The sequence below is a fragment of the Cricetulus griseus genome, chromosome 2, assembly GCF_003668045.3.
Source record: "Cricetulus griseus strain 17A/GY chromosome 2, alternate assembly CriGri-PICRH-1.0, whole genome shotgun sequence".
NCBI classification, from domain to species: Eukaryota; Metazoa; Chordata; class Mammalia; order Rodentia; family Cricetidae; genus Cricetulus; species Cricetulus griseus.
In genome coordinates, this window is record NC_048595.1 from 251,598,135 (window position 1) to 251,742,313 (window position 144,179).

General features: G+C 38.4%; 1 protein-coding gene across 1 annotated transcript; it reads right to left on the reverse strand.

Moving 5' to 3' along the window:
• Positions 1 to 14,401: 14,401 nt before the first annotated feature.
• Clvs2 (clavesin 2) lies at positions 14,402 to 106,555 on the reverse strand. The gene is made up of 5 exons (XM_027398441.2): positions 106,167 to 106,555; positions 78,319 to 78,493; positions 29,561 to 29,671; positions 19,425 to 19,645; positions 14,402 to 14,489 (listed from the first exon to the last, which is right to left on the reverse strand). Exons 1-5 carry the CDS (start codon positions 106,553 to 106,555, stop codon positions 14,402 to 14,404), a joined length of 984 nt encoding a protein of 327 aa, XP_027254242.1.
• Between the last annotated feature and the right edge of the window lie 37,624 nt (positions 106,556 to 144,179).

The window sequence follows — 144,179 nt, forward strand, 5'->3', positions numbered from 1 at the left end:
CCATTTTCCGGAGGAATCTACAGACTGAATTCCAATGTGGCTGTATGAGTAGGTACTCCCACCAGCAATGGAGAAGTGTTCCCTTTCTCCACATCCTCTCCAGCATAAACTGTCCTTGTGTTTTTTATTTTAGATATCTGACAGGAGTAAGATGGTATCTCAGAGTTGTTTTGATTTGCATTTCCCTGTTGGCTAAAGATGTTGAGCATGTTCTTAAGTGTCTATCAGCCATTTTTAGACTCCTCTATTGACAGTTGTCTATTTAGTTCTGTACCCCAATTTTAAATTTGATTATTGGTGTTTTGGAGACTAGCTTCTTGAGTTCTTTGTAAATTTTGGAGATCAGCCCTCTGTCATATGTGGGGTTGGTGAATATCTTTTCCCAGTCTGTGGGCTGCCCTTTTGTCTTGCTGACTGTGTCCTTTGCCTAACAGAAGCTTCTCAGTTTAAGGAGGTCCCATTTATTAATTGTCGATCTCTGGGCTACTAGCATTATGTCCAGAAAGGAGTCTCCTGTACCAATTCTTTCAAGGGTATGTCCCACTTTCTCTTCTAAGAGGCTCAGTATGGCTAGATTTATGTTGAGGTCTTTGATCCATTTGGACTTAAGTTTTGTGCATGGTGATAGATATGGATCTATCTGCAGTCTTCTATATGCCAGCATCCAGTTATTCTAGCACCATTGGTTGAGGATGCTTTCTTTTTTCCATTGTATAAGTTTAGCTTCTTTGTCAAAAATGAGGTGTTCATAGGTATTTGGGTTAATATCAGGGTTTTTCAATTCAATTCTATTGGTCTACCTGTTTATTTTTGTGCCAATACCAAGCAGTTTTCAGGTCTATAGCTCTATAATACATCTTGAATTCAGGGATGGTGATGTCTCTGGAAGTTCCTTTATTGTACAGACTATCCTAGGTCTTTTGTTTTTCCATATAAAGTTGATTATTGTTCTTTCAAGATTTGTAAAGAATTGTGCTGGGATTTGATGGGAATTGTATTGAATCTGTAGACTGATTGCTTTTGGAAAGACTGACATTTTTTAGTATGTTGCTCCTACCTATCCAAGAGCATAGGAGATCTTTCCATTTTCTGGAATCTTCTTTAATTACTTTCTCTAGAGACACCCCTCAGTTGAAGAATGGATAGAGAAAATGTGGTACATTTACACAATGGAGTATTACTTGGCAGAAAAAAAACAAAGGAATCTTGAAATTTGAAGGCAAATGGATGGAACTAGAAGAGTGAGGTAACCCAGTCACAAAAAGACAAAAATGGTAAGTACTCACTCATATATGGATTTTAGACATAGAGCAAAGGATTACCAGCCTACAATCCACACCGCCAGAGAAGCTAGGAAACAAGGATTGATATACATGGTTTCCTGGAGAAGGGGAAAAGGGCAAGATCTCCTGAGCTAATTGTGAACATGAGGGGAGGGAGAGGGAGTAGAAGAAAGTGCAGGGGAGAAGAGGAGGGAAGAGGAAAACATGAGGGAGCAGGAAGATTGAGCCTGGGAAGGAATAGAGGAGAGCAAGAAAAGAGATACCATAATAGAGGAAGCCACTACAAGTTTAAAGAGAAATCAGGCACTAGGGAAATGTTGAGAAATTTACAAGGATGACACAAACTAACAATCTAAGCAATAGTGGAGAGGCTACTTTAAATGACCTTCTCTGATAATGAGCATGACTCTGTAACATTTGCATACTTACTGCAATATTTACACAACTTCCTTTTAAAAGCACAAAAATTAGACAAGGTGTGAGTAGTCAAACAACTTTATTGTCAGCCTTGTTAAACTCAAGAACAGATGACAATGAGCTTGTTTCTTGTGTGTTTTTTTTTTTAAGATTTAACAAAACCTACTTTTTGAAATTCTGATCTCTCTCTGTCTGTCTCTGTCTCTGTCTCTCTGTCTCTGTCTCTGTCTCTGTCTCTGTCTCTGTCTCTGTCTCTCTCTCTCTCTCTCTCTCTCTGTGTGTGTGTGTGTGTGTGTGTGTGTGTGTGTGTGTGTGTGTGTGTGTGTGTGTGAAAGTGTATATTTGCTTGCATGGTTCACATGGAGGTTAGAGGTCAATGTCTTCTAAAATCACCCTCCACCTTACTTTTTGAGTTAGTCATTCATAGAACTACAGAGTTGTTTAGGCTGGATGGCCAGCAAGATCTGGGGTCTTTCATCTCTGCTGTCTTTTCCATTGACCAAAGGAAGTTATTTGATAGAGGAAAAAAAGAACATAGACCAGATTTTTCAGCAGAAGCATCTATTACTGCAAAGCAAATGACAAGAGAGACATTTGTTGATTGCTGTGAATACAAATACGGTGCATTTTTCTCAGTATTTTCAGATATGTTGATAATTACCTCCTTGCAGTCTCAATTCATCAAAGATATTGGATGACTATCAACTCTAAAATTTAAGAAGTGCATGGTTAATATTTGTACTTTCTTAAACACATTCAATTATGTCTAGTGTTTTACTACTATAAGGGAATTCTGTTTAAACATGTTTAAATTATTAAATGACTATAACCAACTATGATATCTTTTGAAATACTTTCACACAGAAACCCATTTGTGTATTTATTAATAATTAAGTCATGTGAAGTCACAATATGCATTTTACAAACTAGTTTAAATTTTCAATATTCATCAACAAGGGTAATAAGTATAAATATTAAGATAGCAATTCATTAAAAAGCCAACATATCTCCCTGCTTCCTGATATGGAAAGTTTCATTTTGACTATAGGAGGCATCTGTCCTATTAGTAAATATTATGAAAAAATTGTTGTTGTCCTTTACCTTTTCTTTATGAAAACCATTATGTGAAAAGAATAACTTTTGATTGGTTTTTATTGATTGATTGATTTTTAACATGATGTTATAGGTTGGTATGATTCCTAATTTGCATGCTCTAAATTTTTTGTTGTGGTTTTTAATCAAGAGGAATTTTGGGACTTGGCAGATGGCTTAGGAAATAAAGTGCTTGTCATACAAATGTGAGGATTGCCTTTCAGACCCCAGTGCCCACATAAAAGCCAGGCAGGTATAACTGCCACCTAATACTGCAGCTGTCTGGAGATAGAGATTGCATCTTTAGGCAAGCTGGATAACTGGACGAATGTAATGTGCTGCAAGCTTGGTGTTTAGTGATAGGTCCTGCTTCGCTAAAACAAAGTGGAGAGCAATTGAAGAAGACACTGGAGGTCAACCTCTAGAACCCAAGCACCTAGGTGTGTGTATGCACCCCCACACATGCGAACACACATCCACAGACACACATACATACACCGTTCAGATAAAAATAAATAAATAAAAAGAGAAGTAGCCATGTCATTGGTCTATTAATTAGCATGGTATTCACTTTCTAGTGCAACGTATTTTCTCAGTGGTCTTCTCTCGAAACCTAGACAGAGACAATTTTTTCCTCCAGGCTATGATTGTTTATTAGTTTTCTTTTCTCTTATTTCCTCACAGTTCCTCTGAGGTGTTATAGTCTGCATTTCTGGTATTCTATTCTGCCCACGCTTCCAGGCTTTTCTAAAATGAGTTTCTTGAGGGTATTTCATAGTATAATTACTTAACGGAAAGCAAAAATTCTCCTTGAATCTCAGAAGCAGAAAATGCTGTGATTAAGGGAAACAACAGATTAAATGGAAAGACTGAATAGGGGTTTTAAATGTTTCCATTTTCTGGTAGAAATTTATTTCTGGGTTATGAAATAAAGTAGAAAAGCAATATCTCTTAAGAGAATGACGTCAAAGGACTGCATATCAGATTGTTCTGTCCCCGAGAATCTGCACAAACCACCAAAAGCTGTAAACATGCACATAGGAAACATCGAAAGATAGGAGGCCCCTCCAAACAGCATGCATAAGGGCAGAATACACTGGATCGTTTTATGCAAAAGAATTGGCCAGGTTGTCAAATGGACAAATAATAAAATCAGTTTCCCAATGTGAGTACTGTTACTGTCCCATTTTTGAGATGAGAACATAGTGTGCAAAAGTTTACAGAATTGAATTAGCATGTCTCTAGGACAGGCCCAATATATTTTATCCTTTCAGATGCCATGTTCATTAGAACAAGACTTCCAGAATTTGTTATTACTCTTATGTCTTCAGTGCCTTGAGACTTTTGGATGCAGTTAAGTGCTCTGTGACTTTACTGTTATAAAAAGAAAATGATCAGAATGTATCTTCCCACCACTACTCTGAAGGGAGATCTACATGGCACTGTCTTTCTCTTCATTTTATCATCCTAGAAATCAGGATTTTTTTCTATTATATGTTTCCTAAGACTTGAAGCTTATATAAAATATATTATCAAATGAATAATATATTTAAAACAACATTGTGATGCTAAATCACATTTGCATAAAATTAGTTGTAAAAGTATTTCTCCTCCCGAATCTTAATACTAATTACAAATGTTTCCATATTTAGTAACAAATTTAATTATATAAGTTTTACTTGGTTTTGAATTTATAGGAACTTAGTTTATGCTAACAGTAACTGAGAGGGTAGAAACATCCATTTCTGAATCTGGGATTTCATTTTGTGACATTTTGTTTAACAGAGCTCCATTCATCCTCAACAATAAATACAATGTCATAGTTAGTTTTCCTAAAGAATATGACACATCAGTCCTGCAGTTTTAAGAATATAAAACGGTGATCTGTTTGCAAAACTTTCTAAATCCTTTGCAATGTATATATAACTAATTTTCTTTAGGAGATTTTTAGGAGCCTTTTCTCATTGGCCAATAGCAACAACAAAAACCCCCACCCTATATCAGCAACAAGAATATAATCATTCAAAATTCGGATGCTTGAATACCCATGTAAAAACACAATAACATCCAAGACAATATGTCGACACTAGATCCTAGTACCCCTACTGTAGTAGGCCCTGAGAAACACAATATAGCTGAAAATAAATCTTGATGCTAAGAACCTTGACACTCAGAAGAAATTTTCTGTATTGTACTAAAAAGAAATGTGTTCTCTTTAATCTTCTTGGAGGAGAAGCATGCTTTGTATGACATAAAGTATAGAATGAGCCTACATTTCCAACTTGTCCCATAGAGGAGACTGTTACAGTGTCTGCTGGGAACTTGACTCCTCCTGAGGTGACTTGGAAGGAAGTGGCAATGATGATTCGCAATAACCTCAAAAGCCATACCTAAGAAAAATTCTTAAGTTTGATCCAAATAAAGTCATTAGATATCTTACAGAGAGACTTAGTTAAGTGTAACTGGGTTTATTTCAAGAATATACAAATTATCTCAGTTGCCAATTAATGCAAGCACTCCTTGGGAACCCATTAGACACTCCAGCCACAGAATCCTTTAGGCAATTTTCACTCTCCCTTCCTCTACCTCTGCAATTCAAAGACCACAGGCTCATTCTCAGCTTTGCAGCAGACCACCTACTACAGCCTCCCCTATCTCTCTGCCCCTAGTTCCAACAGGTAACACAGATCTTCTCCCAAAGCCATCCTCCACCACCTCCCTGTTTTAACTTAGCCACGAACTCCATTAGGCACTACCTAGAAACCTGCCAGGAAAGCCAGCCGAGAATGGGTGAGGTAGGTGACCTTTCCTAACCCTCCTCTATTTCAGTTTTTACCCATCAGCCTTACTCCCAGTTTGCAGCAGACCATGGACTGTGGCCTCTTCTTTCTCTCTGCCCCCATTCCAAGAGGTCTGAGTAGATCCTGGTGGGACACCAAACATTTGTCCCTCCTCTGGACTATTTCTAGCCCTCCCACCTATAGCCCATCTCCATTCATTAGTGGCTCTTCCCTACACCTCCAGACACATTCTACCCAGGATCTCCAGTGGTGACAACTGGCAGAATTGTAGAAGCACTACCTCCTGGTACCTCCAGAGCTACCAGATCCTCCTAAGAACCACAAGCGCGTGCACACACACACACACACACACACACACACACACACACACACACACACACACACACACACCAAAAACAACAACTAAAAACCCCACCAGATATCAGCACCAAGAATTATAAATCATTTAAAACTCAGATGCATGGGAGGTCTCACCTTCCCTGAGGAGTGGATGGGAGGGTGGGATAGGGGTTGGTGAGAGGGATGGGAGGTTGGGATAGAGAGAAAACTGGGATTGGTATGTAAAATAAGATTATTTTTAATTTAAATAAAAATTAATTTGAAAATGTATCAGAAGAAAAAGCTCAGATGCTTGAATACCCATGTAAAAACACAATCAATAACAGACAAGATAACAACATGTCACCACTAGATCCTAGAAAAACTACAGTAGGCCTTAAGAAACACAATGTAACTTCAAAAACTGTTATGAATATGCTCATGGACCTTACAAAGGATAGAAATATATCCAATAAAGAAAATACAAATGGTGGAATGAAATGATAAAAGCTCTTCAAGATTTGAAAGTAGGAATGGAATAACTAAATAAAACCCACACTTAGGGAAACTGGAAAGGAAAAAGGAACTGGAAGAGCAAATTCAGAAGCAAGCCAACCAACATAACACAAGGGACAGGAGATAGAATTGGAGGCACTGTGGACAACATAGAAGGACTGTATAACTCACTCAATGAAAATGTTAGATTCAAAAAATTTCAGGACCAGAAAATCTAGGACACTATGATCTGTGAATAAATAGGAGTAGATGGAGGAGACTAAACCCATGTCAAAGGCAAACAGAACACCAATAGACAGGAAGAAAGGAAATTCCCCAATATAAATAATAATCAAAACAAAAATATTCAGAACAAAGAGAGAATATTGAAAGCCATAAGGGGAAAAGATCAAATAATATTAAAAGCTGAACAATTAGAATAACATATGACTTTTCAATGATACTTTAAAAGCCAGAAGGGCCAGAACAGATGTTCTGCAAACTCTAAGAAAACACAGATGCCAGCACTGAAATAAATGTTCCACATCCTTACTCATCATGGGAATACATATCTAAACTACTCTGAGATTTCATCTTCCACCAGTCAGAATGACTAAGATCAATAACACAAGTAACAACTCATGCCATTGAGGATAAGGGTATAGGGAACATTCATCAATTTATGGTAGGAGTAAAAACTTGTACAGCCATTATGGAAATCAGTGTGGAGATTATTCAGGAAACTGAGAATTGATCTACCTCAAAATTCAGCTATACCACTTTTTGGGCATATACGCAAAGGGTGTTTTATCCTACTACAAAGACACTTGTCTGACCACATTCATGTCAACTCTATTCATAATAACCTAAATGCTCATCAGTAGTTGAATGGATGAAGAAAACATGGTACATTTACATAACTGACTGTTACTCAGCTGTTAGAACAATAGAATTCTCAGGTAAATGAATGAAGCTAATACATACATATAATTCTGAGACAGGTAACCCAGAACCAGAAAGACAACAACTGTGTGTATTTGTTTACATGGAATGTTAGCTGTTAAGTCTTCAATAAGTAATCTACAGCATGTATAACCAACGAAGTTAGGCACAGAGTACAGGAATGAGAGGGACAGATGGACCTCCATAGGAAGTGGAAATAGAGTCGATAGTTATGGATAGATGAGGAGGGCACAGGACTGGAAGGATCAAACAAGGGTTGGGAGAAAAGGGGGGTTGAAGGAGGGAATATAGGGAGTAATAACTAAACTAAAGGCCATTTGAGGGGGCCATATGAAAATATAATACAGTACATGCTTCTTAAAATATGTACATGTAGGAGGGTGATCTAAATGAAATTGCCAAACAGCAAGGAAGATAGAGGCCCAATACCTCTAATCCCTGAATGAAGCTCCCTGTGTGCAATCATATATGTCTCTACATCTGTGTGTTTCTTGTGCTTTTTCTTCTGTTTTTGTTTTCTCCCATTGCAGTTTGGTTTTGTTTTATCTTATCTTATTATTACTCTTTAGACACCTGCTTATATAATAAGTAGAGACACAAAGGGTGTGGATTCAGTTGAGAGGTAAGGTGGGGAGGATCTGGAAGGAAAGGAAATCATAATTAGAATATATTATATGAAAAATATTTTCAATTTAAAAGAAATAAAAAATACACACACATGTGCATGTGCGTAGTTAATTCTCTTTTAACCAATACTTTGTCCTCTGTTTAGTATTTAATGGCCTCATCTTCTTATTTAATGTAGTTTCCATTTTGAAGGAACCATCCACTAAATCAGAAATGGAGTACTGATTAACTATTTTAGTGATTGTGTGTCTTAAGCTATTTGAGAGAAGAAAATGAAGCTTTAAAGTGATGACTGACTACATACAGAAAAATTAGGGGGTTCAGGGAAATTAAGAGTTGAATTAACTCTTCTGTTAGGATGAGTATTTTCATTTTACTTCAGGTTTCTCCTGAAATTATTTTCAATGAGATTTACTTAAATCAGTAATGTCTGAACTTAAACTCTTGCTTAATCCAGTTGCTTTCTGTGAAGATGTGAAAACCACATCATGCTTAAGGCTATTTTTCAGAATACACAACTTAAAAGTTTGCTTCTTCACACTCTGTTGAAGAGCTGTGAAGTGATCAAATGCTAAGATTCATTTTAGTGAAGTGAATTATGCAATTATATATTTCCCTTTGTTTCAAACATTCAAATATTAGAAAAATTGAGACATTCCTGCCCAAGAGGCATCAGTGTTCTCTCCAAATAAAATTATAATTTATTTTCATATGTTCCATTAGAAATCACCATATTTTTAGATGCAGTCCATTCACCACCTACAAATTCAAAATCTGTCATATGAAAAACAAATACCATTAACAGAACTGTATACTTACCAAAAAAAGAAACCAAAGTAAACCAAACCAACAAAACATTGCTTTGCAATTTTTAATTCTGTTGGAATAAGTAACTGAGTGATTAGATGCATTAATGACTAATATGAGGGTACTAATAGTGCATCCATATCACATTAAGGGAAGAATAAAAGCATTTCTCTCCTTGGAGTAATTTCACCAAGAGTGAGTCCAGACTGAATTCTCTACTTTCTCCTCTCTGTATCTTCTGCCTTCTGTCTGTCTCCTGTATGAATCTGAATTTGTCTCTGATAGAAGACTGTCTTGTGACTCTGTCCTGTGTATCTGTTTGTGTGACTGTCTCTGCCCTTAACATAGGCATCTCACTAGCTTTTCTGAACACCATAGACAGCATCTGATGGGTAAGGAATGAGGGATGTTTTACTGAAATCTTCAACAGAATTTTACAAGGGATTAAGGCACTAGCTCCAACGTACCTCAACTGACCAGACAACAATGACCAGACAACAAACAGCACTACAAAAATCATTGGTTCCCAACCAATATCCAAATTTATGTTCGATTTATAGGTGAATATTCATTTTAGAAGATTGTTTTCAACCTCTGTATTGTTGTTTCCATCAAATGATACACATGTGTTATTCTAGGGAGGGACCTGGAAGGTTACATAAATTAAGATCATAGCTATGCATTATCTTAGGTTGGAAAAGTTGATTTCATGGGAAATCCAAGGCAAGTAAGGTTGATTGTTACATTGTTCTCTTAAAAGAAAATTAAACAAACAGCCTGAGCACACAGTAGAATAGCAGTCGTAAACCTTCAGTGACCCCAAGTATATTATTAACTTTGTGAAGTCCAGCAAAAGTTCCAGTCTCTTAGAATGAAAGAAATATGTTTAATCATAATGCTTTGCTACAGAGAACCCTCTCAAGAAATCAAGTAGCAAATAATGTGTAATAGAACACAAACAATGTATAAAGCAATAGTTATTACATTTAAGCCAAATAATATAGTGTTTGGTATTTTTGAAACACTTGTATAATTTTGTCTTAGATATTATTGGAACTTTGAAGACAAAATTGTATATTTTTAGTTTTATTTGTTTTTAGTTTTTAAAATTTATTTTAAGTTCACTATAAAAACTTGCAACTTAAAAGCTTCATGCAATGACACAAAAATCTAAAACATAATTGGAAATAAGACAATGGCTTAAACCTGTGATATGTGAATCAGTTATGTATTTAGATCATTGGGATTTTTCAAAATAGTTGGGGACTGGTCCATGCTTAAGATGTTGTTAAGTTTTTGTTAGGTTTTCTCAAGGTGTATTTTGCTCACAAAATAATGCTTACATAATCAAGAATTCTGAAAACATAAAGGACAGAAATATTTGCAAAGAGACCTGAAACTATGTCAAACCCTGACAAATACCTACACTGTCGACATTTCCTAACCTTCGCTGTAAAGTGCAGTTATCATAGCCACAACTATTTGGTTTCTAAGTGATATTTATTTCTACAGTAATATGGTACTCTTTTGAACAAAAGGGTCCAATTTCAGCATTTCACTACAAAGAAATGCAAATTTATGACTTTCCTACAGTCTAGGTGGATTCCTTCCCATATTTCACAAATAGCAAACTTCATTTATGTATGGCACGAACTATCCTCCAGATCATGAAGGCAGTGAGCTAATAATGCCACAAAGCCAAGGGCTGCTTGATTTCTACCTATTCACCAAATCTAAAGTGCTGAGCAATGATGAATCATTACAATAGAATATGAGAAGCTATTTTCCTCACCTGAATACAATAAGTCTGTTTTTCCCATGTGTGCCTCTTCTTGTGGCAGCCTAAATGGTTTGAAGAGCACACAGTTATTTCAGGCCTTCTGTGCACATAGCAGGTCTAAACTGGAATGTCTGCCTGTGGCCCACTGATGTTATGTATCAATACCTTATCACCTAAAAGTTGGAATATCACATTCTGGGATTTGGGTCATTTTACTGTGTGTGTTGAAAATCTATCACCAATGGTCCAGGGCAACTTCCTAAGGGATCATTAATAAATATGCACTAGATGACAGAAGCAAAGGGATACTATGAACCAACCCAACCAGGCAGTTTTAATAAAGCAGCATAAGTATTAAGTCTCTCAGCATATTTCCTTAATAAAATATCCTTAAAGGACCATGGGTCTGGTGATAAACTTGAAGTTGTATGTAGAAATATAAACAGCCTGCCATGGCTCTAAAGGTTTCCTTGTAATGTGAAGCCTAAAATGATTCATTCCCCCTTTTTGTGGTGCTATACAATCCATTCTGTTCCCTTAGGAATGTTACAGAAACCTTAAATGCTTGGTTTAACTGTGTGACCTGCATACTCAAACAGAACATCTTGCTTTTTTTTTTCTTTAGGGATATGAGGATTTTAACAGTGTAAACAAGCATTTTCTATGAAATGGCTTATGGAATGCTTCTGCCCACACAAATGCAAACTATTGCTGAAATAAAATCATGCATACCCATTTCAACAATTTGCCTGAAGAACTCTACCTTTATACTATTTTGACATAGTGTTCTGTTTTAAATAACTAGAATTGATGTTACTGCATTGATCTTGCACAACAAACAATACTGTATGAAAACTGTCAAACCACACCACTAGATATCTTTCTTCAAAAGACATCTATGTGTTATCCTTACAATACTGAAGAATATGTTGGGTGGTTTTTTTTGAAAGAGAGTGCAAATAAACTGGGTATGTAATTACTGATGCTTTATCCTATTTTTAAAGAGGCACTTCTTCATATTCCTTAAAGTCTATGTTGTGATATTATCTTATATAGTAGCCAACCGAATGTGTTGCTGAAAACATGACAAGAGTTCTTTATTTTTGAGCCAGTTTTGGAAGCAGCCCTTCTTGAAACAACTGAAAGAATGAAAAGATGGGACAGACAAAGTGAAAAACATAAATAGGAATTTGGTATACGGCTCAGAGATAGAGCACCTGCCTGCACACTCAGGACTGGGTTTCATGCCCAGCACCATTTTTTAAATGTAGAGAACAGTAGTCGACTGGACAATTCCAAATTGATGTGGTATCTTGTAAAAGCTCATAAATCTCAAGCAATGAGACCATTCAAATGGCAAAATATAGGATTCAAAGTGAAGAGGAGATTCCATACGAACCATCTAGTGTGAAATATCACTGGCAATGCTTACTGAAGCATGTACCACAAACAATGCTGCATGATGTAACACTACAACAGGGAAAATTTGTCTAAACATTGCTTTAGCTGGTGTTGAAGGGAAAATTTATAAATTTGAATAAATAACTGACTAGGCAGCTTCAAAACCATTGCTAGAAAATCAAAAGGCATCATTGTTTTAACTTGTTCGTTAATTTTTTTTTAGATACTATACACTATCTAGCCAACATTCAGTTGCTCATTTAAAGAGGAGCAGACGGTTGGCAGTGCCAAAGAGAATTTTCCAAATATGGCATTAGGAGAAAATGTGGATGATACTAGTTATTTTTATGTGACAGTGACTTTATGGTAGGAAAGGGATCTGGACATGCTGGATGACATCTAAAGCTGGTAGAACTCTGAAAACTGTCAACAAAGGATGGATGTCAAGAGAATGACATTGGTTGTCTATGCTTACATTATTTTTATTTTATTTCAATGACTTCTGCCTGATGTACGTTTATAACATGAGGAAAGTCTAGGGCTAGAGAATGTATGTCAGGCAGACAAAAACATATACATCAATTATTGATACAAATGTTATTATCTATTAGAGTTGCCCTAGTGTTTATTTCCCTTTTTATTTCAATCTTTGCCACAAGGATGACAGAGTACCCAGACCATCACTATTATTCTACACTCAACTGAAGGTTGCCATTCTTAAAATATCTTTAGAAGTATAAGGTATATTTCAAAAATTTATAATCTTTGTAATTTTATTAGCATTAGGCAGCCCATGTTACTGCAGACTGGTGTGTTGATTGAACTTTGAGATTTGGGGCTACATAATTATAACTGGGGTTTTAGAAGTTTTTGGCTAATGTGTATGTCAAGGCTGTTACATGCCTTTACTTAAACTGGTTTCCAAAACTTGTAGGAGTTATTTTCTTTTTGAAAGAATAATGGTAAATTCTCAATTTCAAGATTCATCATGCCAGGAAAGTGATAAAAATCTTGCCTTTCTACACAGGATTTTGAAATTAAAATTAAGATGTTTAACATAGGCTATAATTATACAATTTATGAAATAAAACTTTAATCATATACAAATTTGAGTCTTGACTTAAACTGTTATATGCTGTCTTAGACGCTCTCCAACACTTTCATTATATCTGTCAGATGTCATGTACTTTTAATCTTTTCTCAAAAGAAAATGTAAGCATAAAAGAACAACATGATAATTAAATTTAAGAAAAACTCTTGCTTTTCATTGCCTGGCATCTATGCTATATTGAGATCTGTTGTGTCTTAAAGGGATAAAAAAAAAACCACATTCAGTAAGGTGCCACATACTTGATATTTCATTTTATGATATATTGGAATCCCTTGAATAGGTACCCTGAAGTCTGTCTAATGTTCTCACTTTTATTTTACAGTCAATTTTCCATGGTATCTAAAAGCCTGTTATATTAAGAATTTATTAGAACTCAACAAAAATATACTTGTGGTGTACGAATATTTATATTTTTCAACAAGTTCACAATTATTTGAAATTAGGCCCCTATCTGTAAGTGATAAACTTTATGTTCAAAATTGTCTGTCAAAATTACTCAGGAACTAATTCTCATCTTCATGGTCAAGAAATTTTGGATGAAAGTGTTCTATAGTACATCAGACAAGGATTACAATGAGACATTGAAGTGAAGGGAACATTGCGAAGACAGCAGTATAGACAAATATCCATTCTTTATCAGAATTCCACATCTTGAGTGAGGAAACACATTTTCTTGCAAGACTCTGAATCAAACAACAGAGAAGAGCTCAAGATGTTTTGTTCACCAGTTCATCATCTACTCTTTTTCTTCACAATGCAGTCAGGGATGGTTCTAGAATGCTTCCTCTGAAATGAAAACCACTAAACAGGAAAACATTAATCATAACAGTTTCCTGGAATAATTGCTACTGTGCCCAAAGTATGCTTGAATATTGACAGTGTTTCAGAGAAAGACGATGAAACAATTCACTATGATAGCAGAAATATGGCTTCATAGGAAACATGGATACACATAATTAAATTTCATAGTGTATATGTCTTTATGCTTCTTATTATGGTCCATATCACTGGCTCAAACTTGTGAGTCAATCTTTCCCAAATTAAATTACTACCAAAATTTACAAACTTGATGTGAAGACTATATTGTATTTACAAAGAACTTGGCACTTACAGAATAAATTATTGACTTTTTAAAATCTAGCCCGGGGCACCCATGGTTTAGGCAAATGTGAAAGCCAGATGCCTTATGCATTATGCTACATTAACATGAATAAGGTTTTCCAGCAGGTAAATGCCACAGTGCTGTCCCTGTTGCTGAAGCCAGTACCTCCCATTTCTAATCCGTGGGGCAGAGGTGGAGAAATTCTTAGTCCAGAGAAAGTAAAGGCTGCATGTTTTCTTCTTCACTTTTATCCATACGCTTTAGTGCTGTGGGGTCCACTACTGACTGTGATCTGGAAAAAATAAAGTCAGGGACAACGAGTTAGTATCCAGAATTATCCCTATGACATTTTCTTCTGTCTTTTCTTCACCATTGCTTCTCCTAAGGCCATGAAGTCTCTTCCCCCACATCCAGGGATTTATGAGCTGTGGATATCACACATTTAGAGTTTGGCATCAGAATGAGCAAACAATCCCCTCTAGTGCTTCCCGGGTTGTGAGCAGCAAGAGACTCTAAGTAGAAAATAATGGCATTAATGTTCTCCTGAAGCTGAGCAAGAGTGTTCTCTTTGAGATACTGAGATTTTCTAGTAGAGGACAGATATTTTGTGATAAACTATTTCCAGATAGAAAAAGAAACTAGGGTAGATTCTATTGATGATGATTTCAACATCAACAAGAGGCTTAATCACTGATTTAAAATTATCTATAAAATAATTCCAAAATAATTATAATTCATTTCTTTATCATCTGTCAACTTTATTACATCACCACCAATAGCAAAAAAAAATCAGAATTTGAATGTAATTTTGTTAAATTCCCCAATAGATTATCCAAATAAAATAAAACATATGTTTGAACACTTCAAGAAATGTTTAAAGATGTTTAAAATTAAAAAAAAATCCTTATTTGGGCAGGAGGAGTCTATAATTAAGAAAGCTCACAATTTGAAAACCCCATGTATATATATGCTTTTGATATCAAGGTGGAATTATATACATTTCGTCATTAGGAAATTGCATGAGAATGGGAAGAAGAGTAAACAATGACACATGCTAATGCTGTGGCAGGAAGATGCTGTTTTAATGGCTGTGGCATTAAGCAGCAGCTGCCCTTTTAGAGCCCTCCCTGGTAATGAATTCTTCCATGCTGCTGCATTCTAGCCAATTGCCTTTTGCTGTAGCAATGTGCCTCTTAGCAGACTTCATTAACTCCCAAAAAGGAAGACTCTCAGCTAAATTACAATTGCACATGCTAATAAAAAAAGAATGTAATGGAACTAATTATATTTTTAGGGAGTGCAAGATCCACCAACAAAATGGCTTATTTATTTAAATAAACAATCCTGTTCAAAAAGAAGATTAAAATGGGAGCATTTTTTATATGAGGAGTTGGTTTCTCAGTTAAATTTCACTTTATCTGAATGTTAATGAGGCACCTGATATTTAAAAACATACCTTGTAAACATTTCTGTGTTTCTCTGTGTTTTTTTTTGGGGGGGGGGAGGAGACAAATTGAATAAAGAGAATAGGAGGAAAAGAAGACAGAGAGAAGATGGGAGGGAGAAAAGAGAATCACAAGATAAGAGGCATAGTAAGATTTTAATGTCTCAATTTCTAACAAATGAATTTTCTTATAAAAGTAGTGGTATTAAGCTTTCAGGGTGAAGAACAACAAGAAAAATAGGAAAATAATTCTTCACAGAAAACAGAAAATCATAAAACTACATCTACTGTTCAGACTTTGACTATCTTAATCATCTCCAATAAGTAAATGCCAAGGTTGTTTAAGCTGCAAAAAGCCCACCATTAAGTTATTAGTGTTTGCCATAATATTCTGTTAAACATACACCCAGATACACACATACATTATTTTTAGTTTGAATAGAATCTGACATTTTACCACAAGAGTAACAGAACTGTGCTGTTTTTCTGGGATTTTGTTTTTTACTTTTTTTTTTTTAATGGAGAGTGCTGGATGTCTCTACAATTTTGTTCAATGACTGCAGAACCTGGAAAAGCTGTTGCTGCTATTGATGCATAACATACTGCCATTATTGGTTTTTATATATAATATAAATATATATATATATATATATATATGTAATTTGAATTTTTGGAAACTTTAGCTGTGCTGTCAACTTTGGAATAAAGTATCGAGTTTACCGTGTTGAGTTGGCCATATTGGTTTAGAAATGTTGAACTTAATTGTTTTCCATTTGTACAGGGGAAACATACTGTATTAAATATGTAAGATCTTTAAAAAAAGAAGGGATTTTGAGAGCCCATCCCATGTGAAAGGATGCTCTCTTGACCTGGACTCATGGGGAAGGGCCTAGGCCTGGCCCAGGATGATGTGGTAGACTTTGGGGAGCCCCTTTTAAGGGCCTTACCCTGCCTGGGGAGTGGAGGGGGGATGGCTTGGGGCAGGTGGGATGTTGGAGGGGGAGGGGAGGGAGAGGGAGAAGGGATTGACATCTGAAGCAAGCTTGTTCCTAATTTGAACTAATAAAATAAAATAAAAATAAAAAAGAATATAGAACATATTATCCAAATTGGAATTAAGTTGATGCTTTGTTTTCTCAGGCATTACAGTTTTCAGAAATGTTGGTGGGTAAATGTTGGCTCCATTTGCACAATTTCAACATGAGTCAGCAATGTGCTGTGACTTCTTGCACAGCAACTACTGATAACCTGAATAGAAACTAACAAAGTCCACACAAGAAACATAGAAAACACTAGTCACAGTAGGTTGAGATGTCACCTATTAGTCATGAATACTGATTTTAGGCAACAGTTGAAAGACCGAAAACAACTCACTCTTTCACTCAGCTAGCATGTAGTGGGCCACGTTGCTAAATGAAATGAGGAAAAAATTTAAAAGGACAGTGATTGATACAAAATTACTAGAAAAAGTAGCACATAGAAATGGTAGAAGTGGTTGACTTGTTGTTTGAACAAAGATGCTTTTGAGGAGGATTTTTGATGGGTTCTAGCCATTTGAAGATGCATGGAAAAATAACTTGACTCAGACAAGTAAAAGCTTTTTTTTTTTTTTTTTCGAGACAGGGTTTCTCTGTGCAGCTTTGGAGCCTATCCTGGCATTCACTCTGGAGACCAGGCTGGCCTCCAACTCACAGAGATCCGCCTGCCTCTGCCTCCCGAGTGCTGGGGTTAAGAGCGTGCACCCTCAATGCCCTGAAGTAAAAGCTTTAAAGAGAGACTAGCTGGAGAAACTGAAGAGCAGAGAGAAAACTGCTACATCTGAGGGTAGGAGAGGAAGAAGTTGTTGTGATAACCTAGTGGAGAAATGCAGCCAGGATCAGATGATATAGAGGCTTGTTAAGTCATAATGTGTTGTTATTCAGGATACAATCCTCGGTCATTTGAAACTTAAATGGGAGTTGTATAATGGCTTAAATTGCATTTTTAAAGTATGTTTGGATTTCCATGTAAATTGTAAATGAGAGAAGAGGAATGAGGTAACAATGAAATTTAAGAAGGCATTAGAAAATTCTTGGGAAGGGAAAAGACAAACTGTGAGTGAAGAGGTGATGTTAGACTGAAGAGAGAAATGTATGCACCTGATGGGGCTGTGTGAATGAAACTGTCACAGGAGGGATGGCAGAGGGAAAGCCTTTCTTAGCTGTTAGGAGACAAAACTAAGGGCTAGTAGAGTTACTTGTCCCCTAAGCCTTATTTAGCTCACTTCCAGAGAGGGCACTGGTGTCACAGGGTCATAAAAGGGTAAATGGGACTTTTGTCAACAATCTGAAAGTCTCCAGATGAGCCCTGTTCAACACAGACACACACACACACACACACACACACACACACACACACACACACCCCAGCGCGTATGTGCGTGGACTATGAAAAGCACTGAGAATACAATATCTTAGTAAGTTATCTGTGAGAACTAAAAGGCAACCAATCAAGAGCTATTTATGATAAATATATAGTAAGTGTTAGAGTATAGTAATGGTTGTTAGTAGAATTATTTTTGTTGGGTGACAATTATCCAGAGGCAATTGTTTTCAGGATTTTGTTTTAGGAACCCACATTCCCACTTAGGTACACATATGTAGACTTTGAAGGCAACTCAGCATCCTATCACCAATCACTTGAGGAGGTCAATGAATCCTCAGGTTTACTGATAAATATTGTGTACAGATGCCAAGTGGAAGGGAGCCAAGAAACCTAAGGCCAGTTTAAAGACATATTTGTTAGCAAGTAAGGAAATGATAGGTAGCAGAGAAATTTTCCAGTCCTTTCCCTTTACTTCCAGGAGGTGTGCAGTTGCCTGTAGTGAGCAAACATCAGCATCATTGTCATACAAAATTTATTGCATGCTCATACATACATGAGACAGAGAAAGACAGAGACAGAGATAAACGGAGACAAAGAAAAATGGGGACAGGAAACAGGGAAGGACAAGAGAGAGAGAAAGAGGAAGGAAGGGGGACACTCATTCTTTAGGACCACTACCTAAATCAATGTTTTAAGCAAAGCTTTCATGAGGAAAAGATGCAAGATAGGGGTTAGCATGACAAGTGAAATATCTGAATCTTCCTAGAGGTATCCAGGCCTGGAAACCACACACTCCTGTGGATGGTGATTAGACTTCTTTTATCTGCTAGCATCATTAAGTTGCACTCTGCGGGGGCCTGAAGAAGCCCCAGAATCAAAGTCACATCATTTGCTACAGGATTGAAAGGCAGGGCTAATTAGGCAACCAGGCACCTGTAATTCCCCCCACCCACGAATTGAAAAAAAATTAAAAGAATGCATATGATTCAAAACAGGAAAATGGACTCTAGCACAATAATGAACCTTGTGGTGGGTGATTACTCCTATAAGGATATATTGGTTGGCACAGAAATGGCTACTTTAGACAAAGAATGAGCTTAGACAATGAACAGATTATACCAGCTTGAATATAGGGTTTGGTGTGTGTGTGTGTGTGTGTGTGTGTGTGTGTGTGTGTGTGTGTGTGTGTGTGTGTGTGTGACTTGTATGTGTCAAATGACCTATATGACTTTTTTCCTAAGTAATTAATTGGACTTTTATGTACTTAGAAAAAAGCCATTGTCTCAGCAAGACTTTAAAATGCTATCAGAAAGAAAATAAGGCACAAAAATGAAAATGTGTGTGATGGGGAAATGAAGTCAAACTCAGCATGTCTTCCCCCGGGACCCTTACCCACTTCCCAGGTGATCTGTAGCATACCTCTTCATGGATTTGGGGGAGAGTTCCTTTTCTACTTCCTTCACAGGCATACTATAGGAGTCCACGTTGTACTCACTGTCATCATCATACTCATGGTCTAGCAGGGTTCTTGCCCATGTCCCCATGTCATATGGGGGCAACATTCCTCCAAACTCAGAAGGCAGGATCTCAGGATGAATTAGTTGGTGTAGACTGTTCAGGTTGTTACCGTGCAAAAATATCTATGAATGCAAGGCGAGAGGTGGGAAGGAAACACATTGAGAAAACTAAGGACCATCCAGAGGCTGTTGGGAATGGGTGAGGCTAGAAAAGCCAACATAAGAGGCTTATATGTTTCTTACAATATTTAAGTCTCTCCTCTATTCTATGAAGCAAGCAAGATTGAACCATTATCTAACATTTCATATAAAAGTCCTGAGGGGCAAGAATATTTAGTTTCTGGGAGGTCAGATAGTGACTTGGCTAAAGATCTAGAATCATAAATTTGATTTGCTGCTTCTTTGTCAGGACCATGAGCAGAATATTCTAGGCTCCACATCTCCTTGGTGTTAGCTGTGCAAACCTGGGATATACACAATGAATGATGTTGAATCAACTTTTTCTCATGAGGGACTCATCAACTCCAGAGCTGTCCAAGTTACAAAGTTGCCTCCGTGTCTATTTCTCTTTATTGTCAGCAAAAATAAGAATACTGTAACTACTCTATTATAGCTTTATAATTTCGAGTGGATGCTGTAAAGAAAAGAAGATTAGCATCCTCATAAGCAAAAGCTGAGTGAGGCCCACATCCCAAAGATACATGATATGCAATATTCTCTATCCTAGAAATTTCCATATTTGTTGACCAAATGAAAATAGAACAGTGAATTGTAATGGCAATATCCTACATACACTTAAATTATTGTCTACATAGAATTTTTCTTTATAATCTGAAGATAAATTCAAGCACAATCTCAATTATTTTCTAACTCCATCATTTGCTACCCCTTTCTACGTTTTTTATTAATAATCATTCAGATTCTATTTTTAAATGTTTTCAACATTACAAATATTAAAAAATTACTCATTAACGTGTTGATGTAACAAAACTTTATCTCAAATAAGATTATAGCAGTGAATAAAAACCCATTTTCAGTCATTAATAGCCAATATGCATCACTACTAATAAGGCTTTTTAACAGATACATCACACACCATAGTTTCAAGATACAGACAAAGAAAGCAGGAACTAAGCCAGAATCTTTCTGCCTTTTTGGCTGGCTTTCATAGTTTCTGAAGGTGCTACACATACTGTTGCAGGAGAAAAGATACCAGCAGTCTTACCTAGCTGCTAACTTGTAACTGTACTACTAACCTGCCAATCAAGAGGTGCTTACTGGTACAATAATGACACAACTGTTATGAGGGTAATCATTTGCTCTTAGATAGGTTTTGAGACATGGTTCACAGAAGGAATTCATGTTTCCTGTGTAAACCAAGTAAAAACCCATTGGCAGAGAGATTCATCAATATATGGTTATAAAAGTTAAGGAATTAGGGGGAGGTTTATTAATATTTCATTTAGTAGAATTGCAGAATTAGGTTCTCCTTTAGGGCCCATGATCTGGCCAGCCACAAATTTTTGGCCCAGTAAATAGTAGTAGGTATGAATTCTGTTTTATGAAGCAGGCTTAAATTTCAATCAGAAAGTTGTTACTGCTACATCTGTACCACCATTGTATCAGTGGGCCACATTATGCCAGATCATTTGTTAATTTTTGTAGTTAACATAGTTCACAGCTAACTAAGATTTTTCTTACTATTCTTCCTGATAGAATACATAGAATCGAAGGATGCAGAGGTCATGAGGGAGCAGAAAGGTTGAGTCGGGTGTAGATTAGAAGAAAGGATATGCGATAGGTGGGTTTTAGTTGAGGGGTGGTGGTAGGGGGGAAGGGAGGGAGAAGAGAACTGGGATTGTCATGTAATTCAATCTTGTTTTTAATTCAAATAAAAAAAATCAAGAGAAAAAATAGTTCTAAATAGTATTAATAGAGATATCTAACCAAAATTAGTGGCAAAAAAAGTAGGTTATAAAGCCTAAGTGCAAATGCTGCCATATCTGAGAAAATACTGTGAGTCTCATGAGAAAACCACCGGAAAGGATAATATATACCAAATACTAATAAATTATGTTTTTACTTTCTTCCTAAAAAAAAGAATACATAGAATCTTCTAAAATGATGAAACCTAGCAAGTAGAGATGAGTTTTTCAGGTTATCTTTATATTCACACATTAGTGATCTTTAAACCCTCATATGAGCTTATTTTTTCAGTTGATGGTAATTAACACACACAATTTACCATCATGCAGAGAATTAGAGACTATGGGGTATTTAGTTCTAAGTAGGATATCTATATCACATACCTTCCCTCCCAAGGCTCAGACATCATTACAGAAAGGGATCAGAATGATTGTTAAAGCCAGAGGTAGTGCACATCTGCAGCAAATCATCATTTCTGGATCATATGAATTCAGTGACTGTAGTTACATACACAAGACTTGCACAAGAGCAGTTAAATTTCCAGCACGGATGAGCAGTGGGGAAGAGGGACAACTCGTGAAGTTTCGCCCCTCACTGAGATACTATTAATAACTGATGACTTCTAGTGGAAGGAGAGTGTATTTTCTTCAGGAATGTGGTCCCTGAGATGTTAGTCATGCTCCTGTAGACAGCCCTAAACCCATGTTCATCCAGGCAGCTTTATGTAGAGTCATAAAGCTTTAAAGAATAAATAAGGATGGGAAGGAAAGGTGATTAGAAGGATAGAGGAGGCTTGGTGGGAAGAGAACATAAGGTGGGTTTGATCAAAATACATTTTATATGTGTATTAAAATCTCCAAAAAGGAAACAAAGCAAAACAAATAAGGATGAGGATGTCTTTAGCCTTAAGCTCGACCTTATTAGTATTATTCTTAGCATATATTTACATGATATGGAACCAAACTGCCTTCTAATGTTTTATGTGTATATCCATATACAAATGTTTTATGTTTTATCCATAGATAAATTTCTCTTTGCAGTGAATGCTAGTAAGTATGAAGACACATTGCTGCTCCAGGTGCTGAGAAGAGACGGTTGAGTATAATATCAATATATATATATATATATATATATTATATATATATATATATAATATAGTATAAAATCAAGACATTTTATACTATTTCACATAAAGTTCAGGGAACATTGTAGAAGAGAGGGCAGAAAGAATGCAATAACCAGTAAAATGATTTCTTGTGGACATGGCACAGTCAATGCAGTCATGATTTCATACTAGCTGCAGGCGAATTGCAATAGGTCTGTAGAAGACTGAGTCTTCCAACAGTCAATCATAGGCTGGGGAAATGCTCAAAGGACCCTAACCTTACCCTATGAGCTATTGGACAGTGATGGGCTCCTCTGAGGCAAGGATGAACATCTTCTGCAATTGTGTGCCCACTCAGGAAACCACAAGGCTGCAATGGATAATTCCAAACCCATGGTCACAAAGAAGGCCCTAGTTCAGCTCAGCAAATAGTGAGGTGAGGTTGCAGGTAATAAGGTGAAAAGATCAAAAGAAGATGGGTGACAGTAACCAGAATAAACTATATATACATATATACATTCATATGTATGGTTTTATGCCTATATGGATAGACATGTGTGAAATGGTCAAAAATCAAATTTTTAAAAGTTAGAAAAGTATGTTACTCTCAAGTCTTCCTTCATAATCAAGTTTTCATCATGAGGTATCAACCTTTCATTCCCAATCTGAAAATATGAAATTTTCAAATTATAATTTGCTTATTCACTTACATTTCTATCATCACAAAATTATAGATTGATCAAAAAGCATCATCAACATCCTATTCAAATTTCTGTACTATTTATTTTTAAAGTATAGTTTATAAGTAACTTAATTTCACATTTTGGGTTCAAGATGAACAGGTTAACTAACACGTTCATATTTGTTTTCTTTATCTTTAAACTCCACAGATGTAAATACATAGGAAAATATATCTTTATCATCAGGTAAACTCTGAGAGGTGCAAGTTACCAATCAGCTATTATTTTTAACTAATTATGGTAGATGAAAAACAGATGTCAGCCAAATATTGGCCAGTACACAGAACAATCAGGTTCTTTAAGAGGTAATTTTAGTGTTGGAAGAAGCCATCTGCCCCACAGAAAACCTGGTTAATTGAAAATATAACACATTCCCACTGCAGTTTAAAACTTCACAGCCTGTGTGTGTGTGTGTGTGTGTGTGTGTGTGTGTGTGTGTGTGTGTGTGTGTGTGTGTAACACACACATACCAATATTCTTCAGTCAAAAAATATTTCCTCTAAAAAAACATCGAAGTTTCAAAACCTTTATTGTACCAGCTATCTAATTCTGAAGACATCAGACGCGTTTCATCATAACAGAATCCTCCATCAAGTCATGAAGGTGTTGTGGTTAAAAACAACCTTTAGAGCAATAAATCTGGAACTCTTTGTTACCCCCTCCCTCAGCATCACTTTCAGCATTGGCCTTGATTCCACTCTCACTGAGGAAATAGGGCAGCCAGCTGAGATCCACCCACCAGCATCTGTGCCCGTGTGTTCTGCCTCACCACTAAAACAGAGATAGTATAAAGCCACAAAGACTAACCATTACACCAACAAAACAAGATCCATTCTATTTCCTCAACTCAGTTTTATTTCCCAGCAATCTTCCCTTGTTTTTGTCATATTAAAACGTTAACCTCTCTTTCCCATCTGAGAAAGAAAAAAACAAACTTACTGTCATCAATACCTTGCAAACAGATGCATAAAAGTGCTTTTGGCTCTTTGAGTCTTATCTTTGCTTCAATTTTTCTTTAACAGAAGAACTCACAAGAGAAGTTGTTTCTATCCATTGTCCAAATACTCTCCTCTAACATTTTATAAGTCCAGTCCAAAGCTACCTGATCTCTTAACAATACATGATATCACCTTCTATCAGTCTCCCTGATGAACTAATGTCCAATTCTCATCTCATTTTCCCCCAAACCACAGTCTTCTTTAATCTCCTTTTCTGATAACTCCAACTTTTTTTAAGACAGGATCTCTATATATAGCCTGGTTGGCCTGAAGTTCATTATGCTCTGAGATATAATCCCCCGTGTTTCTGAATTCTCAATTCTGGCCATTTATGCCCCAAATACAGAGGCATCCACATTTGTAAAAGAAACATTACTAAAACACAAATCACACATAAAACTACACACACTTATAGTGGGAGACTTCAAAACTCCACTCTCACCACTGGACAGGAACACAAGACAGAAACTTAACAAAGAAACAAAAGAACTAATAGAAGTCATGGCGCAATTGGAATTAACAGATATCTATAGAACATTCCATCCAAAGTCCAAGGAGATCAAAGACCTCAATATAAATCCAGCCACACTAAAACTCTTAGAAGAGAAAGTAGGTGGTACCCTCGAATGAATTGGTACAGGAGACCACTTCCTGAACATAACACCAGTAGTCCAGACACTGAGATCAACAATTAATAAATGGGACCCTCTAAACTGAGAAACTTCTGTAAGGCAAAGGACACAGTCAAGAAGACAAAAGGGCAGCCCACAGAATGGGAAAAGTTATTCACCAACCCTACATCTGACAAAGGGCTTATCTCCAAAATATACAAAGAACTCAAGAAGCTAGTCATCAAAACACCAAATAATCCAATCAAAAAAGTGGGGTACAGAACTAAATAGAGAATTCTTAATAGAGGGAACTAAAATGGCTGAAAGACACATAAGAAAGTGCACAAGGTCCTTAGCTGTCAGGGAAATACAAATCAAAACAACTCTGAAATACCATCTTACACCTGTTAGAATGGCTAAAATCAAAAACACGAATGACAGTTTATGCTGGAGAGGATGTGGAGAAAGGGGAACACTCCTCCACTGCTGGTGGGAGTGCAAACTCATACAGGCACTTTGTAAATCAGTATGGCAGTTCCTCAGGAAAATGGGAATGAGTCTACCACAAGATACAGCAATTCCACTCTTAGGCATATACCCAAAAGATGCACATTCATACAACAAGTCCACTCTTCAACCATGTTCATAGCAGCATGATTTGTAATAGCCAGAACGTGGAAGCAACCTAGATGCCCCTCTACTGAAGAGTGGATGGAGAAAATGTGGTGCATTTACACAATGGGGTAGTACTCAGTGGGAAAAACAAAAACAATGGAATCTTGAAATTTGCAGGCAAATGGATGGAACTAGAAGAAACCATCCTGAATGAGGTCACAAAAAGACAAACATGGTATGTACTCACTCATATGGATTTTAGACATAGAGCAAAGGATTACCAGCCTACAATCCATACTGCCAGAGAAGCTAGGAAACAAGGAGGGCCCTAAGAGAGATACATGTTCCCCATGAGAAGGGGAAAGGGACAAGATCTCCTGAGCAAATTGGGACCATGGTGGGGGAGGCGAGAGGGAGTTAGGAGAAAAAGAGAAGGAGATAAAAGGATTGGAGAACAGGACATGAGGAAGCAGGAAGAATGAGTCAGGGGAAGAATAGAGGAGAGCAAGAAAAGAGATACCACAATAGAGGGAACCATTATTGGTTTAAAAAGAATTCTGGCACTAGGGAAATGTCCAGAGATCTACAAGGATGACGACAACTAACAATCTAAGCAATAGCAGAGAGGCTACCTTAAATGTCCTTCCCTTATAATGACATTGATCACTACCTTATATTGCCATCCTAGAGCCTTCATCCAGAAGCAGACACCCACAGCTAAATACTGAACTGAACTCCTGGAATCCAGTTGCAGAGAGGGAGGAGTGATAAGCAAAGGGGTCAAGACCAGGCTGGAGAAACACACAGAAACAGCTGACCTGAACAAGGGGAGCTCCTGAACCCTAGACTAATAGCTGGGAAAACAGCATAGGATTGATCCAAACACCCTGAATGTGGGTGTCAGTTAGGAGGCTTGGGCAATCTATGGAGCCTCTGGTAGTGGATCAGTATTTATCCCTAGTTAGGAATGGTCTCTGGGAGCCCATTCCACGTAGAGGGATACTCTCTCAGCCTATACACATGGGGGAGGGCCTAGGCCCTTCTCCAAATGATATGACAGACTTTGAAAATTCCCCATGATAGGCCTCACCCTCCCTGGGAAGCAGAAAGAGGATGGAATAGGGGGTAAGTGTGGGGGGGCCAGGGAGGGGGAAAAGGAGAGGGAACTGGTATTGAGATGTTAAACAAGCTTGTTTCTAATTTAAATTTAAAAAAAAACACCAAAAAAAAATGAACACAGAAATCTTAACCATTCTGTTGTGTTGGCATTTCACTTAATTTGGGTAAATGAAGTCATAGCCATTTCTTGTATACCTAGGTCTGTAGAGAAAGACTCCCAATGCTCCTTGGATTTTTCTTTCAGCAGATTTTCATGAGATGCATTTATAATATCAGCACCAGGAGGTGCTTCAGTAATGACATGGTATCATTTGTAATGCCAGTAAGAATAAAATACCTTTGCCCTATATTTTCATTATTCAAGCAAAAATTAAAGGAATCTGACTTTTAATTATTTTACATGAAGATAACTAAGTCTTGTAACTTTTATTAAAATTGTGGAGTTTAGCTGCCTTCCTTCCATCTGGCTGGCATTGCATTCAAGGAAGCAGAATAATGGTATAGCATGTCACAATGAGACTGTTTGAACATTCAAAGCACTTGCAATGTTAGGCAAAACCACCTAAGATCTAATGAACCATATTTCCTTCAGTCTTGTCCCTCACTACTTCCCCCCTCCATCTTCTCCAGGTTTTCTGCTCTCTTTGCTTTTGTTCAATGGCTTAGACACATGCCTACCTAAGACTTATTTGCTATTCCCTCTCCGTGGAATTTTCCAAATAAGCCTAAATCTTTAGCTCTTCTACCAACAGCATTACATGGCAGGTTGGTTAACCTTCTAAGTTTTATTCTCAACCTATAAAGTTAAAAAAAGATGACTTACTCTAAAGTATTGTTGTAATTATTAAATGAAACACGCATAATGTATTGAGAACAGCATGTAGCAAGAGGGAACACACATAAGTGGAATTTGTGCTAAAATCCCCAGCAGATGTTTTGAATAACTTGATTACTATTTCATGGAACAAAGCTTGAAGGTGCATTTGTGAAGCACTTCATTATATTTTTCAACTCCAAAAAACGCATAATTTCATGCTTACTGGAAGAAACAACTCTTAGTATAAATTACAGTTGTTTGAAGAGTTCTTCCTCCTGAACGACTGGAATATTTTTAACAAATTCATACACAGTCAACCCTCTGCTCACTAATGCTTGATGCGAACATGTAATTACTGTGTTTTCATGCTCGGAATGAGGACTTTGCAACACTGGAAGGCACGAAGTGCTTAATCACTGAGTTTCACAACGCTATTGTCATCCACATAGGTTTAGAAGTAAGTATAATTTACAGTGTCACTAATGGTTTGGTGGTTAGAACACGGAGGTATATAGAACTGGGTGCTGTGAGGGCATACACTGGTTCTATCACTTCCCAGCTGCATCTGTGTATGAGGAAGCAAGTTGCTCATCCATCCACAGACTTCCTTCCTCAACTTGGAAATAGGAGACCATGTTTACTAAATTTACTTTTCAGAGTTCAGCATAAAATCAGTAATCAGAAGCTGGCAAAGAAGAGCTATGAATATTCTTGTCTTTGGGTACAAGTTATCCAAGTTACAGTTGGATAAGAAAAATAAGTATGATTACTCTAGATATTGGTAGTCACTGATTTTTTTTTTTAAAGCAACAGAAAAGATTTGGAATGTCTTCACCACAAAGAAACATTCAGTTTTAAAGGAGATGAATATGTTTACCCTTATTTGAACTGTTCATTTAAATAATAAATAGGTGACCAATATTTAAATATACTTTCCAAAGCTGTCAAATGAATAAATGAAATAATGTACAGTTAAATGTATTTAAAAATTCTATGTTCAATAATCATGCCTATTCAATTTCACATGTACTATGGTGCTAGTGCTAAGTGCTTTAAATAATTATTACATTTTCAGAAAAGTCATGACAGAGTATTGCTTGTAATAACAGTAAGAATTTTTTCTTTTCTCCCTCTATTTTCTTATTTAATTAGAAACAAGATTGTTTTACATGTCAATCCCAGTTTCCTCTCCCTCCTCTGCCCCCAACTAACAGCCTACCTATCCCATACCATTTCTGCTCCCCAGGGATAGTCAGGTCTTCCATGGGGGTCTTCAGAGTCTGTCATATCCTTTGGAATAGAACCTAGGCCTTCCCCCGTGTCTAGGCTCAAGGAGTATCCCTCTCTATGTGGGATGGACTCTCAAAGTCCATTCCTATGCTAGTTATAAGTACTGATCTACTACAAGTGGCCCCATAGATTTCTGAGGCCTCCTCACTGACACCCACATTCATGGATGGGGTCTGGATCAGTTCCATGCAGGTTTCCCAGCTCTCAGTCTGGGGCCAAGAAGAATTTTCTTTCTTGTATATTTATTACCACCCCTGCATGATGAACCTCAATCTTGAGTAAATTCATATAACACATTATTTAGAGAAATATTAAAACTTTGACACACCAGCATTATTATCAAAATATCTGGTAGATCATGACTGTCACTACACAAGTATATCAAATTCTGAAAAATGTACTTATGTCAGTAAATATTGTGAAATAACAAGCGTTCATTTGTCAATAAGTAAAATAATAACTTACGTCTAGATCTTACTTGAAATTAAGAGTGCCAACAATAATGAAATAACATAGCATGGTTTTCTGAGGTTTACAGTGAGACTGTAATATGAGTGAAGATACTAACATGTTTCGTTATTTGGTGAAAAAGCAGGGAAGCTTGCTTTCAAATGTCCTGTTCATAAAACATTGTTGAGAAATTAGAGAGATTATGAGCTCTCTAAAAATCTGTAAATGTCTTCTATGCAGAATATTAAAATGACAAGATTAAAGAAATTCTATTAATGCTGACATTAAACAATCGCAGTGTGCAGCATAACTCACTGAATATGGATGGAGACAGAGAAAGGATTTTAAAACAAAAAAGCAGAAGTACCCTTTTCCGAGTCTTCTCCTTCAGGAAAGGCCGGATCACAGTGTACAGGGCATGGATATACCAAGGTTGATTGACAAAATGAATTCCTCCAAATCTTGCAGGGAAGCTGTCCTGGAGCAACAAGAGAGGTAGAGAAGTTAGAGCAGGCTTCTCTACACTGGAATGGGTCAGGAAATATTGAGTGTTATTTAATTGTGTTAATCCATATACTAAAGAGAAAGGAGAAAGCCTTGCAACAGTGATAATCTCTGAAGAACTAAAACAATATGCGGTAAAGTGAATCCCTCCCTAAAACAGGATGCTGAAAAGAACTTCAGCCTCTTTCAGGCTGTCGTTTAAGCCTGCTAACTTCTAACAGTTATCACCATGACAGAAACACAATGAACAGGCAGACCAGAATGAAGTGTCAAATACTAGATTCATGTAGAATAATTATTTTATTTAAATTACTTGTAATTGTCATAACATACATCTAAATTCAAATACTTCATTAGCTTTAGGTGCAGTCATTTATAATAGGAATGAAACCTTATATGAAAACGCATTTTGTGGCCAGTGTGATGCCTTTACAAGTAACTATGCTTGCTGCCAAGCCTCAAGATCTGAGTTCAATCTCTGGGACCCATATGGTAGAAGGAGAAAACCTGAAGGTTGTCCTCTGACCTCCAAATGTACACTCTGATGAACCCATCTACCCACAACCACACAATAATCAAATAAGTAAATAAAAAAGATGACTCAGTGGGTGTGGGTAAGGGCACTTGACAGCCTGAATTCAAACCTGGGAATTTACATCATAGAAAGAAATAAACAATTCCTATAATGTTTTCTCTTACCTCCACATGTAGCTTGTCCTCCTCTAAATGCCAAAATTTAAAAATTAAATTAACATGTAAACTAAGGTACATTAAGACACACCTTATTCTCTTCCCATCATTTCTAGGCTTTGTTATAAACACCTGCCTTTCCTTATTTCAACTATTAAAAGGGAATCACGCTTAAGCAAAACAGAAACCCAGAGTTGTGGCCCAGGAAACTTCACGATACAGCCAGTGTGTTAAAGAGCATCTAAATGCTCTGAGCTCACTCCAGTGGAGCAAGGTGGGACTTGGTTAAAGCCTACTTCCCTTCACCAAAACTCACCTGGATAAGTTTGAAACCATAGTGATGGAGAATCTGCTCTGCCTACCGTGACTAAAAGGTGCACCTGTCGCCCAGTTCCTAGCATAAAGCAATACCTATGCCAGATGACTCACAACCTTGCCTCCTGGTTGAATATGCTGAGGACTCTCCTCCAAAGGGCCCGATTACTCTCTTCTGCTGTGTCAAACCTCCACAAGAATAAGCTCCATGGGCTCACATAAACAGACAAATAAGCTCTAACTAATTTTGTCTTTCAAGTAGCATGCTAAATAATTGGCATTTCCTTGTGTTCTACAGAGCATGATTAGGGAAAAATAAATGTAAGTGTCATGATGAAAGTAAAAGCTAATATTTTTTTATTTAAGTATTCTCTTAGATAGACTTTCTGATCCAAAACATGTGCCAGTGTAAGAAAATAAGCTGTTTTTAATTGGGAACACTTTTTAAGGATGTCAACTTGTGCATACACACACACACACACACACACACACACACACACACACACACACACACACACACACACACGTACCATAGCATCATTCCTGAGGTTCACTTCATTGAGGGTGGCTCCACATGTTTAGTGTCACTGTAGTCCAGTGACACTAGTGAACACTCTATGTTATAGTATATGGTAATGGATTATCTTCTCTCATTCATTCACATTGTTTTTCATGTCCTTTGTGGGTGTGCCATGGTTCACATTGCAGACCTCAAGACATCCTTCACATGCACATTTAAGGGTATAGTAACACATTTTCCTCAGCATGGACGCTTCCCAGAGCAAATGCTCCTAAGTTTACAAAACCAGCAAGAGTGACTGAATCAATTTACACTCCTCCTTCCCCCAGCATTGCATGCCAATTCCAGTAATTTTGTAAAGCTGGTATATTGCCTTCTAATTTTGTGAATTTAATAGAAACAGAATGGATTCTAACACAAACTTTATTTGCTAGATTCTTAGTCTCTGCACATACTGGCTTTTTCATCATTAATGATAAAATCTGTGAGCACAACTTTATATTTTTGTGTTCTTGAGGGTGTGAATAGTTTGCTCTCTCTACTGATTTTTCTATGGTGTCCTGTTTATGGTGAACTCAAGTTTGGCTAACAATTATCAAGCACCTAGTAGAAATTGGCTTGGATATGCATTTCTCTGGACAGGATCTGCTTCAGTTTTTACCAGAAATGACATGCTAGCTACCTCATATTTCTCATGCTGTGGTTTCTCTGACTCCAAAATATATTCAAATTTCTGACACTCTCGAAATAATTGTGGTCCTGGGCAACTGAGAAGGCTACTAACATCATCATTTCTACTATTGACATGGTTGGTTACTCTTCAACATGATATAGGGATGGCAGAGCAATTTCCTTGATGCTTTCCTGGCCAGATGAAACAATATTTCAGAACACAGAATCCAGAAGAGAGCCTGGTTCCACATCCAGTCACTCACTTGTCTCCAGCATGTGCAAGCACACACACACCTAAGTACCCATGATCCTCTATAACTCTTGCTTCTTGCTTTGGCATTTTAGAGAATTGCTACTCTCATGGTTTTCACTATAGAGTTTTGTTTGTGTTTGTCTTCTGTTCCCAGGAGCACAACAATGCATCCAGAATTGTTTATGTTGCAATAAATTCAAACACCCTTCTCCTTAGGGACAGAAAGATGTTTTAGAGACCGGAAACAGGTTGCACTGTCTGAAATCGAACTACTCACTATGTATTTGAGATATACTCCTGAATAAGCAGTTGTCATCTACAACAAAACTGAATCAACATCAGTCATAAGGAAATTACATCACAAATCTAAAATCAGGATTATTAAATTTTGACAATTACCAGGAGGTCATTTCCTTCTCTGCTGAAAAACATACAACTTGCACATGATGCCAAGGCTTTCATGGACAGATCTTTTTAAATATACAATTGGATCATATCAAATTACAGTTAAGCAAAAGAGAAAGAACAGGAAGAGACTTCACTTTTCAATTAAGTATAGCTAGCTCAGAATTCTGATTTAAACCAGGTAGAGAAGACCAAGGCATAATCACGAATTCCTTCTTCTCCCTCACTCTGATCTTTCTCTAAGCATCCTTCAAGTCCGGCAATATTAACATCCCCGACCTTCAAGGTTCTGTGAAGCTTCATGTGCCCATGAAGTATTAGGTCAAACTGATGTCTGCAAACCCCAAACTCAGTATGTTGCTTTCCTTCATATCTTCTGCCTGTGGTCACAACCTGTGATGTTGTTGTGGACTGTTGTCTCCTTCATGCCTGGCACGGTCTTCCTAACCCCTTATATATTTTCTACACTTACTAAAGCCTTAGGTCTCAACTCAGGCAACATCATTTCCATAATGCTCATTTTAGTTCCTTCTCCCATTTCTCATCAGAGTGATCAAAATTAAACCTTCTCTCTGCTACCAGCAGCACCAAGATCCATCACCGCATTTGTTTCATATCCTTTACCTATTTTTTTATGTGAGCATGTGCATGACTTTGTGCACATGTGTGTAGGTGTTCATGGATATGTATTCCCTAATCAAACTTGGGTGCTGCTCTTCTGTCCTTTTTGATACTTAGTCCTTTTGTAATTTCTCAGTAGGACCCAGGTCTTGCCATTAGTCCAGTCAGGTTAGTCAGTAAGCCCCAGGGATCCTGTCTCTGTCTCTCCAGATCGGGGATTATAAACCTGTGACATGCATCCAACTTTTTACATGGACAGTGAGTCTGAAACTCGGGTCCTTGTAATCATATAACAAACCCTTTACTGACAGCCATCTTCCCAGGTCCTGATAATTTTACCTGTCATTGACAATGAATTGTGAGTCCTGTGAGTGCAGTCATTGAGAGTTCTAAACACTCTACAAGGATCACACTCTACCCTAGAGGCAGGGCATGGAAATGCAAATGTGGTCCTTGTAGTGACAAATGAATGAAAGATTTCTTCCAATGGGATGTACCTGAGCAAATCTGAAAGACCAAAGGCAATAGTGGCAATTTTCCTGCTCCAGTTACAAGTACTAAGCTAGCTATCAGAGAGAACACTGTAGCAGTTAGGACCTAGATCACACTTTGTAGGTGACATTTGGAGGACAAGAGACCTTCAGGACAACAGCAATAAATAATATCACAATAAATAAGGCCTTTAAATCACAACTGCCCAGGTGTGAATTCAAATCCAGAGCTTTGTAGCAACCCTCCAGGAGCCCCATTGCTTCAGCCTTTCCATTAAAATTTAGTCATCCACACCCTGTAAATTTAATCTTCTTGAACTACTTGGGAAGACATCTGCTTTGGGCATGAAACTGAGCCCAACCATGCCACACTTATGCTTATATTCCATGCATATATATTTCAATGCATATATATTTCAAATGTATCCCAGAACAGAGATAGACAAATTTCATAAAGCAAAAATCACTTTGATATTTACAGCTTAACTGAACTATTCAAATAATTTGTCTTCTCTACGCCATGTACCCTCTTCTGCAAGGAACAACATTTAACAGGAATGCTAATTTCAAATTTCTATCATTTACTGAGCATATCTTGTAGATACAGGGCTATGACACTATCAACTCCATTGTATAAAAGGGGAAAAAAATCCCTGAAGGTATTTTATAAAGTGATACAAAGGCAGTCCTTTGGCATAGAATAGCACTACAGAGTACAAGTTGGTAACATGCAAGATGCCTATCATTGACTCTGCCTATCTTCCTATGTCAACCAAGGATATAAGAAATGTCCAGCAGAGTGCCAGGATAGGCACCAAAGCTTCAAAGAGAAACTGTGTCTTGAAAAAAACAAAAAGAAAAAAGAAATAGCCTGCAATGAGGAAAAGTGTGGCCATGATGAGATGAAGAAAGTGCACGTGCATTCTACCTTCCAAGAGTTTCTGCTGGCTCCCTTGTTCCCATTCATCCTTTTTTTTTTTTCTGTGAACAGAGCACTGTTTGCTTGATACACAGATTGCATTGGCTCACTGCTGTAGAGAACAGAAAATAGATCCACCAACATCCCACTGACATCAACATTTTTCTAAGCCTGTGCTGACATGACACTCAAGTGAATATCCTTCTTTAGGAAACACTGGATTTAGAAGTAACTCCAGCAAACAGTGTGACTTCCCTCCATAGTAGACACTACCACAAACAGTTACAAGATGGGAATGGGTCCCAGGCCAAACCTCTGTCTTTTTTCCAGCTCTCCAGATATTGTGAATGAGAACATATATCTAATACATATGAATATCAGAGAATTGCTCATAGTAATTGTTCATATTTTTCTCACATAAATGTGTGCCTCAGACAGAGATTTTGAACTATTAGTATGTTACTCAAATTTTTAAATTAATTTTCTAAAATACAAAGACCGTGATAATATTGTTAACTGGTAATGTAGCCAAATGGGAAGCAATAACATAATTTCTGATGTAGTCTGGAACTACTTCGTAAGCATGACTGTCTAGGGTTCCTGAGCCAAATTCATAATTTTAAAATATGTCTTCACTAGGCAGAAATCACATTTGTAATTTACTCACCAATAATTAAGTATGTCATTTCTTTTATTTGTTATTCTTCTTCTGCCTTCCTTGCACGTTTTGAAGCAATTCAAACTACTTCAAAAACTGGTGTACCACATATAATTATAAACTGTAGTCAGCACTTGAGGATTACCGTTTCCCTACTATAAACCTACTTTATTTTATAGACACAAGGATTGAACCTACAGAATCATACTGGCTAAGCAAGCATTCTACCACTGACCTTCTTTCTTAGGGCCTTGTTTTTTTACTAACAGTTAAAATTACATTTCTCCCCCTAATTTTCCTCTTTATGTCACCTTCTATGTACCTCCCCACCTTGCTGTCTCTCTGATTAATTACACTTTTCTTTAATTTTAAGGCAAAGTTCAACTAAATTGCCTAAGCTGGCCTTGAACTCACACTGTAATTCTTCCAGGCCTTGAACTCACAATCATACATCAGTGTCTCACATAACTGGGATTACAGGCATGCACCAATCAATAGTCCTGGCCCACAAACCTACTCTTAAAATGTCACTAGAATACAAAGCATTGCATAGTTACTTTGTGGTGCTTTGTTATAAATATGAAACATATTTTTAAGCAAATGTTAGCTATTGAAAAAATATTTAAAACACCACTCATGTTGTTAACAATCAAATATATGTACAGGTGATATGGAACTCTATAAAGAAGCTTGTAACTGTGGTATTAGTTATTCATAATACCTCATAGATACATGGCACATGCAATGTTACTTTTTGAGCTATAGTGCAGGAGGTGAAAGTGATTGTTGTAGCAGCGGGTATAGAAGGTACAGGTTCTGTTCAGCATCACTATTCGTCTTCCTCCTCTGCATACATACTACAGTTGTTGTGCCTTGACATGCTAACCACACTGTTTCCCTTTATACATCTTTTGGACATATCACTTCTGGATATTATGATAATATCTAAAGATATTACAAACCTCTTTTATAGTTATACTAAGTATTTGCATCTCATCTTTGTAAAGGTCAGATTCCTAAAAGTCACATTGGCACTCGTTCACAATCCTAGCTAACGCCCTACTGCTAACATCTGGAATGCAAAAGCAGATTACAGTGTTCCTTGCATTCTCCATTTCCTTGTTTCTGGATGAAGAGTTAGACAAGTTATTCACTCACTTCCTTGACAAAAACAGAGTTCTAGCAAAAACATTCCAACTTCTATGTGTTCTGCCAAGTTGAGGGGAGAACACCAAGAAACTATTTAATTTCCAGATAATAAGAATGTCTTTTTCTGTGCCAGTCTTATAAGTCATAATGACTGTATTTAAATGGATGCAAATAACAGGTTGGGAAAAAAAGGGGTTGATACTCATATGGCACATATATGAGGATTTAGCTTAAATTTGTACTCTTGCTACAGGACTCTTAATCTCGTCTCTTGTAACTGTTAACTGCTCCTTAATGTGTCATGCTACCCAAGCAGGCAAACTATGAACTTGACTAGATTCAAAGCAACATTATATACAAGCAGCATTTCAACAAGAAATAAATACATTTCTCTGATCTGTAAGGAAAAAATTAACCACATATTCTATAACCCAGGCTATTTAACACTTGATAGTTTACTTATACAGAGAAGAGGAAATAATGCATAGTTAAAACAAAATGAAAAGTTAACTCCTCTTACAAAAATTAAGCCATCATTTAAAGACAAGTAGCCCTGTATTTTAAACTAAGCATATAATCAGTCTGTCTCTGATAACAATCTCTGAAACAAAATGAATGCAAATCACAAATTTATATTCTCATCATTCATCTAAACACATGTGTGTTAGTTTAAGTGTTTCAAGAAAGAAATATATATGTGCCCCCAATGGATCAATAAAAATTGTTAAGAAAAGAATGGCTTAAACCAGGTGGTAGTGGCACAAACCTTTAATCTTAGCACTCCAGAGGTAAAAACAGGCAGATTTCTGAGAATTCACGGCCATCTTGGTCTACAAAGAGAGTTCTAGGAGAGCCAGGGCTACACAGAGATGCCCTGTCTTGAAAAACAAAACTAAACAAAAAAAAAGAGCAGCTTAATTTTTATTTTATGTGGCTTTCTAGGTATAATTCTTGAGTTTTTAATTTTTGAAATATCAATGTATTTTTGAAATGATTTTGCCTTACCAGCTGTTTAAATCTTAATACAAATATACCCCAATATGTAGATAACATTTGAGATTCAAGTATGAATCAGAAGACTAATTTTTAAGGTTTGCCCCTGTAAAGTTAACCATATATTTGTTTCAGAACAAAGTGTCAGATATTCTTTTGTCTATCATAAATACACATGTCAGCTGGGCATTGGTGGCACACACCTTTAATCCCAGCACTCTGGAGGCAGAGGCAGGCAGATCTTTGTGAGTTCCAGGCCAGCCTGGTCTCCAGAGCAAGTGCCAGGATAGGCTTCAAAGCTACACAAAGAAACCCTGTCTCGAAAAACCAAAAATAAATAAATAAATAAATAAATAAATAAATAAATAAATACACATGTCAGTATGTATTTCTCATCAGAGTAGTTGTACAATGTACTATAATTACGCAAGTACTCATTACTTCTGGCATTTCTATTTAAAATTTTGTCATTTCTATTGAGCATGTTGGTGTATGTCTCCAATCCCACTTCACAGATGATGGAGGAAGAGGAGTACCAGTAGCTGGATTCCATCCAGGGCTACATGTGAGACTGCCTCAAAAAAAAAAAAAATAGCAATAATGAGGATCTCTCATTCTCCCGTTCTGTGTTCACTAATACTTGAATAAGAAAGATTTCATGACACATAGAAAACTTTCTGTCCTATTGTCATTGTTCTTTCTTGGAATTCAGATTCTGTGTAGCATCAGAAATAGTGTAGTTTTTCTCCTTTTCTGCTCTGTCTGAGGCACTTTTTTCTTAAATTTGTTAGAAATGATGCTTTAATCTGGTAATGCTGCCTGAAAGACCAGTTGCATGAACAGATCTTAGAAAGACACAACAGAGGGACGTATTTCCTCACTGCACACAACAGCAACCCTGTTATAACAGCGAATCCTCTGAAAGAATGAAGTCCTTCGAATCATCATGGAAGTGTACTACAGGCAGACCAAGCATCATCCAACCACAGTTTGACCACGTTGTTTTGATAACTCTGCTATCAGGATCTGCTGTTTGGACAAGATGAGCTTTTCAGTTGTCATTCAAGGGAACCGGGAGGAATATTCTAAGCCCACGATGATCCTTAGAGTTGCTCTATTTCAGAAAACTTACAGGCCCAGAGAAGAACATGCATAACACTCCTTTTATCCAATACGGCACATGATTTCCACCTGACCATATTAAAATGGCGTGTTTCTCGTAGAGGGATACTCTCTCAGCCTACACACACGAGGGAGGGACTAGGCCCTGCTCCAAATATGACAGACTTTGATGATTCCGCATGCAAGGACTCACCCTCCCTAGGGAGCAGAAAAGGGATGGGAAAGGGGGTTGGTGGGGGCAAGGGAGGAGGGGAGGGTGAGAGAACTTGGATTGACATGTAAATGAAGTTTGTTTCTAATTTAAGTGAAAAAATGAGGTGTTTCTTTTACATACTGTCATTACTGTATCATAAGACAGGCTATCATTTCCAAATTTTATCTGATTTTTAAGTCTGAAAAATAAATGTTGGTAGAGTTGTTTTGTTTAAATTAACAATGAAAAACCCAGTTTTACCTTGCACCACTAAATTATTACTTGTAAATAGGAATGACATATTTATGGAATATATATTCATTTTTCTTGGCTTATAAGTTCTAATAATAGATATACTATTTATACTAGTTCCCAAAATAGAGACAATGCAAACAATTTGCTTGTAACATACTGAGTCATTGTGTAACTGAATGGGCAGAAAGCCTCTTTTTCTGTGCAAAACAGGTGTGGTATTCTCTCAGCTGTTCTCTGTCAGGGAAGGCTGATTATACGTTAAAGGGAATCACAACCACCAGCCCCCACAGGAAGCACAGACTCTCTTCTATCCTTGGCTGCTGGTGTGAGCCTGATGCAAGCTGATATTGTGGGATCCCTAAAACCATGACAGAAACTATGCTCCCATGTTCTCCCAATCCACCAGGTACCAAGTTAAGTAAAATCTAACAGTAGAAGAGACCTCACAGTAAAATTACCCACCTTCTAACAAATGCCACAGCAACAGGTTGCATGTTTGTAGTTCCCATCCATATATAAGCTAGCAGCACTTACTCTTACACTGACCTTCATATCAATAATGGATCAGATTTCCCACTTGACATTTTAGCTACTTTAAATACTCTGTACACAGAACTGCTGATCCCATACCCAAACTTGCCAAAAGGGGAGTCTAATAGCAGAATATCCTAGGAGAATTAAAACTAGTGAATTACAATAAAATCAGGCAAATATCCATCCAATTTCAGGATGCTGTTGGCTCATCTGCCACATGTGATACTAGAGCCAGCATTGCTCTGAATGGTCACAAAATGCTAAAGGATTTTGGAAAACATGATTTTCCATATTTATTGAAGATACGTAGACATAAAATAGCTCCTGAAACTTAAAAGATCCATTAGTCATGTCTTCTTGTGTTGTTTCTTGTCATCAATTACAAGAAATTTATTTACTGAAGCAAACATTTATGTACAAGAATGTTTACTTAACTTTTACATTTGGCCACTGGTAAAATGCAATCCATTTTAATGTGGTTCAACAGAAAAATGAATAAATGAATGATGTATTTGGAAGGTGAAATATTAAAGAACCAGTTAGTAGTATTTTTAGATAATTCATAATTGCAAAACATAGTCAATACATCACAAAATAACTTATTTTTCAAAAGGGTAGAAAGTACTTGAAAAAATCATCTGAAAAGTAACCTAGTTAACTTCATGACAAAGAACAACAAATGACATTTTCCTTTCCCTGTGTACATCTTATGTGCTATGGATGTTCTGAAATGACCATATACTACATACGTTTTACATGCATCTCTATGTACCTTCATATATATGTATACTAGTAAAGTGCTACGTAATCCTAAAATGCCAGTACATAGACAATGATAATAATAATATTTAGTTTTTCAAGCATCAAAGAAGTTTAATTAGAAATATTAACTAAATCTCAACATAAGCTATTCTATGGTAGGAAGAAGAATAATATTGAATACAGAAAGATCATTGCTGAAAGGTGTCATGACGTTTAAGGAGGAAAAAGGATTGCTGTATTAGTTTAAGATAGGTTACATTTGTTTATGCAGTGGAATATTTGTTAAATGATGCAAAGATGTGTTGCATTCTTGTATGTTGTATTTGCTTAACTGTGAAGCTGTGTTACTTTGCCTGCCTAAACATCTGATTGGTATAATAAAGAGCTGAGCAGCCAATAGCTAGGCAGGAGAGGGATAGGTGAGGCTGCCAGGCAGACAGAATAAACAGAAAGACAAAAAGAAGAATACAAGGGAGGATCGAGAAAAGGAGAGGAAGACTCCAGGGGCTAGCCACCCAGCCACAGAGTAAGAAGGAAAGGGAAATATATAGAATAGAGAAAGGTAAAAGACAAGAGACAAAAGGCAGATGGGATAATTTAAATTAAGAAAGGCTAGCTAGAAACAACCCAAGTTAAGGCCAGGAAGTCATAAGTAAGACTAAGTCTCTGTATATTTATTTGGGAGATGGGTGGCAGATAGCCCCAAAAGTAAAGAGTTAAACACACACACACACACACACACACACACACACACACACACACACACACACACACACACACAGAGGCACGCACATGCATGCACACCTATAAAAGGATGGATTATTGAAGAGACAATTTAGAAATATGGGGAAAGAGCTCACAAAAGAGGCAGTGTTTGGTGGGTGTCATTTAAAATTTGTAGAGGAATGTCCCTAGAGAAAAAATAGAGAAAGAAAAATGATATGGTCCAGACCTCCTTAGAACACAGTTGCTAGGGATGTTTGTTGGCAGCTTAAAGCATATTCACAAAGGCCTGGCAGTGTGGTAAAGAAGGCATTGTTGGGCCTCCTTGTCAGTGAGAATTGTCTGGCTTTGTATGTATCTTAGCACTGGGTATTATGAGAAAAGAAAAGCATGCAGGAATAGTACTGTAGGACCATTACCTTAGCAAGAGCGTGTAGCCTAGAATAGAAATCTAATGATTTAATATTCATATTTTAGTTCAACAAATGTGGAGACAGCTAATTTCAAGATATAAAAAAGAAAAGAAACATGTAGAGTTTTAGTTTCCTAACTTGTTCAGTGTCCAAGTAACATGGGACACAAGTAGCTAAATACCACAGCCCTTTTAACTCCCTCCATTCCTGGCCACCATAGGCACAAGGATGATACAGTGGGGGTTAGGGGTAGATTAGACTGAAGTGAGACCTGGGAATCAACAGAGATGTGAATGAGTTGTCTATGGTGCACATTTGTTTAAAAACATATAAGCAAGCCCTGGTGTGATTCCGTCCTGTGTGTCTGTTCTGAGGAACAGTAAGCAGTTTCCTCCTCCGACTTCTGTCACACTGAAGTGCGCACCTCCACCTCATGGAAGAATCGATGGACATGGACATGAGCCCTCTTATGTCACAGAACTACCTTTTCAGTTGTGAACTAAAAGCTGACAAAGATTTAAGGTGGTTAATGATGAGAATGAACACCAGTTGTCACTAAGAACGGTTAGTTTAGGGGCAGGGGCAAAAGATGAATTAAACATCGTGGAGGCAGAAGCAATGAACTATGAAGGCAGTCCAATTAAAGTAAGACTGGCAACTTTGTTTTTGTTTTTGTTTTGTATTTTTGAGACAGGGTTTCTCTGTGTTGCTTTGGAGCCTGGCGTGGAACTCTCTCTGTAAACCATATCGGCCTTCCATTCACAGAGATCCCCCTGCCTCTGCCTCCCAGTGCTGGGATCAAAGGCGTGAGCCACCAACACTTGGCTGATGCCACCCTAGTTCTTCCTGCCATGTGGATGGACAAAATAATACCGAGACATATTAGGTACAAGTCTGCTTGGCCAATGACTAGGATTCTCATCTGTTAGCTCAGTCTCAATTATCATAAATCTATATATTTTATAAGACTTATCTTATAGAGGATGCCTTCCGCTGGCACCCTCTCTTGCTGGTGGCTCACAAGGCATTGCTGGAGGAAGAGCTGGGGGGAAAAGGGGGACAACATTTCATGTTTCTCCTTGCTTAAATATGAGTCTCCTTGCTATGTCACTTCCAGCCTGGATCAACACTTCTCTACTACATTTCCCAGAATCCTCTATGACTCCTAGTCCTTTCTAACTTGCTGCCATTGGCCAAACAGTATTTTATTCAACAATCAATAAGATAAACATACACAGAAGTACTTTTCCCATCAATGTATTTTCCCTAATTTAAGTTATTAGTCATTGTCATGAAACTGGTCAGAGTACAGAATTGCAGAGTATAGATTACTGAAGCCAGAATCATGATTGCCAAACATTTGCAAGGACACTTTTAGCTCTACACCACTTTCCAGATCTGTGCAATGTCCATATGGATTGTGAAGCTGGGGACTATAAAGATAGCTTGAGATAATCTAAGGCACATGTTTTTGAAGAAGCTCACATGAGCAACAGGATGAAACTGAGGCTGAAGGCAGCTGCTCTACATGATTTAAGCTACCGAGTAATTCTCATTCTGTCTTCAAATACTTACTGCAAGGCTGGGGTGATGAAGAGAGTAGGTCATTTTGTCTACTATGAGAATTTCAGTTATCTGTTAGTTTTATAGAAACCAAGAAACAACAGGGTTCATTTGGGGATCATTAACCCTTTCAAAATTCAGAAACACTGACTGTATCTCTAAATATGATTTTAAGATGATTTAGTTCAGGTGCCTCATCAGCGCAGTAGGCAGCACGTCAGTCTCATGAAATAATTTAGTCCAATATTCCAAATGTTTTACTGTGCTTTTCTTGGATTTACTCTTGAATCTTGTGGATATTTAAAAATTTGATCAAAATTTTAATTAAGTCACCAGAAAATTGTTTTGTCCTGAGCAGGACTTTTCTTTTACTTAAGCCTCTGTGAGCATGGGGGAAAGGGGGGGAGCTAGGAGAATGAGAAGGGGAGAAGGAGAGAAGGGGAGGGGAGAGGAGTTCATGAGGAAGCAGGAAGGATGAGTCTGAGTTCAGGGACAATAGAAGAGAGCAAGATAAGAGTTACCATAATAGAGGGAGCCATTATAGGTTTAAAGAGAAATTTGGCACTATTGAAATGTCCAGAGATCTACAAGGATGACACCAACTAACCATCTAAGCAATAGTGGAGAGGCTACCTTAAATACCCTTTTCTGAAACTGAGATTGATGACTAACTTATATACCATCCTAAAGCTTTCATTCAGCAGCTGGATGTAAGCAGATGGAAGTAGAAGCAGACACCACCACTAAACACTGAACTGAAATGGAATTCAGTTGCAGAGAGGGAGGAGTGGTGAGCAATGGGGTCAAGATCAGGCTGGTGAAACCCATAGAAACAGCTGACCTGAACAAGGGGGAGCTCATGAACCCCAGACTGATAGCTGGGAAACTTAGCATAGGACTGATCCAGACCCCCTGAATGTGGGTGTCAGTGAGGAGGCCTCAGTAGTAGATCAGTATTTATCCCTAGCATATGAATGGAATTTGGGAGCCCATTCCACATAGAGAGATAGTCTCTCAGCCTAGACACACGGGGAAGGGTCTATGCCCTGCTCTAAAGGATATAACAGACTCTAGAGATACCCCATGGAAGGCCTCACCTTCCCTGAGGAGCAGAAATGGCATGGAATAGGGAGTAAGTAGGGGGGCAAGGGAGGAGGGGAAGGAGAGGGAACTGGGATTGACATGTAAAACAATCTTGTTTCTAATTTAAAGAAAAAATGGGGGGAAGCCCCTGTGGTCATACTGGCATGTAATAGCCACTCCGGAAGTGTTCCTTTGTTTTCACTTAGATAACTAACCTGTTCCTACAAATAAAGCTTTACAGAACAAAATCTCAGCAAACTGTTGAACAATGCAACACTATATTAGTGTCAATCAATTTGTCAGTTATTAGCTTGCATGTTCACCATAGCATTACTGAGCATTCAGGGGCTCCAATGGCTCTTAATTACCATGATGACGATTGGGGAGTTGAATTAGGCATTTGGTCTACCAGTGCTCATATGCAAGACATACAACCCATTACTGATTCCTGTGAACAGATGTTTGTAACCGAGAGAAAAAGTTTATAGTGGGGCTGTGTGTGTGTGTGTGTGTGTGTGTGTGTGTGTGTGTGTGTGTGTGTGTGTGTGTGTGTTTAATAGATGAACAGATTAAACTTCCTTACTGTCTTGGAATTCTTGAGAAGACATTTTTCCAACCCCTTGATACCTAATTGAGCACACACACAAAAATCAGAAACAGAGCAAAGCTGCTTCAATAATCTCTATTCTATGGCTTTGGAATTTCACAGTAGGCAATGCATGTCCTTTAAACTGTGGAAAATAAAATCATCTGTATCTGTTTTTATTTTGTTTGAGACCAGGTCCAGCTCATCTGGCTTCAAACTTTCAAGATGGAGGGAGCTTCTTGTCTCTGCCTCTGAAGTAGCTGATACCACAGTAGTTGTTTTCAGCAATATTTGGCTGGCTGACAGGACTACTACCTGTGACCAAAACTTCAATTCATGAGTCTATGTGGAGAGCAGTGTGTCTTCAGTCTATAGCACTGAAGAAGGATCTCTACTTATAAGTACTTGCATTTTATTGTTTTAGAGATACATTCTTAATACTATAATACTAAATCAAGTGGGGAAGAAGAAACAAGGCCAAAAGCCTCTCTCATGAGGCGGGCCAATGTGCTTCTTCAAATATGCCCCAATGGGAAGACATTCTGTACATTATTAGCTACTATAGTAGCAGAATTTGGAGTTTTACTCCCTTACAGTCTTCTGGGGGAAAAAAAAACTTGTAAAAGATCATCTGATTGTTTTCTTTAGCTCTATTTAAGATACAAACTGGTAATTAAAGATGAATATATAGAGACAGGCAGAGGCAGGTGAATCTAAGAGGTCAGCCTGGTTTACATAGTAAGTTCCAGGTCATCCAGAGCTATATATTAAGATTCCCCATCATATATATTCTACAATTTGGTATTTTGACATATTTATAATGTGAAATAACAACAAAGCTGTTAATATATCTATCACATCCCATAGTTGTCTCTCTCTGCATGTCTGGATGTGTGAGGGTGTGTGTGTGTGTCTGTGTGAGACAAGAGCACTTAAGTCTGCTCTCCTGGGAAATTTCAAGCATTTATATGGTATCATTCACTCTGCTCATCATTTTGTGTGATATATCCCTAGACCAGACTCAACTTTCATAGTGAGATTTTTGTATTTAACCAAACACCCCAAATTTCTACCTCTTAGCAGTCATGTGAGCTGGAGTCCACATTAGCATTTTCTTGTGGGAACAGTTATCCCCATAGAGACCCCTCACACAATAGCGATCCCCTTCCAGCCATTCTATAAAGATCCTAGTAACAAACATTCAGAGGGGATTATGATTGTGCCTGAAAAACTGTTTGGAGTCTACCCTACAGATAGCTGATACAGTTTTTGAGACTTTGGGACTTTTAGTTTGTCTAAGCTGCTTTTGGCCTCAGATGTTACCATAGAAGAAAGACTTATTTTCACGGGGATCAGCACAGAGCTCGTGTCACTCTGAGATTAGTTGAACTTCAAGATTGGTTTCAGCTGTGGAGAATGGCAAAGAAGCAGATCTGGAGAGACTGTGACCAAAGGTCAAGCTGACCTTTATGCTTCACCAGCAGGGAGAGAGCAATTCTCCAAGCAAGCAATCACATAGAAGTCTAGACAACATAGTGTTAGCTGGCAGAAAGCTTGTCTCTGAAATGACTCATTCCTGCCTCACACTGCCAAGGTATGGAGAACTTTAAAGAAGAACACTGGAAAAGGTTCTTAGGTAACTGGGACTTCACTGAAGATTAAACATTCCTTGCTGAATTCAAGAACCTGGTCTCTTTTCTGTCTCTTATAATAGCTGCATAGGGCCAGAGATAAAAATCAAAGACCAGGCACAGAGCTGAATTAGAAAAGACTTAAATTTACACACCTTTTTAACAGCCCACTTAAAAGTCTGTTTTAAAGAAGTAGGGAAAGGGATATTAAGCAGTAATATTGGGATATGACAAGACAAACTTGTGTTAGTGATAAACTATACAACCTTTTCCTAGGGCATTTGCATAGCTCTTATTGTGGTCTCTGTGGCTTGCTGAAACATGCTGAGGCAGCAAGCCTTTCTCTTAGGTAATGTCTCTTCAGGTCCAACAGCCATTCTCTGTAGATCAGGGGTCCTCCAACCTTCCTAATACTGCAACCCTTGAATATAGTTCCTCATGTTATGGTAACCCCAACCATAAAGTTATTTTTGTAGCTGTTTCATGACTGTAATTTTGTTGCTGTTGTGAATGGTAATGTAAATATCTGATATGCAGGATATCTGATATATGACTCCTATAAAAGGGTCATTCAATCCTCAAAAGGGGACACAGTCCACAGGTTGAGAACCACTGGTGTAAATGATTTAAGAGGATCTGGGCACAATGTGCATTTGGACAAAGTCCCTTCACCAATCTGTGTTTTGATACACAAAATTCTTGGTACCTATGCATTCCATCATCAGGCTGTATTTGTTAAATACATGGTTTACGATCTGCTTAGAATTGCCAGCATACTGCAACTGTCAACTAATTTCTCATTATATCATCTTTTATCACAGGATCACCAGCTTTAGCTATTAAAATATATTCATTCTGTCAAGTCAAAATTTAAGTACAAAATGTATGACTGTGATGGCTATTGTTAAATGTCAAAAATGACAAAATGTAAAATCAGCTGATAGACAGGCTCCTGAACATGTTTGTTAGAGATGTCTTGAGTGCATTGATTGAGGTGGGAACACCCTCTCACCATCGGGAGCAACTTCCCTGATGTGATCCTGGACTATATACAAGAGAAAGGAAGCTGAGACGCTACACAATTTCATTATTTTCTGTTTCTTGGTGGTAGGTACGTTATGACAAATTGCTTCCCTTTCAGCTGTGAGTCAGAATGAACACTCCTGTGAGTTGTTTTTGCCAGAGTATTTTATCACAACAACATGAAAAGGATGCTAATGACCTTCTACTATTGCATCTCAACTGAAATCAAAAATTTTATTCCCTATCTTTCTTTTTTATGGTTTATTTGTGAAAATGTATTTTCATCCCAACATTTCTCACTTCCCTTTCCTCCATCTAAGTTCCCCCATATATCCGTCTCCACTCTCATTCAAACTCATGATCTCTTTTTTCATCAGTTATCATTGTGTCCATGTATGTACTTACATATGTATATATACTTTTTTCAAATATAACCTCTTGAGTCCATGTAAGACTATTTGTATGTTTTCAGAGCTTACCATTTGGCATTGGACAACCAACAACTTCTAAGATACAACTGAATTGGACTGGTTTCAAATATCCAAATACATCACAAATGTAATTACTTCTTTCCCAGTCCCTCAACACATAATGCTTTAATAGTACATTGGCTTTCTTTTGTAATCCTTTCAAAAGTCCTCTAGTCATATTTTTGTGGGATCTTTTCCTAACAAAATTCTAATCACCTTTCCCTTTCAGACCCATTGGTAAATTATATAAAAAATATATGCAGTCATTTTTTTTCTTCTTTTGCATCTTACTTTGAATACTACACCAAAAATAGCACACATCAGTTTTCATAAACACCATTTAATCCTCGTGGTCATGAGGGCTTAGATGTCCAAGACCAAAGTGGTTGGCATCTGGCAAGGGCTGGCTTTACTATTTCCTCATATGCCATAAAGTGACAAACTGAATAGGCAAGTTCTAAGTATCTATTTTAGGAGCATAAGCCCATAGTAAAGGATTGCCCCTTCATGTTAAATTCAAAATGATATAAACATTCAACCCATATCCTTGGAGATAAACTAACAAAACATGAATTTTGTAGATAGTATGAGTATGCAGAACTCTTTAAAAATCAATTCATAAGAATAAGGATGTCCTCGTGCATGAATGGGCTTGGAAGCCCATTCCCTGTGGAGGGATACTCTCTCAGTCTAGATACATGGGGGAGGGCCTAGGTCCCAAATATGACAGACTTTGATGATGCCCCAGGGGAGGCCTCACCCTCCCTGAGGATTGGATGGGAGATGGGGTGGGGGGATGGGGCAGACATTTGGAGGATCGAGGGACAGGGAACAGGTTGGAATGTAAAATAATATTGTTTTAATTTAAATAAAAATTAATTAAAAAAAGAGAAAAAGATATACTGATAATCAACCTAAGAAAAATAGAATAAGGGGTGTAGAGACAAGGCAAATTATATAAATGAAATGTGTTGGGGAGGGCATTGATCATACTTATTATAACAAATACATGAGAGAACCAACTTATGAGAAGAATTATTTAGGCTCATGGTTTTGAAAGTCTACTCCACATTGGCAAGGTTGATGAGGCTATGAACCCCCATCCATAGTCCCCCACTCTCAGCTTGATAACCTCTGTTTGATTATTACTGTTTGCAAAACACATATGATGGGGAACGTACTGTGTATGTTCATCTTATTGATTATTGAATAAAGTACTTGTTTGGCCAATGAGACAGCAAGTTAGACAAGACTAGGAGTCAAAGAGAATTCTGGGAAATATAGTAGAGAAATGGTGATCCAGGCAGGAAGTGACATAGCTAGGAGACTCATATTTAAGCAAGGAGAAACAGGAAGTGTCCTTTTCCCCTTCGCCTCCTCCAGTGGCAGGATGTGAGCCACCGGCAAGAGAGGGCACCAGCAAAAGGCATCCTCTATAAGATAAGTCTTAGAAAATATATAGATTTATGATAATTAAGACTGAGCTAACAGATGAGAATCCTAGTCATTGACCAAGCAGCATTTGAACCTATTACAAGTTTCTGTGTGTTCATTTGGGCCCTAACTTGAGCGGACGGGGCGCATATTTGGCGGTGGGGCTCTGCAGCTTTTGGTGGAAAGAATTATCATAACACACATATAAATGCAACCCACTGAGTCCATTTATATTGTTAATGTTTATACGATTCCCCTCTTCATTAGACAATCAATAAGGGTACTCATCCCCAGAAATGGGCAACTTCTTCCTCCCAGCAGTTATTAGTTGCCTCTAGTTATTCATCTTGGGGTAGAACTCTGTGAAATTTCCCATTTTTCATGTTAACATGACAGTGATATTTCCACAATTCCAGTCTTGATTTTTCAGCCATTTCTAAGAAAGACTCTTTCACAGCAGACTTTCTCATATTCCTATAAATTTACTTCTCTAAAATGAGCAGTACATTAATTTGATGAACAGAATTTATCATTTGAATCTAAGCAAGGGCAAATACACAACTTTCTGTGCACCTCTTTTCACAAGAGATTATAACCTGAACAACTCAGTACTCATTCAGTACATTCTGAATTAGCTCTCAAACCATAATTTTGTCTAAATATCTACTTTATTCTACCATCTCTTAAGCCAGATGAGCTCTGAGTACAAGCCCTTGTTTCTTCTCTATGCAAAAGAATGGGAAAGTGTCTAATGAGAAAACATGTGCTTGAGAGAACAAATTTTATCATTATATAGAAAGGTGTGGGGCAGCAACAAACATTAGACAAATATACTTCTTTCTCACAAAATAAAAAAGCAAACAAAAAAAGAGTGTCATTGTGAGGTATGACAAATAATAAAGTAAGGAAGAAGAAAATGGATAGGAAACAATAAGGAACAATGTGTCCTCTCATTTCTGTGCATTATCACATGACCTTTTGACCTTCCATCATCTCTATGATAGGCTACTTCTCATGCCTCTAAACTTGGGCTGGAGAAAAGGCTCAACGGTTGAGAGCATGTCCTGTCCTAGCAGAGGAACTGGTTTTGGTTTCCAGCATTCATGTTGGGAGAGACACAATTTCCTGTGATTCTAGTTCCAGCGGATGTTATGTCATCTCTGGCATCAGTGAGCACGTACGTGCACTCAGCACACATTCATAAACATAATTTTGTTAATTATGCCTTCATTTCTCCTTACCCTTTTCTCTCTCCAAAGCCACCCAATACCTTTCCCTATTCTCTTTCAAATTCATGGTCTCTTTTTTCATTAATTTTTATTGTATGTATATGTGTGTGCATATACATATATAATCTTATATATATTCTACCTAGTCCATATAATGTTACTTGTATGTATGATTTTAGGGCTCACCACTAGGTACAGGACAACCACTTATAATATATAGTATAAAATCAAAGAACATCCTATTTTGCTCCATCAATCAGATTTTGTTTAGCTTCTTTCTTGACCTTCTTAGAACAACTTTTCCATGAGATTTCTTAGACTCACTATTCCCACAGTACACTATATGAATTTTTATTTAATTAAAATGTAAATGTACAATTCCCTCCTTCCTTCTTATTCCTCCTACTTACCTACCCTCATTCTATCCCAAATTCATAGAGCATCTTCTTCTGTAACCACTGTTATTAAATATACACATAAACAAATAAATACTCACCCTTTGTCTCTTGATGTAACCGTTGTGTTATAATTAAAGATTTTGCTCAGTTTTAAAAGGCTTCATAAATACTTTTTAGCATTTTCAGCAGTTCATCTTAAGCCATACTCTTAAGTAATTCCTATCTACAAAATGCAATTTGTTGTGTTTTGAAATGATTTCAATAAACCAAGAATGTAGCCTATAAGCAGTAACAACATATATTGTAAAAGCACATGTGTCTTGATAAGATAATCTTTATCACTATTAACATCTCTTTCATGGCTATATTATTCCATTTTTGCAAAACAAATCATATTTTAAATCATACTACTGATGGTTACTGGACTAAATTCAATTTCCTCCAACCAAAAACCGCTTAGCATATGCTGAGTATAATATTAGCATGATATTTGGCATTTTATGTATGTCTGGTGGCTTCAAAAGCAAGCTTTCAAAAAGATGTGTGATATTTTTTCACCAATATATATTTGGATTTCTGGTGATCCTACTTCCCTGGGTCTTGTGGTAACTTTCCTTTGGGCTATGAACCCGATGATAACAATAACTTGCCCAAGAACTGTAAAACTGTCTTAAGATGAGCAGCAGCAGCTGTCTTCATTTTTATTAATTAACTCATCAAATTATGCTAACACTATTTTTAAATAGAAATTAACTTTCAAACATGACACACTGTATATTTATTTGTCAAATGACTTTTTATTTTGGACTTTATATCACAACTGTTTGAAAGAAAGTAGCTACAATTAGAAATAGTATATTCGCCTTTCCATGACCGACCCAGGAACAAGGTGAGTCTCTGCCCTTACCCAACTCCCGACCAAAACATCACTCACCCAGACCCCCTCCCTCCCCCCTCCTGTGCCTGCCGGCTTGGGGTAGACACACCCAGGCAGGGAGGAGCTCCATGCTCACTGAATCTGCTAGCACCCAACTCTTCCATTCCGCCGACTGACACAGGAATTAGGTGAGTGAGTCTCTGCCCTTACCCAACTCCTGCCCAAAACATTACTCACCCTGACCCCCCACCCCCACCCCGCCTGCACCTGCTGGCTTGTTGTAGACACACCGAGGCAGGGTGGACCTCCCTGCTCCCTGAATCTGGTAGCACCCCACTCTTCCATCCCTTTCCGCCAACCGATCCACAATGAGTGAGGAGACTACCAGGAGAGGCAAGACCATCCAGAGTTGTGGACATTGAATTCCTGGCCCCCACACACCACTGGGTCACAAGAGGAGATAGAGAGACCCCACCTGCACCCACTAAAAGAAGATATGAGAAGAAGACAGAATAAGATTTTACTCAACAACAGAAAGACCAATATGACACCACCAGAATCTAGGGACTCCACTCCAGCAAGTTCTGAAAACCCCAACAAAGAGCATGAACATGAGATGGACCTCAAAAATTATCTCAGCAAGATGATAGAGACCTTTAAAGAGGAAACAAGAAAATCCCTAAAAAAATAGAAGAAAAAGCAAACAAAAAAATAAACAAAATGGAGGAAAAGACAAACCAAAAAATTCAAGAAATAAGCAAATTTCTTAAAGAATCCAAAGAAAGCCAAGAAAAAACATCCAAACAAGTGAAGGAAGTTCTTAAAACAGTTCAAAGCATGAAAGCTGAAATAGACACAATAAAGAAAACACAGAATGAGGTCATGTTGGAAATGGAAAGGCTGGATAAACGATCAGGAACTAAAGATATGAGTATAACCAATAGAATTCAAGGGATGGAAGAGAGAATCTCAGCTATTGAAGACTCACTAGAGGATATACATTCATCAACCAAAGAAAACCTCAAGTCCAACAAATCCCTAACACAAAATATCCAGGAAATATGGGACACTGTAAAAAAGACCAAATCTAAGAATAATAGGTGTAGAAGAAGGTGAAGAAACACTGTTCAAAGGTACAGAAAACATATTTAACAAAATCATAGAAGAAAACTTCCCCAACCTACAGAAAGATATGCTAATGAAAGTACAAGAAGCTTACAGGACACCAAACAGATTGGACCACAAAAAGAAGTCCCCCCGACACATAATAATCAAAACACCAAATCTACAGAATAAAGAGAAAATATTAAGAGCAGCAAAAGAAAAAAGCCAAGTAACATATAAAGGCAAATCAATCAGAATCACACTCGACTTCTCAATGGAAACTCTGAAAGCCAGAAGGTCTTGGACAGAGGCCCTACAAGCACTAAGGGAGCATGGATGTCAACCCAGACTACTGTACCCAGCAAAACTTTCAATCACTATAGATGGAGAAAACAAGATATTCCATGACAAAAACAGATTTAAACAATACATATCCACAAATCCAGTACTACAGAAGGTTCTGGAAGGAAAACTCCAACCCAACAAACATAACTACACTCACAAAAACACTGGCAATAGATAATCTAATTTTACCAAACACAAAAAGAAACAGGAGGGCGAAATCCACACGCAATGACACCACCAACAATAAATCCAAAACTAAGAAGAACCAATGAACCATGGACATTAATATCCCTAAATGTCAATGGTCTTAACTTACCCATAAAAAGATACAGGCTAACATAATGGATACGAAAACAGAATCCATCCTTCTGCTGTTTACAAGAAACACACCTCAATTTCAAAGACAGGCGATACCTCAGAGTAAAAGGATGGGAAAAAAATTTTCCAATCAAATGGGCTCAAGAAACAAGCTGGTGTAGCAATCCTAATATCTAACAAATTAGACTTTAAACTAAAAGCAATCCAAAGAGATGAAGAAGGGCATTTCATACTCATCACAGGAAAAGTCCATCAAGATGAAGTCTCAATCCTGACATCTATGCCCTTAATATGCAAGCACCCACATTTGTAAAAGAAACATTACTAAAGCTCAAACCACACATAAAACCACACACACTTATAGTAGGAGACTTCAACACCCCCCTTACACCACTAGACAGGACCACCAGACAGAAACTTAACAAAGAAACAAAGGATCTGACAGAAGTTATGACCCAACGGGGTTTAACAGATATCTGTAGAACATTCCATCCAAACACAAAAGAATATACCTTCTTCTCAGCGCCACATGGAACCTTCTCAAAAATTGACCACATAGTTGGCAGAAAGCAAACCTCCACAGTTACAAAAGAATTGAAATAACCCCCTGTATCTTATCACACCCCATGCATTAAAGCTAGAATTCAACAGAAATACGAATTGCAGAAAACCTATATTCTCGTGGAAAATTAATAACACCCAATTGCATCATTCCTGGGTTGAGGAAGAAATAAAAAAAGAAATTAAAGACTTCCTAGAATTTAATGAGAATGTAGACACAACATACCCAAACTTATGGGACACTCTGAAAGCAGTGCTAAGAGGGAAGTTCATAGCACTAAGTGCCCACATGAAGAAACTGGAGGAAAGTCACATTAGAGAATTGACAGAACAACTGAAAGCTTTAGAGCAAAAAGAAGCAAACAGACCAAGGAGGAGTAGACGCCAGGAAATAATCAACCTGAGAGCCGAAATCAACAAAGTAGAAACTAAGAATATAGTACAAAGAATCAATGAAACAACAGGTTGGTTCTTTGAGAAGAACAAAAAGATAGACAAACCTCTAGCCAAATTAACCAAAAGGCAGAGAGAGAGCATGCTAATTAACAAAATCAGAAATGAAAAGGGGGATATAACAACAGACACTGAGGAAATCCAGAGAATCTTCAGGTCATACTTTGAAAACCTGTACTCCACAAAATTGGAAAATCTATAGGAAATGGAGAGTTTCCTGGATAAATATCACTTACCAAAATTAAATCAAGATCAGATAAACAGTTTAAATCGACCTATAACCCCTAATGAAATAGAAGCAGTCATCAAAAGCCTCCCAACCAAAAAAGGCCAGGGCCAGATGGCTTCACTGCAGAATTCTAGCAGAAATTCAAACAAGAGCTAATTCCAGTACTCCTCAAACTGTTCTGCCCAATAGAAGCTGATGGGATATTGCCAAACTCTTTCTACGAGGCTACAATCACTTTGATACCCAAGCCACACAAAGATATGACTAAGAAAGAGAACTACAGACCAATATCCCTCATGCTAAAATACTCAATAAAATATTGGTCAACCGAATCCAAGAACATATCAGAAAAATCATCCACCATGATCAAGTAGGCTTCATCCCAAGGATGCAAGGATGGTTCAACATACGAAAATCCATCAATGTAATCCACCATATAAACAAACTGAAAAAGAAAAACCACATGATCATCTCACTAGACTCTGAAAAAGCCTTTGATAAAATCCAACATCCCTTCATGATAAAGATCTTGGGGAGAACAGGAATAAAAGGAACATATCTAAACATGATAAACATAATATACACCAAACCAATAGCCAACATCAAACTAAATGGAGAGAAACTCAAAGCATTTCCTCTAAAGTCAGGAACAAGACAAGGATGTCCACTTTCTCCATATCTCTTCAATATTGTACTTGAAGTTCTGGCTATAGCAATAAGACAAGAAAGGGGGATCAAAGGGATACAAATTGGAAAGGATGTAGTCAAACTTTCACCATTTGCAGACGACATGATAGTCTACATTAGTGACCCGAAAAACTCTACCAGGGAACTCCTACAGCTAATAAACACCTTCAGCAAGGTATCAGGATAAAAAATTAACTCAAAAAAATCAGTAGCCCTACTATATACAGATGATAAATCCAATGAGAAAGAAATCAGGGAAACATCACCTTTCACAATATCCACAAGCAACATAAAATATCTTGGGGTAACACTAACCAAAAAAGTGAAAGACCTGTACAATAAGAACTTTGAGACTTTAAAGAAAGAAATTAAAGAAGATACCAGAAAATGGAAAGATCTCCCATGCTCTTGGATAGGTAGAATTAACATAGTAAAAATGACAATCATGCCAAAAGCAATCTACAGATTCAGTGCAATCCCCATCAAAATCCCAACACAGTTTTTCACAGACATTGAAAGAACAACACTCAACTTTATATGGAAAAATAAAAAACCCAGGATAGCCAAAACAACTCTTTACAATAAAGGATCTTCTGGAGGCATCACCATCCCCGACTTCAAACTCTACTATAGAGCCATAGTTCTGTAAACAGCTTGGTACTGGCACAAAAATAGACAGACCAAGGGAATCGAATTGAAAACCCTGATATTGACCCACGCACCTACGAATACCTTATTTTTGACAAAGGTGCTAAATCTATACAATGGAAAACAAGATAGCATCTTTGACAAATGGTGCTGGTACAATTGGATTCGGACATGCAGAAAATTGCAGATAGATCCATACCTGTCACCATCCACAAAACTTAAGTACAAATGGATCAAAGATCTCAGCATAAATCCAGCCACACTGAATCTTCTAGAAGAGAAAGTGGGAATTACCCTTGAACAAATTGCCACAGGAGTCTGCTTCCTGAACATTACGCCAGTAGCACAGACATTGAGTTATGCAATTAACAAATGGGACCTTCTGAAACTGAGACGTTTCTGCAAGGCAAATGAAACAGTCAGTAGGACAAAAAAAAAAACCACCCACAGAATGGTAAAAGATCTTCACCGATCCCACATCTGACAGAGGACTGATTTCCAAAATATATAAGGAGCTCAAGAAGCTAGCCACCAAAACACCAAACAATGAAATTAAAAAGCAGGGTGCAGAACTAAATAGAGAATTCTCAACAGAGGAATCTGAAATGGCTGAAAGACACTTAAGAAAATGATCAAAATCATTGGCCAGTAGAGAAATACAACACAAAACAACTCTGAGATAGCACCTCACACCTGTGAGAATGGCTAAAATCAAAAATACCAATGACAATCTATGATGGAGAGGATTGCAGAAAAAGGAAAACTCCTCCATTGCTTGTGGGAGTGCAAACTTGTAAGACCACTCTGGAAATCAGTATGGTGGTTGCTCAGAAAAATGGGAATCAGTCTACCTCAAGATCCAGTCATTCCTCTCTTGGGTATATACCCAAATAGTGCATGTTCATACAACAAGGACATATGTTCAACCATGTTCATAGCAGCATTGTTTGTAATAGCCAGAACCTGGAAGCAATCTAGATGCCCCTCAACTGAAGAATGGATTAAGAAAATGTGGTACATTTATACAATGGAGTACTACTCAGCAGAAAAAAAAAGCAATGGAATCTTGAAATTCGCAGGCAAATGGATGGAACTAGAAGAAACCATCTTGAGTGAGGTAACCCAGTCACAAAAAGACAAACATGGTATTACTCACTCACATATGGATTTTAGACATAGAGCAAAGGATTACCAGCCTATAATCCTCTTCACCAAAGAAACTAGGAAACATGAAAGACTCTAAGGGATAAATGGTCCCCAGGAATGGAAGTGGCATGAATTCCTGAACTAATTGGGAGCATGAGGGTAGGGGTCTTCTCTTGCTACAATAAGAGCAAGAGAAGAGGAGTAGAGAAGAGGAAATGGAGGGGCAAAATATTGAGTTGGGGGAAGAATAGAGGAAAGACAGCAGGATGAGAGATACCATATCAGAGGGAGCCACTATAGGTCTGAGAAGAGATCTGGAACCAGGGAGATCTCCAGAGACCTACAAGGATGACACGATCTGACAATCCAGGCAATGGTGGAGAGGATAACCTAAAAGCCCTTCCCCTAAAATGAGATTGATGACTTCTCTTTATGCCATCCTAGAGCCCTCACCCAGTGGCTGATGCAAGCAGAGACAGACATCCACAGATATACACTGAGCTGAAATCGGGAACTTAGTTGAAGAGAGGGAGGAATGAAGAGCGAAGGGGTCTGTACCAGGTTGGAAAAACCCACAGGAACAATTGGCCTGAACAAGGGAGAGCACATCGACCCCAGATGCTGTCAGGGAGGCCAGTACAAGACTGATCCAGACCCCTGAATATGGATGTTAATAAGGAGGCCTCTGCACTCCAGGGAGCCTCTGGTGGTGGATTCATATTTTTCCCTGGTGCAAGAAGGGACTTTGAGATCCCATCCCACGTGAAAGGTTACACTCTGGCCCTGAACACATGGGGAAGGGCCCAGGACCAGCACAGGAAGATTTGGTGGACTTTGCAGAGCCCCCATTGAGGGCCCTACCCTTCCTGGGGAGTGGTGGGTGGATGGAGTGGGGGTAGGCTGGGGGTGGGGGAGGAGGGATTGTGGTGAGGGGAGGGAGAGGGAGAAGGGACTTACATGTGAAACAAGCTTGTTCCCTAACTAGAACTAATAAATAAATTTAAAAAAAGAAATACTATATTCAAGATGGTAAAGCCTAGATAGACAGAAAGCAAAAAAAAATAAGATTTCATCCTAGTTTTGCCATTCAGATGCATCAATTTTTCCACCCAAATGTATTTTTCTTCTCTCTCTGGAATATATTAGCAAAAAATATGGCAATGTTTTACATTAATTTATGTTCCATATGTCATATTCCATTTAACACTGTAAGTAACATTTTCCCATATTATTTATAAATTCTGCAATCAAGAATTACCCCTGACATGAAAGGAACATCTACCATAACTCAAGAACAAATCTCATCAGAATCAAGGGAAGCTTAGCTATAACAAAGGCCTTAGGTGATCCCACAAAATGCTCTGGTATGGGATCCTGCAGAGCTGCTCAGCATGGAGAAAAGATGTATTTGCTCTTATACAACACTCTGATTAGTTGGGCTTGTAGACTCCCTATGGATATAATCTCTAGAAAAGTAGTTCCCTCTATATATTACTTGTAAAAGAACCCTGGTGTGGTGGTTTGAATATGTTGCCAGTGGCCTTGCTTGGACATCCCATGGGGGAGGGGGTGACAAGAAGCAGCATTCAGGCACTGGGAGTCAGTGAGTCACTGGACATGCGGCAGATGCTATATTCCTTTATCAAGGAAGTTAGACCTGCCTTTGTAACCCCTGCCAAGGTCCCATTGATTCAGGCTGCTAACTGCTGTGTTGTCCTTTCCTCATTGGTATCTCTGGTGAGGTGTCTCCTCATCAGTCTCTGAGTGTAGAGACAGGCTTGGCTCAGGGAGGAAGTGACTGCCTTGCATGCTCATACAAGCTGGCCTGGGTGCCAGAGGCTTGGGTAGGATGGACTTCAGTTTCTCCTACATCTGCATGCCCAGAGGGAGTGGCTCTATTAAGAGGTGTAGCCTTTTTGGTGGAAGTATGTCACTAGGAATGGGCTTAGAGATTTCAGAAACTCAAGCCAGACCCAGTGGATCACTGTTTCTTCCTGCTGCCATCAGATCCAGATATAGAACTCTCAGCTGTCTCTCCAGCACCATATGTGCCTGCTTGCTTTCATGATCCCCTACATGATGACAACGGGCTAAACCTCTGAACTGTGAGCCAGCCCCACTGTTTTCTTTATAAGACCTGCTGTGGTCATGGTGTTTCTTCCCAGCAATAAAACAATAACTAAAACTCCAGGTTAACCTACCAGCATCTAATGCATCTGGCCCCTAGAAGAATAACTCCCCAGATTCTAGAGCGAAGTCTGAGAAACACCCTACCTTATGCATATATCAACCCCTTCATGCCATGAACCTCAACTTAATTCATATGACAAGTTCATCCCTTCCGTAATAGCAACCCCAGTGTCCTCTTGGGTTTGTTTTACAATGGAATTTTGAAAAGAAGAAAATTATACACAATTCAGCTTTCACTAAAGCTACTGGTCTCAAAGGCTTTCCTTCTTGCAATGTTTTTATTTTTTTTCAGAAAAGAGTAAATTGAGGCTGATATGGGCCTGAAGTTCAAGTGGACATACTGTGAGAAAACATTCAGCTACTCCCCACCCCCATTGTTTTTTTCAATTTTCTTATCCCTTTAAATTGCCACTCTAATGTAGAGAGAGTATTTCATTTATGTTATTTCATGTCACCAGATATGAATGGCACATTGGCTCCTATGTTCAATTGCCCTTGAAATGGCTGTGTAACTAACTCCCTTGTTCCAGTGTACCTTTATCCAAATAAATGACTGTGGACCTAACTGAAAATGGAGGCATAAATTAGTTTGTAGAGTATCTGTCTGGCCTATACAAGGCCAGACATATAAACCATATAAACTGGATATGATGGTGTACATCCTTCAATCCCAATGCAGAGGACATGAGGACAGGAGGACCAGACTCAACCTTGGTTATAGAATAAGCTTGAGGCCGAAATAGGTTACATAAGATTATGTCAAAAATAATTTTTTAAAAGTAATGACACAATTATCTTGAGATATATGTTTTTCTGTGTGGGACTTTACATTCCTTACTTCATGGACTTGGAGTCTGAAAATTGGTCCAGGTTAGGAACTAGGCATGGTATTTGAACTTTTGCTGAACTCGATGTCCTCATCCTGTTAATTTCATTTTGTTGAGTATCTAAAATGAAACATTTATTGTTGTCTCATCTGTATTTTCTGATATGTATATCTGTGTGTGTTTGTATACATGAGTGTTCCTATGTGTGCATGTGACAGAGGTATACATGTGTGCTTGTGTGTGTGGAGGCTAGAATTCAACAACATGCCTTTCTCAGTTAGTTTCCATTTTTATTGTATGGCTGGTGCATGTACATGCATGAACATGTGTGTGAAGCTATATGTGTGTGTGCACATATCTGCACAGGTCAAGAGAAGGTCATCAGATATATTTCTCTATAAATCTCTTCCTTATTCTTTCAGGGATCTCTCATTGAACCTGGAGCTTTTTGTTTTTCTCAGCTAAGCTGCTGGCCAGCAAACACAAGGCAGTCTCTTGTCTCCACTCTCTCCTAATCTCCTGCCCTACAGCACCAAGGATAGAAGTATGTATAAACATGCCTCACTTTTTGCATGGGTGCTAGAAATCTTAACTCATATCATCAGTCATGAACAGTGAGTTCTTTTACATCCTGAGCCATAACTCTGGTCCATACAACCTATTTTTAGACAAGGTCTCTCTCCAAATTTGGAGCTTACTGACTGACCAGACTGTCTGGCCAGAGAGCCCCATCATCCCACTTTCTCCATTTCTTAAGTTCTGCTTTTCCAGGCATTACGCCTACATTTTCCCATGAGCTCTGAGAACCTACACTCAGATGCTATGTGGTGAAGAATGAGCTTCTCCTGGACCCTCTTAGGAAAGGTTGTGAGTTTACCAGACTAATTGTTCTGAGATCTTACTTTGAAACTATTAGATAAAGTATCTCATCTGCCCAAATCAATGCCTAGTTGCAAATGAAATGACATTCTCAGCTTTAGAGTGTTAGTTCAATTTGCCCAGATTTATCATCAATTTTAGTGTATCTCTTGCAGTTTTGAATTTGGGAAATAAGTATATTTCATATTTTACCCCATAAGGAAATATATGCTAAAATTTCATGTGTATCAGACAGCATCAGCATCTTCATTACCACCATCATCTGACTATTGTCATTCAGAAGAATACACATGTTTCCAGAATTGGTGAAAACCTGTCTCTTGGCCTTCATTTCTGTCGTCTTGTGAACATAAGCTAGGCAACAAGTTCACTTCTTAATCAATGTTCAGACTGAATAAGGACAACTTTCATCTGTCTCCAGAAATTTAAATGACAGAAAGGAGTCCCAAAGATACAAACTAAAAAGAATTTACAAATAACCAAATCAGGGAGAATTACATTAATGAATCAGACAGATATTTTGATCAAATTCCATGAAAGGAAAAATAGGAGTATTCTAAAGATATATAACCATATCTTTCTCCATTCCTCCCATTAAGAATAAACAAAAGCTATGGATGGCAGTCTGTGCCTACAATCCCAGCATTCCTGTGGTAAAGGCTGAAGAAAGGAAAGTTCAAGGCCAACCTGGCCTATGTAGCAAGTTCAAGACCAAGAATAGACAGGGTGAGACATCATCTCTAAAAAGCAGAAAAGAATAACAGAAACACTTGCATACTACAGGTAAAGCACACTAGGTAGGAACTTATGAGCCAGTCTAGCATCAGAGCAGTTCCTTGGGTATGATTCTGCAACAAGTAACCCAGAGTAAAAGCTTATACACATTTGGAAACTGAACTTGCTCTCATCTTTCAAGGTATCAGAAAAAAAATACCAACAACACATAAAACTTTTCAGAAATAACTACTCTAGTATAGATAAACACTACAGAAAGGAAATGTCATCTCATTCTCACCCACATCAGCAAAAAGCTGAGAGAAGTCAGTCCTGGTGACACACACCTTCAAGCCCAGCACTGAGGAGGTAAATGCAGGAGGACTGCTCTGAATTTGAAGGTAGCCTGGTCTACATATTGAGTTCCAGGACAACCAGGGAGACATTGAGAGACCCTATCTCAGGAAAAAAAAAGAGGATAGATATAAAATGTGAACTTGGAGATGGTCATAATTTATTTAAACATGTACTCTAGAGTATCTGTAGTGGCAACTTTAGAAAAAATAACATGTGAATTCATAGAATGATTAAAAATACATTTGTGGGCTTCATTTAGTCCATTGAAAGTCTAAATAACAGACAGAACAAAGGGAAAAATAAAACTCCTACCTGCCCACTCTTCTTTTCTCACTGTGCCTGGGATTGTGGTTTAATATCTCCCTTCCTTCAGTCCTGAGTTCTGATCGTGTCTTGTACCTCAGACTATTCTGACTCTCTGGTGTTCTCTAACTTTTATGCTAGAACTAAAATTGATGGATAGATAGATAGATAGATAGATAGATAGATAGATAGATAGATAGATAGATAGATAGATAGATAGATGATAGATAAAATGTCAGGTCTGAGAGTGTAGAAACAGGTTCATCCTTGAAACTCATCATCCAGTCAGCCTGCCAGAATTGATAGGCTCCATATTCAATGAGACAGCCTTTCTCGAAGAATAAAGTAGAGTGCAATGGAGAAAGACACCAGCATCAACCTTTGACCTCCATTGTACACACAACCACATTATGAATACATGCACCAGAGAGGGCTGAAAGAATTTAGAGGATTTATTTTTCTCCTTTTAAATTGAAAATGTTAGGAAGTTCTTATCAATTAGAGAATCAAAGTAACTTGTGGAGCATAGAATTCATTACATCAAAGTTGTTAGAGAGGCACACTGTACTAACATAGGAAGGTAGAGATTGCCTGCAAATTGTGGAGAGTTAGTTAGGCAAGAAATGGTAGTCAGAATATAGGATGGAATGTAGGGATGATGCATTTATTCTTTTGTATATAGAAATTGAAGTTCCTTGAAGGGGGCCTAATGGTTGTATTTTCCTTTCATGGAACATAAGCGATACACTCCTTAAGGGGTTGATTGAAGAGTTATCAAAGTTACTTCATTGGTCAGCACTGTGAAAGATCGTTCCTTGTCCATAGATCCTTCCTCTCCCCAGTGTCACAGGGACACTTTGCTTCTTCCTTTGTGACAGTGAGCATCCACTAATTCAGTTATAGCAAAGGGAATGCCGAAGTCAATGTGTGCTCCACAAGCAAATCTGGCTTGTGGGATCTATGACAGTGATCCTTCAGGTTTGCCAACTGGCAAGGTCAGTTAATGAAACTGAGCAAAGTCACTGGGAAGCACACGCAGAAGATGATGGTCAATGAGAAGGAAGAAACCCAGACCACTGAGTCCAGAGCAGCACTGGCTGTTGATGGCAGATGCCTTCAGAATGCCTGTAAGAGATGGTTGAGCTGAGGTATGTACTTTGGCTTGTCAGTTACAGCAACTGGCATTCACTTAAGTACCTTGCTCACATTTCACCATGCCATTCGATTGTGGGGTTTCAAACGCAGTACACTTCAGGCTACAAAACACCACACTATTAGTAGCGTATGAAAGATTTCTCTGGAAAAGCTCCAAGGAGACATTCCTCTTTTGAATTTATTATGACTTCTTCCATTGCAGAAAGAAAAATAAGCACATTGGGGGAAGGTGACTCTCAGAATAGTGACAATGAGAAATGGAGAGTGTTTTAATTTCCAGAACAATGTTAAGTGAATAGAACCAGAGTGTATTCATCAATGAGATAATATGACAGCAGAATTTTAAATAGAAGAAAAGTGAAATAGCATTTTAATTGATACTTCAGAAGATTTTAATTGAGGACTCAGGAGGTCAAACACTCTAAAGGAAAGCTGTGTATAAATTTGAAAGCCCAGTGGGTAAGTCTCACTAATACCTGTAGTTAGACCTGATGCCACTCAATAAACTAATCTATAAAAGTATAACTAAATGTTCACATTTGGATTTGTAAGTATGTACACGTTTATCTCTGTGTGTTCATGTATGAGAATGCAGGAATACGGAGCCACAGAGTGTGGAGGTAGAGAACAATCTCTTCAACTTCCACCTTGTTTGGGACAGTGTCTTTTTGTTGTTTTCACCTACTTGACTGAGCAGCAGATTTCTGGGGATTCTCTCTGGTTTTCCTCCTACATGTTCAGGGTGCTAGGATTGTGGTGCTCATGCTATCCATCCAGCTTGTATGTGGGTTCTGTGAATTCTTCCCACCCAGGTCATCATGCTTGTGCAGGAAGTACTTTGCCCACTGAGCCATCTCTCCAGCCTGAGCATTTTGCATCTTTGGTTTGAAGATACCAATAAAAATGAGGCTCTGCCACCCACAGATAAACAATGAGCCGAACTCCTGGAATTCAGTTGCAGAGAGGGAAGAATGATGAGCAAACTTGTCAAGACCAGGCTGTCGAAACCCACAGAAACAGCTGTTCCGAACAAGGGGGAGCTCATAGACCCCAGACTGATATCTGGGAAACCAGCATAGGACTGTTCCAGACCCCTTGAATGTGGGAGTCAGTTAGGAGGCCTGGGCAATCTATGGGGCCTCTGGTAGTGGATAAGTATTTATCCCTAGTATAGGAATGAACTTTGGGAGCCCATTCCACATAGAGGGATATTCTCTCAGCCTAGACACATGGGGGAGGGCCTAGGCCCTGCTCCAAATTATATGACAGACTTTGAAGATCCCCCATGGAAGGCCTCAACCTCCCTGTGAAGCAGAAGGGGACGGGATGGGATAAGGGGTTGGTAGGGGGCATGGGAGGAGGGGAGGGGGAGGGAGCTGAGATTGACATAAAACAAGCTTGTTTCTAATTTAAATAAAAAAAGGAAAAAAGGAATCTAAGCAATAGGAGAGAGGCTATCTTAAATGACTTTCTCCTATAATGAGATTGATAGCTGCCTTAAATGCCATCATAGAGCCTTTATCCAGTAGCTGATGGAAGCAGAAGCAGACACCCACAGCTAAGCACTGAGCAGAACTCCTGGAATCCAGTAGCAGAGAGGAAGGAGTTATGAGCAAAGGGGTCAAGATCCGGCTGGAGAAACCCACAGAAACAGCTGACCTGAACAAGGGGGAGCTCATGGACCCCAGACTAATAGCTGGGAAACCAGCATAGGACTGAACCAGGCCCCCTGAATGAAGATGTCAGTTAGGAGGCCTGGACAGTCTATGGGGCCTCTGCTAGTGTGTATATTTATCCCTAGTGTGCAAATGGACTTTGGGAGCCCATTCCCCATAGAGGGACACTCTCTCAGTCTAGACACACACAGGGCTTCCCCTAGGCCTAGGCCCTGCCCCAAATGATACGACAGACTTTGATGATCTCCCATAGAAGGCTTCACCCTTTCTGTGGAGCAGAAGAGGGGTGAGATAGGGGTCAATGGAGGGGGGGCTTGGGAAAATGTGAGGGAGAGGGAACTGGAATTGATATGTAAAATAAGACTTTCTAATTTAAATTTTAAAAAGGAAAAAAAATTAAAAATGAGGGCCTGCTAAGAGGAAAAGAATGTGTGATACATTTATGTTGCTGCTACAATGAATAAGAGAGAAGCTACATTCATTCATCTCTATCCTCTGGCTCAAGATACATCTAAACATGGGAAAAGCAATGAAATTCAGAATATTTCATTGGATCCTTGTGCTTTTCTTCATAGATAATTGTTCTCTTTTCATTCATTAAAATCTCAATGGCTCAGACCAAAACAACAACAGTAACAAGAAAGGTGTAATTTCTTTCTTTTTCTGGCTTCAATGGTTCAACTACTTGAAGATAGATGATAATAAGACTTTTCGTCAGTAGCTGAAAGAGGACAAGTATTAACTTTCATTGATAATTACTTCTGTTCTTTAATTCAGTAAATATATGTTGAGTAACTCTACAACACACATCTTTACATTTGCTCAAGTTTAACACCTAGTTATTCACAACTAGGTATTAGGAGCACATTTTGCTATTAAACAAAGGAAAGTAATAACAAAGGAAAATGTAGATTCAATATGTGTGTGTGAACATATATACATATATATGAGACACTAGTGTACACCATTATCAATGTCTTGACCAGCCCACTGAATTGAATTTATATATAACTTTTACATACTTAATGTCAGTTTTTAAGGGTAAGGGTGCCCTACTTTTTTTAATTAAACCTCTCAGCCAAAACATATTCTCACACCACAAAATTAAGTAACCTCAGTATTTTCACTCACTCTGTTTTAGGCTAAGTAACAACTTCCTGAAAGGAAGCATACTTAGCTCAAACATCTATGCATGTGATGAGAAAAATGTGATTTTTTTTTTTACACACTGCCCTTGTTGCTGTTTCTCAATATGTTTTTTTTTTTCTGTGCATACAAAATGTGGAAGTAAATGTTTCTCCCTCCAGGCTGTCTGAATGAATACAGATCATGAGGCTCTGTGTTCATTTTCAAGATAGGTATCATTTCAACACCGTCTAGTTAATGCTGCCTTCTAATTCAAATGTAGCTTGCAAGCAGGAGGTGACTCCTATTGTCCAGATGCTGTATACCTGAACACTACTAGTAGGCTTGACACCACCACAAAGAGCAGTGGTAAACCAGACTCTGGGTTTCCTAGGAAGTCCTAAGTCCATCAATGTTACCAGTTTCTTTTTCTATTCTTCCTGACCTCCTCACACATGTTCATGCATGCATGTGACTTCATAGATACCCATATAGGATTTAGAAGATTAATAAGCTAAGGCTACACTGAAGTTAATGGAGCTGTAACTCACTGGCCTTCAACAGTTAAGGTCCAAGTTGTAAGCATATCTTATGATTTTTGGCAAGATTCCCTATGTGTAACTGGGCTTCCAAAGAGTCAGAATGAGACTGTGTAGTAGCAGTACTTCTTGCCTTCTGCATGAATGATCAGAGCTCTCTGTGTTAGCTGGGTCCTTGAGTCAAATGAAAGGACTAGTGAATTGACAACATATTCTTTATTCTTTCTCAAGTCCTACTTAATAAGGAATCTTGGAGTATCTGGCACCATGTTAGGTACTTTACAATGGTCCTACATCTGCGTTTTATGTAGCAATCAAAGACCTATTCAGCCCCTTGTCACAGCCAAACCCTTTGCTAGCAAGCATGCCTTGGATGCATTATGTAGATGGAATTAGGGGATTCCAGGGCAACAGTGAAAGCAAAAGCACAGGCACACAGCAGGAAAGCACCAAGGAGAATATCTGAATAAGCATATCTGAAAGGCCGCGAACAACACTGGTAGCAGAACATACTTTGAAATTTTTATAAATTGGCTTTTCATTACTAAAGAAGTTTCCAAGAAAACAATAGATCAAGAGAAATAAAACATATTTTCAATAGGTACATCATCATTTCACTCTGAATTCAAAGAGTGGTCTGTTCCAGGTATTTCCAAACATTTCATGCTTTAATTAGATTCCCAGGAAGGTACCTTCCATCTCCAAGTCACATTCATTTATTCTTATATTGATTTCAAATGAAACTTCCTGTTTCTGAGAGTACACTAATCAATTAACTTCTTGTAAGTTTCTCTTTTCTTTCTCTCCAAAGAAACCTAAATATATTCTTCCTTCAAGAAGAGCTAATATTGACCATACCTATCAAGAAAATACACTATGTTGATGAAAACATTTGATGCCTTTGATATTTTAAAAATGTTTGGTATTATTTACAGATAAAACACACAAAACTGCCTTTGTACCAAAACTAAATGGTTTGCCAATGTATACTAGTATTTATAAAAGATCTCCTGATACTAACAAAACCTGTTTTTACCTTAGCCTTCATGCTAAATCCCAGAGAACTGAATCAGTAGACAATCAGGGAGGTTATTCACCAGAGATCAGACAGTGGATCTGCTGTTGAGTGTCAGCAAAGTATAAAAAACAGGACACTCATTTGTGACTTCTTTAACTAGAAGCAAACATTCATATTATAGACATTTCACTTATATTAAAATGTGAGGATCTGAAATTACTTTATGCTTATGCTACCTAATATTTCTTTGTTTCAATCCAGGAATCAATAACAACAGAAATCCTTGGGAACCCAAGACTTGGGAAAGACATTGACATTCAGACTCAGGTAACCTAGAATAACACTAAGTATTCACTGAGAAAAACGGGCTACGTACCTGAAACTCACTGATGTTTCACTTCCAACTCTGTAAATGAACTTGATCAACTTAGAGGTAATTTGGGTTTTTTTCCCTTAAGATCCAGTTTCTTCTTCTTTTGTCCCATATTTCTTCTTCTACCCACAATATCTTTCCAAAGCAGAAAAGTGGCCAAGACATTTCCCTACCCCAATTTTCCTGTCTGGAAAGCACTGGTCAAATGGCATAGCTTAAAGTCTTCTATCCCAGGGATCTAGACCTTGACCCGCCTCCCCAAGTTCATCTTCCTCAATTCATTTCTTCCTGTAGCCACATCAGAATGGATTCATTATGTATTCCTGACTCTCCCTAGTTGTGAGTTGTTCAAAGTATTTTCTGAGTGTCCCCTGGCCTAAAACTCCTTCTTGTCCTTGTCCTCTTAGCAAACTTTTGCAGCATCTTCACAAACGGCACCTTTTCAGCTATGGCTGCAGTGCTTCATCAAAGAACTAAATACTAAATTGCTCCAAGGGATATAATCTCTCTTTCTTTTTCTGGCTTCCAATTGAAAGAGTAGTGTATTTTATTTCCATTGTGAAATATAAAGATACTATTTAACCACGTGGAAGAAACATGCAAAAATGTAATTATTTATATACAACATGAGCACTAAGGGAAAAAAAGAGACTATCCAGATACCCAAAGTCAATCAACTACATCTCATATTGAGAAATTGCTGAATTTCTCAACTCTCAAATTTCTCATATCTCTTAAAAAGGAAACAGTCCATCCTGATAACTAAAAAAACATGATGCTACCTGAAAAATCATCTGATCCACACCAACTTTAGCTTAAGGTATCACCTTCTAGGTGCAAGATGTATTATTCATAATAACACTTTAAATTAGTGTAAAGACCTAGAATGAGATTCAAGCAAAGCATGTAATTTCACAAGTACTTGATGTGTGGCAGGGCTGCCATCTGGGTCCAGCCCTTGTTTGGCACCTGAGCATATCCTGCATCTATTTTTTTTCATATGGTCTCTTAGTTGACCTTGTATGGTGATCACAGGTGGACCTATATATCCATGTACCTTTACAAAGTGGGGATAAGATTCTAACTCACTCAAAATAGTTTTCTTTAGGAAAAAAAAGGTGGGCTGGTTATATAAAGACAAATTACTTACATGACTCAAGAAGGGAGACAAGAGCCATTAAAAATAACATCCATTCATAAAAGTCTTCATTAAAATAAATTTCCCATCTTCCATTAGGCTCTTGGGTAGCCTTTCATATTTTTGGTTCAATACCTTATAATATTATTTATATTTACCTAAGTAAAATTCATATTACAGCAGAATTTCAGTTTACTATTGCTGAATTACTAAAAATGTTCAGATTTCTTAATTGCCTTTATTGATTTAGTTGGAGGAGGAAGATTACAGCTGTGGCAGTGGTAGTCTTCTTGGTTCTCACAGTTGTTAGGATAGCAACCTAAAATTGTGTCTTTATTTCAAACACATTTCCAACTCATGTTTATCTTGATGCATTGCTAATATTATGTCCTGATTAGAATATAGAACATTGTTCATTAATAGTCATTTTTCCTACATAGTAAATGCAAGCTAAACTAGAGAATTAATTCTATACAATAGAAAAAAGAAAGTGTCTTCAACAAATGGTGCTGCCATAACTGGATGCTGGCTTGTAGAAGATTGCAGATACATCCATATCTATCGAAACACACAAAACTTAAATCCAAATGGATCAAAGACTTCAATATAAACTCAGTCACACTTAGCATACTACAAGAGAAAGTGGGAGCTACCCTTGAACAAATTGGTACAGGAAACCTTTTCCTGAGCATAACACCAGTAGCACCGACACTGAGATAGACAATTAATAAATGGGACCTCCTGAAACTGAGAAGCTTCTGTAAGGCAAAGGACACAGTCAACAACACAAAATGGCAGCCCACAGAATGGGAAAAGATCTTCACCAACCCCACACCTGACATAGGGCTGATTTCCAAAATATACAAATACCTCAAGAAGTTAGTCACCAAAACACCAAATAATCCAATTAAAAAGTAGGGTACAGAACTAAATAGAGAATTCTCAATAGAGGAATCTAAAATGGCTAAAAGACACTTAAGAAAGTGCTCACCATCCTTAGCCATCAGGTAAATGCAAATCAAAACAACTCTGAGATATCATCTTACTCCTGTCAGAATGGCTAAAATCAAAAATACCAAAGAGTTTATGCTGGAGAGGTTGTGCTGAAAGGGGAACACTCTGACATTGCTGGTGGGAGTGCAAATTTGTACAGCCACTTTGGAAATCAGTATGGAGGTTTCTCTGGAAAATGGGGCTAAATCTACCACAAGATCCAGCAATTCCACTATTAGGCATATACCTGTAACAATTACTCTTTCTGCCAGCCACCTGAGTTTCGCCGCCATGTTAGGGCCCCCAAATAACATACAGAGATTAGTATCAGTTACAATGCTGCTGGCCAATGATGAGGATTTCTTATTTGCTAGCCCTGTCTTAAGTATCAACCATAACCATTAATCTATATTTTATAAAGACTTATCGAGGATACCGGCTTTAGCATTCTATCTACCTGGGATCATATAGTGACTCTCCTCTTTACTATATTCCCCAGAATCCTCTTCTACTCCTAGCCCACCTATCTTGATTCCCTACAGTGCTTTATTTATCAACCAATAAGACAAACATATACATAGAAGGACCTCCCCCATCATATCCAAATGATGCACATTCATACAACAGGGACATCTGTTCAACGATGTTCACAGCAGCATTATTTGTAATAGCCAGAACCTGAAAACATCCTGGATGCCCCTCACCTGAAGAATGGTTAAAGAAAATGTGATACATTTACACAATTGAGTACTACTCAGCAGAGGGGGAGGGGGGACACAACGATGGAATCTTGAAATTCACAGGCAAATGAATGGAACTAGAAGAACCCATCCTGAGTGAGGTAACCCAGTGACAGAAAGATGTCATGTAATATATGATGTCACTAATATATGGATATTAGACATAGAGCAAAGGATTACCAACCTACAATCCATATCTCCAGAGGAGCTAAGAAACAAGAAAGATCCTAATAGACATAGAGCAAAGGATTACCAGCCTACAATCCACACCTCCAGAGAAGCTAAGAAACAAGAAAGATCCTAAGAGATACATACCTAATTCCCAGGAGTAGGGGAAAGCGACAAGAGCTCCTGAACAAATTGGAAGTACAAGGAGGGGGGAGAGGTAGGAGAAAGAGGAGGGGAGAAAAGGAGGGGAAAGAATAACATGAGGGATCAGGAAGATTGAGTTGGGGGAAGAACAGAGGAGAGCAAGAAACTAGATACCTTAATAGAGGGAGCCATTATAGGTTTAAAGAAAAATTGGGCATGGGGGAAATGTCCAGAAATCTACAAGGAGGACACCAACTAACAATCTAAACAATAGTGGAGGGGCTACCTTAAATGCCCTTCCACCACAATGAGATTGATGACTTCTTTAAATTCCATCCTAGAGCCTTTATCCAGCAGCTGATGGAAGCAGAACAGAGATGCACAGCAAAGCACTGAGCCAAACTCCTGGAATCCAGCTGTAGAGATGGAGGAGTGATGAGCAAACTGGTCAAGACCAGGCTAGGGAAGCCCACAGAAACAGCTGAACTGAGCAAGTAGAAGCTCATGGACCCCAGAAAGACAGATAAGAAACCAGCATAGAACCGAACCAGGCCTCCTGAACTTGTGTGACAGTTCGGAGGCCTGGGAAATCTATGGGGCCTCTTGTGGTGGAACCAGTATTTATTCCCAGTGCATAAATGGACTTTGGAATTCCATGGAGGAATGGGCTCTTTTAGCCTAAATAGATGGGGAAGGCCTAGGACCTGCCCCAAATGGTTTGACAGACTTTGATGATTCCCCCGATGGAAGGTCTCACTCTACCTGGGGAGTAGACAGGGAGTGGGGGGGTCAGTGAGGGGGATAATGGAAGGATGAGAGGGAGGGGGAACTAGGCTTGAAATGTAAAATAAGATTGTTTCTAATTTAAATTTTAAAAACACAGACAAAAAAGACTTAATTCTAAAAGTTAGATAGTATTACTTCACTATGAGACAAACAGTAAGCTTAGGAATGTCATAACTTTTAGCAATATTAGTATGTAGAATCACCTGTCCAGACACAGATACAAAAACAATCAATTTGAACAGAAGATAATTTGGAGTTAAAGTTCAATACCCTATGTGGTGGTTCAAATCCCTCCCATAAGCTCAGATGTCTGAATATTTGAGTTCAGTTGGTAGGGTTGTTTGGTTAAATTTAGGAGGTGGTATCTTATAGGAGGTGTGTTATTTATTGAGAATTTATTATTGGTAATTTAAAGACTCGAATTTCTTTTTATAATTTATTTATTCTTTTAAATTTCATTTCACATTCCAACCACAGTTCTCCCTCCCACCCCTTTCCCCATCTCAGTCGCAGCTCACTCCTCCTCACAGGTAAGGGCTCCCATGAGGAGTCAACAAAGTTTGGCACAATAGGTTGGGGCAGGTCCAAGCCCCTGTCCTATGAATTAAGGCTGATCATGGCATCCCACCATAGGGAATGGGTTTCAACAAACTAGCTCATGTACCAGGTTTGTATCATGCTCCTACTGCCAGGGGCCCCTCTAAAAGATCAAACTTCACAACTTTATCCTACATACGGCGGGCCTAGTTCAGTCCCCTGGAGTCTCCACAGCTGTTGGCCTAGAGTTCATGAGTTTCCATGAGCTTGGTTCAGCCTTCTTTGTAAATTTCTCCATCATGATCTTTACCTCCCTTGCTCATATATTCCCTCCTCCCTCTATTCTACTGGATTCCCAGAACTAATCCTGATTCTTGGTTGTGGATCTCTGTGTCTGGTTCCATCAATTACTAGATGAATGCTCTGTGATAACAGTGGGAATATTTTCACCAATCTGATTACAGGAGGAGGCCAGTTCGGGCATCCTCTCCAATACTGCTAGGAGTCTTAGCTGGGGTCCTCCTTGTGAATTCTTGGGACTTACCCTAGTATCAGGTTTCTCCCTAACCCCATAGTGGCTCTCTCTATCCAGGTATCTCTTTCATTGCTCTTTTACTCCTACTTGTCTCTCTTCTTGTGTTTCTGGTTTGAGTAGTGAACTCTCAACTTGCTGCTCAAGTCACCATGCCTGCATCCTGCCATCATGGACTTTTAAGCCCTTGAGAACTATAAAATCATATAAAATCTCTCTCCCATATGTGCTTGGTTAGGGTGTTTTATCTCAGCAGCGGAACAGTAACTAATACTGTGTCAAGTGTATTCTGGGGAAGACCTACTTTCTGTTAAGCATTTCCTGGTTTGTTGTTCCACATGTTTAGGCCTGTTTACTGAGTCTACATTTTGAAGAAAATAGGTGCATAAGTAGTTTATGGGGAATAAAGCAAAGAAAGGCCCATATGCACAGTAAAACCTGTGTAGGGAATAGAGATCATTTCCCATTCTAGACACAAATGAAGCTTTAATCTGACTGACTGTAACTCCTGCCAGATTCACACCAAGCCCTTAAAGCTCTGACAATAGTCACAACAAGAATTTCCTTTAAATCTCTAAGTTGCTTGTTTTCCAGCAGTGGTTTATGAAGCTATTAAAGGGGCTCCCATCCAACATGTGATGGATATAGATGAGATCTCCATATTTCCTACAGCAGAAGGCCTATCCCAGCTTCCATATAAATAAAAAAATGAAACCCATGCTAAATAGAGATAATAATTGGGTGCGGTGATCATTCTGTGTTAAGTGGTAGGTGGTGATAATCACTTTGCTTCAGCACTCTGTGGATTTCCAGAAAAGGGCAGAATGCATGATAGTCACCTTGTGCAACATGCATTACCTTGCTCTCTCTTGGTTCTTATTAACTGCCTATGTGGAGTAATTAAAGAATAAGTCAACAGCAAGGCTGACTCATCAAGAGCAAGTCAGAAGCTTGCTTCAGGAAAGACCTATGTGGAGATTGGTGTGTCTTATTCAGTACAAAGTTGGACCACAAACTGTGAACTAAATTCAGTTCTGATGTCCTAAAGCCTGAATGAGGCACCCATTGTTAAGATGTCAGTGGCCATCAATCTCATTGACTGCAAGCACCAGCAAAGATGGAGTGAGATTATATATATATATATATATATATATATATATATATAATAGTTTATTTACTATTTAATGAAAGTGTAGCATCTGTCCTAAGGGAACATTACGTACATAATTTGTCATTTTGACAGAAGAAAGATTATGAGTGTAAAAATGTTAATCTGCATACTTCTAGAATATGTTAGAAATACAAGTAAATAAATACTGAATAATATCATTTTACTGAACTTATAAATGTACTAGAAGCTCAAACCAGTTCCACAAAGTATGCATTTAGAATACAGTAAAGAGAGAAAGAGGGGAGAGGGAGGAGAGGGGAATCCTAAAAGTTAACAAGAACTTACCAATAGCAGGATTATAAATGGCATGCATAAAAACTCACTTCCCACTTTATAATTTTAAAAAGTTATTAAATATTATATTAATATTTAAATATTATCCCATAGAAAGACACACTATTGTTGCATAACTTCCATATTACTGCTCCTTCTACTGACAAAGAGAAAAAAAGGCAGTAACTCCAGATACGCCTAAAAAACTTTTTTCAAAACAAAGATTTTTATACCTTAAGGAGCTGTAAAGTCATTGATCATGGATTATACACATGACAACATGATTCAATCTCAAATTCACGAGTTTAATAGAGTCATTGCACAAAATTTTGTTAATTTGCTAACATCATAGAAAATGAAATGAAACAAAAAACAAGCTTAAATACCAATACATCAAAACCAAAAATATAAAGTTGCACGTTCCAACTCTCAAGACGAAGACCTCCATCCCATCCTTGCACTTACTTATACACTAAGAGCAGGAAAAGGCCTCCATCCCATCCTTGCACTTACTTATACACTAAGAGCAGGAAAAGGCCTCCATCCCATCCTTGCACTTATGTATAGACTAAGAGCAGGAAAAGACCCCCATCCCGTCCTTGCACTTAATATAGACTAAGAGCAGGAAAAGACCCCCATCCCATCCTTGCACTTAATATAGACTAAGAGCAGGAAAAGACCCCCATCCCGTCCTTGCACTTACGTATAGACTAAGAGCAGGAAAAGACCCCCATCCCGTCCTTGCACTTACCTATAGACTAAGAGCAGGAAAAGACCCCCATCCCGTCCTTGCACTTAATATAGACTAAGAGCAGGAAAAGACCCCCATCCCATCCTTGCACTTACGTATAGACTAAGAACAGGAAAAGACCTCCATCCCGTCCTTGCACTTAATATAGACTAAGAGCAGGAAGAGACCCCCATCCCATCCTTGCACTTAATATAGACTAAGAGCAGGAAGAGACCTCCATCCCGTCCTTGCACTTACGTATAGACTAAGAGCAGGAAAAGACCCCCATCCCATCCTTGCACTTAATATAGACTAAGAGCAGGAAAAGACCCTCATCCCATCTTTGCACTTAATATAGACTAAGAGCAGGAAAAGACCCCCATCCCATCCTTGCACTTAATATAGACTAAGAGCAGGAAAAGACCTCCATCCCGTCCTTGCACTTACGTATAGACTAAGAGCAGGAAAAGACCTCCATCCCGTCCTTGCACTTACGTATAGACTAAGAGCAGGAAAAGACCCCCATCCCATCCTTGCACTTAATATAGACTAAGAGCAGGAAGAGACCCCCATCCCATCCTTGCACTTAATATAGACTAAGAGCAGGAAGAGACCCCCATCCCATCCTTGCACTTAATATAGACTAAGAGCAGGAAGAGACCCCCATCCCGTCCTTGCACTTATGTATAGACTAAGAGCAGGAAGAGACCTCCATCCCGTCCTTGCACTTACGTATAGACTAAGAGCAGGAAGAGACCCCCATCCCGTCCTTGCACTTAAGTATAGACTAAGAGCAGGAAGAGACCTCCATCCCGTCCTTGCACTTAAGTATAGACTAAGAGCAGGAAGAGACCCCCATCCCGTCCTTGCACTTACGTATAGACTAAGAGCAGGAAGAGACCTCCATCTCGTCCCTGCACTTAATATAGACTAAGAGCAGGAAAAGACCCCCATCCCGTCCTTGCACTTACGTATAGACTAAGAGCAGGAAAAGACCTCCATCCCATCCCTGCACTTACGTATAGACTAAGAGCAGGAAAAGACCCCCATCCCATCCTTGCACTTAATATAGACTAAGAGCAGGAAAAGACCTCCATCCCATCCTTGCACTTATGTATAGACTAAGAGCAGGAAAAGACCTCCATCCCGTCCTTGCACTTATGTATAGACTAAGAGCAGGAAAAGACCCCCATCCCATCCTTGCACTTAATATAGACTAAGAGCAGGAAGAGACCCCCATCCCATCCTTGCACTTAATATAGACTAAGAGCAGGAAGAGACCCCCATCCCATCCTTGCACTTAATATAGACTAAGAGCAGGAAGAGACCCCCATCCCATCCTTGCACTTAATATAGACTAAGAGCAGGAAGAGACCTCCATCCCGTCCTTGCACTTATGTATAGACTAAGAGCAGGAAGAGACCTCCATCCCGTCCTTGCACTTATGTATAGACTAAGAGCAGGAAGAGACCTCCATCCCGTCCTTGCACTTACGTATAGACTAAGAGCAGGAAGAGACCCCCATCCCATCCTTGCACTTACGTATAGACTAAGAGCAGGAAGAGACCTCCATCCCGTCCTTGCACTTACGTATAGACTAAGAGCAGGAAGAGACCTCCATCCCATCCTTGCACTTATGTATAGACTAAGAGCAGGAAAAGACCCCCATCCCATCCTTGCACTTACGTATAGACTAAGAGCAGGAAGAGACCTCCATCTCGTCCCTGCACTTACGTATAGACTAAGAGCAGGAAAAGACCCCCATCCCGTCCTTGCACTTAATATAGACTAAGAGCAGGAAAAGACCTCCATCCCATCCCTGCACTTACGTATAGACTAAGAGCAGGAAAAGACCCCCATCCCATCCTTGCACTTAATATAGACTAAGAGCAGGAAAAGACCTCCATCCCATCCTTGCACTTATGTATAGACTAAGAGCAGGAAAAGACCTCCATCCCGTCCTTGCACTTATGTATAGACTAAGAGCAGGAAAAGACCCCCATCCCATCCTTGCACTTAATATAGACTAAGAGCAGGAAAAGACCCCCATCCCATCCTTGCACTTAATATAGACTAAGAGCAGGAAGAGACCCCCATCCCATCCTTGCACTTAATATAGACTAAGAGCAGGAAAAGACCCCCATCCCATCCTTGCACTTAATATAGACTAAGAGCAGGAAAAGACCTCCATCCCGTCCTTGCACTTATGTATAGACTAAGAGCAGGAAGAGACCTCCATCCCGTCCTTGCACTTACGTATAGACTAAGAGCAGGAAGAGACCCCCATCCCATCCTTGCACTTAAGTATAGACTAAGAGCAGGAAGAGACCTCCATCCCGTCCTTGCACTTACGTATAGACTAAGAGCAGGAAGAGACCTCCATCCCATCCTTGCACTTATGTATAGACTAAGAGCAGGAAAAGACCCCCATCCCATCCTTGCACTTACGTATAGACTAAGAGCAGGAAGAGACCTCCATCTCGTCCCTGCACTTACGTATAGACTAAGAGCAGGAAAAGACCCCCATCCCGTCCTTGCACTTACGTATAGACTAAGAGCAGTCTCCTGCCACAAATTGCAGACCTTGCCTCTTAGAAGTTTCAATCCATGTGCTCTCCTTGTTCAATCTTTTGTCCCATTGTTGTCTTTAAGATTTGTGCTAAAACACAAACTAGATCCTTTTATTTTTTGTTCTCATTATTCCATAAGACATCCAGTATCCTAATATAGTAGACAAGTAAAATACAGGAGACAAGGAAGTGATATCAACATATCCTTACCTGAAGGCCTTCAATGGCAAGTCGAAGCATGCTTGGTGTAAGCTTAGAGGCTTGCTTGAAGGTAAAGTTACTCCAGTCTATTATCAAAACAAATCCATTTACTTGCAACTCAGGATCTTCAATCATGGCTTCTAAAGAAAGTAAGATGGCTCGCAAAATATCCACCAGTGTGTACCTATCAACAACAGAGAAGTATTGAGTTAAAGCTAACAGCCACTTTTCAAAGCCACTTGGGTAAAAGCATTCAGATTGTATATTTGGGTAGAGTTTGGGGAACATGCCATTTGTTTGATTGACTGAATTTTTAGCAAGCTAAAGATTCTCTTTAAAAGACCTCTAAATTTACCTGGTTATGATTTTTGTGTACAGTTTTAAGAAGAGAGTGGCTTGAAATGGGCCATAAGACAAAGTACAAATTGGCAGTCAGGGACTGTAGCAGTGGTTCAACAACTAAGAGGGTTATGAGCCTGTACTTTACTTGCACAACAGCCAAGTTCAGTTCCCAACACTCATTCTTGTCCTCTTCATTTCTAGAGAGATCCAATTCCTCTTGCCTCTGTGAACACCTGCACTGATGTGCACATACTGCCTCCCCATTAAGAATACATAATTTAAAATAATAAAAATACACTTTAAGAAAGGAAGCATATTTTCTCAAGAAAATACCGATGCTTTTGAAAATACTACAGCTTGTTTAAAATTTTGTAATGTTTTTATTTTCTTCTAGACCATCCATGCATCTGGGCAGTCAATCAACCAACTGAGGATCAAATACATTTTGTAAATGTGTAATCCATGAACATATATGGGAACCTTTTATTATCCAATAAATGCAACTATTCGTACTCCATTAGGCATTGTAAGTCATCAAGAGATACTTAAATAAAGACACTATGTTACAGATAAGAGGTTTGGAAATTATAAAGTACACTGCCATCTTAGAAAGAGACTTAAGAACTTTCAAATGTTGTCTATGTAGAATGCTGAAGCCAATGCCCAAAGACACTGAGAGACAACTATACTTAAAAATTTGAGAATGAGATTCAGTATCTCATCCAACAAAAAAGAACACTGTATGTGAGAGCTACACATAAAATCACAAGTTCTCAATTGCTTCTACTGTGTTTCTCTCATAAGTATAAAAAATAGAAGATAAGAGAAACAGAATTAGAAAACAATAAATAAAAACAAAAGAGGAAAGGCTAAGCAAACCCATACCTCTATTATAAACTAAGCTATCCAAATTTAAGGATTCAGATCCTTAGTTTCACTGCCTTATACTTAGCACAGTGCCTTGGCATAATCTAGAAACCCAATAGACACACATATTCCTGTAAAACAGCATGACAGACAAGTGCAAAGACACTGGCTGTAGGTTAAGACATGACATTAGTAGGAAAGCAAAAGGAGACCTTGGGTCACAAATATGAGAAGTATTTTTAGAGGCATAGTAATGAAAAGTTGGCACTTACCTGGATGTGGAGAATAAGACTGAAGAAAAATAAAGGATAACATGAAGAGCATAGCTTCAGTCACTGAGAAAGTAGCAAAAATCAATCTTGTAGATAAATAAAGCATGTAAGTGGTTTGAAAAGTAATGTTTGGGCCCTGGCAAATCCCACCCCAGGATGTGCAGGCTGACTGAATCGGTCCCTGAGGACCCTGGGATCCTGTCTCTGCTGAGTTCCCTGGGCCATTCCGGCCCCCACAGACTGCAGAGAGTCCAGAGGTGAGCTGATTCGGCTCCTAACTTGGGCCCAACTTCTGCCTGCCCACTCTGGCAAACCCTGCCCAGGGATCTTCCACAGGATGACTCGACCCCTGAGGACCAAACAACCCAGAGTTTGCTGACATCTCTGCACCAGTGCTACTCTCACCCACCTAGAGAGTAAGTTCCTCAAACCTGCCTGCAACTTGAAACCCATCAGAGTATCAAAGTCAATTGCACACACCTGAAGAGAACACTGCACCCATACACACCAGGAAAGGAAGTGACACCAACTGTACCCACTGGAAGAAGAGATGGGAAGATGACAATATAAGAACACATCCAACAACAGGAAAACCAATATGATACCACCAGAGTCTAGGGACTCTAAATCAGCAAGACATGAACATCCCAACACAGAAGAAGCAGAAGAGAGCAACCTTAAAAACAACTTCATGCAGATGATAGAGAACCTAAGAGAGGAAATCAAAAAATCCTTCAGAGAAATGGAAGAAAACACAAACCAAAAGATGCAAGAAATCGAGGAAAGCCAAAAAAGCCAAGAAAATACAATTAAACAGCTGAAGGAAACAGTTCAGGACCTGAAAACTGAATTAAAGACAATAAAGAAAACACAAACTGAGGGAATGCTGGAAGTGGAAAAGCTTAGTAAACAATCAGAAACCACAGATGCAAACATAACCAATAGAATACAAGAGATGGAAGACAGAATCTCAGATGCTGAAGACAAACTAGAGGAAATAAACTCATCAAGCAAAGAAAATCTGAAGCCTAACAAATCCATAACACAAAATATTCAGGAAATTTGGGACACCATGAAAAGAACAAACCTAAGGATAATAGGTATAGAAGAAGGAAAAGGAAACCAACTCAAAGGTGCAGAAAACATATTCAACAAAATCAAAGAAGAAAACTTTCCCAATCTAAAGTAAAACATGCCCATGAAAGTACAAGAAGCCTACAGAATGCCAAATAGAGTAGACCACAAAAGAAAGTCCCCTTGTCACATAATAATTAAAACACCAACGTACAGAATAAAGAAAAAAATATTAAGAGCAGCAAGGGAAAAAGGCCAAGTAACATATAAAGGCAAACCTATCAGAATTACACCAGACTTCTCCATGGAAACTTTCAAAGCCAGAAGGACCAGGATAGATATTCTACCAACTCTGAGAGAACATGGATGCCAGCCTAGACTACTATACTCAGCAAAGCTTTCAATCACTATAAATGGAGAAAACAAGATATTCCAGACAAAACCAGATTTAAACAATATGTAACCACTAATCCAGCCCTACAGAAAGTACCGGAAGGAAAACTCCAACCTAAGGAAATTAACTACACTCGCAATAAACATAGGTGATAGATAATCCCACTCTGCAAAAGCACAAAATAAAAAGCAGGGTAAATCCACACACAGTACCAGTACCAACAACAAACCAAAAACAAACAAGAATAAACACTGAATGGAACTTAATTTCCCTCAATATTAATGGTCTCAACTCGCCTATAAAAAGACACAGGCTAACAGATTGGATATGAAGACAGAATCCATCCTTCTGCTGCATATAAGAAATACACCTTGAATTCAAAGACAGACATTACCTCAGAGTAAGGGGTTGGGATAAGATACTCCAATGAAATGGACCCAAGAAACAAGCTGGGGTAGCTATCCTTGTATCTAACAAGATAGACTTCAAACTAAAATCAATCAAAAGAGATGAAGAAGGTCATTTCATATTCATCACAGGAAAATTCCACCAGGAAGAAGTCTCAATTCTAAACATCTATGCCCCCAATACAAAGGCACCAACATTCGTAAAAAAACAAACAAACAAAAAAACATTATTAAAACTCAAATCACAAATAAGGCCTCACACAATTATAGTGGGAGACTTCAACACCCCACTCTCACCCCTGGACAGGACCACCAGACAGAAACTTAACAAAGAGACAAAGGAACAGAAGTTATGACCCAATTGGGATTAACAGACATTTATAGAACTTTCTATCCAAACACAAAAGAATATACCTTCTTTTCAGCATCACATGGAACCTTCTCAAAAATCGAGCACATTCTCAGCATCATAGCAAACCTCAACAGGTACAAAAAAATTGGAATAATCCCCTGTGTCTTATCAGACCACCAAGCTTTAAAGATAGAAATCAAAAACAAAACAAAGTGCAAAAAACCCACCAACTCATGGAAATTGAACAACATGCATTTGCAACATTCCTAGGTCAAGGAAGAAATAAAGAATGAAATTAAAGACTTCCTAGAATTCAATGAAAATGTTGACACAACATACCCAAACTTATGTGACATTTTGAAAACAGTACTAAGAGGAAAGTTCATAGCTCTAAGTGCTCACATGAAGAAACTAGAGAATAGCCACACCAGAGATCTGACATCACAGCTGATAGCTCTAGAAAAAATGGAAGCAAATTCACCACGGAGGAGCAGACGCCAGGAAATAATCAAACTGAGGGCAGAAATCAATAAAGTCTAAACAAAGAAAACAATTCAAAGAATCAATAAAACAAAGAGTTGGTTCTTTGAGAAAATCAACAAGATAGACAAACGGTTATCCAAATTAACCAAAAGGCAGAGAGAGTTCATGCAAATTAACAAAATCAGAAATGAAAAGTGGGACATAACAACGGACACTGAAGAAATCCAGAGAATCTTCAGGTCAGACTTTGAAAACCTGTACTCCACAAAATTGGAAAATTTAAAGGAAATGGACAATTTTCTGGACAGTTATCACTTACCAATATTGAGTCAAGAACAGATAAGCAACTTAAATAGACATATAACCTCTAAGGAAATAGAAGCAGTCATCAAAAGTCTCCCAACCAAAAAAAGCCCGGGACCAGATGGATTCAATGCAGAATTCTACCAGAAATTTAAAGAAGTGCTAATACCAATACTCCTCAAATTGTTCCACAAAATAGAAGCAGAAGGGACATTGCCAAACTCTTTATATGAGGCTACAATAACCTTGATACCCAAGCCACACAAAGACACAACTAAGAAAGAGAACTACAGACCAATATCCCTCATGAACATTGCTGCAAAAATTCTCAATAAAATCCTAGCAAATCCAATACAAGATCATATCAGAGAAATCATCCACCATGATCAAGTAGGCTTCATCCCAGAGATGCAAGGATGGTTCAACATACGAAAATCCATCAATGTAATCCACCATATAAACAGACTGAGAAAAAAAAAAAAACCACATGATCATCTCACTAGACTCTGAAAAAGCCTTTGACAAAATCCAACACCCCTTCATGATAAAGGTCTTGGAGAAATCAGGGATAACAGGAACATACCTCAACATAATAAAAGCAATATACAGCAAGCCAAAAGCCAACATCAAATTAAATGTAGAGAAACTCGATCCAATTCCACTAAAATCGGGGACAAGATAAGGCTATCCACTCTCTCCATACCTCTTCAATATTGTCCTTGAAGTTCTAGCTAGAGCAATAGACAACAAGAGGAGATCAAGGGAATACAAATTGGAAAGGAAGAAGTCAAACTCTCACTATTTGCAGACGATATGATAGTCTACTTTAGTGACCTGAAAAACTCTACCAGGGAACTCCTACAGCTGATAAACACCTTGAGCAAAGTGGCAGGATACAAGATTAACTCAAAAAAAAAAAATCTGTAGCCCTACTATACACCGATGATACATTGGTGGAGAAAGAAATCAGAGAAACATCACCCTTTACAATTGCCACAAACAACATAAAATACATTGGGGTAACACTAACCAAAAATGTGAAAGACCTGTACCATAAGAATTTTGAGTTTCTAAAGAAAGAAATTAAAGAAATTACCAGAAAATGGAAAGATCGCCCATGCTCTTGGATAGGTAGGATCAACACAGTAAAAATGGCAATCTTGCCAAAAGCAATCTATAGATTCAATGTAATCCCCATCAAAATCCCAACACAATTCTTCACAGACCTTGAAAGAACAATTCTCAACTTTATATGGAGAAACGAAAGACCCAGGATAGCCAAAACATCCCTATACAATAAAGGAACTTCTGGAGGCATCACCATCCCTGACTTCAAGCTCTATTACAGAGCTATAGTCCTGAAAACAGCTTGGTATTGGCACAAAAATAGACAGGTAGACCAATGGAATCAAATTGAAAACCCTGATATTACCCCACACACCTATGAACACCTGATTTTTGACAAAAAATCCAAATTTATACAATGGGACAAAGAGAATATCTTCAACAAATGGTGCTGGCATAACTGGTTGCAGACATGTAGAAGACTGCAATTAGATCCAAGCCTATCGCCTTTCACAAAACTTAGGTCAAAATGGATCAAAGATATCAACATAAATCCAGCTACCTATTAGAAGACAAAGTGGGAAATACCCTTGAATTAATTGCTACAGGAGACTGCTTCCTGAACATTACACTAGTAGCACAGACACTGAGGTCAACAATTGATAAATGGGACCTCCTGAAACTGAGAAGCTTCTGTAAGGCAAAGGACACAGTCAGCAAGACAAAACGGCAGCCCACAGACTGGGAAAAGATATTCACCAACCCCACATCTGACAGAGGGCTGATCTCCAAAATATACAAAGAACTCAAGAAGCTAGTCTCCAAAACACCAAACAATGCAATTAAAAAGTGGGGTACAGAACTAAACAGACAATTCTCAATAGAGGAATCTAAAATGGCTGAAAGACACATAAGAAAGTGTTCAACATCCTTAGCCATCAGGGAAATGCAAATCAAAACAACTCTGAGATACCATCTTTTGTCAGAATGACAAAATCAAAAACACCAATGACAGTTTATGCTGAAGAGGATATGGAGAAAGGGGAACATTTCTCCACTGCTGGTGGGAGTGCCAACTTATACAGCCACTTTGGAAATCAGTATGGTGACTCCTCAAGAAAATCGGAATGAGTCTATCACAAGATCCAGCAATTCGACTCTTAAGCATATACCCAAAAGAAGCACATTCAAACAACAACGACATATGTTCAACGATGTTCATAGCAGCACTATTTGTAATAGCCAGAAATTGGAAGCAACCTAGATGCCCCTCGATGGAAGAATGGATAGAGAAAATGTGGTGCATTTCAACAATGGAGTACTACTCAGCAGAAAAAAACAATGGAATCTTGAAATTTGCAGGAAAATTGATGGATCTAGAAGAAACCATTCTGAGCGAGGTAACCCAATTGCAAAAAGACAAACATGGTATGTACTCACTCATATGTGGATTTTAGACATAGAGTAAGGACTACCAGCCTACAATCCACACTGCCAATGAAGCTAATAAACATGGCGGTCCCTAAGAGAGACATACATGGTCCCCTGGAGAAGGGGAGAGGCTCAAGATCTGCTGAGCAAATTGGGAGCACGGGAAGAGGGGGGAGGGAGCTAGGAGAATGAGAAGGAAAGAGGAAGAGGGATGCCGAGGACATGAGGGAATAGAAAATATGAGTCAGGGGAAGAATACACGATAACAAGAATGGAGATATCACAATAGAGGGAGACACTTTTGGTTTACAGAGAAATCAGGCACTAGGGAAATGTCTGGAGATCTACAAAGATGACATCAGCTAACTATCTCAGCAACGGAGGAGAGGCTACCTCAAATGCCCTCCCCTGATTATGAGATTGATGACAGACTTATATGCCCTCATCCAGCAGCTGGTGGAAGTAGAAGTAGACACCCGTAACTAATCACCAATCTGAACTGGAACCCAGATGCAGATAGCTGGAATACCAGCATGGGACTGATCCAGACCCAAGGAACATGGGTTTCTGCGAGGAAACCTCGGAAATCTATAGGACCTCCTGTAGAAGCCCAGTATTTATCCCTAGCATAGGTGTGGACTTTGGGAGCCCAGTCCATATAGAGGAATACTCCCTGAGCCAAGACACACGGGGGTGGGCCTAGGCCCTACCCCAAAGGAAACGTAAGACTCTGATGACACCCTATGGAAGGCCTCACCATCCAGGGGGAGCAGAGAAGATATGTGACAGATAAGGTTTGGGGGGGGGGCAGGTAGGGGAGGACGGGTGGGAGAAGGGAAATGGGATTATCATGTAAAACAATCCTGTTCCTAATTCAAATAAAAAAAAAAAGTTAGGAAAAAAATCATGTTTTAGGAAATCACAGTAAAACAGAGAATAAAATTTAATCTCATTGTTTCACAAAAAAAAATAAAAACTAAAAGTCTTCTCATGGGGAAAAAAAAAAAAGAAAAGTAATTTTTAAAGAAAGCCTGATGTAGTTGAGAAACGTAGTGTACCAGATAATTTACATTGGAGAAACACTTGAAAAAGTATATCCTAAACTCAGAAAAGAGCTCAAAGTTGAAAATACTGAAATTAGAAGCAAATAATCCCTATAACCAAAGGAGCTAAGACATAAGATACCACTGAAAATTATTCTAAGAAAATAAATGCTAGGAATACCACACTTTAAGAGGAGTCAAAAAGTTTATGAAGAACATTGACAATTTAATTTATAAGCAATAGTATTTTATTTTGGTCCTTTTATCTGAAGACTTCCAAAAAACAAAAAGCTGTAAAGAAACCTGGAGCTTGGGGCAAAGAAGGGAATGGAGAGTGGGTAAATTAGGAGTAGAAACTGTTGTCATTCAATGGAAGAAATGGGATTGTCAGGAGACTCTATACACTTAAAAAGAGGTTATTCTCTCATTAATTGTAAAAAATATTTGGAGGCAAATAGTGAAAGCATAGTAGTTCAGAAGGAAAGAGTAATTAACTCTGGATCTTCAAGTAATTTCTTCCTCTCTTGAGATCCCATTCCCTAGCTGTAAAGCTAACACTTGGGACCAGATTCAGTTTTATCATTCTAACATGGACCAAGCAGTTCCATGATCTCAGAAAACTTTGAGATGGAATCTCTGCCCCAACCATTATAGGCTGATCTATGCGACCCTTAGTGTATCACTGTTTATAATGCTGAGGTGCACTGCCTGTATCTGAGAAAAATAGTAGTAACTATATATCTCACTGAGGGTGGGGCCTGCAAAAAACTGGAATGATTCTGGTTTTATCCCAGAGACAGGCAAACAAATAAGTATAATAATTTATAGAAATGGAGTTAAAAACAGAAATTGCATGCTCATCTTAACAAATGCAGAAAAGGGCTTTAGAGGCAGGATACCACAACAAAATAAGGGTGATATAAAACAAGCATGCCATACTGGCAACATGCTAAATGGAGAAGACACTGAAAGAGTTCCATTTAAATAAGGAACAAGATGGGGCTTTATTCACGCTGCTGCCCTCCTATTCAATAGGGTGTGAAAAGTCTTAGTTCACATAATAAGATATAAAGGAAATAAAAAGGGATACAAATAGGAAGCTAAGTCAAACTCTCTCTGTCTGCCAATAATTTTGATTCTATGCTTGAAATATGTAATGAGTCCACCAGAAAACTTCTAGAAGTCATTAAACTTTCAGCAATGTAGCAGGATACAAAATTAAAACAAAACTTGGTAGCCTTTCTACACCCCAAGGCCAAATATATTGGATGAGAAAACGAGGAACCACTCTTATTTGTAATAGAAAACTTACGAAAAAACACAACACTCTACTTCTGTCTTTCATTAGAAACAAAATGGCATCTAATAATAAAATAGTATAAAGCAAAAACAAATAAATCAGAATAGGACAAAACATACAGAAGAAAAATAGCCAAGGAAAAGGAGAAACATATTGATGATATTTTGTTTATGATCTAATAAAGCTTGTCTGAAGATCAGAATGCAAAGGCAGCCACAGTTATAGAGGCCAGGCAGTGATGTCACACTTTAATGGCCTTTAATTCCAGCACTCAGGAGGCAGAGGCAGGTGGATCTACAGAGTGAGTTCCAGGCCAGGCTCCAAACCAATACAGAGAAACCCTGTCTCAAACAAAACAAAACAAAACAAAACAAAACAAAACAAAACAAAAGAGTAGTTTATTTTCCCAGTAAGACTACCTTGGAGGAAGCTATTTTTTTATTTGCAAATTGTTATCAATTGGATATAGATTTTTGGGTTAGAGATAAGAGCATGTATTCACTTCTCCTTTCTGTTCTTGGACCCCATCTGGTGCAGATTCCTGCAGGCTCTTTGCATGCTGCTTCACTCTCTGTGAGTCAAAATGTGCATCACTCAAGCTGTGTTTAAAAGGCCTTGTTTCCTTGGTGTCCTCCATCCTTCTGGCGATGGATGGGAGGAGTGGTGTGGAGGAACTGGGAGAAGCAGGAAGAGGGGAAACCATAATCAGAATATATTGTATGAAAAAAAATCTATTTTCAATAAAAGAGAAAAAGCCTCAGAGTAAAACTAATCAAGAAAAATCTTAGATATTTGAGAGAGAGAAATTAAGGTAGGCACTAAAGATGCAAAGACTTCCTATAGCGTGGTAGAACTGACTTTATAAAGATGACCAGTTTACAAAAGCAATTTACATACTCAATGCAATCAAAACATTCATGCCATTCTTCACAAAACCAGAAAAAAATCTTGAAATTTATATGTAAACACAAAAGACCTGTACATCTGATGTAACCATGAGAAAAAAGAATAATGCTGGAAGCATTATCATTCCTAATCTTGAGAGTCATACATAAAATAATAATAAAAGCAGTATGATGGTTGCACAAAACTAGACATATGCATTAATGAAATAGAATAGACAACTCCTATTTAAGTTCACCCAATTACATCCACTGATTTTTTTTACAACGAAGTCAAAATGCACACTAGAGAAAATACAGCATCTTCAACAAATAATTTTGGGAAAACTGGATGATGTCTACATGTATAAGAACTAAACTAGACCTTTATCTCTCACCTTTCACAAAAGCTAACTCCAAATAGGTTCTATACAGCAAAAAAAGGAGTCAATTGAATGAAAATAACAAAGAATGAGAGAAAAATTTTCCCAGGTATTCTTGGACAGAGAATTACTATTATTGAAAAATCACCACAAAAAGGAAACACAAAACATCAAGGAAACAAATGAACAAGCCCAAATAAGGCTGTGGATCTGAAGAAAGAGATATAAATAGCTAATAACCATTTTGAAAATGTTCAATCCTTAGCCATCAAGGGAATGAAAATTAAAATTACTTTGAGTTGCTATTACATTACAGAATGGTTATTGTCAAGAAATCAAGTAACAACAAAGACTGAAGGAGGTGTGGAGAAAGAACACTTGCTCACTGTTTGTGTGAGCTTATACTGGTGCATCCACTATTGAAATCAACATGGACATTCCTCAAAAAACTAGAAATAGAACTATATATAGCACAGATATTCCACTCCTATGCATATACCCAAAGGACTCTACTGCAGAGATAGCTGCTCATCCATATCCGTTGTTTTCATTGTTCATTGCTGCTAGGAAGTGGAATCAGCCTAGACACCCATCAACTAATGAGTAGGCAAAGAAAATGTAGTACCTGCACGATGAAGTTTTATTCAGCTATACAAGAAAATGGAAAATGACATTATGGAATTTGTGCTTAAATTGATACAACTGTAAAGCATACACTGAGTGAAGTAATCCAGACCCTGAGACACAAGCACCATGTTTCAGTCTCACATGTAAATCCTAGCCTCACATTTCTAATTTTGTGTATTCAACTTGAAAAAATCAGGTAGTTAGAAAGAAGTCATTTGCAGGAGTGGAGTGTCGGTGGAGATGGTAGAACAATGTTAATATGAAAACAGAAAGGGAGAATACCAGGACTGGAAAGGTTTAAGTAAAAGGGGGAATACTGCACAGAGAGACTAGGGAGTAGAGGGAGAGGACTGACTACATGCAAAGATGTATCAAACGATCATATGGAAACCTAGTGAAGCTCTAGGTTATTATTAAATGAGATCCCAATGTCATGTTTCAAATGCTCTTTATGAGTCCTTAGCCACGGAGGCCCTAGTAGAACAACAAAATAATTGGTAGTTCCTACTATTCCTCCTGTTTGCCCCACCAGCACTCAATAAGAGCCAATTGCTGAAGATAACACATACCTTGATTTCAAGATATACAAAGGTCAGATTGGCACTGAGCTAGAAGTTTACTCCCTGGTGGCTAGCTTTCATAGTGCCAGAGGTGACATTCAGGTTACCAGAAGAGAAAAGTCAACTGTCTTACACACAGTACCAACCTGTAAGGTAAACACTCCTGTGCACTAGTGGCATATATGACTGCTATGGAGATAGTCAACTACTCACTCTCTGGTTTGTTTTAAGGCTTTTTCACTTGGAAGAATCCATTCCTGATACCATAAACCTAGTCAAAAATCAATAGCTGGGGAGATGGGGTAAGGATGGGGAGCATAGGTTCTTGGAATCTACTTAATTCTTTTTGCTTAATTTGACAGCATCAAACTATCTTCCAAATATCACTCTAAGCCCTAGTCAGAGAAACCCCTCATTTCAAACAACAGTTGTGAATACAGATACCCATATATTCTCAGGGTTCTGACAATAAGGTCAAGGCTTAGCCTTGACCAAGACATGTCTACTATCTTCACCATGAGCCAGGGAATATATTGGAAGAAGAAAAAGAAAGGACCTAAAAGCAAAAGATATGGAAATGTTATTGTCTGAGAACACAGCCACTGCACTCAGGAAGTCACAGCAGCTGCACTTGTTTGCATGGGTCTGCCCAAGAGTGACTCTGTCAATCAAGGGTAGATTGGAGAAGGGCAAAGTCATCCTGGCCTCTCACTGTTGAACTGACTCTTGATAGATCTGGGAGGGATGAAGTCATCTTCAGATGCATACCCACCAGGCTCCAATGCATAGTTCCAAACCAATATGTTTATACAAACACCTCTTGTTAAACTTAGTGGATCATAAAACAAAGCATAAATACATAAATCTGAGAATGAGACTGAAAGGGATGAGAAGGAATTAATAGAGATGGGGGTGAAGAGAAGGTTGGAGGTGAGACTAAATAAAATGTATTATACACATGCTCATAATTAGCAAAAATATTTTTAAAGAATGATCTTAAGTTATATTATCTACTTTGATAAGAAGTAAGCATCAAAAGATTATTTTCAACTATCTGCACTGCATCTAGGTGGCTACAGGCCTCAGTGTAAAAAGTCTAAACATATTTCTTGAATATGTAAGATAATAAAAATACTCAAAATTTTTATTACACTTATTTATTTGTCTGGGCCAGAGTGGGTACAGGTGTGCATGTGCCTGGGTTTATGCACAGGTCAGAGAACAACCTTTGAACGTCAGTTTTTTCCTTCCAGCAACAGGGTCCCAGGGGTCAAATTCAAATGTCAGGCTGAGTGGTAAGAGCCCTTAGCCCCTAACCCATCCTGACAGTCCCTAATATCAGATAATTTTTGGATAGTTGAAGACTTCTATAGCTTATGGGCCTTGAATCTGTGAAATGTGCATGGCTGGTTTTGATACTACTCTGTGGCCGTCCCACATTCACAGTAATCACAATGTTCTGACAGTGTTCTGAATCGCAGCCTGTAAGCCTGCAGACATGGGCAAGTTAGAGCAGAAAAGATATATTTAGGCTAAACTTGGGCACCTTTTCAAAAAATCATTTTTTAACTTCTGAAATTCACAATAAAACCATGTTATAAAAAATTTAAATTCACAAAAGCCTAATTTGGGTACTCCCTCATGGTGATAATTTATCCTTACATTACCCATAGGGATCTCAAATGTTATTGATATGAAAACATTATAACATGTAATTTGAATCTCAAATAGGCTTCAAGAGGGTGATGAATTTGTATGTAGTGAAAAATCAATCATGGCTCCAGTAAAGATGAAGCAAGAGACAATTTGTTTCAAAAAACATATTTGGAGCATTTTCCTTTGAATCTATGTCAAAAACAAGAGATATATACACATAATTATTCCTAAGAGAATGAAATAAGGCAAATCACAGCATAAATGAGAGAGAGAGAGAGGAGAGAGAGAGAGAGAGAGAGAGAGAGAGAGAGAGAGAGAGAGAGACTCTGGCTGGCAGAATTTTCCAGAGGAAATCTAACCTTTTAAAATATATTCAATGTCTTACTCCAAAAGAGAACTAAATGATCTGATATAAATAAATCATTTTAGTTTTTAAGTTTGAGAAACGAAACATTAAAAGGTTCCAAGCTAACCGAATTCAGAGGGCAGGCCAACAGCACTCTTGACTTCCTCTGGCCCTGTGTTGTCAAACATGTCATATTCTCACCATTAGCAACTCAGCAGGCACTTGCTTAACAGAACATTTTTACACAGGCTCCTGCCAATGCCTGTAAAATACCATCCACAGAAACATAACATCTACAAAAAAAAAAAAAAAAAAAAAAAAAAACACCTATTCAGGTATCGTCCCATCATTTTCTTTTTAAAATTACTTTGTGGTAATATTTTTTATATTGAAGTTCATTACAATGAAGCATTTCTCATGTTCATATTTGGGTTTAGAACTAAAAACTGTGAGTCTGGCCATTGCTGTTCATCCCTTGTGTACTAGGAAAGAGTCGTGAATAAAAACTAGCACATTGTTACAGCTCCTGACTACCAACTGTGCTTCCCAAAATATCATGAACCAAGGCTTAAATCAGTTGCAAGGAAGATGCATAACACACAGTAAGAGGAAGTCATGATTCTAACAAATGGCAGCATACCATGTAAACCACTGCTCTCGAAGGAAATTGAACCTTCTATAATTTTTAAAAAATCATTGATAGTCATAGCTACTTCATACTCACTGTGTAGTCAAAAAGTATTGAACACCTCCTAAAGCCCATCACTTATAAAACCAGTCTTCCACACAGAGTATAATACATCCCTGAATTCATAAGTTGGGGTAATTTGTATTTCACTTAAAGCCTTAATGTAAAACTTGAGGCCATAGAAAATACAAAATAAAAGTAGGGACTATTACTTATTTCTCTAATCCCAGCTTCCCTTTGTGTACTGAAGAAGTTGTTGAATATCATTAAGTTTTCATTTCCTTTTTAAAAGGTGGAGACAATACCATTTACCTCATAGGAGAGAATGTAAAGTGTGTAGCTTTATGCCTATCACAGACTCCACACTCAGATGTTAACTTCTAAGATCCCTGCAGATAATTTTTGCTTTTTACATTCACTTACTCTAACTTGATGTTTGTACCTTTCAAGCATATAGTCTTAGTTTTACAAATGTTTTATAAGGATAAAAATGAAATAAATGAAGTGTAAAGCATTTAGCAGTGCTTGGCCTGTAATGAAAACAGAGGAATGTTTGCAATAATCTTTGCTGCCAAGACTGCCTTGTTCTGCAATATTGCACCAAACTATTTCTTTCCCCATTTTTCTACACAGTGTTTTAGTTTTCCTTCCAGTCCTTTCTCCAGTTATCCAAATGCAGGATGAAATTTGGTTTACTGCTTTCCTCAAGCCCTATCTCACAGACTTCCAGAGTCATAGGTTTGTACCCTTGGCTATGAAACTAGGTAATGTCCTTTTAGTGGACCCAGAGCCAGTGACACTCCTGAAGCACATCTCATCTTCTCAGTTGCTCTGTTAATAGCAGCACTTGTGTTCCCTGATAACTGAACTATTCCATAGTATTAGAACTCATTCCAGTGTCACACAAACCAACTTTCCCTCTGGGGTTACCTGCATTAAGCACTTAACAAATAATAGCTCATTAAATTTCCTTTTGGCTCTAAATTTATTCACCAAAATACAAATACTTCTTTTTCTTCATACTCATGTGTCTTTGGTATCCAATGACTCCTTTGTGCTAGAGTCCATATCTCACTGCCTCTTTCTCTTTATCTCTTCTCTTTCTCTCCCAGACATCTTACCTACTCTCTTGTGTGAAACTGCTCTTCTCTACACATGCATAAAACACAAGCCACCCATGGCTCTTCCAAAATCCCACCATTTCCTTAAGAATCATACTTCTTACCTTACAGACTCACATACAACAAGCTTACCCCAGACTCTGAGATTTTGATACATGGAAATCCCCCCCAAAAACACTAGTATATTTCTCTCCTCTTTCATCTCTTCAGGCTATTGAAGGTGCCACTGCATTTTTTCCCTTAAGTTCTACTGTTCTCAGCTCTAGCTTGCTCTGATATATGAGATTATCTCCACCTGTTTGAGATTTTGGCACCCTTTTCCACTACAAATCTATATGTCACAGGAAATCCCTGTTTGTCTTTTGACCCCAGACATCTGACTTTACTTTAAAGCTGTGTTTTTCAATGTACTATTTACTGTCATTAATACAACAGTAGCATGCCATGTACACTCAGATCTCTAATATAATAGGCAAAAATCAAATTATTTTCAGAGGATACAAAGTACACTGTTTATTTCCTCACACAGAAGAAAACAAGCTGCCATCATTTGGTATAAATGTTTGGGTTATATCATTCAATTTAGGCTTCCTCTGCCTCCAAAGGACAAGATGAAAAGCTACCTAAATATGAACTACAGAGTTATATAATAGTTCTTAGTAGGGAAGAAGATGAAACCTTGATTTTTTAATTAAAGAAGTTAATTACAGGAAGTGAATTCCAAAAAGTGTTTCTCAAAAACACTCAAGGTGACCAGACAAGACTCTTCTCCTGCCTCTAGCTAAGTCATTTTTGGTAGTTGCCTGGAGCATTTTTCCCTCTGAGTCCACAGCATCCCTGCCTTCAGTGCAAAGACCAACTAAAATGGCAAATGCATTGTGTCCTCTACTTTCCACCTTTTTGGTATAGCAGGGGAAATTCAAGCTAGTGTCTGGGTATCACTCTGAACAGCACAACAGCCAGCAATTTCCCTGTGTCACTAAATCAATCAGCCATTATTAAACCCTTCATTAAGACTAGCCCAGCCCCTCAGTTTTCATTAAACCCCATTTTTCTAATGTTGAAAAACTTTCCTGTTGGAAAGGTGCTTGACATTGAAACAGAGGCAAAGAATTGGCTTTATTGATGCCGCAGGGTATCATTAGTGTTAAAGCTGATGAACCTATCTAGGGGTTTTACATTACCATATGCTGATAATAATGATTAATAATAATACTTCCGTCTTCGTAATAGTTAGGATTTTCAAAGCAATTTCAAGTATATTATTTTAATCTTGAATAATGAAGCCTCAGCACAGGTTAGAGCCTATTATTTTGCAGAGGAGAATATGGGTCTCAGAGATTTTAAAGTTTTCCCAGAATCTTCATTGGAAGAAAAAGGAGAGCCTAGATTAGAGGCCAATGTTTTTTTTGTCACCACTTAGAATAAAGTTCTTTCTACTTCCTTTCTCATCTTGTACGTAGAACAAAGTTTAATGAATTTGATTTGCCTTTCTGTGTAGTAATGGCACACATGTGTCAGAAGATAGGAGATCAGGAAGTAATACAGCATGGTACCTTCCAATTGAGCCAGGTACTCTCCAACCTAGTCAGAGTAAGGGATTTGCTAGAGGAAAACTAGGCATATTCAAAGGAGGTAGGATGGAAGTGGCTCAGTGTATGAGCCTTACAAGAAATAAAAATGCTGGCTTTCATCTGACCAGCTTCTGCCTCTGAGCACAGATTAGATGCCTCGGCCTTGCTTCACTTTGCTGCTGTGGTTATGTAGAGGTATGAACAAGAGAACCGCTAGGGAGTTCGGTAGCCCTGCTCAGAGACATCCAACACCAGGGATCTGCTCACCGAAATCTGAACTCTGAAGTGGGATCCAACACAGCTGGACACTGCCAAGGCCCCAGTAACAGTACCACCTCCATCCACAAGAAGAGGACAGACATCAGAGTACTGCATCTGTTTGCATATACCAGAAGGGAACCTTGGTCCCATACCCACCAGGAAAGGAAGAGACTCCTGTTACACCCACCAGAAGAAAGAATGACAAGAGGACAATGTAAAAGCACATTCAACAACAGAATCCCAGTATGACAACACTGGAGACTAGACCATACATCAACAAGACTTGAACATCACAATGCAGATGAACCAGAAGAGAATGACATTAAAAACATCTTCATGAAAATCATACAGGACCTCAAAGAGGACATGACAAAATCCCTTAAAGAAATGGAAGAAAAAACAAACCAAAAATAAAAGATATCAACAAATCTCTCAAGGAAACAGTTCAAGACCTAAAAACTTAAATAGAGACAATAAAGAAAGCACAGTCTGAGGGAATGCTGGAAATAGAAAAGCTGGGTAAATGACAAGGAACTACAGACATAAGCATAACCAACAGAATACAAGAGATGGAAGAGAGAATCTCAAGAGTTGAAGACACACTAGCAGAAATAGAATCATCAACCAAAGAAAATCTTAAATCCAACAAATCCCTAACACAAAATACCCAGGAAATATGGGATGCCTTGAAAAGACCAAACCTAAGAATAATAGGTATAGAAGAAGGTGAAGAAATCCAATTCAATGGTGCAGAAAACATATTCAACAAAATCATACAAGAAAACTTTCCCAAACTAAAGAAAGACATGCCAATGAAAATACAAGAAGCCTACAGAACACCAAATAGACTGAACCAAAAAAAAAAAGGTCTCCTTGACACACAATAGTCAAAACACCAAACATACAGAATAAAGAGAAAATGTTAAGAGCAGCAAAGGAAAATGATCAAGTAACATATAAAGGCAAACCTATCAGAATTACACCTGACTTTTCCATTGAACTCTGAAAGCCAGAAGGTCCTGGATAGATATTCTACCTACACTAAGAGACCACGGATGCCAGCCCAGACTACTATACTCAGCAAAGCTTTCAATCAATATAGATAGAGAAAACAAGATATTCCATGACAAAGCCAGATTCAAACAATACATATCCACCAAGTCAGCACTACAGGAAGTTCTGGAAGGAAAACTACAACCCAAGGAAGTTAACTACAACCAGAAAAAAAATGTAGACAATAGATAATCCCACTTTACCAACAGCCAAAAGAAAAAAAGGGTAGAAAACCACACATAATTTCACCACAACCACCAAATCCAAAACAAACAAGAATGAACAATCAATGGTCATGAATATCCCTCAATATTAATGGTCTTAACTCGACTATAAAAAGACACAGATTAGCAGAATGGATAAGAAGACAGAATCCATCCTTCTGCTGCATACAAGAAACAGACCTCAACTTCAAGCACAGACTGTACCTAAGAATTAAAGGTTGGGGAAAGATTTTCCAATCAAATGGACCCAAGAAACAAGCGGGTGGTAGCAATCTTAAAAAGTGAAAGACCTGTACCGTAAGAATTTTGACTCGCTAAAGAAAGAAATTAAAGAAGATACCAGAAAATGGAAAGATCTCCCATGCTCTTGGGAGGTCAACATAGTAAAACTGGCAATCTTGCCAAAAGCAATCTACAGATTCAGTACAGTCCCCATCCCAACACAATTCTTCACAGACATTGAAAGAAAAATTCTCAACTTTATATGGAGAAACAAAAGACCCAGGATAGCCAAAACAACCCTGTACAATAAATTAACTTCTGGAGGCATCACCATCACTGACTCCAAACTCTATTACAGAGCTTTAGTCCTGAAAACAGCTTGGTATTGGCACAAAAATAGACTGGTAGACCAATGGAATAGAGATGAAAACCCTGATATTAACCCACACAACTACGAACACCTGATACTTAACAACCAATCCAAATTCATACAATCGAACAAAGAGAACATCTTCGACAAATGGTGCTGGCATAACTAGATTCGGGCATGTAGAGGACTCCAGATAGCCCAAGCCTATCGCTATGCACAAACTTAAGTCAAAATGGATCAAAGACCTCAACATAAACCCAGCCACACTAACCCTATTAGAAGACAAAGTGGGAAATACCCTTGAATTAATTGCTACAGGAGACTGCTTCCTGAACATTACACCAGTAGCACAGACACTGAGGTCAACAATTGATAAATGGGACCTCCTGAAACTGAGAAGTTTCTGTTAGGAAAAAAACACAGTCAGCAAGACAAAACGGCAGCCCACAGACTGGGAAAAGATTTCACCAACCCCACATCTGACAGAGGGCTTATCTCCAAAATATACAAAGAACTCAAGAATCGAGTCTCCAAAACACCAAACAATCCAATTAAAAAGTGGGGTACAGAACTAAACAGACAATTCTCAATAGAGGAATCTAAAATGGCTGAAAGACACATAAGAAAGTGTTCAACATCCTTAGCCATCAGGGAAATGCAAATCAAAACAATTCTGAGATACCATCTTACTCCTGTCAGAATGGCAAAATCAAAACACCAATGACAGTTTATGCTGAAGAGGATATGGAGAAAGGGGAACATTTCTCCACTGCTGGTGGGAGTGCCAACTTATACAGCCACTTTGGAAATCAGTATGTAGATTCCTCAAGAAAATGGGAACTGTCTACCACAGGATCCAGCAATTCCACTCCTAGGCATATACCCAAAAGAAGCACATTTATACAACAAGGACATCTGTTCAACGATGTTCATAGCAGCACTATTTGTACTAGCCAGAAACTGGAAGCAGCCTAGATGCCCCTCAACAGAAGAATGGATAGAGAAAATGTGGTACATTTACAAAATGGAGTACTACTCAATGGAAAAAAAATAAAAAACAATGGAATCTAGAAATTTGCAGGAAAATGGATGGAACTAGAAGAAACCACTCTGAGCAAGGTAACCCAATCACAAAAAGACAAACATGCTATGTACTCACTCATATGTGGATTTTAGACATAGAGTAAAGGATTACCAGCCTACAATCCACACTGCCAGAGAAACTAGTAAACAAGGAAGACCCTAAAAGAGACATACATGGTCCCCTGGATAAGGTAAAATGGTCAAGATCCCCTGAGCAAATTGGGAGCACAGGAAGATGGGGGAGGGGGCTAGGAGAATGAGAAGGGGAGAAGAGAAGGCATACAGAGGACATGATGTAGCAGAAAGGTTGAGTCAGGGGAACAATAGAAGATAGAAAGAATGGAGATAGCATACTAGATGGAGACATTTTAGGTTTACAGAGAAATCAGACACTAGGAAAATGTCTGGAGATCTACAAAGATGATACCAGCTAACAATCTAAGCAAAGGAGAGGCTACCTTAAATGTCCTCCCCTGATAATGAGATTGATGACTGACTTATATCCTACCCAATAGCACTCATCCAGCAACTGGTGGAAGTAGAAGCAGACACCCACAACTTATCACTGAACTGAATTGGAATCCAGATGCAGAGAAGGATGAGTGAAGAGCAAAGGGGTCCAGACCAGGATGGTGAAACCCACAGAAACAGCTGATCTGAACCGGAGAACTCTTTCTCCCCAGACTGATAGCTGGGAAACCAACATAGGACTTATCCAGACCCCAGGAACATGGATTTCATTGAGGAAACCTCTAAAATCTACAGAACCTCCTGTAGTAGTTCAGTACTTATCCCAAGCATGAATATGGACTTTGGGAGCCCATTCCACATAGAGGAATACTCCCTGAGTCAAGACACACCGGGGTGGGCCTCGGCCCTATCCCAAAGGATATGATAGTCTCTGATGACACCCTATGGAAGGCCTCACCATCCAGGGGGACAGAAAGAATATGTGATAGGTAGGGTTTTAGTTGGAGCGAGGTGGTAGGGAAGGAAGGGAGGGACAAGGGAACTGGGATTGTCATGTAAAACAATCTTGTTTCTAATTCAAATTAAAAAAATCTGAAAAACAAAAGAGAACTGCTAGGATGGGAGACATCCACAGATAAAATTCCATTGTATGGGGGGGGGGGCGGGGAGAAGGTGAAAAAAATTCACCTGTAATAACAGAAAAGAAAATAGATTCATTCTATACAAAACAGAAGAACATCAGGAAACCAAAGTTTCAAGACCAACTACCCTAAGCAAATGTCCCTTACTACAAACAGTTTTTGCTTTCAGAACACTTTTTTTCACCTTAGCATTTCGCCCCCCCCTTTTCACTGTAGTCTGAAGTTTAAGAAAGATTTTTTAATTTAAATTAGAAAAAATCTTATTTTACATATCAATCCCAGTTCCCTTTCCCTCCCATCCTCCCATGCCCCCCAGTGAACCCCCCATCCCATGCCCCTTCTGCTCCCCAGGGAGGGTGAGGCTTTCCATAATTACAAATGGATTCTTTTAAAGTGTTCAGACTAATTTAGTTTGACAACTACCTATACACAAAAGGAACTAACTAATTCACATACTAGTTAAAGGAAACCAGGAGAAGTCCATAACCTACTGGATGCAAATTGTTTTTGCAGAAGTGTTTTTGAACGAGTTGATGAATAGATGAATGAATGAATGAATGAATGAATGAATGAATGAATGAGAAGAGTAAGACTAAATATAGTTAACTAAATAGGTGATGTTTTCCCTACACAAACTGAGTAGTTCACGGCTGCTCCAATGGCCCCACCCAAATTCTAATAGTCTACAGTATCTTCATCAAATATTTGGGGCCCAACTGGTTGTTAGTTCTTTAGACTTTCACTTTTTTCTCCAGAATAGCTCTATGTCCCTTAACATTACAAAGCAAATGCTATGTGACTATACTAGCCCTTAATAGCACATGCTTTTACATAAAAAGCAAATAGGTGACAGAAATTATTTTAAAATCAAATTGAATGAAATATTAATGACTCCATTTGTTGCTTATTGTCATAAGTACATAAAACACCAGAATAGATTTTCCTCATGCTGTTAACACTGCTCATTTTAATAGTGAAATTATGTACCCATCCCAGGCAATGTTAAAGGAGTTCAATCTTTATTTTCCCAAATGGAAGGGATTCATTCATTTACTAAACAAAACTTGCCTGTGTTCTAAGTGTTGACTACTGTGTTGATACACCTTTAAATATTTTTGAGTCATTGCAGAGTAATTTAAGTCCTTTGCTATTCTTCAATCTTGTTTAAAGCTGCTCATTTGTAACATGGGAACAGCCTGGACCAAGCCTAGTCAGCATGCTAGCTAGGGTTGCTTCTCTCATTTTTGCTGCTATTTTAGTATTATTTCACTAGTTGCTGAATAATTGGCCCAGTTTTAAAAGACTGTCCTATTTTTTTTCAGGAATCTGTCACCTTATCCCTTTACCATTTCCCAAGACAACTTTTTATAAATGCCTTCAGTTTTCCATGGTCTGTACCTTTGTTTGTCATCAGTTGCTGTTTCTAGAATGTTGCTGAGAGAAAATCCTTACAATTATGGGAGTTTTTCTCGGACAGAAATCCCATGCAATACCCATCAGCCCTTGCTAGCTTCAACCTAATCAAACCCCACCCATCACAGCACACAGCAGTGCCTTTGAGCCAATGATGGTACCTGGTCTGCACTGCCCACGATGGTAATTTCTCAACTGAAAAAAATTCCAGTAAGCTGAGAAAGGAAACCTTTTAAAATCAGACCAAACAATTGAACCTTTTTTAAGGTTCTATAAGCATCTTTCTACTTCTCTGGCTAATTGCCCATGACTATTTCAATCTATACTTAGTCATTTTTCTTTTACTTTAACTCACATCTTTTAGAGCACTTTAAGGAAGACTAAATCATCGCACCTGGCACTAACTCAAGCTGTGTGCTCTGTGGCTGTTTTTTAAGTGTGGGGTGACTGTTTGAGAAACCTGCATTTCTTTTGAACATTGACCACACTGTTTGGAGCAATAGGAGCATGGTCATAATTTGAAGAGAAGCCACAAATAACTGTCTGTTCACATGGTTTCTTTTCAAAAAAAAAAAAAAGATAGACAATACCAAAAACTATGCAAGAGTAATAGGCAAATTTCTGGATAATTTGGAGAATCACAGCCATATCTGAACAGCCTGCTTTCTACCACTTCCAGAACTTCAATACTGTATGTGATAGTCAGTCATTGTGAGTAGACAGGAGCAGGATGGTTAGCACACTCTGAATTACCACTATTATAAGAACTGTTTTAACTATACTTACATATAATTTTTTCCGATAGCTATTAGCAATGTTCCAGATAAATGACTGCTTAATGTAAAGAACAACTCTGTGAGCCTACTTCGAGCTACAAAAGCATAAATAGTAGGTTAATTGACACTATACAAGCCAACTCTGAATATGTCATCATATATTTCATATGACAAAATTTCATTCACAAATAACTCCAGTAATAATTACTTATCCATCCATAGAGTATCCCCCCTCTGTGTACGTGTTTGTGAGATGTACATTGTACAGATACAAGTAGAGGTTAGAGTTGACAACCTTTGGTGTCAGTCCTCATCTTCCATCTTGTTTGAAACAGGGTTTCTGTATCACTACCGTATACAAAAAGCTGACCCATGAGTTTCTAAGGATTCCCCTGTATCATATTCTTACAAATATGGGCACCGAGGTTCAGAGGCACAGACTATGTATCTAGCTTTTACATGGATTCTGGAATTTGAACTTAAGTTACCATGCTTTTGTGGCTAGTGCTTTTACACACTGAGTCATTCCCACAGCTTTTATCTATGGATTCCCACCGCTCAGATATTTGCTCTTGTGATCTGAAGTCTAGGATGCTTTCATTCTAAGCTTCCTTTCTACAAAAAGCTGTCTTTTTTTGCTTCACGGACCATTATCCCCAGGCTTTTGACAAAATGGGGTGAAAAAAAAAACGAACATATCGACTAGTCCTAAGCAAGGCACGATCATTGAGGAAGCAAATAAAGCATGTGATATCTGGGATCAAGGAACAACTATGGCAGTCTCATGGGGCAGCATGACTATCAAATTGTTTATAATTTTCTTGTGTTTACTTCTATTTTCAAAGGCTATGTTAGATGATCTGAAAGGAAGGAGACAAATCCGTGTGAATCTTCCAAGGTATAGCCTGATCGATGAAATGTGCGTCAGCTGAGCCTGTTCCAGTCCTTTTTAAAAGAGCTGCAGACCAAAGCAAAAGTCACTTTGACGTTTTAGAATTTTGAGTTGCATTAGATATATTACAAAGTAGTTACACTGCAAATATTGTGTTTCACATAATCTTCTTGATGACTCCATATCTCAATGTTTTTAGAAATGCTTTAGTTCTTTGCAATAAGTCCAAACTAACTTGTGCTATACTTCAGTAGAAAAGTCACTATTTTATATATGCTTGCCTCTCACGTACACTCAAAGTTCCCATGTCCTAGGGAACCTCAGAATTTTTCTTCCTCATTCAATACTCGAGAAAAATCATCACAGATGTGTTCTCACTTAGAATTTTTGGTAAAAACTGTGTATCTTTTTTTTTTTTTTCAACTCAGGTTCTTTCTAGGTCTCTCTACTCTAGTTCAGGTTCTTCTGTTACCAGATTAACTTTCCATGGACTTGGATTTTTTCCGCCGACATTTATACATTTTCCCATTATCTTTGTACTTGGGAAATTGTATATAGACCCTTTCCCCTTAAATTATGCAGGTTGGAGATTTTTCTCAATTTCCCAAATTTCCCTGTATAATATTCTTTCCTTAAAACAGCATTACCTTTTAAAAATAGCTATTGAACTCAAGGGATGTGGCCAGAGTTACAAAGTTCAGACATACAGTCTTCTTAAACGCAGAAGATTTTCGACTGTCAAGATGACAGAAAGGAAAGAGTGAGTATCTGAATCACAGAACAGGAGAGGGATGGGGAATAGGAGAAAACTGCATGTGACACGTAAACCTAACAGAGGACTATTATCAAGGCATCACATAGAGGGGGTAACTAAGACTTCTATGGGAAGCAATCAAGATAAGCCCCAAGATTTAGAAGAGATAGAGGAAGCCCCCATTAGAGATGAACTGGAGAGGCTCTGGCACTGTGAAAGATAACTTTCCTCCCTTTCAGGGTAGAGATCACGGCACTATTTAAACACATATCCTGAAGATGAAGGCTTCCAGAGAATGCCAAGATTCAGAACTCTTTATCTGTGTCCCTGTCCATCAGTATATGCTGATTTGAAGTGTATAAGAAAAGGGAAGGATCTATTTTATTAGTACATTATGAGTAAAGAAGGAGAAAATAGCTGAAATTTAGACAAGCCCTAAACCAGGTTCGTCCTTTTCCTGTTTGATGTGCTGAGCCTTCTAGATGAGAAGTGCCCCCCACTGCAGAAATTACACCCCGTTACTAGACCATAGACCCTGACAATAGTGTCCACAAAATGTGGCTTCTGATTTTTAATTTTAACTGCACAAGCATTTATTATTACTTATCATCTTGTATTGGCTTATTGAAAATAATTCTACATGCCAATCAATAAATTCCCTCCCACTATAGATTTCCAGGGAGAGTTTTGATGATTAATAGTCTGTCTCTTACATTAATACATGGAATGAGCAACTAAAACACATCCTATTTCCTATAGTACAAATAACCCTTCCTACACACATGAGAACTGTAAGTAACATTCACGTAGGTATGGTTTATAAAGTTTATAAAATATTTGTTCACTTACAGAAAAAAAACAATAGTGTGTGTGTGTGTGTGTGTGTGTGTGTGTGCGTGTGTGTGTGTGTGTGTGTGTGTGTAACCTGCCTCTCTAAAGACTTCAAACAGATTCAAGACATATTTAAGTATAAAATGTCTGAAGATCGCTATGGTTCAATATAGCATAATACCAAAGCTCAATGAATACATTTATAATCTAGTTGATATAAGTAGGTTCTGTGTCAATTTCATTTTTACATTTTGATAGACACAAATGGTTTGTATAACTCTATAGAGAACTTCTTACATTAGAAAAAAACACTCAAAGAAATCATGTAGTCAATGGGTGCAATTTCATAGTCCTTTGAAGTTTCCTACTTGACCCCCCCACAAAAAAGTCAATGTAAGATCCATAGGACCTACCAAAGCCAGGGGGCTCCATCCCATTCTGTGGCTAATCCTGTCTGTAAGTTCCTAAACTCTGTGATTCTCCAAATAACAGTTAATCTTCATATTTACTAGGAAAAAATATCAATAGAACCTTTCAACCTAGAATTACAGGAAAGCATGACCAATTAAACGGAAAAACCTATTAAAATATCTATTTACATTTTAGTATACTAATAATGCTCTCAGATATCTGTTGAGGAATCAGTTAGAGCTATTGGATCTCTCTTTAACTGCAGAAGTCATTTACATTGCTCCAGAAATCGTTTAAACTAACCAGATGTATCCAAAGACACCATTCACAGAAGACACCAAATGCTTTAACAACTGGTTTCAGAAATGCTATGAAATATGTTTAACTTTGCATTTGCTGGAAACTACCTTACCCAAGACCCTTTTATAAGTTTTATGTCTTTCAGTCTGAGAAAATAATTGTGATGAAGGACATACAAACATCACTGTGAGCATTTTTCTACAGTAGAGGAAGTATTCTTTCTCCTCTACTAAACAGCACCGGAGCTCATAGAGTGTACCAGCTGATGTATTTTAAGTTTCTCACTTCTAAAGCTGAACAATCACATCAGACAGGAAGCATGTTCTGCAGATTAGTGACAGGTGTAGAACACGAACACCAGTCAGCCTTTATTTTCAGTGTCGCTAAGCATGCTCAGTGACAGAGGGTACAACTCTTCCTTCTCATTGAAGTGACACATATCATAGTATGCCTTCATCTGCACATCACCAAGCAGAAAAGTTCCCAAGCAATAAAACTGCCTCTTCTTGGCTAAGCACGAGGCTATTTGGGGGAAGATAAAGACTAGGGAGAAAGACGATTACGACAATGATGATGAGGAGCCGACTTTAAGAATTTCTTGAGGAACAAGAAAGAAAAACAATGTCTATTTTCTCCCCCCTTTCTTCACATCATTAAGCATCTGGATTTAGAAGCCAAAAGTTTGTAAGTTTTATTTAGTCGTTTTGTGATTTAGTTCTCAGCATAATAAGATAGTTTGGGAACACATAAAGCCACAGTAGAAACTGTGTCAGAGAAGGAAGTTTTAAAAGTAAAAATACAAGCCCTTCCCAGGAAGCCAAGCCAAGGCTCATCTCTCAGTCCGTTTTTTCCCTTTGCCTCCAACCAATAAGCAAAACCAGGGAAGCTGCAGCACTCCAAAACTCCTAGGAGTAAACTCAAAAAAAAAAAAAAAAAAAATGGAAGGATCAAAAAATCATAAGTAAAATTTTGGACATGGAATTTACCTGCTCTGGTCCCAGTTGGCAGCAAAAAGGACTAGAATCTTCCTCCCATAGTGGTCCAGATTGGCCAGGCCCCCAGGAAAGCCATCCTTGAGTGCCTGCTTGATGCCAGGGTCAGTAGCCTTGAAGCTTTTGAACATATCCAGGTTCTGCTGCCGATACTCAAAGTACTGGGCCAAGAGGCGGAAAGCCTCAAAGTGATGAAACTTTCTGGCCCGCAGGAAGCGTAAGATGAAAGCATCATCCGTGCGCAGAAAGCCAATGTCTGGCCTAGTGATGACCATGTCCCTCACCTCCTGGATGTCCTGGTGCAGAGTGTCTGGGTTCTCATTGAGTTCCAGGCGAGCTTTCTCCAGGGTCTCAGGAGAGAGACCAGCTTGCAAATGAGTCATTGTTCCCTTGTACCCAAGCTGTCCTCTCTGAAGCTCTCCTTGTGTGTCCCACAACACACCTGGCCCTTGCCACCTCCACACCACACTCCTGCCCCCAGTTCTCCTAGCTGCTGTCTGCCTCGTTTCCGGTACAGGAAATGGTTCCTCTTAGTGTTCAGTCAAGTACCCTGTTGCTCCTGCTTTCCCCCACAGCTTTTCTGGAGAGTATCTAAACTAGTGACCCCTGCGCCCTAAAAAACAATACCTCCCATGAGAAGGGAGCCTCTGGGCAGGCCCTGCAAGCCTACCTCTTGTCCTTTATCTTTCCGAATTAAAAAAACAAGAAAGAAAGAAAAAGAAAGAAAGGCTAATTCCACTTAGCATGGGCGCTTCGGGTCTTCGTTCCGTCTTCTTTTCTTGTCTTGCAAGATGTAAGGAAAACAACCCCCACGCACATCTCAGCCCCAGCACTGTGATGCTGCGGCGGTCCCTGCTGAAGCGGCCCCTGCTGAAGGATGTGCCTGCCACGGATAAAGACGGGAATTGTGATTAATAATAAGGTGGCTCTTCAGCGCTGAGCTCCAGGGCGGGGAGGGAGAGTCTTTGACAGAAAGAAAAGGAGAGCAAGGAAGGGAAGGGAGCTCACTTCTCCCTCTGCTTCTCCAAAGATGCTATTTTTACAGGCTATCTTTGTGCGATTTTTACTTTAGGTTATTGTGATCCAATTAGAGGGGACTGCAGAGAGTGTGCACCCTTCCCTCCGCCCCTCTTCCACACACCGTGATCTCATAAGGCTCCAGCTGGGTTTGGGGTACGGTTGACACGGGCGTGGGCTCCCCCACCCCCGCCCCCAACTTCTGCCTAGTCTATCCCTTTATTTCAGAGGACTTGCCAAGGGAGTGGAGGGTGAGGATAAGGACCAGGGGAGAGCTCTTTGGGAGCATACATGTCAAAACCAGGGTGGGTGCAGGGAGTTGTACAGAATGAAATAAAAATGTCTCTATCTTTTCTATAACCTCCCCCTGCCGGTCCCCCCCCACCCCCCAGCCAGAAAGAAGAAAGAGCAGCCAGCTCCTACCAGCAAACCCGGAGGCGGGGACGCTAAGCAATGCGGCACTCCCCAGCATCCATCAGCACTGGCTTCCGCGGAGGTGGTGGCGGTGGCGGCGGGGGTGATGCCAGCATCAACTCCTCTCAGAGGGATGGAGCAAGCAAAGAGAGCCGGTGGCTGCTACCCGGGCTGAGGATTCGCCAGAGAGCAGCCTCTACCACCTCTTCCAAGGACAGCCCGCTGCCTCTGTCAGCAGGAAGGGTGGGGACCGGCAGAGCTAGGACCACTGCTGTCCCAGGTCCTCGCCCGGCTCAGCCATTTTCGCCTTTGGGAGAGGAAGGAGGGAGAGGACAGGAACGCCTGGACGAAGCAGGCCACAAGGGCTGAGGCCGCCTTTACCTTTGTGCGCCCAAGGGGTGGCAAGACCAGCACCAGCTGTCCCCGTGCGCTCAGAGCCGCTGGGTCCCGCGCGTCCCTCGGGCTGCTGCTGCCACTCCTGTGCCGGCTGCTGCTAAAAGAGGACTCGGCTCAGCCCAACTCCTGATTATCCCAGCACAGAGCTTGAGGCGACGTAAGCGCTCGCGCACGCACTCCACTCCACTCCCTGCCTCTGAGGGGTAGAACCGCAATTTGGGAGGCATTCAAATATCTATCTGGAGCCTCAAGTTTAGCCTGCTCCAGGTCCCCAGGTCCTAGCCGGGGCGGGCTTCAACTGGCCAGGAGGGACAGCTACCGCCTCACAACCTCCCCACGCCCCTTGCTCACCCTTTGTGTGCATGAACCCAGAGTGCCCGGTAGAGTAGCCCCTGCTCTTGCTCAGTAATTGAGGCTGCCAAACCTTTTCTGGTTCCTATAGGGAGAAATTTTGATGCCGAAGGAGTACGGAAATATTTTGTAATTTCTGCTTTTGTTGTACACAGAGCTATTTCATTTTATGGAAGACCACAGAAATTTCAACACATTGCTGGTGTTTACTCCCCTGGGGGAACTTACACGGATTTGTTTTCAGCAGTAAACTCTCCCTACTAAATTCCTGTTGAGGGTGAAAATGACAACCAGGGGCAAATCAACAATATCCATAAGAACAACACAATTGTCAAAGGACGGGGTAGGGGGAAAAGGGGAGGCACTTGACTCCCAATAAATTGTGTTTTCAGTTACTTCCGGAGACATGCTTTTTCCCTTGAGATGCATCTTTATATTGGGATCATGATAAATAAAGAGAATACTTGAACTTATGGTGCCAGGAAACGTATTTTTAAAATAAGAATTTTCAAAGCACAGTGTGCATGTTTCAAAGCGTAAGAAAGTGTACTGAGTTCAAAATCCTCAATGCAGCAACTCTTTACTGCAGTCCAGTTTGGGGCAGTGTTCTAGATTCTGTGGCTAGGAGGTGGCCGGGAAGCTGCCTCAGTTCAAGATTGTTAGACTCTGACACTATACTACATTGTTTTTGTTTTCTGGAGTATGATATTGATAAAAAGAAAGGGGTATGGAATGGCACACCATACCATTTGTCATTTGCATTCATGTGCAATAACTTAGGGTCCAGAAAATGGTAATGGACCCACACAGAGTCATTGGTTTGAATTTTAAATGCAAGAGGTGAGAAATTAATCACCTAAGTAAATATTGTGTGCTTATACATGTATCTGGTGTGTGTGTGTGTGCGCGCGCGCGTGCGTGCGTGCGTGTGCGTGTGTGTGTGTGTGTGTGTGTGTGTGTGTGTGTGTGTGTGTGTATATATTTTACATGTACACAGTACATCTCTTGGGATCCAGGGAAATTGATTGCCACATCCTGTGGATAACAAACTCTACAGAGGCTTGCATATATAGAATGCTACAGTGCTTGTATATATTCTACACACATCTTCCATGTACTTGAAATCATCTCTATATTACTTATGATAATGAACGCAATGTAAATTCTATGTAAATAGTTGTCATGCTGAATTCTTTAGGGAATAATGATGAAAAGGAATGTCTATATATGTTTAGTAAAGAAGAAAATTTTGTGCAAGTATTTTAAGTCTTGTTTGTTGAATCCACAAATACAGAACCCATGTATATGAATATTTTTAATATATTTTAATACAGCCATATAAGTTTTCTTTAGCCAATATCTAAAAGTTGGAAGAAATCCCTGTCTCATATCAACTTATAAACAGGTTTTAGTCATCACTGGCATTGAAAGTGAATTTTCAGAGATACTAAATATCTGTTTTCCAGACTAACTTTTCAAAGACATTTCTGTTAACAGACACCTTGGAGGGGCCTTGAAAGATGGAGACCATAGTACCTGTGCCTGCAATAAAGGTAAGTCTATATATAGCTATGGGGCTATAACGTCTCTGTATTGAGCAAAAGACAAACAAGCTTATGTAAACACTTTGAACATAGAGATACACTACTCCAAAAGTGCCTCCTGCTTGTAGAAGTACCACCTGACTCTATTTTCTTAACTCTAGGAGTGCAGCTCAGGACCCACGGCCTGACATGTGGAATCTGTTCATCATATCTGCTGCCAGCATTCCTGAAACTATAAGACAGTTCACTTGTTAACTTAAAAGAATTAAAATGGATTTTTTTGGTGTATTTTAAAAGCAACTGCCTAATATCATTCTCTAAAATGGAACTATTTCACTAGATTAGATAAATAGATGATTGATTGACAGATAGATTAGATAGATGAGAGATAGATGAGAGATAGATAGATAGATAGATAGATAGATGTGCTGTGTGGTGTTGGAACCAAAACCTTTAAGCATGCTACCAAGCACTCTACCTACCACTAAAACATATCCCAAGACACTGTCCATGGTATTTTTATTATTTAAAACAAATTTTAAATTTAAATATACTTTAATCATATTCTTTTCCCCCTCAAGTCTTTCCAGATCCTTCCCCCATCCAGCTTTAAGTTCTTCTCAAAAACAAAAATCTAATGCAACAACAACAGCCCCAAAACCAAATGAAACAGAATAAAACCACACCCAAAAAGGAAAAATCAAAAGTACCAAATGTAACCAAATTAAGGCACACACACACACACACAAAAAAAAAAAAAACCTGTGGAGTACATTCTCTGTTGTTCAACTACTTCTGAGCATAAGGCCTGTACTGACGTGATTGAGCTATCCAGAGTCACTCTATTGGAGAAAAGTGATTTTCCCTCTCCCAGTAGGTATAAATGACAGTTCACTTGTTAACCTTTACCCTAGTAGTTAGCTTTTCATTCAGTCAGTCATGTTTTTTTTTATAAATAAGACAAAACAAAATACATTAAGATAAAACAAAAAATATCACATAAAGTTGGAAAGACAATTCAACAGAAGGAAAAGAGCTAAAGGAAGGCACAAGAACCAGAGACGCAAATACAGGAATCCCATAAAAACACTACACTGAAAAACCATAATATATATGCAAAGAACCTGATTCAGACCCATGCAGGCCCTGTGCATGCAGCAATGGGGCCTTGCTGTCACATTGGAGAGCAACCTATACACTCTTGACAACAGCTGCATTGTTTGGGGGTTCCCACGGGACCCCTTCAGCCAACAACTTAGATGTAATTCCAACCCCGTGCATCAATAACTATCTATTCAACTTCACTTTTATAATAATATCTGTCTATTCCCTCTAGGCCCTTATTCTGTGTCAACCCTCTCTGGTTCTATTTATTGTGTGACCACAATAGGCAATCTGCAGTCCGTATGGTCAAGATATCTTTATTGAGATAAATACCAGCCAAATGCAAGCCAGAGTGTGCCCAGAGCAGCTGAGCAGTGAGACCAGGAAGAAGGGGCTTCCCATGTGCTCTGCAGCCCCTTAAGAGTCCATCTGGCATCATCCTGACCTCACCTTGACCACGCCTTGACAGGCGAGGTCAGGCACACCCGTAGCCAGCCTCTTACAGGCGTGGCTTACTGTCTCCTACATCTATTGATTATAGCTTGGTTATCACTGAATTCCCAGCTAATTTCCACAAATAAGCAAATACATATCATATTCATCTTTCTTAGTCTAGGTTATCTCACTCAGGATTATTTTTTTCTAGTTCCATCCATTCACCTGAAAATTTCATGATTTTTTTTTTAACGGATGAGTAATAATGCATTGTGTAAATGTACCACTTATTCTTTATCCATTCTTCTTTTGAGGATCATTGAGATTTTGTTTCCAATTTCTGGCTAATACACTAGAGCAACAGTGAACATGGTTGAGCCAGTGCCTCTCTCATAGTTGAAGCTCCCTTGGGGTAAATGCCCAAGAATAGTATAGCTGGATCTTGAGGTAGATCAATTCCCATCTTCCAAAGGAAGCACCACACTGATTTCCATAGGGCCTATGTGAGTTTACACTCCCACCAGCAATGGATGAATGTTCCTCTTACTACACATCCTCCCCAGAATGAGCTGTCCCTTGTCTAGTCCATCTTAGCCATTCTGACAAGTGTAAGATGGAATCTCAAAGCAGTAACACAAGTATAACACAACAGTGCTCATATGTGTGTGTGTGTGTGTGTGTAAACATAAAAATGCATGTAAAATATGTAGGAATTTATTATTATCATAGTTTATTATTTAATTTATTATTATAAATTTATTATTATTTATTATTATATAATATTATTATACATGTAAAATTATGTGACACTATGAAGTGAAATCCTAAAGGTCCTCTTGTAATTGAGTGAGCAGGGTAAAAACACAGGTTCAGGCTATTACTGCATTACTGCAGACTCCTCGAACACTGCACATAGATGACACTTCCTTTATCTAAAGCAGATATACCTTCAGTAGCCTAACCTTGGTCCACTGCAAGATTATTTTATAGACTTTTTAATTTAGAAAAACATTTGAACTTTTACCATAAAGATGCCCATCAGTGGACCAGAAAGCAGACACGTGTCAGTTTTATCTGCCTTGAACTTGAGAACATCTAGAATTGTGAAAAATGTGTTTCTACTGTTAATAAGCTCCACAGTTCAATGTGTTTGTTATAGTAGCCCACAGGATTTAAAACACTTCTCAAGTATTTTTATTCTAATACACTCTTCTTGGTGTGCCCTTGACTCTAAACCTGTCTCCTTTACCTTCTGAAATATTGAAAAAAATGCTGGTTATCCTCTTAACTATGTAGTTGCATATTCTGCAACTGTGATTGTATTCTCATGCAAAAGTGGTGAGAAATACCGGTTCACCTCCTAAGACCTTCCTCTGTGTCTATTTGTTCCTGACCAATATGTTCAGGTGGGTTTTACTTTAATTTGTGTCACTTCTAAACATCTTTAGCAGGAGAGTTAATCACAAAATAAGCAAAAGTAAGGGGTTTTGGGGGGCAGATTGGTTTTTCAAGACAGTTTCTCTGTGGCTTTAACGGCTGTCCTGGAACTAGCTCTTGTAGACCAAGCTGGTCTCGAACTCACAGAGATCTGCCTGCCTCTGCCTCCGGAGTGTTGGGATTAAAGGCATGCACCACCAATGCCTATCCAAAAAGTAAGTTTTTTAAAAAAGAGTTTAATAGAATAAATTAATTTCTAATTTATATTACTGATAGAGATTTCAATGTCAGAGAGCATGAGGTTGTACCCTGTATCTTTATACATGTATAAATGATGGAAATACAGAAACAGTTGCACCATAAGTAACCAGGGGCTCACAAGCAGCCAAAAAAAAAGCAACAACAGTCACAACAAACATAAACCTGGACCTATTACCACATTTTTCCTGCTGTATTTATTTTTCCAATACTCCATGTGTAAATTTCACACATGGACAATGGTAACTAATCCCAAACTTACATAGAAAATTTTTCAAGTTTAACATTTACTTAAAATTTTTAAATTGAGAATTTTTTATTAAACTTTTTATCTTAATATAATTGTAGATTCACATAAAAGTTTTAGGAAATAATACAAAACATGTCAGGTAAGCTCCCACATTTTCCCAGGGGTCACATCTCAGAAACCTAAATCCACTGAAATGATAACTTGGAAATCTTTCCTGTCAGTTCATTATCTCCATTGGGCTTGAAGATGCAGCTGACAAGTTTTTGTTTCAACTCAATGCTGTGACCAATCACATCACACCTTCACAGCAGCTGGTAATGGGGAATCGATCCAGTTTCCCGTCTTGATAACAGATTCGTCCCACAAAGACCAGAGGATGCAGTGGTGACTACAGCACTTTCCTTTCCTTCTGAGAATTTAATGTCACTATGAACATTATAATATTAAATCTTGTTTATTTCAGAAGTTTTAAATTAGCACACTACAACATATACCATATACAGATAATTTAATAATATTTTATTTCATAGATCTGTTACCTTTCATGGGTATTTATTTTATCATATCAAATTTCACTTTTATAAAGGTTCTCCTAAGAAGGTAGATTCTTCTTTGTTTTTTTTTTCTTGGATCTTTACATTCATGTGTCAGTATTTCCAACATACATAGTTATAGAGGTAAAATTAGCTAAACATTTGAAAAATTGTATATCTTCACAAGCATGTGCACATTTGTGCTCAAAGAATAGAATTAAAGGGATGCACACACAAGCCTCGAGTATTGTAAACAAACCAGCAGCAATGGTCCCCCTTCATCAGCAACCTGGAAAAATCAGCATTAATCCTGCTACAATGAGTATCACTTGGGTATGAGATCTCGGTGGTTGAACATAGAGAAAACTGCTATTTTGCTGAACTTCCCAGATTTGACATTTCTTAAGTGGGGGCAGTACACATGCCTGTGACTGTCACCCTGTTACTGATATCTTGTCAGTAGAAGAGAGCAAATTCAATTCTGCCTCATTGCTCATGTTGTGAAGCATATAATCTCAGTTGTAACATATTTTCATACCAACTGTTCAAATTCAAATTTCTTTCATTTTCTCAGAAGAGATTCTGTTCTCAAAAACACCAGAAACTTTGTTCTTGCATCATATATGTTAGAAATCTCCTAACAGGACTCAAATTGTTCAGTGGGACATTATTTGCTACACTTTACAAATGGCTGAAATTAATTTTCTGTCACAAGCTCATGTATAGCCAGTACTTTTGCCCTGTCTTACAGCCCTAATTATTAATTTATGTTACTCAAAAATGCCACAAGAGAAGGAGAGAGAGTAAAGAAAAGTAAAATTCAAGAAAAACAAAACAAACAAACAAAAAACCCACCAGCCAAGAAAGCCTGCCAGGGAAATTGGTAGGTATTCTTCAGAACTTCTAGCTCTTCTCCTCCAAAACCCAAGTCCCCAGTCTCATCATCAGCTCTGTAGCCAATATGCTGCAGCCTCCCCTTCCTTTCCATGCCCCTCTCTAGCAAATCAAAGAGACCTTCTTCTACAGCCTCCCTCACCACCCATGATAAAACCAAATTTAAGCTTAGCTCTCTGCAAATCCAGACCCATAGAAGGTAATAGAAGAAAACTTCAGCCAGGAGAGGCTAACTGCACACAAGAAAACACAAGGAATACATAATATCTGACCAGCATATGAAAGTAAGGGAGAAACACACACACACACACACACACACAGGGAGGGGGCAGAAAATAATAAAATAACAGGAATCAACAAACACTGCTTGTTAATAACTCGCAATATCTTTCTGTCTCCATTCCCTAATAGATTCAGTCTAACAGACTGTATACAAAGCAGGATCCATCTGTCTGTTGCATCCACCAAACACACCTTAACATCAAGGATAGACGTCACCTCAGGATAAAAGCATGTTGGGGGGGGGGATTCCAAGGAAATCGACCTAAGAAGCTAGCCGATGTAGCCATTTAAATATCTGACAAAATAAACTTCAAACTAAGGTCCTTACATAATCATCAATTGAAAAATCCACCAAGAAGATGGTGAGATTCTGAACATACACCAAACACAAGGGCACCCTAGTTAATAAAAGAAACATTACTATAGCTAAAACTACATACTGACTGTCAAACTGCGATGATGATGCTTCAACACCCCACTGTTGAAAATTAACAGATCATCCAGACAAAACTAAACAGAAAAAATGATACATATAAATTACATAATAAACCAAATAGACCAAACATATTTTCAGAACATTTCAAACACAAAAGAATACACCTTCTTCTTAGGACCACATGAAACTTTTTGCAAAACTGACCACATATATGGACACAAAGCAAATCCCAAGAAATATAATAAAATTGAAATACAACCACACATCCTATCTGACCATCACAGATTAAAGCTGGTATATCAACAAAAATAGAAACAACAGGAAGTTTACAAACTCAGGGAAACTGAACAACTCATTACTGGATGAAGAATGGGTGAAAACAGAAATTAAGAATGAAATAAAAAGTTTTAGATTTGACAGAAAATGAAAACACAACATATCCAAACATATGGGACACAGAGAATGTGGTTCTAAAAGGCAACTCTATGCCACTAAGTGCCTGAGAAAGAGAGAGAGAGAGAGAGAGAGAGAGAGAGAGAGAGAGAGAGAGAGACTTAACAGCACACCTGAAAACGCCAGGAAAAAAGAAGAAATCAAACCCTAAAGGAGTAGACAGCAAGAAATAATGTACTCAGGGCTGAAATCAATGAAATAGGGACAAACAAAACAGTACAAAGAATGAAGGAAACAAAGAATTGGTCTTTTGTCAATAAAATTGACAAAACCTTATCCAAGTTAACTAAAAGGCAAGGGAGAATATTCAAATTAACAAGTTCAGAAATGAAAAGGGGGCTGTAATAACACACACTGAGAAAATCCAGATAATCTTAAGGACATATTTTAAAAACTTACATTCCACCAAATTAGAAAAGCTCAAATATGGAGAATTTTCCATATTTATACGTCCTACCAAAGTTAAACCAAGATTAGATAAGGGATTTAAACAGACCTATAAACCATAGTAAAATAGAAGTAATAAAAGCATTCTGCCAAAGAAAAATCCTGAAACAAGATGGTTTTAGTTCAGAATTTTACCAGACTTTCAAAGAAAAATTAATGCTGACAATCGACAAATTATTCCACAAAATAGAAACAGAAGGAACATTTCTCAGTTCTTTTTACAAGGCCACAGTTACTCTGATACCTGCATAAATGTATAACATAAAGACCCAACAAAGAGTATTTCAGATTTATTTCCCTTATCAACATGGATACAGAAATTCTCAATAAAATACTTGGAACCTAAATCCAAGAATACTTAAAAATAATCATCCACCATTATCAAATAGGCAGTGCCCAAGAGATGCAGTGGTGGTTAAATATATGAAAATCAGTAAATATAATCCACCACAATGGGGAAAAGATAGGATCATCTCATTAGAGGAAGAAAAGTTCTTTGACAAATCTAAAAACAATTTATGATAAAAGTCTTGGAGAAACTAGGGATACACAAGGGACATCTCTCATCATAATAAAGGCAATTTACAAGGCAACAGACAAAATCAACTTAAATGGACAGAAACCCAAAACAGTTCCACTAAAATTAGGAACAAAAGAAGGTTGTTCATGCTCTCCATACCTCTTCAATATAATACTTGAAGTCTTGGCTAGAATAATAAGGCAACGGAAAGAAATCAAGGGCATACATATTGGAAAAGAAGTCAAAGTATTCCTATTTGCAGACTTATGATAATATATATAAGTGACCCTAAAAATTCCAGTAGGAAACTGATACAGCTGGAAAACACTTTCAGCAAAGTAGCTCGATACAAAATTAACTCACAAAAACCACTAGCCCTCCTATATACAAATGAAAAATGACTGAGGAAGTAATCAGGGAAACAACGCCTTTCACAATAGCCTCAAACAATTTTAAATGTCTTGAGGTAACCTTAACCAACAAGTGAAAGGTTTGTATGATTAAAAAACAAAAACAAAACAAAACAAAAAACCTCAAGCCTTTGAAGAAAGAAATTGAAGAAGATATCAAAGGATGGAAAGATCTCTTATGTCCAAGAATCATAGGATTAACGTATTAAAAATGGCCATCCTACCAAAATCAGTCTGCAGATTGATTGTAATCTCCATCGAAATTCCAACACAATTCTCCACAGCACTTGAAAGAACAATTTTCAGCTTCATATGGAAACACACACACACACACAAAAAAAACAGGATCATGAAAACATTCATGAATGATAAAATAACAGCTGGAGGTATTCCCTATCTTAAGTTATACTACAGAGATATAGTAATGAAAACAACATGGTAGTGGCACAAAAACAGACTGGTTGACCAATGAAATAGAATTGAAGATCTAAATAAGTTCACACATATATGGACACCTAATTTTTTGACAGAGAAGCCAGAAATACACAATAGAAAAAAGAGAGCATCTACAACAAATGGTGCTGGTCAAATTGGTTGGTTTCCCATAGAAAAATGCAAATAGAGCTCTATTTATCACCCTGCATAGAAGTCAACTCCAAATGAATCAAAGAACATAAAGCCAGGTGCCCTGAATCTTACTTTAAAAAAAGTGGAGGATAGTCTTGAATTCCTTGGAATAGGAAAAGAGTTTCGGAACAGGACACCATTAACACAAGCACTAATATCAACAATAAATGAAACTTCATGAAACAGAATAAGTGACAAAGAGCATTATCATTCAGACAAAGTGACAGCTTTCAGAATGGGAAAAAGATTTTTAACAACTGCACATCCAATAGAGGGCTAATCTCCAAAACATATAATGAGCTCAAACAACTGAACATCAAGAAATCTTAACCCAATTTAAAGGGAGGTACAAGTTTAAATAGAGATTCCTCAATAGGAAACTCAAATGGTTAAGAAACACCTCCCAGAAATATGTTAAACATCATAAGTCATCAGGGAAATCCAAATCATACCTACAGTGAGATTTCATCTTATATCAATTAGAATGGCTAAGATCAATAAAACAAGAGACAGCTTATGCTGGGGGGGGTAGCATGTAGAGTAAGGGTAACATCCGAATGTATACTTTTACAGTCACTATGGAAATCCGTAAGGCAGTTCATCAGAAAGATGGAAATTGATCTACTTCAATATGCTACTCTTGGGCATATATGCAAAGGACACTTTATCTTACTCCAGAGACACTTGCTTAACCATGTTTGTTACTGCTTTGTTTGTGTTAGCCAAAACTTGAAATAATCTAAATGCCCATCAAAAAATGAAAGAATATATAAAATACGGTACATTTATACAAAGGAATATTGCTCAATTTTAAAAATCGTGAAATCATAAAAATCACAGGTAAATACGGGAATTGGAAAAACCACTCTGAGTGAAGTAACAGACACAGAAAGACAAATATGGTATTCATTTACTTATATATGGATGTAAGCTCTCAAGTCATTGATGAGCAAGCTACAATTCGTATAACCACAAAGGTTTGGTAGAGAGTAAGGGGTTGGGGGCAGGGGTATGGATCTCCCTTGGAACGTGAAATAGAATAGTCAGTTGTGGTTGTAGGGGAATGGCAGTATGAAACAGGGAGGGAAAAGTTAAAAGGTGACAAAGGAGGGAATTTAGGAAGAGACAGCCAAACCTAAGGGCCATTTGAGGGGTCATATGGAAACTTAACACAGTAGACTATTCCTATAATATATACATATGTAAAGGTGATCTAAATGAAATCTCTAAATAACTGGGGAGACAGGGCACCAAATGAACATATCTTGCCTCAAATGAAGTTTCCTATACTTGGAATGGATTACACCTAATTGTGTTGTTGACCACAGGAGTCCCATGGCAACCCCTCTTGGAGGGAGCATTGTCAACTCATAAATTTCATTTAAACTATAAATTTATATTCATACATACATTTACATGTATTTTAAGGTTTCTTAAGGTAGAGTGCTAATACTATTATTTCTTATGAGTTTTTCACATGTTCTTACTGGATAGCAGTACTTTAATAGAAAATGTTCTCTTTAGCACCATCAACATCACTCTTACTCTCCCTGTTTTTGACCCAGTGTTGGCCACACTGGAAGTCTCTGGCCCTATTCCCCTCTCCAGATCAATCAAAAGTAAAGTATAGATATAACCATTGACACTGGACTCCACAATTCTGCATTTTCATTGGCTGTGCTTTTCTGCAATTGTCTCTGTCTGTTGCAAAAAAAGTTTTCTTGATGAAGGGTGAAAACTAAACTTTTATGTGTGTATAAGGACAGATGTTTATAGATTATTGTAAGGAATTATGCTAGTTTAATAAGTTAGTGGCTAGATACTGCTTCTTCAATATCCATGACCTCACCAACACTGAGTACTTAGCTAGGTTTCCACTACCAGGCATGTTATCCCTCTTGTTGAGTAGGTCTTATGTCCAATTAGAGAGCTAGTAGACGCACTGAAAACTACTCTTGCACTTAAGGTTCAGGGATCATTACACAGAAGGAGGTGGAAAGACAGTAAAAACCAGCGAATAGGGGAGTTTGCTGTGAGATTGTCTCCCATTAATACCAGAAGCAACACCCATAAGGCTCGCCAACATAACTACCTGAATGTGAGCTAATCAAGGACTACACCAAGGAACATGCCAAACTGGATGGAGAAAAGCCTTTGAGGCCTCAACCCTACACAAAGAACTATAGACAGCAAAGGAAAGCTAGAAACTGGAAATGTGGTCTTTGCCAGGGAAAAGCACACAAACTGGTTGTTCAGTGCCAGGTAGTAGTCTTAAAAACTTATATACAGGTAGCGTTATATGGATTGAACTGGTTATATTGAGAAATATATATGTATATGTATGCAATAACAGTTTTAAAAAGACCTTGAATTTGAAAGAGAGTGGGGATATAAAGGATGGTTTGGTTGAAGGGAAAGAGAAATGTAATTAAATTGTAATCTTGAAAGTAAAATAAAAGTAAAGAAAGAAAAAACATTTTTTCAAAAGTGAAGTATAAATCAAGGACTTCAAATTCAAGTATTACTCAAGATACAGAAAGTTCTTGTAAAATATGAAACAGCCTGGATGAAGTCAAAAATTTGGTGGGCATCTCAGCCTGTTAGTACCAATTTCTTTCCACACTAAAATAGGTGCTGGATTTCCTACTCTTTTGGTCTGATCTAATATTTCTTCCCCAAGTTAATCCTCTTTCTCATTTAAAACCTGAAACACCATGGATCAGTAAAACTTCTAGATGCCCAAATTGTGCTAGTGATCTGAACTCCCATGCTATAGTCACTTCGTTTGCCTGAAGACAAATTCTCTGAGACGCAGTGTTACAAAAACCGCCTGCATCCTCAGCTCCCAGACACTTCCTAAGTCACAGCACCTAAGACCTCTTTGTCAACCACAGGTGTGGCTACACCTAAGGACTGAGTTGTGATGACATGCCACCTACACTTAGAGTTACTCATCATCTCACTCTGTGTTGATCTTCACTCAACTGGGACATTAACTTTTGTATGAAACCAGGCACAATTTATCTTTAGACAAATTCTTTTGAAGCTAAACATCAACTCCCTGAGCTTCTGTTTTCCCACCAGTCCAGGGACTAGAAGCAGCATCCTTCGTACTTACACATGCAGCCACAACCTAGAACCTACTGCTGCAAACTCGTGATCTCTCTTCTGGTATTGCGACAAAAAGCCCCCCTCCCATAAGCAAGTAGATTCTAGAGGCATCTCATCATTTCTTCTTTTATCCATCACTGTTCGCAAGTCAACAAACACTGCAATTTGAGGGAATGTGCAGTCAGGCCACAATCAGCATCCAGTTTCCATCCCCTGTATGATGCAACCTCCTCTTGATGATTCAAGAACCTGTGCAGAGCCTACTGTTTATGAATAGAAGGAAACCATTCATATATGAATTATATTCATCATGTATTCTGCCCTGTAAAAGCAGAAGTCACTTTAATCAAGCTGCCAGCTACTATTCTCATACCACTTTGTGGGAAAGGTTAAAAGATATATTCACTGCAAATACTTCTCCATGGCTTAGCTACATTATGGCATATGCTTCTTAAGAAAAAGGTCCAAATTATGCTCAAAGTGAGGGAAAATCCAATAAGGAAATAAAATTAAACTCTTAGTAGCAATTTTCTCCAACTGGAGCTCTGGAGTTATTTATTGGTGGAACATTAATCACTGAAAATCATATCCTACTTGATCTTCTAATCCCCTAATCTTCTAGGCAGCTGGAGAGTGCCAGAATGCAAGTCACAGAAAGGTGGGAGAAGAGGCTGATTTGTATTCATTGTAAGAAGAGAAGAAATAAAATTAATCAAAGAATAATGCTGTCATAAGGCTATGAAGATTTTTCAAGTATAATTATGGAGGAAAAGTCTTCCCAATTCAGATTTTGTCAGTATCAGGAGCCTCGTGATTTGAGGCCTTCTTATCCCCTTTAATCATCACATTCATTCTCCAAGTGTTAGCCCTTATTTTGCTCTCAGTCTCAGTCCTGCTATAGTCACCCATGCTATCTAGCTTCCCAGCAGAGGGCACTGTAAACTTGACAAAAGATCTGACTAATATTTAGGAGTCAAATCCTCATTGGTCTCATAGGTTTGTTTGCTATCTAAAGTAAATCCAAAGCAAGATTTTGTGGTTTAAGGGACATAAAGGTGCTCAGATACATTTGATTTTCAGAGAAATAATAAGGAATTAGCATAAACTGGACATGTGGCACATGTGGAGACTAAATTAGAAAGATATTTAATTCAATGCCATCATGAAACTAAGATTCTATTTCAATCACAAATTAATGTGAATAAGTTTAGCAAGGATATTGTCTTCAGCTTTTGTTTATTTGCTTGTTTTTCTGCTATTGACAAAAGAAAGGTAAGGGGAAAGGAGTGTGTTTTGGTTCACAGATCTGTGTAGCAGGCCATCATGACAGAAAAATCATAGAAACATAGAAACACCTCATGAGGGAGTTGGTCACACTCCTTCCACAATCAAGGAGAAAAGAATAGAGAATGACTGTCCTTGGCTAGCTTTCTCATTTTTATACAGTCCGGGGCCCAAACTCCAGCAACGGTATCTAGCAAAAACTGTTAGTCTTTCCACTTTGATTAACTTAATCAAGATAATCTCCCAACAGGCATTCCCAGAGACCCATCTCCCAGAGGAGATGGCTATATCTCATCAGGTTGATAATCAAGAATACACATTCCAAGTACAGTCCTTGCAATGACCATGAGATTTAATCCCTTTAAAATTCAAATCTTAGCCAGGCAGTGGTGGTGCTTGCCTTCAATGCCAGCACTCAGGAGGCAGAAGTAGGTAGATCTCTATGAGTTTCAGGCCAGTCTGGTCTACAGAGTGTATTCCAGGAGATCCAGGGCTACACAGAGAAATCCTGTCTCTGGGAAGAAAAAAACTAAATGAAAGTTAAAATTCAAATATTAACTTGATGTGCCATATTTTATCTGGCAAACCTAGCTGAAAGGTCTTTTTCCTACAGAATGGAAGACATAATACTAAATAATACTAACCTTTAACAGTGAGCAAAGAGACTTATTTTATCCACAGCAGATATGGAAGCAAAGGGGGAACGTGAGAAGTGTGTTATTAGCAACATTAACCTCACAGTAATAGATAGGACTGCATCTGTTTAGACAAGTGACTAGGCAGCTGCAGAATAAGGACTACATGACCCACAGGTGGGCATGGTGGGCATGGTGGGCATGGTGGGCATGGTGGGCATGGTGGGCATGGTGGGCATGGTGGGCATGGTGGGTGAGGTTGGATGTCAACTTGGTGGGATTTAAAATCACCATGGAAACAAACCTCTGACCATAACTGAGAGGGAGTTCCAAGGTTAGGTCACCTGAAGTGGGAAGACTCACTGTAAATGTAGGCAGAGGCCAGTACTGGAGTCCTGGGCTGAATAAAGAGGAGAAACTGAACTGAACTGAGTAGCTAGCAACCATCATCTTTCTCTGGTCCCCAATTGTGTACATGATGTCATCAGCCACTTTGCCTTCCCTGAAATGATGAACTGTATCCTCCAACTGTGAGCCAAAAGTAAACGTTTCCTTTTTTAAGTTATTTTTTCAAGTGCTTTGTCACAGCAAAGAGAAAAATACCTAGTGTAACCGTCCTGTCTTGCTTCCAGGCCTTTGCACACTCTGCACTCTAAACCTAGAACACATTTCTCTCCTTCATTGTGCTAACAGCGGCAAACCATTTAAGACTCAACTCGAAGGCAAAGCCATTGTGTGACTCATTCACCTTGTGCAACCTAAAATCATTCCCTTATTCCATAATCAAAACACCATCCCAACATCTTATCACTTGCCATTCTTAAGGGTAATTGCCTACTTTCTTTCTTTTTATTTAGAAAAATTTGTTTTCCAGTATAAATAAGTTCTGTAAAGTTTATGCTTAGTCCCACAGGGATGCCGTAGAGCTATGTGGAATTAATAAACAATACCATTTGTCTTTACTTAGAGAATATGCCAGCTTTGGGGGGCAATGCAAAGGCGCAGATAAATGCAGTAAATAAAATATTGTAATTACATCCTTACCAAACAGATTTAATTTTCAGTATGTGATAGAAATTGCATTAATAAAAGTCAAGAGACCAGATATTATTTTTTATATTTTTCTTACCTGCTGTGCTATTAAGTGAAGATATTCTGTATCTCCCAGCCATGCCTTTTTCATTTGTGAAGTTGGGGTGTTCAGTTAGATGATTTTATTGTTCCTTTCCAATTTAAAATCCTCCTCTAGCCTGATAATAACATTGAGTGTAGATATAATATACGAAAGGTACAAATGTTTCCCAGACTGTTCAACTAATAATACATTACATTTATTCTGTTGTCTAAGATAAGTTAGAGAAAATATATATCTTTGCAAACTACCAGTGTTTGACAAAATATCTTCTGCATTTTCCTGATAAATTGGTTTGTTTTTGTGGTTATGTTACTGAATGGAAATTTTCTTTCTTCAATAAAATGAAGCCAGAAAACAACTTGTCTCAACTATAAACTGTGACTTGAAACCCACTTTTAAATGTAGTTCTAGTAATTCAATTCTAATCACTACAATTCAGCCTCAGATGTTGAAATACCATTTTGCAGAACTCTATGTGCTCTGTCAATATTTTTTATGCATTGCGTTCCTTGATCAGAGCAATACAGAGGCAGGCATTCAAATGTGACTATTATATTTTTTCAAATAATAATACCAGAACATAACCACATGACTCCGCACCCAGAATTTCCAGTTTCAGATGAGCAAGGTAATGCTACCTCTGAGAATCTATTCACTAATTGCCAAAACAAAATTAAAAGCAATTCATCAGAAAGAAGAGCAAATTGATTACCTCATTAGAATGGAAGCTGATTATGTATCAATTTAAGCCAACATTGCTCACACTGGACAGAAAACTACAAACTCTATCTGGATAATAAACAGTGTCTTCATTGTCTTGGAAAATGCATCTATGGATCTATGAAGATAATTAGAGGAAGAGATGTGCTCTTTATGTGACATGAAAGCTGGGGAATTGGGCTCAAAGAAAGTTTGGACAAGAACGTTTGGAGAAGAAAATCCCTGACATTGTTCTATGTGCATTCCCTGATGCTTATGGAGGAATTAGTCTTGGTGTTCTGAGATCAGAGGTTTTCACAGAACATCATCATTCCTATATTAAGGGAACAACTGAATGACAGATACAAGAGGTGCTTGTGCCACTATTGCAAGCCTTGTGCATGCCTTAGCACAAAAAAAAAACATAAAATTATGAGCTTTTAAAGTGGTTTCAAGCAGGACAGTAATGGGATGTCCAGAAAGAGTCCAAATGAAGGCCTAGCATCAATGATGTAGCTGAGAACAGGGTCTTCGAACCAGACCAATGATTGGTTTCTTTGTGATGAACGCCTGCACGTAAATATGTATGGATACAGGGTTTGCTTAATGGCTCACTGCAACACACTGCAGCCTCCATGACAAGATTTTCTCTTTATTCCTATTGTTTCCCTTTTTCTTTATTTTGTTTAATTGGGAGGGGGCGTTCATGAAGATGGGTGGCATCAGGAGGCGTGATGTAAAAGACACAATGAAAAAATAAAAAGTAAGTTAAAAATATAAATGAAGTGTAGTGAAGGCATCCTTCATAGTCCCTTCTAGTAAAGGAAATCTTACAACATGTCCTTGAGGTGTCACTATGATACACTCAAGGATTCCCCAACAGGATTTCAAACAGGGAAAACCAAATTCTTAGATTCTACACACTTTATTACTTGATCAATAGAACAGTGAGAGTGGAGGCTTCCAACCTCATCAACCTCCATTTATGAGACATTGTGAACCCCTTATGTTTTCTACAGACAACTGAACAGTGCACTGTAATGCAACAAAAGCTGTCACAAGATGTCTGGAATAGTTCTCCAGACCACACAGCTTATTACACCAGGTTCACACATCATGATAAACTGCTTGCCATAATTCCTCTCTATTTCCTTCACCCATGGGAAGTGCTAAAGACACTGATAATTCTGTATAGGATTTTGTTGCTTCTTCCTCTGTCTTCACTCATTTTTTGCCATGGTTAAAGCACTTATGTTACTCTGTTGGGTAGATCTTTTCTGCTTGTCTTTCTTTGTAACAGGACTGGCAAGTGTTCCAGAGAGAAACTAGTGTCCTTCACAGTTGCAGAAATTTGTAGGATACTACAAAGAGAGACATTCGGTACTTTCACATCATTGAGTTAGTTCAAAACAGCCTTGTTTTTGCATTACTTAAAAAAAAATATTTTTCTCAAGAACAGTCACCATGGTCATTGAGGATAACTAACAGCCATTAGGAAACCAAGGAAGACTGTGCAGTTGAACTATGCTAGAGATCAGAGTGTCCTAAACACACAGTCCTAATGTTCAATGTAAATTGTAACATGCAAAATGTCCTCTTAATCTTATTGTAAAACAAGCATCTGGGTAATAGTATCTAGCAACTATGGTTGACCAAAGATTAAAAGTCAAAAAGATTAAACAGTCAAAAAGTATGTTTAGTGTGTTGTATATTCAGCTAATATTCCTAAATAGCTGTCTATGCAGTATAAGTGAGAAAATATGTAGTCAGGCAATTCATTATTCTGTTTTTCATAAGATATTAGATAGCTAATACCCTTAGTTCATTTTCACATATTATGCTTCATATATATATATATATATATATATATATATATATATATATTGTACTTATGACACCCAAAGCTCTACTAAACACACTAGAACTTCATATTTGAGATTTATAAAGTGAAATTTGTATTCTTGATACATTTCATTTTTTAATGTCAATAATTGCATCTGAAATAAAAGATATTTTTAAACCCTAGTACAAAGATGAAAATAGAGGGCACAAAGGTTAAAGAACATGTGCACATTGCTATTGGTACCCCAGCCCTGTGTCAGGTTTCCTGAGTCCCAAGAACTAGAGGCTGATAGTGACTCCATTCCTTTAGTGTCATGAATACATCTTGGAGGAGAACTGTGACCACTTGATTCGTGTGAATACTTGCAGAACTCCATGCCAAAAAAAAGAAAGGAAGGAAGAAAGAAAGAAAGAAAGAAAAAAAGAAAGAAAGAAAGAAAAAGAAAAGTCAAATAACACCATGACTGGGATTTACTTTCAAATACAGTCAGATTAAAATAAGAAGGCTAGAAGAGTTGGCTCCACCCCTTGACTGAGGGGGGCGGCCCAAGTCACCCAGACTGACCAGCTCAATGGCCACTCACGTCCACACCTGAGTACAATTCTACCCCATCTATGTCCTGCTGGAGCTCATGAAGGGCTGAAGGGGAATATCCTAGAGGAGTTTCAGTGAGGGCCCAGTGGCCATGGTGTACCAGAAACAGAGGCCTTGGATTAGACCCATGCTCACTTCGATGAACATTTCCAAGTAAGGCTGACTGGGCAAAAGGGTATACTGTGTGACACACCACAGCTCCCAATGCCACTAAGATGAATGAAGAGGTGTTGGAGAAACAGGAAAGACCAAGGAATATTAAGAAGTGTTTTGGTTTGTTTCTTTGTTTTTGTTATAGTTTAAAGTTGCTTTTTTTTTTAATTTTCTTAAGTGGGGGACCCTGCGAGGGTGAGGGATGGATATGGGGGACTGGGAGATGAGCAGAATTGGGGTGCATGGTGTGAAATTCCCAAAGAATCAATAAAGAAATTATGTTTAAAAAAACAAATAAAGCCCCCCAAAGGAAAATAAAATAATAAGAAGAAGGCAGTGTAATTTTTGGAAACAACTGGTAAAATGCTAATGTTGCTGGTGCTGGGTTACGGAGGGAAGGAGACTTTGCTGTGTTTTTCTATGCATTTAACAAGCCCCACAATACGATACTAAAGTAAAGAAGACAATTATTAAATCTGTGGAAGCATAGCTGGTAAATTATTCAACTCAATGGTTTCCTCCAAGGCTGAGAGAAACATTGAAGGAAATAGAATACTTCAACTCCTTCAGCCTCAGACCTCACGGTTGTAGCACGAAAAATAAAAGACCTGGAGACTGATGTTTGGATTCAAGCTTCAAGCCGAATATCAGAAAAGCAAAGCAGCTGGCCACTAGCTCTTGCCACTGCCTCAGGCTGAAAGGCAACCCTATCTCCACCACACCTCAGGCTACTGCCTCTCCTCAGTATGACTGGAGAATCCTGAGACTGGGCTACTGAAGACACTGCTCCTAACTTTTATACCTCTCTAATGATGGGATTAAAGGCATATGATACCAAGTACCGAGACGATCTTTATGTGAGCTGTTTCTCTTAGCACTGGATCAATTTCGTGTAGTCAGTGGGGCCTTGAAGTAATAAGAGATCAGTCTACCTCTTAATCCCGAGTCCTGGGATTAAAGGTGTATGCCTGGCTTCTATGGCTTCTGGCTGACTTTGCTTTCTGAATCCTCAGACAAGACAAAGTTCCACTTTAACTCATGCCCTTTCCATAAACAAAACAAAAAGTGCTAGTGAAACAAATCCTTCCATGAGCTAAGCAAACAACGCAAAACTGAAAGAAAAAAATTATGCATAAGAACAAAAACTAAAATTCCTTCTCAGGATTGGGAGTGAGATCTATTGGAAGAAGGATGATCTTTTTTTTTTTAATAATGAATGTATCATTCTTGATTTCTACCTGGTGTGCATTGGCACACTATAGATCTAAGATTATTTTGTAATTTTTTTATTAGTTCAAATTAGGAATAAGCTTGTTTCACATGTCAATCCCTTCTCCCTCTCCCTCCCCTACCCCCACCCCTACCCTCTACTCTCCATCTACCCCTTACCCAATCCACCCTCCAATCCCCAGGCAGGGTAAGGCCCTCGACGGGGGCTCACCAAAGTCCTGACCCGGCCTAGGCCCTGCCGCATGTGTCCAGGCCAAGAGAGCATCCCTTCACGTGGGATGGGCTCTCAAAGTCCCTTCTTATACCAGGGAAAAATACTAATCCATTACCAGGGGCCCCCTAGAGTGTGGAGGCCTACTCAATTGTGACATCCATGTTCAGGGGTCTGGATCAGTCCTGTACTGGCCTCCCAGACAGCAGTCTGGGGTCCATGTGCTCCCCCTTGTATAGGCCAGCTGTTTCTTTGGGTTTCCCAGCCGGATACCGACCCTTTTGATCTTCATTCCTCCCTCTCTGCAACTAAGTTCCAGAGTTCAGTTCAGGGTATATCTGTGGGTATCTGCCTCTGCTTCCATCAGCCACTGGATGAGGGCTCTAGGATGGCATATAAAGTAATCATCAGTCTCATTATAGGGGAAGGGCATAACCTAGATCTAAGATTTTTTTGTTTTTTGTTTTTTGTTTTTCGAGACAGGGTTTCTCTGTGGCTTTGGAGGCTGTCCTGGAACTAGTTCTTGTAGACCAGGTTGGTCTCGAACTCACAGAGATCCACCTGCCTCTGCCTCCTGAGTGCTGGGATTAAAGGCATGCGCCACCAATGATAGTTCAGCCGTTAAAGGCTAGGCTCACAACCAAAAATAGATCTAAGATTTTTAAAGGCATTTTATTATTTGTAAGAATTCCATACAATGATCCTGGATAATATTTTACTAATCTTCCCCCCAACTCCTTCCAGATTCATACCCATTCAATACTCCTTCAAATTTGTGTCCTCATTATTATTTTTTAAACCTGTGGAGTCCAGTTATTGCTAGGTAAACACTCTTGGGTGTCTGGCTATACAGTGCAGTATGTAAGACCTACCAGAATACATAATCTTATAACTCTTTCTCTAAGGCAGCTATCAGTTACCAAAGCTCCTCACTTAAATGAGGTTTGGGAGATGCATCTATTAGATAAGCCTTTTTTAAAATCACATGGCAATGTATCAAGAAATTAACAAGTGGTCAATATCCAGATAAATGGAACATCTGTATCATATTCTATTTCCCAAGGCTCAAAGACCATTGAAGAAGAGGGGGTAGAATAATTGTAAGAGCCATGGATACAGTGAAACAGTGCTTTCCAGACACAACACAGCAATTGCCCACTTGAACTCACGTGATTATGACAGCATGCACAAGTCCTAAACTAGTTCAAGACAAAATCCCTGAATCTCGGTGGAAAGAGGTCATAAACCCCACATCTAACTGAGAAACTGTCCGTAAGCTGTTAATAATTGGATTAGCACTGTCTCCTGTTAGGTTCTCCATTATGACCCATGACATATCTTGGCCAAATATGTCTGCCCAGTAATGATACTAGATATAGGTTCCATCTTGTGAGTTGGCTTCAAATCCAATCAGAATTTGTTCATTACTTCCATTATATTATTGCATCAATGGACATATCTTGCCAGTCATGTCATTTTTGTAGCTCACAGTGTTCAGCTGGGTAAGACTGAGGACTTTTTTCTCCTCCAGAAGCATGCATAGTACCTTACATTAGAGACAAAGCCTTCAAGTCAATACCAGTTCTATGTCTCAAATACGTGTATCTTTGGCAAGAGGATGTTATCATCAAGTTCTGGAGGGAAACCAAGAGAAAGTACACTAACCTGTACTGTTTATGGGTCCATGAGAACCTACTAACCATTAAGTCGAATAAAGATAAAACATTCTTGGCTTTGGGATTTATTTGTTCAGTTGTGGTATCTAGGAGGGGTATCATGCAACATGTCTTCACTTATACTTTTGTATATTCTTATGTCTATACTTTAGGAAACCTCTGCAGTAGTAAATTTTCACAAGCCCACATTTCTATAGTCAACTGTTTTTTTTTTAAGAAGTCAACAGCATTTTCAACAAATGGTTGTTCCTGCTCAAGCCATTTACATACATATAGAAGAGAACTAGATCAATATCTCACCTCTATTAAAAAGAAAAAGAAAAAAACTCAACTCCAAATGCATCAAGGACCTAAACAAAAATCCTGATCTCCTGAATCTGATAGAGAAAGCATACTCCTTAAGTAAGGGTGTGCTTGAACCTATAGGTACAGGAAAAAGACTTTCTGAACAGGACTCTAACAGTGTAGGCACCAAACCCAACAAGTGATAAATGGGATCTCATTAAATTAAAAACAGCTTCTACATATCAAAGAACACTATTATTTCAGTAAAGAGGCAACTCAAAGGATAGGGAAACAATCTTTACCAACTATATACCAGACAGGGTGTTGGTATCTAGAATATATTTTAAAACATTTAAAAACTTAAACATCAAGAAATAGACAACCTAGTTTAAAAGAATAGGGCACAAAACTAAACAGAGAAATTCAGAAAAAAATAAACTAGAAACAGTTGAAAACATTTTTTAAAATATATTCAACATCCTTAGCCATCAGGGAAATGTAAATTTAAACCATTTCAAGATTTCATCTTGCCCTAATAAGAATGGCTAAGAACTGAAAACAAAGGACACCAAAGGCTGGCATGGATGTGTGAAAGGGTATTACTTGCTCGCTGCTGATGGTAGTGCAAATTGGTGCAGTCACTGTGGAAATCACTGTGAAGGCTCCTCAAAAAGCTCAAAATAGATCTACCACATAATCTACATCTGCCACGCTTGGGTGTATACCCACAGGACTTTATATCCTGTTACAGAGATACTTGCTCATTGCTTCTGAATCACAATAGCCAGGAAAAAGAAATATCCTAGATGGTCAACATATAGATGGAGAATGAAAATATGTGGAAATGTGGTAAGTTTACATGATGGAATGTTGTTCATCTATAAAGAAAAATCAAATCATAAAAGCTATGGTGAAAGGAACATAGTCGGAACCATTTTTCTAAGTGAGATAACTCAGGCCCATAAAGACAAATGTCACATGTTTCCTCTCACCTGTCATGATAGCTTGGAATCTTTAGATATGTGTGCTTCATTTGAAATGCCCGTGAGGTCAGGAAATAAGAAAAGTGCAATGAAAGATAAGGAAGGAATGTAGAGCACACAGATATAAAGGAGAAACTGGAAGTAATGGGACAGGAAACGTTAAATGGTATGGGGGATGGGAAGGCAGGCTAGCAGAGGGATAGCTAACACTAAAGCCTTAATGTTAAGGTTTTTAGTGTAACTTAGACAATGCTTGCAAAATAATGCAAGAATAAAATCAAGAATTTAAAAAAACAAATGGAATTAAAATGAAGAATATAGTCATAATGTTGAGTGATTGCTTTACTCTAGGATGCTTATATGACAATACAGTGAAAAGCTGTTATAGAAAAGTAACCAATAGTTTCTTCAGGAAGGCAATGTAAAGTAGTTATAACTGTTCAGTGTATCACATGTGAGATGAAAGGATTATTTTTTACTAACCAGGGGAAATAGAAATGAGAAATACTAGACTTGTTTCCACTTGTAAAAACACAAAAACAACACTTAGCACAAGAGAGTAAATGTACCCTGGAGAGTGAGCTAGAAGTACTAATTCGAGACAATTTGTCCAAATTCTAAAGAAAAAGAAACCAGAACTTTCCATATAGCAAATAGCTACCTTAAATGATTTTTAATTTTTATTTTTCTTATTACGTGTATGAGTATTCTGCCTGCTTATAGTCTGGGTAAAACATTAGTGTAGTGACCATGCAGACCTAAAGAAGATGTGGGATTCCCTGCGACTGAAATGACAGATGGTTGTGAGCCACCCATGTAGACCACATTCAGGTACTTTGTCTGTAAGTCAGAATCGCACCATACTTAAAAATGAAGGGGAGGGAATATATGTTGGGACCACCGTTTATTAGTGATTTCTATTCACCTTTTATTTCCATGTTATTAAGCAAAATTCTATAAATATATGTTTAAGCTTTTGTCACTTTTTTAAATCATTTAAAGCAAGCTGTCTCTAAGGTAGGTTTTCTTAAAACATTCTTAAAACATGTTCTTAGTTGCTATAAGTGGGAAAACTCTGCAGTTGTTCTGTTGAGTTTAAATTCTTCAGTGTCGTAACCAGTGAAAGTAAATTTTTTATATTTGTAAGTTGTACATAATTTTACATATTCAATAGCATTTTGTAAAAGTTAAGAGGTAACACTTAAATATTACCAAATCAAACAGTTAATACATGTAATGTAGCAAGTATTATATAGTATACATAACTTTATAATTTTCATTTTGACTTTACAAAAAAGTTGGTCAATCATAGGCTAACACATCCTCCTAGCCTCAGATGCTGAAATAAAGCCTTGATTTCACAATTAAATATATGTTAGTAATATATAGCCAACATTGCTGTTTACTTCTAAGGGGCCACTCTTCCTTCCTTCTTTTTTCCTAATGGTGAAAATGTTTTAACTTTTTGAATCAAAGTTAAAGGAAAAGCATTAAATCTACTCACAGAAAGATTAAGTGCTCAGAATTGTTAACAACTTGAACATTGCTATAAAATGCTTATCTAGATCTTCTCATGCTTTATAAATAAAGTATTTGCCTTTTACACAGGTTTCCCTTTGCTCTCAGCCCCTGACAACTACTATATACTTATTTTTTTCCAGGCTCACTTTATTTATAGCTTAGTTGAGGTATAAAATTAACAAAGCAAAATATATGTATTTAAAGTCTAGAGTACATTTGATATGTACATATATTGGAACACGTTTTTCACAGTCAAGATAATTAACATGCTCTCTGCACCCACCCCCAGGGAACTAAACAGATTCTCTCCTACAAGCCGCCTTTCTTTCTCCATCCCTGCCAATACCCAAGGATTCTCTCCCTGGAAACCCATTGACTACACCTGGCCAAGGAGTCTGGTGGGAGATTTTCACTCTTCCCCCATCCACCAATTCTGATTCTCCAGTGTTATCCCCAAGTATGTAGCAGAAGACCTCCTGCACCCTCTCCTTCCTCTCTGCTCCCCCACATTCTAAAGAGACTAAATAGATCTTCTTCTACAGACTTCCTTTCTCACCCCATCCCTTTGTCTCAGCTGCCAACACCAGAGATAGTAATTCCCTGAAAACACACTGGACATGCTGACCAGTGAAACAGGTTGGGGGTCTTCACTCTTCCAGGCCTGTAGCAGAACACTTGCAGGGATCTAACTTTCCTCCATTCCCTGAGAAGTCCACAGATGCCCATAAAATCCCAACAAAGAAAAAGAATTACAGACCAATTTCCCCTATAACACAGATGCAAAATTTCTCAATACTGTACTTGTGAACTGAGTCCAAAAGCACATCAAGAGATATTCTACTTGACCACGTAGGCTTCATCCCCGAGTCCACACACCAACAGACATCTGATTTTCGACAAAGAAGCTATAAATATACACTGGGGGGGGAAGACAGTATCATCAATAAATGCTACTGTCCAAACTGGATGGCAGTGAGTAGAACAAGGCAAATGGATCCGTGTTCACCACCCTGCACAAAACTGAACTCAAAATAGATCAACAACATCAACATAAAACCAAATACACTGAACCTGATAGAAGAGAAAATGGGAAATAGCCTTGAACTTACTGGCACAGGAAAAGAATTAATGAACAGAGCACAAACACAAAGATCAACAATTAATAAATGGACCTCACAAAACTGAAAAGCTTCTATAAGGCAAAAGATACTGTCAATAGGACAAAATGGTAGCCTACAGAATAAGGAAATATTTTCACCAACTGCACATCTGAAAAAGGGCTAGTATCTAACACATAGATAATTCAGGGGGAAAAAACTAGACATTAAGAAAACAAACAGGCCAATTGAAATACAGGATACAGTTCTAAACAGAGTATCCTCAAAAGAGTGGATTCTAATGGCTGAGAAGCACTTAAAGAAATGTTTAACATCCTTAGCCATGATCAAATCAAAACGACTTTGAGATTTCATCTTACACCTGTCAGAATGGCTAAGATCAAAAACAAAAGTGACAGCCCATGCTGGCATGAATGTGGTATAAGGTGAAAAACTATCCATTGCTAGTGGGAGTGCAAACTTGTACAACCACAGTGAAATCAGTGTTGTGGATTTTCAGAATGATGAGACTCAGTCTACTCCAAGATCCAGGTATGCCACTCTTAGGCATATAGCCGAAAGACGTTTCACCTTATCTAAAGGACGCTTGCTCAACCATGTTATTTTCTGTTTTACTCACAATAACCAAAATTTGGAAACAGCCTAGAACATGTCAAAAGATAAAAAGGTAAAGAAAATGTGATTTATATACACCATGAAATATTAGTCAGCAGATAAAAAATGAAATTCACAGGTAAATGAATAGAGTTAGAAAAAAATCATTTTGGATTAGGTAACTCAAACCCCAAAAGACAAATATGGTATGCATTTGCTGCTTATGAGTATATTACCTGTAGAGTCTTCAATAAGTGGTGTAAAATGCATGTAACTATAAAGGTGAGGTATAGAGTAAGAGCCTGGAGGGAGGAAACTAGAAATAGAAAGCCAGGCGGCGGTGACGCATTAATACTAGCACTCGGGAGGCAGAAGCAAGCAGATCTCTGTGAGTTCAAGGCCAGCCTGGTCTACAGTGCAAGTTCCAGAATAGCCAGGACAACATTGAAAGAAGAAGAAATTGTATATAGAATATAGGAAGTAGGGGGTGACTGGAATGGGAATATCAAACAGGGAAGAAGAGGCAACGGATATGAGAAAGGGTATATTCAAAGTAATTGCTAAAACTAAGCACCATTTGAGGGGTTGTATGGAAACTTAATATAGTAGAAACACACACACACACACACATATATATATGTGTGTGTGTGTGTGTATGTATATATGTGTATATACATATATATAATGCATTCCTAGCATATATTATATATTTGTAACTATGTTTACATATCAATTTATATAATATATATTAATAAAATATTATGTATTATTTCTGTAATATATATATATATATATATATATATATATATATATGGTGCTATAAATGGAATTACCAAATAAAGAGTAAGGTAGAGTCCTAGCTGGTCATCTCATATCACTAGAAGCTTTTAGTTCCAGGGATGAATTACATATAATCAAACTGTTAGCCAAAGCGACCCCATGGGAACACTCAAACAACCCAGCTATTGACAAGGCTATTGCTCTCCACAAACTTATGCCAATGCCCTTTTTATGAAGACAACACCTACACAATTCACTGAACACATAGAAATCCAGGAAGTGCCTACCTAGAAACATACTTCTATTGACTAGCTTTCACAGTACTGGAAGCTACTCTGCACACTACCAAAGATGAAAGGTAAACAACAACCCAACTACAAACCCTTTGATCGACAGTGGTCACCCACATTCAAGATGCACTAACGCAATTATAGCACAGAGTCTGTGGGATTAACAAACCAATAACTGACTGAGTTTAAGGCCCACTGCACGAGATCGAACCCATGCCCAACACTGCTTGGGTATCTAAGAACCTGAGACTAGATAGACTGGGTACCTAGGATAAACCCTAATACTAGTGTTTTCCAAAAGGAACCTTGCAACAAAATGACTTCTAGTGACATCCTGCTCTATTCATAGATCAGCAATTCACTCAACCACCTTCGGAGAAACTTGTTCTTGCAGGAGATGGGAATAAATACAGAGATGCAAAACTGGGCAATGAGCGAGAGACCTTGTAAGACTGTCCTAAATGGAATGTCTACCTCAACTCCCGCTCTTCTTGGCTCAGGGAATCCTGTGGAAGATGGGGCACAAAAGTTGTAAGAGCACCAAGGAAACGAGGCGTTCTAAACATAGCAGTACTGAATTACCCATGAACTCAGAGAGACTTGGCAGCATGCACAGCGCCTGCTCACATCTGCACCTGATAGACTCTGAGCTCTGAGAGTGGGCAAAGCCCACATCCCTAACCCAGAAGCTGTCTCCCACTGATGACCACCCTCACATGAAAAATCAGTTTCCTCGAACAGAGTACCACTGGGCATAAAAACCATTTTTAAGGCTGGCTCGGTGCACAGTAGCAGATGGATAATACAAAACAAACTCATTGATATTTTTGGAGATTTTTGTCTCATAATGCTTTTTCTGGGCTACCCCTCCCCTCTTTACCCTGCAGGCCTTTGGCTTCTATAATATGGTTTCTGTTCTGGGTTTTTTTAGTTTTCTGTGTGTGCCAATGTATGTGTCTCTGCATCTATGTATGTTTCTTGTGCTTTTCCTCTGGCCCTTTGTTCTTCTCTCCACTTATCTGCTTTGTCCTCTTCAGGTTTTTTCATTTCATCTTTTATTTTATCTACATATTTTTAGATGCCTATTTGTTTTCAATAAGAGAGCAAAAAAGGTTATTGATTTGTGTAGGTGGTGAGGTGGGGAGAATCTAGGAGTAGTCTAGGGGTGAGGAAATCATAATCAGTGTGTTGTGTGAAAAAACTGTTTTTAATAAAATCATGCATACACAAAAAATATAATTAAGACATTATTACCTCACACATTAACCTTTTTAAATTTTTTTTAATATTTATTTTTTATGTATACAGTGTTCTTGCATATATGCCTACATGCCAGAAGAGGGCACCAAACCTCATTATAGATGGTTGTGAGCCACCAAGTGGTTGCTGGGAATTGACCCCAGGACCTCTGGAATAGCTGCTAGTGCTCTTAACCTCTGAGCCATCTCTCCAGCCAGTATTTTCTCTTTTTTTTTTCTGCAGACTTTTTTATTTGAATTAGAAACAAGATTATTCTACATGTCAATCCCAGTTCCCTCTCCCTCCCCTCCTCCCCTACCACCCCCCAACTAAAACCCTACCTATCACAGATCTTTTCTGCTCCCCCTGGATGATGAGAACTTGCATAGGGTGTCATCAGAGTCTATCATATCCTTTGGGATAGGGCCTAGGCCCACCTCCATGTGTCTTGGCTCAGGGAGTATTCCTCTATGTGGAATGGGCTCCCAAAGTCCACACCTATGCTAGGGATAAGTACTGAACTACTACAGGAGGTCCTGTAGATTTCCGAGGTTTCCTCACTGAAACCCATGTTCCTGGGGTCTGGATCAGTCCCATGCAGGTATCTGAGCTATCAGTCTGAGGACCAAGAGCTCCCACTTGTTCAGGTCAGCTGTTTCTGTGTGTTTCACCAGCCTGGTCTGGACCCCTTTGCTCTTCACTCATCCTTCTCTGCAAGTGGATTTCAGTTCAGTGATTAGTTGTGGGTGTCTGTTTCTACTTCCACCAGTTGCTGGATGAGGGCTATTGGGTGGCATATAAGTCAGTCATCAATTTCATTATCAGGGGAGGGCATTTAAGGTAGTCTCTCCTCTGTTGCTTAGATTGTTATCTGGTGTCATCTTTGTAGATCTCCAGACATTTCCCTAGTGCCTGATTTCTCTGTAAACCTAAAATGTCTCCCTCTATTATGGTATCTCCATTCTTGTTTTCTTCTATTCTTCCCCTGACTCAACCTTCCTGCTCCCTCATGTTCTCTGCACCCCTTCTCTTCTCCCCTTCTCATTCTCCTAGCTCCCTCCCCCCTCTTCCTGTGCTCCCAATTTGCTCAGGGGATCTTGACCCTTTTACATATAAGGGGACCATATATGTCTCTCTTAGGGTCCTCCTTGTTTACTGGCTTCTCTGGCAGTGTGGATTGCAAGCTGGCAATCCCTTACTCTATGTCTAAAATCCACATATGAGTGAGTACATACCATGTTTGTCTTTTTGTGATTGGGTTACCTCACTCAGAATGGTTTCTTCTAGTTCCCTCCATTTTAGTGCAAATTTCAAGATTCCATTGTTTTTTCTGATGAGTAGTACTCCATTGCGTAAATGTACCACATTTTCTCTATCCATTCTTCAGTTGAGGGGCATCTAGGCTACAAGAACATCTGTTCAATGATGTTCCTAGCAGCACTATTTGTAATAGCCATATTTTCTTTTTTAAATTTATTTTTTAATTTAAATTAGAAAAAAATCTTATTTTATATATCAATCCCAGTTCCCTCTTTCTCCCATTCTCTCATGCCCCCCACACATGCCCATCCCATCCCTCTTCTGCTCCATAGAAAGGGGGAGGCCTTCTATTGGGGATCATCAAAGTCTGTCACCTCATTTGGGGCAGGGCTTAGGCCCTCCCTGTGTGTCTAGACTGAGAGAATATCCTCTTGGGGAGCTGGCTCTCAATGTCCATTCGGCACTAAATGCTGTTCCATTACCAGGGGCCCCATAGACTGTTCAGGCCTCCTAGCTGACATCCTCATGCAGGGGGCCTGATTCTGTCCTATGCTGATTTCCAAGCTGTCAGTCTGGGTCCATGAGCTCCCCCTTGTTCAGGTCAGCTGTTTCTGTGGGTTTACTCAGCATGGTCTTGACCCCTTTGCTCATCATTCCTCCTTCTTTACAACTGGATTCCAGGAATTCGGCTTGGTGCTTAGCTGTGGGTCTCTGCTTCTGTTCCCATCAGCTACGGCATATAAGGTAGTCATCAATCTCATTTTAGGGGAGGGCATTTAAGGTAGCCTCTCCCCTATTGCTTAGCTTCTTAGTTGGGGCCATCCTAGTATATCCTGAGGATATCTCCCTAGTGTCAGATTTCTCTTTAAATCTATACTGGCTCCCTCTATTAAGGTGTCTCTTTCCTTGCTCTCCTCTAGTCTTCTCCCAACTCAATCTACCTGCTCCCTCATGTCTTCCTCCCCCTCCTCTTCTTCCGTTCTTTTTCTTCTAACTCCCTCTCCCCTCCCCCATGTTCCCAATTTGCTCAGGAGATCTTGTCCCTTTCCCCTTCTCCGGAGAACCATGTATCTCTTAGGGTCCTCTTTGTTTCCTAGCTTCTCTGGAGGTGTGGATTGTAGCTCTATGTCTAATATCCATATATGAGTGAGTAATACCACGTTTGTCTTTTTGTGACTGGGTTACCTCACTCAGGCTGGTTTTTTCTAGTGCCATTCCATTTGCCTGCGAATTTCAAGATTCCATTGTTTTTTGTTTTTTGTTTTTTGTTTTTTTCTGCTGAGTAGTACTCTGTTGTGTAAATGTACCACATTTTCTCTATCCATTCTTCATTTGAGGGTCATCTAGGTTGCTTCCAGTTTCTGGCTATTACAAATAGTGCTGTTATGAACATAGTGTTTCTTACTTTAATGAGTAATACCTTTATTAACATAACAGCAGAAATGATCTCTTCAAAGTCCCACATTCAGTTATTTCACATGGGAATCAGAATGTGAGCTTGCTGTCATGTGTAGCTTTTTTTTTTTTTTGATTTGAGAAAACTCCATACTGTACTGCCAAGAAGTAGCTGCACTTTCACACTCCTGACAAACATGGAAACCCAGTTTGCAGTGTGTCTCTGGATAGTTTTCCCTTTTGTTTTGCTGCCGTGTAGTTGGGGTCATTATTGTTGGTTTCTGAACAAAGTCCTCACTAGCAGGTTTAATTCCTTATCTTCTTGTCATTTGAATTCATGGTTTGCAGATGATTAGCATGAAGTACTTTCTCCTATACCTCTCTGACATTTGCAGGTCATCCTTGGAGAAACTTTTCTGGCTTTTTTTCTATTTTTATTTTAGTGAAATAGTTTTTTTTTTCATAAAATATATTCTAATTGTGGCTGACCATCCCCAAACTCCTCCAAGATCATCCCCACCTCCTCTCCTCTCCGAATCCACACCCTTTCTGTATCTCATTAGAAAACAAATAGGCATCTAAAGAATAATATTAAAATAAAATTAGAGTTCTATGTTAATTTGTTTTGATATTATGTTGTGGCAATGCCCTACAATTTTGGATAGTAATCCTTTTAGGCAATAGGCTCTCTTTCTTCCATATGTTTCATTCATATTTCACTATATCATGAGTTATGGAAACTTTCTCAAGTCTTAAAAGAGATACAGACCTCAGGATGCATGAGTTACTGACAGAGGACCAAAGAAAGCATTCTTGACAGCATTTCCCACTCTCTATGCCACTCCTGAATGCCACACCGCTCCTTGCTTCCCTCCCTCAGTCTTGCTGACACTTGCAGACTAAACACAAGGGATAAACTGAAAATGCCATTAGCAGGCCTGAAGCTTCCTGTTCTGATCTGCAGAGTTTCCAACATGATCGAATGTGACAGTGTTTATTAAACCTCTATCATAGTGTCACACAGGTTCAGTTCTCACTCAGTCTTGTTCCTTGTGAATTGAAGCTTACTGTTCCTCTCTCACACCCTTTAGACTTATCCAGGGATGTAGTTTGTAGTCCTCATTTGGTAAGGTTAAAACAATTCTCTTATATTTCCAAGAAGGAAAACATGCAATTTTTTATCAGAAAAAAATATAACATTTATCTTTTGTTCCCAATAATAAAAGTATTCATGCAAATCCCTTTTTCATTCCCACCTCCTGCTTCAGCTCTTTTTTTTTTAAGAGCTACTGCTTGGGAGGCAGTGGTGGTGCACACCTTTAATTCCAGCACTCAGTAAACAGAGGCAGATGGATCTCTGTGACTTTGAGATTAGTCTGGTCTACAAAATGTAACAGCCGTGGTTGTTAAATAGAGAAACCCTGCCTCCCCACAAAAGAACTACTTTTTGTGTTACAAAAATTAATTTGTAGATACATAATCCCAAACAATCAATTCATATTCCAAATGTTAGAACAAAAATAGCATTCCCCCTTTAGTCTGTCTTTACACAGTAACAAAGGGTGAAATGTATACCTGTTAGTAGGCACTGGGCTAGACCAAAAGGCTCAAATCACTAAAAATGATTTAAATGCACCAAACAGTACTAGAAGTCTTGATGTTCTGTAGATAATCATTTGTGTTCCAAGATACTGGTTGGTTTAGTGAGTCCAGCCCTGCACATCTTTTAAGCTCCCATCTTCTTTCATAGATGCCTTGGATTATTAATCAAACAGACACTAATCCAAGTAGCAAGCTAATATGAACTTACATTGATATAATAATAATAGAGTGATTCATATCCTCTGGGAAAGATTTATGCACTTACAGGCTTCATCATTTATACAAATTGTGAAGCCACTGTATAAAAAAAAAACAATGATAACAAATAATACCCACAAGGTAACATACAGAAGATTTTAAATTCTGTTTGTTGTCAGGTAGTATTGATGATACTTTAAATCTTTTGCACAGCTAGTGACAAATTATAAGTGAAGAGACAGCTAGCCATTTTTTAACTCTCCTGTAGATTTTTGTCTTCACAGCCCAGTATTAAAGCCGTTTTCCTAGCTTATCACACATCTCTACCCTTCACTGATGGATTCAAATTTCTATTTCCTACCTACATTTTTTCTTCCTAAATAAGTGTTACACTAATTTAAAAAGCAGTTTCTGACTCTGTGAGCCATATTAATTCTCAACCCATTCATATCCAGCACTGACCAAAGTCCCTTAGGAAAAGAAGCATGCAAATCTGTAGGAAAATCTATGCTTACCTAGTTATTCCCTGTGTGTAACCATTGGCTGCTAATAAGGCACTTTAAAAAGTTTACTACGTCTGTGAAGTTGCATAACCATAACTCTCAAAGGAATGTATCCTACCACAGAGGTACTTGTATGTCTATGTTTACCACTGCAATATTCATCAATATTCATTAAAACCACCTTAGAGATGCATCAACAGAAAGACAGAAAATGCAACTATAGCAAATAAACACAAAAGAATTTTACTCAGATATTAAAATGAAATTTTCAGGGAAGTGAATGGGAATGGAAAGAATTCTATTGAGATGAGTAATCTCTGAAAGTCAAAATGGTAGTTCTCTCTCTTTTGCTGATCCTAGTGTTTAGTGCTGGGATGGGTTGTTTGAGTGGATTACACTACAGAATCAACCAGGAGAACCCAAGAGAGAAGCCAGAGTGTTGAGAAGGGTGGGGTAGGCACAAAGGTCATACAGCATGAGAGTGGAAGGGGACTGCTGGAGTTATTAGGATCCTGAAGGGGGTGGGAGAGGGAAGAAGAGAATGAGAAAAATACTAAGAAACAAATTGGACTTGAAAAATGCTGTAATAGAACCTAAGTCTTTGTAAGCCAATAAAAATTTAAAAACAGAAAATTTATTAGCCTTTTTTTTGGGGGGGGTCTGAGACAGTATTTCTCTGTGTAGTCCTGGCTGTCCTGGAACTCACTCTATGGATGAGGCTGGCCTCAGATTTGGTAATCCGCTTGCCTCTGGCTCCTAACAGCTGGGATTAAAGGCATGTGCCACCACTGCCCTGCTAAAGAAACTTTTTAAATTTAATTATTTTTGAGAATTTTTCAGTAAGTACTGTTTGCACCATTCCTGTCCCTCCATCTCCTCCCTCCAACTGTTCTCATTCTCACAACCACCACACACATGCTCCCAAGTGTCACATGTACATCCAAGAAACACTCAGTAGACTCAGTCAGTGTGATATGTGTGCGTACGTATGTATGTATGTATGTGTGTATATAATAATTAAAGAAGAGGTCATGAATTTGAAAAATAAACTTTGCATTTAGATTTTTAATTCCATTTTTAAAGAGGAAAATAGCTACCTGTTTCTGCAACAATACTTGTTTGTCTTTCTACCATTAATTTTTCTCTATACCATACTTGCTTTCTAGATTTCTCATATAAACATTTGAGCAGCTTAAGGTTAACAACAGAGTGATGAGTTAGTTTACATAGCTTAAGCAACTGTCTTTATCTTGAAACCTTTATTAGTTCCGAGAAAGGCAAGGAGACCCTGCCTTCTCCAGGGGACCTACAACCCTCACTCTCTGTTTGTTGTTTCAGAGGATGAGATGATTCACATGGTCCTGTCCATGGAATGACCAGGATAGCTTCCATCTTGGGTCACACACTGAAGCATGCCAAACAGGCTAAGAATAGGAAATGTGTCCAGGCAGCTGAGGACCAGGATCTGGTGGATCCTCAGCCGATCCAGAAAATTATAGCCAGCAAAAGAGATCTGGTCACCCATGATGCAGAACTTGCTTCCATTACTCTGGGTTAGTGGGAGAGGGGCTTTCAAAAGGCTCCAGGTACTCAGGAAGTATCTTGACATGGTCATTTCTCTTTAATTACTCCCTTTAATTTTTCAGTTATAATATAATTATATCATTCCCCTCTTCCCTTCCCTTCCTCCAAACCCTCCCACTCACCCCTCCTTGTTTTCTTCTAACTTCCTGGCCTTGTTTTTTCATTAATTGCTGTTACATGCATATATGTACATGCGTATGTGTATATATTCCTAAATGCAACCTTTTTGGTATGTATAATGTTACTTGTATGTATGCTTTCAGGGCTGACCACTTT

Coding starts and splice junctions, on each gene's coding strand:
- Clvs2 (XM_027398441.2), bottom strand. CDS start 106,555: ATGACTCATTTGCAAGCTGGTCTCTCTCCTGAGACCCTGGAGAAAGCT. Junction 29,672..78,318: donor TTGCCATTGAAGGCCTTCAG/GTAAGGATATGT, acceptor TTGTTGCTCCAG/GACAGCTTCCCTGCAAGATT. Junction 19,646..29,560: donor AGGAGAAGACTCGGAAAAGG/GTACTTCTGCTT, acceptor TTGCATTCATAG/ATATTTTTGCACGGTAACAA.